Source organism: Cyrtonyx montezumae, unplaced genomic scaffold, assembly GCF_038088225.1.
Source record: "Cyrtonyx montezumae isolate F1298 unplaced genomic scaffold, pur_monq_1.0 scaffold_20, whole genome shotgun sequence".
Lineage (NCBI taxonomy): Eukaryota > Metazoa > Chordata > Aves > Galliformes > Odontophoridae > Cyrtonyx > Cyrtonyx montezumae.
In genome coordinates this window covers 296,721-431,842 of record NW_027071937.1, presented here as the reverse complement: position 1 = coordinate 431,842, position 135,122 = coordinate 296,721, and the positions used below count along the sequence as shown (strand labels likewise).

The following is a 135,122-nucleotide window of genomic DNA, read 5'->3' as shown; positions in this document are numbered from 1 at the left end:
AGCTTTATCCCGCCCGGGCGGACTCTTTTCTTTCCAAAGCCTTTTCAGCTGTTTCCACTTTCCTGCTTGCTTTGGTGAAAGATGTAAAAATTTAAGACAACCACAAAGTAAACATTTCTGAACTTTCTCTTCTGAAAATTAGCGACATTTTGCAAATCCCCACCGCTCCAACGCTGCGCCCTCAGAGCTGGAGGCGCCCACACTGCTTCGGTTGCCGGGCACACTTCTGCCCATCCATCACCTTCCACTTGTTTTCCCCGAGAAAGCAGATCCGCTACTCGGCAGAAACAGCAGATAAGTCCATGTCTTGTCAGAATAAAGCAGGTTTTCCTTATTAGAGTGAAATAGTAATGAACTCATCTGCTTCCAATATTTATAAAGAGTAGAGAACGCCATTAATTCCCCTGCTTGTGAATAAAACCATCTGTGATTTCTTTCCATTTGATGTGTTTTGGTTTTAATATACATTTTTCACAAATAAGTGTAGGGATTTTTTGTCACATTCAGAATCTCATAAAGAAGGAACGCAAAGAGGGGGAACCGAAATGTTTTGTTAGCGAAGTAATTTCTCACCTTGCACAGAGAATAAAATTCGTGCCAACTTTAACACATTAGGTGACAGAATTACATGTTCAGCTCTAATGCAGTCCATGACATGTAGCGAGGCAAACCCAGGATGTTTGGAAGTTTGTTTCCCGTTGGGAATCGCACAGTACATTTAACCTAATCTGTCCTGACACATGAATTATAACATGATGAGCTTCTTCAGGGAAGCAAAACGGTAGATGCCTCTTTTTAAAGCAGAGCAGAAATGAATACCACGGGCGGTGCGTCAGCGCGGAGCTCTTGGAGGACTCGTGACATGCTTCTACCAAAGGCCAATTGTGACCTCTGGAATTATGCTCCATTAAACCAAAACCCGTGAGAACGCCCCACGTGGGACCGCTTTGTAGTTCGACTTCTGAGTGTTGGATCCTAAATTAAAGTGAGTATTCACTCAGGTGCTCGGCCGTGGGTTTTTACGCTCTTCCCACCCGTGCTGCAGAGGCCGCGCTGCGTCGCGGGGCAGCACAGTGCGGCACTCAGCCCCATGACCCCCCCACATACACGAACCCCCGTGGGGCTCCGCAGCGCTGCTCAGCGGTGGCACTGCTGGGGTGAGCGCGGCGCAGCAGTGGGGCTGCGCTGGGGATGGGGCAGTGATCACAGTGTGGGCAGAGCAGCGCTGTGAGAGCCCACGTTACCACTCCTGCAGCTGAAAAAGAAGCGTGCCTTCTCAGTTCTGCTTTCTTTTGTTTTGTTTTTGTAGTTAACAATAAAATCTGACTTTGGATAACCTAAATAAAGCTTTCCTTGGAAGGTGAGACCGCAGATCACTGCAGTGTTTCTGCGCGGTGCTTTCAGCTGCACCCAGGGGCACACGGTGCTGCAAACCTGCACAGCTGAACCCGTGCACACGGAGATGTCCGCAGTCGCGCAGGGAAGATGCTGCCCTGGCTGCCGTGCACCCCTCATGCTGTGCCTCCCATCACTGCACCGCTGTGCTGCCTGCAATGAGGCACGGGGGAAATGGAGGTGGGGGACTGGGGCACCACGAGGTCGCGTCGGGTCGTTTTCCTGCCTGGAGAGGCATTGCCCGGGCAGCAGCCAGGAGCCCACGCTGCCCCGTGCTGCCGTGCTGTGGCAGCACCTATGGGCTCACGAGGACGGACGGACACAGCACTGCCAGCACAACCTGAGGAGCACCAACCTGAGAGCTGCGCTCAGTCCAGCAGAGCACTGAGGGCACGGGGTGGGGGGGTTCCCGTGACTGACTTGTGCCTGAATTGCTCAAAGGTTGTACTCTCTCCCCACCTCTGTGGGATGCTCTCCCACAGCCCCTGGCAGCTGGAGACAGGAGGCAGCTGACGGACTCGAAGATCTCAGTGCAAACTTTTTGCTTGTTCTACCTCTGAATTCCATTTTCTGCCCGAATGCCTACTTGTATGAAACTTGTAGGAACTTAATTATCCTCGAGACTTCTGCTTCTCTATGAAATCTGGTTCAAATCAGTTTAAAAAAAGAGTTCAAAGTCGTTGGGCAGGCTGGGCAGACAGACAAGCACGCAGGGATCACAGGAGCCTTGTTTTTGTAGGAAACGAGATTAAAAGGATCCCACGGCAGCGCGGAGCTCCGGCGGTGCACCCCCGGCAGCGGAGCTGTGGGGCCGGGTCCGCTCAGCGGCCTCGGCCCGGCTGCTGCTCCCAGCTGGACTCGGGCTCGTAGCATCCCCGCTCCCCTTGCAGTGCAAACCTGTACCTAATTTCTTCTGGAAAGGGCCCTGAGGAAGTCAGCAGATGTTATTATTAAAGCATTGAGTATCAGCAGCTCCCGAGATATTGTCAGTTCGTTAATGAGCTGATCAAACTGTGGAAAACGAGGGGTTTCCCAACCTCCTATTAAGGAAAATAAGACCTCCAAGGTTAAAAGACTTCTTTTAAACTGCACCGGGTTTATAGGTTGCCAAACACTCTTTAATCAGCTTATTCTTAGAAGGCCCTCGCTGTCCAGGCACAGGAGCGGGCAGTATCCCAACCGTCCCCAGAAAGAAACACAGTGGCTCTGTGCTGGGAGCGTTCGCTGACATTTTTGCTTGCCAAGCACCTTCTGAACCATTCCCTGCAGTTACTGCAAATATTTGGTGAATTCTCTGCGTGTCCGTGCCAGCAGCTCTGCCTCCAGACTTCTGATTTGTGAATGACTGTTTTGCTGTTTGAAAGTTGAGCCCATTTGCCTATCCACACATTCGTGCTCTGTTTGGCAGCCGCTGCATCTCAGAGGTTTCCCAGAGCTGCAGAAGACACAGGATGCTTGGGCCAGCAAGGACCGGCTCCGGACCAGAGCCTCCCCACACCTCTGCACTGTCCCACTCCCAAACCATTTCTGTGTCGGGGGATGCAGCATCTGCAGCTCAGACAAAAGCAATGGGAAATGGGAGCCCATTCTGTTGGATCTTTTGCCTCGTGCCACATTATCTGGAAACTTCCTCAGGGTTTTTCAGCTGCAAAGATGTTTGGGATTTATACAGTGGTGCTAATGAGATTAGAGTAGTTAGAAGTGTAGGAAAACCATTGCTTCTGTAGTTCTCCAGAAGATCACAACGTGCCTTGAAGGCACATTACCACTGCTACTGCGTGCGTCAGGTCCGGGGCCTGGCCAGGACAAACCCTCATCTCAGGGAGCTTCATTGTACCTGAAAAGTGAGGAGGTAAACAGCTACAGAGAGATGATCGGACAAAGAGAGTGCAGAGAAGGCTCATTTTCATCCTCTCCATCTACTTACTGATGTAAGGAATAAAAAAAGGAAAAGCAAAGACAAACTTCCACCCATACAGAGCGTGGGCAGCAGTGCCCGTGTGGCCCTGGCCCAGGGAGCAGCTCTGTGGGTCACTGAGCCCCGGCTGCTCCCTCATTTCTGCGCATATTTCTGCTGTCATACAGCAGTGACTGCAACACTGAGGGACGCACAGGTAAATTAACCCTGAAATAGCATGTGATTTTAAAGATGGAAAGGATCGTGCATCTCTGCTGTGTTTCAATTACTTATGTCCTGAGCTGCAGTTTCCATGGAACATTTCTGACATAACTGATCATTTTAATAATAACCTGTGACAAACTGAAATTTTATGGGCACCAATAGACAAACAGCCACCAAATTATCCCTCAGCACCCAAGAAATTCTGCTCCATCCTGCCTGCCCGGCCCCGTGCCTTCCCCCACGCTGTGCCAGGTGGGCTCCTCCAGGTGCACGGAGCAGGACCCGGGCTGCCAGGACCACCCCCCCTCCCATCCCGTGGTGTGGAGCAGAGCCCGGAGCCCAGGAGCAGCTCCTCAGCACTCAGTCCATGTAAGGCCACCACGGAACCAACGGGCGGCAGCTGAGCCAGGAGCATCGAGCACGTGCTGGCGGCCAGCGGGTGTCCTTCTGGTTCTGGGTCATTTGTGATGGCCTCAAACAATAACAAATAACAGAGAAATAAAAACCTCAAAGAACAAGCAGGAAAACAACAGCAAGAGCCAGGACTGCTTGTGGCAGAGGGCACTGACACACGAGGTGTGCCAGGTGTGCGTGGCGAGGCCGGGCTCTTTAAGTGCAAAGCGAAAGAAAGCTGTGCTGGGGCAGGAGGTGGATAGTTCATTTGCTCTCATCTATTTCAGGTGTGGAGCCAATTAGCGGCCATTTGCAGGATGGCTGTGTTGGAGCTGCTGCTTTCTTCCCAACCGTGAGTATCAGTTCTATTTTTTCATCTTTAAAAGTACCTTGGTAATTAGGCTGGAATTCTTCAGGAAGAGGCAAAGGCCGCTGGTTTGGGTCAGATTGTTTTGTTAAATCTGAAAAAACCTGTTTTTCATTAGAGAATGTGTGTTGGCTTCTGGGGAAATGGCCAAAGACCTTTCCCCTTCCTGGTGCGCAGACCCTTCTGCATTTTTGAATTTGATTTTCTTTTCCATTTAAGTATTTGAAGCTCGGCCGTCCTCGTGGCTCTGTGGGGCCGTGGATGTCAGCTGCTGCAAGAGCCACGGCTGCCCAATGGCTGAGCAGCCCAGGGGGGTCAAATAAATGGGTGTGGGGGGAAAGGCTTTGTCCTGGGAACTGCTGAGCAGTTGTTGGTGGAGCAGAAACCTTACTATGTGGATTAGTGAAGGTAGAGTGAGTTTTACTGCTTAACGTGTTTGATCAGCTGCCGTTCTCTCTGTGTGGCAGTTGTGTTTGGTTCGTGCTTGCATAGTGTCTGAGTAGCGATGCTTCTGGGTGCCCGTGCTCAAATCTATGAGCTCTTCTTAGAGGCAAACGTTCACCATGCTGCCTGCAGCCCTTCACTGCCAGCAGTGTTCCTGCAGTGTTTCGCCTGGCTGAAGAAGTCATTCTGGCTCTTTAAATACCAAGAGGGCAAATGAGCTGTGTGTTTGAGTGCAGCACGGTGTGGCTGTGTTGTACTGTGCAAAACAAGCTGAAGCTCACAGAGCTGTCGTCGTGCCGTGGGCTGTTAGAGGGGATGGGAGTGCTGAGCCCTCCCAGGGCTGCCTGGTGCAGAGCAATGCTCGTGGGGGCATTCCACCCCCGTGGGCTCTGAGCAGAACCGGTGGATGTTCCGCTCTGTGCTCGTGCTGCTCTTTGGGCGCCAGCTCGGAGCTTTGGTTGGGCAATGTGTGCTTTCCCCTCTCTTAAGCACTTTCATGGTTTTCCCCCCAGCAAACTGTGGGATTTAGGCAAATGTTTTCCTACAGTTTGCGCTGGGATGCGGAGTGGGAGAGAGAAGTGGGAATATCATCACTGCTGAGTGCATCACTCAGCTGGGAGCGAGCCGGGGCCCTGTGCTGCAGCCACACACTGCCCCGTGCTCCAGAAGCGCTGCGGACTCCAGACACAAATCCATAGCAGAGTTTGAACCGAAATAAATCTGGAAGGGGCTGAAGTTCTTGTGCTCCGTGTTCAGCCCCACACGGTGTGATGGTTCCGTGTGGTGGTTATGGCACGGGGAGCTCAGGAAGCACAGAGGCACTGAAAGGGGCACGAGGTGCGGGGGAATGTGTTCCCATGGAGCTGTCCTGGGAGAGGGAATGCTGCAGTTTGAAGATGTATCTGCACGAGGCATGGGGTTTAGGTTCTCCTTTGGTCGTGGGGTTGGTGTTGTTTGGGGGCTGCGTTTCTATGGGGATTTTTGGTTGTGGGTTTTTTTTTTTTTTTTTGTCTCATGATAACACCAAAAGGAAACCAATGCAACTTCTGGCAAATTAGAAACAGCCCTGAGTATTGGGCTTTACATTGATGGTACTCAGGTATTAATCCATTAAAGTAATCAAAAGAGCTTAAATAAGAATCTGAAGGCTGCAATATATATGTCAATGAACAAGCTGTAAAACTTCCTGAAAAGGTGATTTCAAAGCCATATTGCCCAAGCTTGGCAAATTGCATATTTAATTATTTTGTCAGTCCTTCTTTCTACTCTAATCTTTTGGTGAAATACCTTCAGACATATGAAATCAGTTAAGATAATTAGGGAATGATGGAATTAGGTGTGACTTGATTTTTAAGAAAGATACCATCCTCTGCCTTGGGATAAAGTGTGTGCAGACCCCGAAAGGTAAACTGTATTGTGATGTTTTCTTTTCCATAAAGATCAAAGGTCTCCGGCCCCTTTCAAGATGCTTGCAGAATTTGTTTCCTAATTATCTCACATTTACGTATTTGTGTGCTGGGACATCAGAGTGAACTCTTTGATTGTGGAGGTGGGATGGGACCTGTGCTGCGGCCCCGCGCTGTTTGCTGCGTTACCTGGCTCTGCTGATGCTCACGTCCTGGCACTGTTTTAAAGCACAGCCGATGAGGTGTTGTGTTTGCTTTATTTTCATACCCGGTCCTCTACAGCAAAGATTTGTTTTTCCTCAGTAAGAGTTTACACCTTCATTAATATCCTTTACGAGTTTATGTACTCTTCACAGGCGGCAGTAAACCATTTCAGCTTTGATTTGTCCGCGAGTTGGAGCTGTTTTCGCCGAACCTTTATGGCGTTTCCATGATGCGGTGCCTGAGTTTCTTCAGGAGAAATTTCCATAAAAGTTTTGAAATTGGAAATTTTTTGGCTCGCTTCGTTGACTTTATTCCTCCCTCCCCCCCCCATCTAAAGAGGAATAAGAGATGGACGGGGCGCACCGAAATGTGAAAACAGGCTGTAAGGTTCACAGTTCCAGTTGTGAAGTTACAAAAATAAAGTTGATTAGAATAGCATGAAATCCATAAAATAACGAGTAAAACGTTTATAGGGGAAGTCTAATATGAAACATTTTTAAACAATGTGTTTTATTTACTTTTTATACATTTCCTCTCTCATATTCTTTTGAACTTTTTTGAATCTCCTTATATGTTTCCTAATTACGTTTGCCTCTCTGCTGTCGGTGCTCGTTGCCGTTGTACCGATGGGACCGACCGGTTTGCTTGTTTCTCTTTTGGCAAAACAAGGATGCCACGCGTGGCATCTCCGAGCGCAAAGCGACGGCGCCGCGCAGCTCCGCGGAGGTGTCCGCGCATCCCGAGCTCCGCCCGTCCCGCACGAAGCGCTGCGGGGAGCGGCGGGGCAGCCCTCGGCCGCGGGGACGGGGCCGCTCCCACGCGGAGCGGAGCGGTCCGCGGAGGTTTCCGAGGGCGTTGGGAGCGTTCGTTGCTCCGCTGTCCCGGAGCGGAGCGGCGTTGCGTCCCCGCGTGGGGTTCGGCCCCGGAATGCCGCGCTCTCTGCGCGCACCGCTGCGCTCTGTGTTCCTGCGCTGCGTCGCGCGGCGCCGTTTTTCCATTGCGGAGTTTCTGCTGAAGTCACCGTTTTAATCCGCGCTGTTTTTCTTTTGTTCATCTGCACCGTTGTTGTTCTCCGCTCAGCGTTTGCTGACACGGACTCTCCATTTCTCTTCTCCGTCTGCGTTAGGAACAGTTTTCTTACGCACTCATTGCTGAGTTGCGTGCTTTTGTTCCCACCCCGAGGAGTGGGGCTGCTCGCTGGCATTTGCTGCTCGCTATCCCTGATTTTGATGGCATCCCTGCTGCGTTTTTACATCGTGTTCCCGGTCCTGGAAGGTGGCACTCAAATATTTCGGGTGTTATTTAAATTTAAAAACGAAATCTAAAACTTCTCAGATGCTTACGGAGCTTTTCTGAGCTGAAACAGTTCAGCTGTTGGTAGATCGCTCAGGTGATGCTGTAGACGGTCACCTGTACATCGTGGAGCAGTCAGAGCTTTACAGATCAACCTCACAAATATTTTTGAAAACTGAAACTGTATAAATCCAAAATGGAAAAGGTCTTTTAGAGATGGTCCCAGCAGAGGTCAAAAATCTCTCCTGAGCACTCTGGGACAGGTTTAAGCACACTGAGGTCTGTTCCACGTCACAGGAGCTCTTGCAGGCGTTTGCCCGGTGCTTCGTGGAGGGGTTGGATGTCTCAAAATCAGAGCTGCTGTGGCAAAGCTGTCCTCGCTGCAGTGCCCAAGGTGTGTTACTTCTGGTAACAGCCGTCAGACTTCCTTTACATTTAATTCTCAACAGGTTAATAAAATATATTAATTCCATGGAGGGTCTTCCACAGATAGCTTCCAATGACAGGAAAGGAGAAGTTGCCCTGCCCTGCTTTCCGAATATCTCGGTGTCTAATTGACGGGGACGTGTGCCATAGCCCCAACCAGGGCAGTAAGATCTCAGCACAGATCCTCTCACCTGCTTGCACAGTGCTGTGCGGCCCCCAGCGTTTACCTGCAGTGCTGGGGCAGCGGGGAGGGCTGCACTGCTCTGCAGACAGGTGCACAAACACTTCCCCTTCGAGGTGCTACCTGCTCTTTACTGGACGTTTATTACAAGTCGATGCAATTTCACAAAGCACCTGCATGCAATAAAAACCTATTACATGTGTGAGGCCTTAAGGAAATTAACGGTTCCTCCCTAGGGATGCATATTTTGTTAAGATGTTTATTACAGATGAAGTGGTCCTGGGGTAAAACATTAACAAGTTGTAGAGTGATAAAAGGAATTTTATCATTTCTCAGTGACATAAATAGGAAGAAACCTTTAACTAAATCTATAAAATTCCTGATTCCTAATGAATTTGCTTTAACTATTTATTAACTGGGTGGACTCGTTTGGGCTGCGATTTGTTTTTCTTCCTCCTCACCCCCCGTTGCCCCCAGCGCTGTCTGGGAACTGCTGTGAGCTCCACTGCCCAGAAAAGAAACCTCACCTCCGTATCAGCTTAAAAATAATAACAATTCTCCCTCGTGAGTTTAAGGCAGAGCTGTAAAACTCAGCTTACTCATGCGATGCTGATCTCCATCACTGAATATGACCTTAACTTTCTGTACTATCTGTGTAACGCCGACTCCTGCCACGTAAGCTGTGTGTAGTGTTCTTAGATTCAGATTGGTAACTTTTTTTTATTAGTTACTATTACAAATGCAAATTCTTTTTTAACGCTGCCTTAACAGAGCTTGTCTGTGTGCCATTATTAGAGATGAAAGCAGAGAACACAGGCTTTGGACTAAGAATGCTCAATCTAATTGAATTATATGAATGTAGTTAAATGTCTACTTCAGAAAGGCTATATTCACTTTCAAGATTAGTTACTCCAAGAGTTAATGGGCTATTTAAACAACATAGTCCAAGAGCCAAACACAGGTGGGCTGTGTTAATAACTTTATTTAAACCGTTTTTTCCCCTTTTGAGAGGCACAAGCCATCCATTAATGCATTCATTAGAGTTTATGGCATAGTTCTGCTTTTCTCCTAATGACACTATCCAGACTCAAACTTGCTCAGCTAATTTAGCCCAGCTGCCCTTTGCCTCTCAGCAACAGGTCTCTTGTTCTTTGGTCATACGTGCTGAAGTGTCACGATGATTGGTTTTTGGTCATTGCTGCTCCTTGCAATATTCTTTTGTGTCTCCTTTGCATCAGAATTTACTTTTCCTTCCATTCTTTTTGCTGAGAAGTTTGTGCACAGCAGCTGTTGGAGGGGCATGGCAGTGCAGAGCCATCCCCGTGCCTGCTGCACCACTTGCATTCCAATGTGATTGAACATAGTGCTTTATTACTTTACTCTGACCAAACAAGCTCACAGCTTTTAATATCCACTTCTGCTGAAGGTATTTGTAGCCGTTCCTTGCAACTGCAGCATCAGAGCTTTGCCTTGGCTTTTCAGTTCTAAATCCAATCTAGAAATGCTTTTTACTGATGTCATTACAGCTGTAAAATATAGAACTGAGGACAGAAGTGCCTGTTTCTCACAGTAGCTGCGGCGCAGGTAACCTGTACATGTTTAGCCACGAATTCCCCAGGTGCCAATGAACATCACGATGAATAAGAATGACCAATGTGTCACTCAGAAATTAGCAGATGGGATCTGTGTGTGTGCATTAGAATGTGCACAGTCAGCTGCTGACATTAGCGGGGCCTTTCAGAATAGGTTTTCCCTTTGGGGCTGGCATGCCCACGCTCCAGGGACTCCTGCGTTCGCTGTGGGCTCCCAGTCTGACCCACCACTGCCGACTTGCACGAACTGGGAGAGATGCATTCACTGTTACAGGGTGAACTCGTGCTGGATGTCTTACTAATCCGCTGCCTTCATCTGCCTGTGTCGTTCTGTGACACAGAAGATTCAGTTCACATTTGAATTCATTTTGGAAAATAAAAACTGAAATGTAGTGTGGAAAAACAGATCGGAAAGAAGTGTGCCAGGACTGCCGGATGCTCTGCCCAGGGTCTGCCCACCTCTCTCCATCCACTGCTGCACCAAACCCCTCTCTGAGGCAGAGAAGCAGTACCTGGATGCCAATCTTCTCCTGCCACGAATGAGTTGAAATGGCTGTGGGTTGGGGGGCTCCACAGAGCAGAGAAGATGGCAATGAAGAGGACCAGGAGCCTCGAGCCTCACGCAGGTGCTCTGGACTTTATCTATGCAGTTCCAGGAGCTTTGTGCCCATGGCCCACTGTGCAAAATGAAAATGGTTCATTAGAGAGCTGCTTCTAAGGCTGCAAGAGCAGCACGTGGAGGAGAGGCAGTGCCTGAACGTGTGCAGGTCTCACCACCCACAAACCTGCCAGGGAGGGAATTTTACCTTCAGAACCAATGAACCAAACATTTCCATACATCTTCATTTTGGGTTGTCTCAATTTTGCCTTTGATTTACATGATTATTACATTTTTTTCTGGAAAACTATTTTGTGCTGCTCATAACTCACCCCCTTTTGGTCCCCTGTCCTGCAGTTCCATCTGCATGGAGGAGTGCCCATGTGGGCATCAAGCATTTGAAGGAAGAGTTTCTGGTAAGGAGCAGAAGCTTCCCAGCTGTGTGGTGGTTAGGAACAAACACAGTGAACACCGTGGGATGGAGCAGACATGCTCAGCCCGTGCCTGGGCTGCCACTGCACAGCAGGAACCAGATAACACCACGGTGCTGTGATCACCTCATAGAACGGACGCAAGGAATCCTATGAGAGAAGGCCTGTCATTCATGAGTTCTTCTGCAACATGTTCTCTGTAATTTTTACTAGGCAGGGGTTTGGAGGCATTTTCTCCCTTTTGTTACTTTGCTGTGAACTGCTTTATTACTCCAAGGAGCTTGTCTGGCACCAGGAGCAGACGGCCGTATCGCTGATGCTGCTCTGATGCAAAGCATCTGAAAGCAATTGCAGCACAAGTCAGGTTTTGTCATTTTGCCCAGTTAATGAGTTCCTCCTCCGTGTGCCAAGATCCCTGCTTCCAGCAGCCAGAGAGGCGGTGTAATGCTGCTTGCTTTGGAAAGAGCTGCAAGTTGTGCCAGTGCAGGTGATGGTCTCAGCTGAGGAGCATGTGAGAGGTGTGAGGTTGGCCAAGCAGCACTACTCAAGCCCTCAGTGACATCCCAAGCCATTGCTCCTAAGACTGCCTTCACAATAGCAGCGTGAGCAATACTCAGAAATCAGAAAGTGCTTTAAATTAACAGCTGGGACAGGCACCGAGCTGGGAACCATTGCTCGTGGTGCAGCTCTCCCTGCAGCTGAGGGGTGGATGAGCACTGTGTGAGCCTGCTGGGGAAGCCTCGTGCTGCATGGGGCAGTGGGTGCTGCACCCGCCCTGCAGCACAGAGCTACAGCACTGCCCAGAGTCTGCAGAACGGTCTGCAGCAGGTCGGAGACAGAAACCAGAAATAAGTACCATGGGAGGATTACTTGCTTTCCTCAGCTGCAAGGCAGTGTAGTCCAGAGCAGAGCAAAAGCAGTCGGTACCAGAGGGTCTGTTTCTCACTAAATTCTGTTTGTAAATGTTTGTGGTCCATGAAAATGTTGTTTATTGTTGCTGTTATGCCACTGTAGTATTCTGTGTGTGTGCTGGTGTATTTGCTGGTGTTGTGTGTGTGTGCTGGAGCTGCACGCAGCCTCTGCTGTGTGCAGCGCTGCTCGGGGCCCTCCCTCACTCTGCAGAAGGGCACTCTGCAGGATGCAGGCTGTGCTACCAGGGGTTACCTGCAATCTTTTCCTATTCTTCCTGACTCCTTCCTTTGAATTGTGGCAGGCTTGTGCAGGAGAGTGAGTTCCCTATGTGTTCTGCAATGACGTAACGATAAGTGAATGCTCTCAGCAGTTTGGGATGTGAAAAGTGGCTCTGCAGAAAAGAGAGCAGTTTGGACAGAGGTCTACAATGAACATGGGTGAACTGGAGCAGGGTGGAAACATTGCCTGATCCTCACGCTTTCATCTGCAGTAGCAGTGAAGGAGTTAATACATTAGTTAAAATCATTTTTAGCACCAGTCTGAACTGGAGCTGACAATCCATTATTCATAACTCTTTGTAAACCTGTAGCTTAATTCTTCCCTTTTTCTTTCGTGATTTACAGAATATTACACCAACTGCAAGCACTTTGCAGTTGGGCTTTTACTGTACGCTCCAAAGTGAAAAATTATGGTTCAGGATTCACAATGAGTAAATGCGCTCTGGTGTTTATACGTCCTTTTCATCTTCTGCCCCATCCACAGCTTGCCCCCTGCTTGCAGCATCAACTCCTGCCACGTCCAGCAGCGAGCAGTGCTGCAGCAGCTTTGCTGGTGCGCTTGAGGTGCGGAATGCCTCACGTGGAGGAGGAGGAGGAGGAGGAGGAGCATGGTGGGCAGGTCCGCAGTGCTGGCATGAGGACCCGCACCGCCGTGGGTGCAGCCCTGCACTGGGGCTGCTGGAGGTTGAGGTGAGCGTCCTGCACTTCGCAAGGCGTGGGCTGCTGGAAGGAGCGTGCTTTGGGCGGCAGCTCCCGGCTGCTCGGCCCCAGGAACAGACCCCTCCGAGGGGCACTGCCGTCGCCGTTCTGAGGCTGTTGTGGTTGTTAGGGGTGGTCCCTTCTCCAAAAAGCACTCAGGTGCCTCTGGAGCAGCTCTGGAAGAACAACGGCAACGGGGGATAATTTTTCATTACGGACAAAAGAATTATGAGGTACAAACGAGTGCGCCCAAGAAGATTAATAAATTACTCGGGATTAGCAGCGGCGATGGGTAGCTCCGTGTGCCGCGCTGGCCTGGCAGGACGGGGGGATCCTGCGCAGTGTTTGTCGCAGATCAGAAGCACTAACCCCTTGACAGATGCCACGTAGATCTTCATTTCCAAATTCGCCCATCTGAGAAACATCTGTGTGCTTAGGCTGGCAAATCTCAAGGAATGCTCTGCCAAGCAGCCGGCTTCCGCTTTTATAGCTCGGTAATCCTCGCTTGGGATTCCTCCTTTAAAAAGAATGGAAGTGTGCAGAGCTCTCTGGGAAAGCTGTGTAGGGCCAGGAGAAGTCTGTGAAGAAAAGATTCATGGCACGATCAAAAAGCACCCAGGCTTTTACAGACAGGGCTCACTGGGTGCTTTGAATGGTTGTAAATAACAGTAGAGAGGAGGGAAGGAATTAAAGAGCTGAGCGTGAGGGCTGCACGAGGCAGCAATGCAGTGCATGCGCTGCTCCAACAGCACGACGGCCCCGGGGCCGCAGCGGGGTCACATCCGTGGGTTCGCTGGTGTGGGGCACAGCAACCTCCCTCGACTTTTGGCACATAGTGTTCCAGGAGTCCAGAATTTCTTTCTGGAACCTGATTCTGGTTCTGCAGTCACCCAGCGGCTCGGAGAGAGGTGTTGGCATTTCCCAGAGCCGGGGAGCAGTGTGTGCGTGCTGTGGGGCAGGCCTGGGCTGGGAGCTCTGTTCCCAGGAGCTGCAGGAGCAGTGTCCGTGCAGAGGAGCTGTGTGCACAGGAGCAGCCGTGGCCTGCTGCGTGCTGCCGGGCAGCTTTGCCATCAGTTCCCATCCCTCTTTGTGTCCCCGTGGCAGCCTGCGGGTGAATTCTCCCAGTGCCGCACCGTTCGAGGGCTCTGTGTGTGCGTCACGGGTTCCTGTGCTGGTTATAACACAGGGCCTGGTTCCCCCGGGGACTTTGAATTTGGAGCAGTTCTGGGAAGAGAGGAGACTCTGGATTTCCATACCCAATCCACAGCGGTCACTGGGGGGTTTATGCTATTGGTTTTTGTTTTATTTGGAGAAGTATCAATAGCCTAAGGGCTGCCCCAATTTTTTCCATTTGTGCAGGCAGAAGAATATTGATGAGGAGAAGCAGAGACACCCACAGCACCCTCAGGGCTGAAGATCTTTCATAGGAAATTGTTGTTTTCAGACAGATGAAAGCAAATCCCTTTCATTTTTTCCAAGTGCATGCAAGGAAACAAAAATAGCTGTTCAGGTGCGCTGGTATTTTCCCCTCAGACCCCGGCTCTGTCTGTGGAGTTTGCTCCCATCTAGTTGAAGTGAGAGCCTAAAGAAGCTGAGGGACACATTCTGTCTTTCTAAACACGCCCCAACTGCTCCCAGAGCACAGAGGGGCTCAGCAGAGCAGCTCCTGCCCCTCGAGGCAGCGGCTGCAGACACTGCCCTGCGCCCGGGGACCCTCCCCTCGTCCCCTGGCCACACTGGGGCACACACTCCGTGCTGGTTTCCCTCCTGCCAATGAGGATGGCAGTGTGTTTTCTTAACATCCGAGGGCATGATTTATAAACAACCACTAATGCGCCTTTAACCTCTTTTTTTCATTGTTTGAATTTCAAATTTTTGGATGCAAACTCCTTAAATCAGTTCAATATGCTCCGAAGGGCTTTGCTAGAATTTGGGTTGAATTGCTTCCAAATGGAAATATGACACACACACACACACACACACACACACACACACACACACACACACACAAAGCATGTAACTAATTTTAATTGAATCTACCATGCATATACTCTTAAATCACTGAAGAGTTTCCAGTGCTTACTAGATGCTTCAGTTTGGCAACAATATGGGTACAAGCACAAAAATGGCAGAATACAGAAGTACTGTGCCTAGTGTTTCATGAGGGATTTACTCATGACTTCATTGGGATTCCTGTAAAGCCGTGCAGAACTTTGGCAGTGGAACCAGAACGCAGGTGAGCTGCTCAGGGAGCTGCTGTGAGCTTTGGTGCTACGTAGGAGGCTTTGAGGTTCTGGATGAGAACTGGGCTGAATTCACTCATTTCATCGGATTCTGCTTTCAAATATTGGCACTGATTTCCAGTTTGATGCACACAACCAAATCCGAGGGTGCTGAGCACCAGCCCAACATCACACGAAACTTTCTGTACTTAAGAGCAATGTTTTATATTCATGCAAATTTGTGTTTAATTATTGTCATGAGGTTTTAATACTAAAATTTGTATTCAAAATGAATTCCACCTTAAAAGCAGTAGAAAAACTTCATCCTCCCACTGTATATTTACTTGTTTTCCTCTTCAGTTCTTACTAGAGAAAGAGAAACTTTCTCTTCTTTCCTTTTAATCTGAGGATTAATCTCTGGATCTGATCTATGTTCCAGCATTTAAATGAAGAAAGATGAGTAGTTGGAAGTTCTTCTTAGGAATCTTTAACTCTCAGGGCAGGAAAGGCATCTGCAGTGTTAACTGGTTAGGAAGGAAGCGTTCATTTCAAACTCGGTTAAATGTGAGCATTGCCCTGGGTCTGGGTGCAGCCTGTTCCCACCACACCGACCACGTCAGTTTTCTGGGACAAGAGTGGAAGCCTGAGTCAGTGTTAAGAGGAGCTGTTGTTTGGCTGTACCTGTTCCTTTGATTTTAACAACCTCAGACATGAAATCCAGAATCCAGGCCAAATTCTGCTTGTCTCAACATATTTCATACCAGCTCTTTTCAGTAGGCTTCTAGTATGCACAAAATAAGTGAAGTCTGAATTTAAAAGTGTGTTTGCTACACAAAACCATAGAAAAACGATGGTGTGGTTATTTCCTTCTCATCTTCTTGCAGCACTTTGTATTGCCATCCATGCTCAGCAGCCCACTATTACACCATGCGTTCAGGTTTCAGACAGAGCTATCGATGCCACAGAACCCCTGTGACCCTACAGTGGAGGAATGGGAGCCACCATAACCAATTAAAATGTCTCCTTGTGGCATACGGAGTGGATTTGCTCTTTGGACAGCACGCAGTATCCATTTCTGGAGTGCACATACCTGCAGGACAGCATGCATACAACAGTGCATGAAATAAAGGCATCTCATCAGTTCTTCCATAGTTTCTGGACAGAAAGAAGGCACGAGGCATGCTGTGTGCCTCAGTGAAACATACACATGCACCCATTTTCCACACCAAGTTCAGAAATGCCACCTGCTCGTGCAACAGTTAATTCATTAGATTTCATAGCACATTGGCACGTTATTCAATCTTTTCATGTCTGCAACCCAAACAATCAGCAGAGCATGCAGGCAGAGCTCATCCTCTGGCATGCAAACTATGTGCGTGGGGACGATGTGGAAGAAGGAGAGAAAAACTGGAATTTCACTGGCTGCACAGCTCATGTCCAGAGCACATTGCATGGGATAAGGGTCTAACGAAGCGCAGAGCACGCGGCCTCACTCTCTGTGGCTCATGCAGAGGCTCTGTCCTCTTATCCACATGGTTGCTGCAAGTCATCATCTCGAGTATCATTGACAGAGCTTCCAAGGCTGTAAAAAGTGGTTTGTGCTCCTTTTATTTCCAGTTGTTGCTGCGTTTCCACTCTCCCCAACCTGGAGGTCAGGTCTTAAAGTGGTCTAGAAAGGAGAAAGGTTGGGGCAGCAGCAGCCAAACTCTTTAAAAACACAAACCTTCCTGCAGTTGCAACAAGATAAACTGTAGACAAGCAAAGAACTTTCCTGCAGCGTCAGAAAGGAATTGCATCTGACGCTGGACAGCATCCCTCATGCACACACATGGCAGGGCCCCGTGCTCCTGCACAGCATCAGCCCCTGCCCTGAGCTGTGCCGTGTGTCCCAGCCCCAGCCCTGCACTTGCTCTTATGTCCACTGAGTAGGCTCAGCAGCCTCAGAGTATCTTCCTGTGTCCTCAGCTTCAGGAACAGAGGGACAGTCTGGATTTGGACAGGAATGACTGGTGTGGGAACATCTCTGCTCAGGTTGTTGATGTGTTTCCAATCTGGAATAATTAGGAAATATCCAGTGTCCCAGAGAGCAGTTGACTCCTGTAATAACTCCAGACTGATCTCTGAGCCAAAGGAATCAGATAAGATGTGGTGACGTTGGGGAATGCTTATAAAAACCAGACTTGCCCTTCCTGCATGCTGAACATGCAGCTGCATTACGAGCACTGCCAGTGTGGTGGTCTCTCAAAAGACGTCTCAATAAGTAGCCCCGAACACAGACAATGATGACATCCTCTTCATCCCTCTGTTAAATCCTTCCTGCCTCTACCTGCTTTGCCCAATACCCCCCCCAGCTGCCTCGCCGGTGCTGGTAGCGGCCTCTGAGCGACAGCGGTCCCGTGCGAGGTGTGGGAGTGGCTGTCCCCGTGTGACCCTCTGCGTCCCGATGTCACCGCTGTGCGGAGCGGGGCAGAGCCACGAGGCAGCGCAGCACACGGCCCCGCTGCTCCGGCCCCGCTCCCCGGAGCTCATCCTCAGCGGTACCGCAGACGGCAGCGGGTGGGCAGCTCTGCTCGGCCGCACGGCGGTGCTCGGCTGCGGGAGCCCCTTCTGCCATCCTGCTGCTGCTGGGACGCTGCCGCAGTGCCCGAACCGCGCTCGGTGCGGGGGGAGCGCTGGCGGCTGCGGCTCGGGGCGGATATCACCTCCCTTCTCGCACCGGTGCGGCCAAAGGTGCAGAAACACGGAGGCAGCTCCGCCCCGCGTGGGTGCGGCCCCGTCCTGCCCCGCACCCTTCGGGCTCGGGGATTCCCCGTCTCACGCGTACAGGACGTTTGCTTCACGTAATTGATTGTCCCTGCGGTGCAAACGTCCAAGAGGAAATAAATCGCTCGGAAGGTGCACGATGCCTGGGAAGCGTGATCTCCGGGGAGCTGCCTGATTTCCCGAGCGTGCACAGGGCGTTTCACTTCTGAGAAGGCTGGTGTTTCCCCACGCCGTGTGCCCATTGCTTACAGAACCCACTTCAAGCCCGAAATAAAGTTACCAATGTTTTCTAGTATTTTTGTTATTAACCACCTCTACCGTCTTATAATTTAAAGCACCTGTCCATTTAGATTTTTCCTCCTGACCTACTAAATAACCCTGCATGATACATACAATGAAACTAATGGCTTTTGGATGACGCTGTTGAAAACTAGCTTATGAAAAGTGAGTTGAACGAACCACACTGCAGGAAATCCTTTCATACCCCTTGGAAAACCAACCTGGAACACCTTTCTGCTTCGGCGTGCAGGGCTGAATTCTTAAACAATTATCACTCACTTTGCACTTGAAAAATGAGGACTGTCTTGTGATTTCTCCGCACTGCTGGTGTCACTGCCCCCCCCTCCCCGTGGCATTTGGTGAGAAATGCCAGAGCCTTTGCACACACAGGTGCACGGTGGAGCCAGGAGCTCTTGCCCGCCAAGCACAGGTCTGTGCACGGAGGCCGTCCGTCTCCTTCTGCTTCACTTACTCTTATTCTTACAAAAATACAGAGACTTGTGGTGGTTGATTTTTTTTTGTCATTTTTCAAGGAGAAATGAATAATTTCTTCCCATCTAGAGCAAATGCAGCTTTGTACTCCAATTATTTCTTAGTTCTGTGAATCCTTCAAGCACACGGTTGGCAAGCTAATGAGAAGGGCCAGGTGGAATTACACTGTTGTGCTTTGGGTTCTTTGCAGTGGAGGTTTCTGGAGGGGTGGGCTCCTGCAGGTGGGAATGATGATACCACCGAGGTGCCTCAGCTCTGCAGAGCACTCTGCTGGATGGGGCAACTGCAGCCACACAGGTCTATGCAGGGCTGTGTGGGCTCACCCGTGTGTGTCTGTGTAAGGGACAGGAGCTGGCGTGACCCTTCCCAGCCACACGGGATCAGATGGTAGTGCTGCTTGTCATGAGTGCTAACACTGCTGCAATGGCTCCCCTGGGTGCAGAACGGCCCGGAGCTGCTGCGAGGGCAAGTGGTGACAGCCTCAGCAGTGACCAGTTCACAGAGGCGAAATTCCCCCGTACGGCTACAGAGAGAGCAGGTCTTACCTCCAAAACAAAATGTGCAAATAACCTGTTGCCACCCCAGAGTTGTGTGACACTGCACTGCTGTCGGGCAGTTACCCTCAGTGAGCAGCAGTGAGCTCTGAGCATGGGGACTGCAAACGGGCACTGCCCCAGCAGGGAGCACGGCAGCATTTCCATCAGCTGCCATCTGCCCTGGGCTCCCCCGTCCTGCAGACACTGCTGGTTCTTGTCCATGACACACAGTCACAGACAGGGGATTGTTTACAGAATGTTTTGTCTTTGTTCTCTATGATTGGACATTGCCTTTGCAACAGAACTACTAAAAATAGATAATATCATAAGGTTTGTATTTTTGTTTTCTAACAAAACTTTACTGAAGCTAGTTTTGTTACGGAAGGTGTCAGTTTGGACTGGACTTTTGTGATTTCCTTTAGAAAAGGGACATCCATTGCCCACGAGTGACACCTCTGGTAACCATGCCCACATGTTCCAGAGCCCTCTGCAAGCTCAGGGACATCCACCAGAGGAGCTGCCACCACCGGGAGGAGATGGTCCTCCATCGGTGGGATGGGAGGCCTGGATCCTGGGGGATTTTCATAGGTGGGAGCTGTTCTTAGTAACGGTGTAGGATATCAGCACCCATAGTGAGTTACAGAGTGAGGGTATGCGGAGCTCTGTGCAGCATCAGTGACATCCACTTCTGGATGAAATGCAGAGTGAAGTGCAGATAAGTCAGACATTAAGGTGGCCATACATAGCATGCTCTGCAGGAAAACACAAAGAGTCTGGGAAAAAGTAACTATGGATGCACGTCAGCTGGCCAAAACGGGGACCTCTAACAAATTTTTGTGCTCAGAGAGAGCCCACGGGGCAGTCAGAAATACCCTGCTCATTACAGGACAATGGTTGATTATTTTCCTCCCCTTTTTAAGCAAGGCCTCTGCCTGCACGAAGGGTCAGCACCGCTCTTCAGCCACGTGCTTTGTCCCACAGTGCACAGAGCTGCCCCTGCACATCAGCATCTGGGGCAGGACCTGGGGAGCCCTGCTGCTGTCCCAGGGCTGGGGGCAGCGGGAACATTGGTTTCTGTGCCTCAGCCCCAGCAGAGATCTCCTGGAGGTTGGCAGAGCCAACATGAGAGGAGCTGGGCAGGCACCCACGGCCAGAACTGAGCTCACATTAGAGAAGAGGTTTTGGTTGTTCCTGGAAAACCACCTCTGCTGTGAACTGTCCGGGTGTTGTCAGCTACATCCTGGTGAGAGGCTGCCACAGGCCTCTGAGATTTGTCACAGCACGTAAGGAAAAGATGGTTCGAGAGTTAGGTAATGATGTGCGCTGAGAATTGGAGACTGCAGAGATAAAAGGCAACTGGTAGCAAAGCACAAAGACTGACACCACTTAAAAGGGCAGGAGAAGTAAAATGGCTAGACACATCATAGCTTTAATAGGAAACACATGAGAGATGTTGATCAGAGAATGCTGGCAAACAGATGAGGTCTCTGAAAAAAAAAAGAAAAAAGAAAAAAAAAGAGGAAACAGAAAACAAGATGGAAAGATAAAATTTCAAAGCAAGCCCTAAATGGGTAGCAGTTCCAGCTAATAGGAAGACCTGTAGTGATTTTGCCAAGTAGTACACAGAGAAGCTGATGATCATTAACATACTGATAAATTTATTATCAGACAATTCAGTCCTGTCAATTTCAATTTCTTCCAAGAGTCCGGGGTGGTTTCATAAAGTTACTGAAAGAACGTGAATCCCTAAAACAAATCCTCAGTGATTACTTTCTGTATGCAAATGGCTCAGGAGTTGAGAGGGTGACAGTCAGGAGCTCCACAAACCCCATTGCTGGGGGCTGCAGCCCCACGAGCAGTGCCCCATGGGCAGAGTGAGGGCTGTGCTGCCATGGGCCCTGCTCAGGACCCGGGGAAGCCCTCAGCATGGAGCCCCTGCACTGTGAGAGGGAAGAAAAGCTGATTTCAGCAATCCTGTCTGCTCCTGCCACCACCTGGAGAGCTGCTCTTGCATTTCTCCGCTGCCTTGAGAGGGATTTCCAGGCTCTAAAGCAGATCCAGAGTTGTTCACGGGGCGGGGAGTTACAAACGTACAACTCGGTGCCTGAAGGACACACAAGAAAACAAAATCTGCAATGAGAAGGGGAGAGGGACGGTGCTGCACCGAGCACTGCACGCGGGCACAGTGCAGCACAGGCAGTGCTGCGGGGTGCTGGCACGTTTGCTTTATGGTGTTTGATATACCTTGAATTTTTTTGTAGTTAATTATTCATGCCTCGCACTATGTTTTACAGAGAGGCTCTGCCACATCCTAAAACTAAAAATAATCCTCTTACATTTTTAATCAGGCTTCGTTATGAATGGCAGATGCTGGAAGATGAAGTGAAAATCATCATCAGTTGTGTTTATTGGCTAAATTCCTGCTACACTCAAAGCTTGAGAAAAATCAAACGCGTGTGACAGCTGGTAGAATGAAAGGGGAGGATAAATCTTACCCTGGCAACATCATTACCATGAGCCACTGAGCTCAGAGCACTGCTGTGCTGCACCAGGCTGCAGCCGTGGCACACATTGGGCAGCGGGCGCTGCAGATGCTGTGTGCTCATGCTCCTCGTGCTGCCACACACGTGGGGCTGTTGTGTTGTGCTCCCCCCGCAGCCACGTGGAGCTCCAGAGGTGCAGAGGGCCCCCAGGCTGCTCGCTCAGTCCTTGCTTTGCCAGGCTGCTCTCTCTGCCTGTAGGGAAATGCCCGGCAAACGTGCCCATGGGTGCTGGGCAGAGGTGCATGACCGCACCGATCCATGAGTGCAGGGCAGGACGTGCCACGCTGCGCCGGCCCCAGGTGAGGACGGCCGTGCCCTCGGCCCCGTGCCCAACTCCTGAGCCCTCCTGGAGGCCGTGGCAGTCCATATCTCTGCCATCGGGGCAGCGGGACGGTTTCCCAGTAATTCAAGTACAGAAAGATAAAGTTTCAGCTAACTTGTTAACCTGATTGGTGAGCACTAACTCCGGTGTCACATTTCACCCCCACATAATTGGGGAATTATGATTTGCACTCGTTCCCTCCTCACCTGGGGGTCAGAGGTCCGCGGCGTGTCCTGCAGCATTTGCACAGCTGTTTCGAGGTAACGTTAATGCGTCGCATCCTCGGGAGTCGTTGGGCACTTCGCTGCGTCGCACCCGGGCAGCGCAGCGCTGCGCGACGGGGGGAACCTCTGCCGACTTTTGGTGATGAGTGCTTCCCAGCCCTGTGTGGCAGTCTGTCTGCAAATCACATTCCTGAAAAGAACAGTGAATAAAAAAAATATGTCTGAGCCAGAAATGCACCAGTTACAGAAAAATCCCCTTTTACTACCAGAGGTTTGCAGATTATTATACGGGTCTGTTTTCACTTGATTTTTCACACCATGCAGATTTAGTATGTTACAATGAAATACTGGGGTAAAATAATTCTGCAAATGAGTAATGTAATGTGTTTATAATGCAAAGTTCTGCGTCTATAGCAATTAGCATGTAGCAGTTAAAATATTAGATATCTCTGTTTAACAACTGTAATGAAACCCAAATAGTGACATCTTTCACAAAAGGAGATTTGACCACAAAGGGCAATGAAAGCACAGCGTTCAGCTGTGCCCGTGCAGTGCTGCAGGTGGGGCCCAGCAAGAGGTCCTCTCGGGCTCAGCCCTCACCGTATCTGCACTTCTCAGCACCAGAAAGGAAAATACTTCTCATCACCAATAGTGCCAAGAGCCCTTGGCTTTGCAGTGGGACATTTAGTGAGGAAGAGGAGAGCCAGCCCATCTGCCCACAGCTCTGATATTTCTGTTTAAGGGTTAGAAAAGGAAACGGATCTTTTTGCTCATACCATGACTGAGCATTTCACCAGCAGCATTCAGCACAGCAGCAGCTTTCCCCAGACTGGGTTCCCTCAGGTTTTCCTCTTGGCTTTGCCCTGGGAATGGCCTGGCACGCTGCCTGTAGCCCTCACTCCACGCATGGCTGTCCCTGCTTGGGCTAACCACAGGGAGCAGCACCCAAAGGTGAACAGTTTTCCAAATCCACAAGTATTCCTACATCTTTGTCTCACAGATGTATGTTTCCCTTTCACTCAATTTCTTTCTCAGTCGTGTCTGAGCTGTGCAGTGTTTAGCTGGTGTTTCCTGCTCAAATGGTGCTCCTTGCTTTCTGAGAGGCATTTTTCACTTGCTTTGGGATGCAGGTAAGGAGTCCCACAAGTTAGATCGGCCCTGATGTACCATCACTGTGGTGTGAGCCCTGCTGCCTCCTGAGCACCAACTCCTGCCGTCCCTCCCAGCTCCCCTGCCACGTGCTGCCAAATGCTTCGGTGCTGAGCAGCCTGCGCTGGAAATTGACTTCTGCCAGGTGAAGGGAAATGAGGTTGGCAGAGGCAAAAACTGTATTTGCAAACTTCAGTGAGTATTTTGCTAATGGTGAGAACCACCAGAGCCCCACACAGGAGGGGGCGAAGCCCCACAGCGAGCGGCCGCACGGGTCCTGTGTTTGCAGCGGGGCTCTGCACTGAGTCACAGTGCAGACAATGTGTAAACTGTTGGGAAAGAAGAAAATGATTTCGGGTTGAGCGTTTTGTCTGAACTTTGTCCTTTTCTCAAGCAAAAGAAAATATTATTTCACCCTTTAAAGAGCCACACATAATAAGAGGCAAAATGTCAAGACCAATGTTGATATAAACCCCCAAGGAAAACAAACATCTATGTGGCTTCTCCAAAAGGTCTCACTTCCTCACCCCTCTCCCCTAGTTTAAACAGATTCAGTAACAGAGGAGGAAGGGAGTGCAGGCTCCTCCCCCAGTGGGTGCTGAGGGTCCGGTGCACAGACCCTGCAGCCCCCCAGGCACACAGTGCTGGGCACACAGCCCCCCACGCAGAGGTCCCCACTCCCCAAACTGCACTGTGCATGGGGCAGAGCCCGGGCCCCACCTCACCTCTGAGTGCAGTGCAGACTGCAGCAGGAGCATGAGTGTCCTTTGCTGCTCAGCAGCGCAGGTGTTTGCTGGAGTGATGATGTAAAACATCACCAAATGTTCTGGAGTCTTCCCCCACCAGAAGAGTGGGCTGCCCAGAATCAACAAGCTCTCTCCCATTTGGATCTATTGACTTTTTCAGAGAGTTAATAAGAGTTGGTTGTTTGCTTGCACCAGAAACTGAACACTTGATTCTATGTAGAATCATTCTATTTCTTATATTATCTTTAATGAGTGGTAACATAGAGGTCTGAGGCAACGACATGCTGCATGCAGGGAGGATCTGGACCTGTTCACCAGGACCTGTAGCAGATCAGAGCAGCCCTGCAGCTGGAGGTGCCTCTGTCCTGCAGGCCGATGTGCCCTGTGCATCATGATGGGGGGACAGGCAACTCCACACCCACATTGTCTGAGCCTCCTGCAGAACCCCTCAGAGACAAAGCAGTTGGCTGTGAGAGCAGGGACTGGCCCCATGGGAGAAGGCTGAGGCACAGTGAGAGCATGGCAGGACTGAGGCACACACAGGGGAAGATCCCCCTGTGATGCTGGGTGTGTACACGGTGCAGGGGTGGAAGCAGCTTGGAAACATCCTTGGATGTTTCAGCTAATACATAAAATTTCAGGTCTATGGAATCAAGGATTGGCATCTTCCATTGCCAGGTCTGAGTGATAGCGTGTTGTTATCAAACAGGTGTCTCTGGATATGGGTGACTGCCAGTGCTCCCTGAGCTGCAGGCTGGTTTCCCCAGCAGCATGGGCACAGCCCCGCTCCCTGCTGCGGGTCCTCATGGCTCCTTTTGCTCTCATCCCTCCCTTCCAGCCCTGCTCTCCTTGGTGCTTCTGTGCTGCAGAGGGCCTGCATTGAAATGACACTTAACTTCATCTATGAGGACAAGTTCAAGCCCTCCCAAAGCTATTCAGTGTTCAGCCTGAAATGTAAAATTCCCAGCGACGGTGCTGCTACCAGCAAGCACAGGCACAGTAATTCCCACCCCTAGCAGCAATAACTGTCACATGATGCCACACAAAGTACAGAAATTAATAATTAAAAGCCTTGAACAGGCTTTGGAAGAACTGCATTATTATGTGCATCAGAAGCAGGATAAATCACAAGTAATTCAGAAGTATATTCCCAGGTTCACTCATAACCATCATGGTATTTCGAGTCCCTTTGGGAGCAATAAACGACATAGAGTCCGTACTATAAAAATAAACATGAACTTAAGTGGCAAGGATTCATTTAAACCAAAAGGGAAAAGACTTTGCTACTCGTGCTATCAGTTTAATGTAAGTAGAGCAAGTTTCACCTTGGGGCATGTGCCCAGTGCCCAGTGCCCAGTGCCCAGTGCCAGGAGAAGGGGTCTGCAGCACGGGAACCGGCTGGCAGTGCTGCTTCTGCTCAAAGCTGTTCTCCTGATAACAGCTGTGTGACAGTTCCCCATGCCTGCCGCTGAAAGCAGGCACTATGACTGCTAGTGCTGCAAGGGCAGGAGGCAAACTCAGCATTTCTTACAGATTTCGTTGGTTTTGAGCCAACTGAATGGATTTTAGGAGCCTGATTTTGAGCCTTCCCCCCCCCCCCCCCCCCCCCCCCCAACTAAGAGCTTCATCATTTTGCTCCCAAAAGCTTGCTCAGGACAGGTTTTCCAATCTGACATCCCTTTTTTCCCTTAGCAACAATAAAGTTAGAACATTCTGCAGCACAGACTAACCAAATAATATTCTCCTAATAACAAATAAAATGTAAAATTCTATCACCTGTTTGATTGGTTCTTGGAGGGGGGGGGGGGGAATCTTAGATCCATGTTTAGGTTCTTAGCAAAAAGAAGAATTAACTCAGAGTCATGTGAGCAGACCTGTGTGCACATCATGGGGAACTCACCCTGGGCTGAGCAGACAAACCTCCCCTGGCAGCCCACTCAGGGCAGGGAATCCCGCCTGGCCGAGGGCTGCCGGCTTTGGCCTCGAGAGCACTCTGCTATTCCTGCCCACAGACGCTGCCTTTCCTCAGATCTTAACTGCGTCTTGCCTCTGATCTCAGGCTCCTCCTTACAGGCTCCATTTCAATTGGCTCCATAAATAAATACAATTCCAATGTGTGGTCTCCTGGCGGATTATTGAACTGGCTCCAAAATGCTTTTCACCAGTACGAAGCTAACTTTCCTCTGGGTTATCAGTCTCACCTCACACTTGATGTAAAACCCCGCAGGGTAAACACACACAAGCACTTGTCTTTCCCTTGATAGAACTTTTTTCTAATCTCTCGAAGAAATAACATTGGGATTATTAGTGATGGAAGGCAGAGCACAGCCCGGCAGCTGCGTGCAATCTGCTGTAAGAACAGCAGGTGGAGCTAAGGGAGAAAAGAAAGAGCGGAGCGCGCTCCTCCCGTGGTGCAGGTTCAGCTCTTGCTTTGACCTAATTGGGAAAAAGAATTCTTCATTTCGCTCTCGAAGCTTTGAAAGTAATATAGGAAATAGCTATGTGCAGCTCTGCTAGCTCGATGACCGGTGGAAAACAGTGACTTCTGGGATAGAAAAGACTTGAAGGCAGCCCAGCCTGCAGGATGAGGGATACAGAGCACAGCAATGGGGCGGGGGTATTGTTTTTCTGGGAAGGGAAAGATGGGGAGAGCAGAGAGCAATCTTTGGGGATAGCAGTAGCATTCTGAGCACTGAAGTGGCTGTTCCTCATCAGTGGGGACTACAGAGTTATTCAGCCAGGCTTTAGCTATCCTTGTCTTCTCAGAGATCGCTGTGACAAATTCAGGATGTAGGTGTAGCAGATCCAGAATCAATACCACCATCGACATTCACAGTGCCTCCCTGGGGAAGGTAACTTCTTGAGAGCAATAGCAGCAGAGCAGTGCAGCTGAGGCTTATCCTCTGCAGAATGCACATAATTGCAATGGAGGTGTCTAATGTGAACAAACTGAACAAATTGGGGTTTATCGACCCCAATGGTAACTCAGTATTAACTGATCTGCAAAACTTATCTACCTGAGTTGTGCAGGGAGTGTCCTCAGCAAATCCTTCTTTCAAAAGGCTTAGAGTATAAGAATATGAATGGGAAAAGTCTTTGTACTGCTTGCATCAGTGAAGATACCCATATGCATATTTAGACTCCAGTCATGCATCATTTTTGTCAACCTTCCTGATGTCTGATAACCTTTTCTAACATCAGAGCTGTGATTTAATTTGACTGCCTTTAAAACAGTGTTATTCTTTTAATATATTCACCTTATGATAACATCAGTCAAGAACCCAGAACCAGCAGATGGTCCCGGCGTGCACGGTGCGATACGGACAGCGCAGGGATTAAAAGCAGGAATGTATGGCTGAGCCCCAAGAACTGTGATGCCCAAGTGCTCACATACCTCTTCTTTTCCATTCCCCAGACTCTCTTACCTGCAGGCCCTGGGATTCCTGAGGGGCAGTCTTTGTACTAAAGACAGAAGCAAAGAAGGCGTTCAGTATCTCTGCCTTCTCAGCATCCCCGGTTACCAAGGCACCCACCACATTTAGTAGCAGACTCACATTTTCTCCAGTTTTCCTTTTACTGTTGACATACTTAAAAAAACCTTTTCTTGTTATCCTTTACCTCCTTTGCCAGATGAAGTTCCAAGTGTGCTTTTAGCCTTCCTTGTTGCATCTCCACAGGCCATGACAACATTCCTACATCCTTCCCAAGTGGTCAGGCCCTTTCTCCACATTTTTTTTTCCACATATCTCAGACCTCCTTCTTCCCTTTGTCCCTTTGAGTTTACCCATGAGCTCCTTGCTCACCCATTGTCTGTACCATGGAGATGACTGCTGAAACAAACCCAATCTTCTGACGCAAATAGGATGCATACGCAAATGCTTTATTTCTCTGAAAACATTAGGCAGCAAAAAGAAGTAGAGAAGGGTGTTCTTAAAAAGCTCTAAAATTTCATCCTGTTTCACAGTCCCTTACTGCACACTGTGTCTGTAATGCTCAAATGTAACTGGTGCTTTACAGTTGTAATTATCCAAATGTTCTACACTTAACATGTAAGTATTAAATCCTCGTAAATAGTGCTGTCAGGTTCATTTGATTTTAAGTGTTTTGTTGTTAAATGAAACAAGCACTATATTTAAATATCTTCCCCTTGCAGTTCTGTTGTTCATCTTTACTTCAATTTTTATTGTTATCTTTTAAAGACAAAAAGTACATCCATCCTATACAGCAGGCAACAGCCAAAATAAAAGCACATCAAATAAGCTTATTTAAACAGACATACTCATAAAAAGTTAACGAGACATCAAATAATTACAGGAAAAGGCTAAAGTCCAGCTCTGCGTGGAGTCTAGAGGTCTGAATTGCATTTAAGACAGATCAAATAAAATGTGCACTGACAGTGTAACACCAAGGCTCTATCATCAGCGACGCATCCATTTTTTTCAAGGACAATAAACTTTAATGGGGTAGTGGAGCTGCATCCAAACCCCATAAAATGCCCTGCCTTTGGGCACGCAGAATGGACTCAAACTGGTTCTGTGGTTCAAAATATTGTCCAACCATTTTTTTGCTCATCACACCTCTATTTTGTAACAGGGTCTTAGTAACATGTTACATTATAGTGTTTTAAATGAGTGTTTCTATTACAGGGGCAAACACATCCTAGTCATCTGCAAACAAGTGTTATTTGTTCAGCTAAGTGGGGCCGTGGGTGGTGCTGCTGGATCCGGGTCCCACGGGCTTTCTCAGCAGTGGCTCTGGTCAGCAGCCACCGCTCTGCAGCTCTGCAGCTCTCCCTAATGTGAGAGGTGATCCCCAGTGGCAGCACAGAGAGGGCTGAGGTTTGGCCTGGGGGAGGGGAGGGCTGTCACTGCGGGGTTTGGGCTGCTTCTGCCCCCCGCTATCCTCGCTGGGTGGCAGTGCAGTCTGTTGGCCTGGTCAGAGCTTAAGGGATGAAGAACTCCGGTGCACCCATGGTACATCTCGAGATGCAGGTGCTCTGCAGAGTGCAGCAGAGCTGTGCGCTCTCCCAAGGTGTGGATAGCAGAGAGCTGCTCTGCCCGTGCTGGTGAGTACACACGGACATGGGGCATCCCAGGCTGGGAGGAGGCAGAGCACTCCAATACGGCTGCAGGGATCTGGCTTCAGCACCAGGCTGTCCGTGAGTGCAACTGCCAATGTTTGTGCCGGCTGTGTGGCCAGGAGCTTCCTTCCCTTCTCTTTTGGGCTGCACTAATACTATATGGGATGTTTGGTGGAGAAACCTGGCTCCGTGCACACCCTGAAGTAATGTTTTACTCCAGAGGTTAAGAAGGTTCTCCTCTGGTAGCAGAGGAAAACAGACAAACAGCACCAGGTGGTACCCTCTGCCTTAGCAGCGAGAAATAATAGGAGAGAGTGGTTTAAATTCTCTAAAACCACTCCTGTGACGATGTTAAAGATTCATGGTGGGTCTTTAACAAGTTGGTTTCACAATGGGGCGATGGGTTTCCCCTCACGGACTTTAAACGCTCCGCTCAGCGTTGTCTCCACCTGCTGGTGAAGTGAACGTGGGCTCCGCCGGGCGGTGCTGCAGACGCTGCGCTGCCATTTCAATGTGCACCCCACGCTGAGGGTCTGACTGACATTATTTGCACGCATCAAACTCTGTAGATATTCAAGGTGCACCGGGATTGTAGAATGGTGCCTGGAATGTATATGTTGGCAGAAGCTCCTTTGTAAGTATTTCACTGTAGTGAAACCAATGCTGTAATGCAGTCCTCTTTTTTCTTAAAGATGCCTGTATCATTTTAGAATATATAAACAACTCTTAAATTGTTTTCCCTGAGCACCAGCAGGATTAGAACAGCAGTTTCAGAGGTGAAAGGCCTGTAATTAATACAGCATGCCAATCAAATCCCATCAGTGAAACACATTTCATTAATATTTGTTTTTTCACTGTTAAATTGCATTCTAAACACTTTAACAGTGCACATCTGTCTTTCATAGAACAATTGTAATTGAAATTAAAATTTTCATTTTTCTAAGGTGATTCTGTTTTTGGAGTGTACACTCTTGCTGGTGGGCATGTAATGCTTACAGTTGTATATCTCAAAGCACTGAAAGCTCTATGTGATCACCCATAGCAACTGCTTAGTTTGTCTTTCACCTGACAAAAGGAAACAAAATTCCCTGAAAATTCCTCTCCACCTTTTCCATGTTTTGACCTCCTGTCTCTTCCCAGTCATTTCCATTATTTAAACCCCGGCAGCATCAGCCCATCTCCGTTACAAACTCTCTGCAGCTCTTTGTGCAGTGCTGGGTCCTGAGGCAGCTGAGCCATGTGTGTGGCAAACAGTAATACCGTCCCCTCGAGAGGGGTCGTGGTGTTCCCCCCCCCCCCCCGTCCTCAGGTGATGGATCCGGGGACAGTTTAAAATGACAGTGATTGCTTCAGTGAGCGCTGATGGCACGGGCAACAAAGGATTTCCCAACAAAACGTTAACGTCATACAGCTTTTCTCCATCTTGTCTGGCAAAAAAAGATTGAAAGTTCAAACCCATACAGGCTTTACAATTTCCTATTTAAACAGCAACGTTATTATCTTACAGAATCATAAAACCATTTAAGTTGGAAAAGACCTCTAAGGCCAACTGTCTGTGCACCACCAGTACTCCCCAGTAAAGCACGTCCCTTAGTACTGTCTCTTCTTGAGCACTTCTGTGGATGGAGACTGTCATCTCCCTCCCTGGGCAGCCCATTTCAGTGCTTCCTACTATCAGGTTTTACCAATTAACCACACTTTTTCTTAGTATCTTTGATTGCAGCTCCTTTCCACAGCAAGGCAAGGAGAAGTATTTCAAACACAGAAAGCATTGGAACAAAGTCTCCTAAATACAAACATTTCATGCTCTTCAGTGTGTGACCAGCTTGCAATCAACTAATTGAGGTCTGACACTTTCCTTGTGTTCTGCTGTGAAATTACTCCATGTGATAAAATGAGTATGAGCCCTGATCCTGCCTCTTCCCCAACTTCACAGCTGAGGAGAACAGGACATGGGAGTCCCTTTACTGCACTGTTATTTGCCTCCCGAGTAATCTTATAACCTGTGGTATTGAAAACAAGAAGTGTAACAACACAGCGATATACTCGGTCTTATCCCATCTTTTATAAGCGATGGGTTTATTCCCCGACACTATAAAAGGGCGCTCACGTGAGCTGCAGTTCGGGAGCAGAAGTTGTGCCGCTGCTGCTCGGTGTGCACTGCTGCAGACCGGGACCGGGACCGGGAGCCTCTGCCGGGGCGGGCAGGGCTGGGGGCCGAGAGGCACCCCATCAATTCCCCTCCCCGCCCCCACCCCACCCCAGAGCTGTGGCTCTCGGCGGGCGATGGGCTCTGGTCTCTGATTTCTGGGCTCCGGGCTCTGATTTCTGGGCTCTGGGCGGCAGAAGTGCCGCTGCCGGCCCAGGAGGAGCGCTCTCGAAGTCGCTCAGGCTCTTAGGAGACATTTTTTCTCCTAATCCAGTTCCTTTAAGTACAACGTCGCATCCAAAATTAGAAGTGTAAATGCCTTTATCTATTGGCTTACATGACGAGCTCCTTGGGTCTGAGGTTTTAATTCTGATTTTTCTCTTCTAACTCAAGCTTTCCTAAAACAACGCCGAGGGTTGAGAAGGTGTTTATGTCCGTGTGGGTGAGTGCCTGAGCACATCAGAGCTCATCCCATGGAAGTCACTGCTTCGGAAGTGCGGGGTGGGCGTTGGGGGGACGGCTTGCTGCTGCCCGCACCCGCAGGTGACGGCGACCGCGACCCAACGCGTCCGCGTCTGCGGGGATCGCACGGAAAAATCGCCTTTAAGTTCTCCGTTCGCTGCTTCAGTTCACTGCTTTTCAGTCCCTTTTGTCGCGGGTTAAAAGAGTGCTCAGAATTTGTGGTAAATGTGGGTGTCCCGCTACACAGTTATCACCCAACGGGATCCCCCTCCAGACACACCCCGGCTATTACACCAATATTGGTCCACAATATGCGGGGATCCAGGAAATCTCCGGGGAAAGACAAAAAACCACACTCGGGCTCTGAGCCGCAAAAGCGGCTCCATTCACCTCTGCTCGTTCTCGGTTTTCCACGTGCAGATCTACATCGGTGTACAATAAAGCCACAACTCCAGAAAAAAAATAAAAAAAGGAAAAAAAGAAAGAAAAAAAGAAAAAAAAGGAAAAAAATGGAGGAAAAAGAAAATAGAAAACAAAAAGAAAAAAAAAGACTGCAGCCCCAAAGCACTCCCCCAGTTTTATCAAAAGTAAGAATGCTAAAAGAACGAGGGGAGCAAAGCCGTAGTGCGGGACGTGTCAAACTGGTTCATCTGCAATTGTCTCGATGAGGCTAAAGGTGAAAGTGTTTATTGTTCACGATAACCTTTGAGCCCTGGGATCAGAGCTTTTCTTTTAGGAAAACACCTTTCAAAGAGATCCCTCTTCAGTCAGCTGCCGCAGCCGGGTTTACGCGCTCACTATTTCTCGTTATCTCGGGATGTGAGCGTTGTTTGCTGAGCACGGACAGAGGAGCACCGCGCTCTCCCGCGGCTCCGCTTCCCGGCGCGGGGCGGAACGAGGACGGCCCGGAGCTCGGTACGGGCAGCTCTCTTTCAAAGATTACCGAGCTGGTGCTTGGCGATCGAAGCCCTGACTTCTAATAAAGACCTCCGAGGGCTGCTCCGAGTCTTGTCTTGCCAGTGTGCAGCGTGTCAGATAAACGCAGACATGCAAGGGAAAGAGGGAGGACAAGAAAATGCTGCCAGAAGAGCCTGCAGCTCCGTGTGCATCTTTAGAGTGATCAGTTGGCATCAGGTGAGAACATGTCATGTTGTGGAATTACATCACGCAACTGCTCTTCATGACAAACTGCCAGCGTTGCGTGGTGTGGGACTTGGAAACGGGAGCGTGTAAGTGAACTGGATCTGAAACGAGAGCGGCGGGAGCGGCTCCGCGGGAGCGAGCAGCGCGCCCTGAGCAGCTCTCCCGGATTGGGATATTCGCTTCAGCGTCGTTCTGCGTTCTGTGCGGCGCACACACACCGGTGATTTCTTTCCCTCTTTTCGTAGCGTGTGTGCGTGGAGTCCCGAAGCAAATATTTCCACCACTGCATTCTTTAATGACAGTGCAATAATCACTAATATAAACCAGAGAGGAACTCTCAGCTCTGCTATTCCAGGGAATTCTCAGGCTGGAGAGGTTAACAGCGTTACTTATTTGCACGATTTCTGATATTTCTCCATTTAACGTGATGGTTTTCTATTTACAAAGCTAGTGCAGGAGGCGCACAGCAAAAAGACCACGACCATATAACGTAACCAAACCATCTACTGATTGTATTTGCTGATAACTATCAATATCTTACTCAAAAAGATATGCTATCTCGTATGCAAAGCCTTCTCCTTTTTCTGTCTGATCTCTGTCTTTATTTTACACTCCTCCCTTCGGGAAGCAACAGGCAGAGCAGGAGCGCCGCGAGAGCCGCGTAAAGCGGGAGCCCCTCGAGCAGTGCCGGGCCGAGCTCCGGCAGTGAACCGCGGGCGCGGAGCCGGGGATCCGCGGAGGGCTGCGGGCCGGCACCGGCCGGGGCTCCGCTCTCGGGGCCCCGCAGAAGGTGCGCGGCTCTTAGGGAGTCCCGGGACGGCAGCGGGGCCGTGGCGGCACCGTCATGCAGCGCTGCGGGCAGGGAAGAATCGCCGACTGCGGTCGGGATCCGCGCTGCCGTCGGCGAGGAGGCAGGAGACGCTGTTCGTAGGCGAGCGGCTGCCCAGACCGGGCAGACAACGATTTCTCGTTGTTGGATTTTTCTTGTTCCTGAAAATCGGCATTTATTAGATTTGTAGATTGAACGTATAGCTGTGACCCCGCAGTGCGTCCGCAAAGCAGAGGAGAGGGAAGCTCCGTCCTTTTCAGGGAAGCAGCCTGCCCTCCCATCCCGGCTGATCCGCGCCGTCGGAGCCCCCGGAGCTGCCTGCAGCCCGGGCCGGAGCGGGGATCGCTGTGGGGACGGAGCGCACCGCGGGTACCGAGCTGCGGGCTGCCCGACGCGGGCGCCCCGGCTCCCGGCGCCGCCCCCGAGGCCCCGACGGCAAGGCTCGGCCCGGTTCCGCGGGCAGCGCCTGTCCCGTGCCCCCTCCCGGGCAGCCCCACGCACCTGCCGACCTGCGGGGGAAATAAAAGTGAAGGATTCGGGGTACACTCGTTCCTTCCCGCTGCCGCGGGGCACCTCGGCCTTTTTGAACGGCGCGGAGCGCCCCGCCAGGCTTCTGGTGCGGTTTCCGCCGGTGCGGGAGGTGCGGCTCTGCGGAGCGTGTCACGGCTGGTAACCGCGCGGGCGCTGCCTCGTCGGTGACCGACGGCTGCGGAGCATTCGAGACAGACGGCTCCGCCAGAGCACGCACGGCGGCACGGGCACCTGCCGAGCCCCGCCAGCGGGAGCCCACCGGGCCGGGCACGGCCCCCGCCGCACCCCCAGTCCGTTGGGCTGCGGAATTCCTGGGGCCGCTCCGAGGGCCTGAGTGGGAGCGCGGGAGATTCGGACCCGTCCCGCAACCCTGGGGCAGCGGTCGCCCGCCCCCCGTCCCCCCCCTCCCCCGCCGGTCGGCGGCCCAGCAGATGAAAGGCTGCGCTCCAGGCGCGCCCCGCGCCGCAGGTCCCCCCCCCACCCCCCCGGGTGCACATGTCAGAGTTCACAGACCTGGCTGCTGCCTTTACAACGCTGAGCTGTAAAAGAGCGGATATTAAACCCGTATAATGGATCCAACTCCAAGGAGAGGTTAAATTTCCCAGTGAAATGAAGGTATTTGCCCTGAACTGGGAAAAGGACCCCCGCCCTCCCCCGGGCTGGGAAACGCGCGGAGCCATCAGAACTCGGCGGTAAACTCTGCCCCCAGCCCTGCACCTGGCATCGGCCGCCGCCGGACCACATGTGCGAGCCACGCCGCTGCCAGCCGGACCCAGTCCGCCCCGTCGGGCCCCATCGCTCCCGCTCTGCCCCCGCCCGAGAGCTCGGGGTGCCCGGGAGGGCGAGTGCGGATTGATGGTGGGGGCGAGGATCGCACGGGAATGGGGTCGGGGTCCGTCTCAGCGTGATATGAGCTGGGACCGGAACCGGGAGACCGCGTGGGGACGCGAGCACGTTGTCCGCTACCGCCGCCCCTGGGCTTCGAGCTCAGCCCCTGCCCGGCGCTGGGCCGGACGTGACAGCCCCTTCTCGGCGCGGCCGCTGGCGGGCGGGGCAGCGAGCGGGGCAGAGGGGCGCGGGATGCGGACCCAACTCGAAGAGGCGCACCCTGCGCTGGGGACGCCTGGAGGACCCCAAGGCCGGGTCCGAGGAGGCCGAGATGCCCCATACACGGCCCCGTTCGCGGGTAAACCCCGTCCCGGAGGTCCCGGCGCCTGGCGAGCCCCCTGCTTGCGGCGCGGGGAGCTCAGCGCGGGGCCGCGCCTGTCGCCGGGCCGGGCCGGTTGCGTGGGGCTGACTTGGCGCCTTCCGCGGATCCGTGCCCGCGCCGGCGGGGAAGAGAGGGCGGCGGAGCGGCTCCGCGCCGAACCGGGACCGCCCCGACGGGCCTCGGGGCCGCCGCTCCTCCGGGCGGGCGGAGGGTCCGAGGCCTGAGGCGCTCAGCAGTGCGGGAGGCACTCCGCAGGCGGGGAGAGGACACGGAGCCCGGCTCCGTCTGCCACGCTGCCCTCAAAAATCCACTTAAAAAAGATGAAGGCGCATGCAAATGCGTGGCGCCTTCTTGCTTGCGCCTTTAATCATAGTAAATTGACTCTCGTTCCTCCAGGCCCCCCGAAAATACACACAGCGCGCACCGCACCTCGGCGGGGCTGGAACTCCCAGCGCGCCGCACTCGCACGCACCGGGACCCGCCCGGGGCGATCTGGCGCTGCGCGGACCCGTGCGATGCCGCTTCCTCAGCAATTTTCCTACCCAAAAGCTGCCGAGAAGGGAACAACAGAGATAGCATCGGGCTGCCTATATCAAAGAGATTCCGCTTAATTAAAGCGCCGGCGCGGTGCTCTCCGGCTTCCCCACGGCGCGGCCCGGACCGCGCTCTGCCGACGGCTCCCGGAGCCCCCGGGTGGGGCCCTCTGACATCCCGCGGGGCGCCGACCCCGGGCCCCCGCCCTCTGCCGCACCCTGCGGGCACCGGGCGGTCCCGCCGCCGCCCCCCACCTGCTGCCGGGGCTGCGGACCGAGCTCCGGGGAGGAGCGGCTTCGAGGCGCGGGGAGGCACCGCGTTGTGCGCGGAGATCGTTTGTTTGTGCCACCGAGCAGCAGCCCGGTAATTTATTGTTATTGTTAGCAGTAACTACACTTTGCAGCTCGCTTACATTTATCCTTCCGAGGGAGGCAGCGCGGGCTACATCCGTCAGCGCCGGGCGCACCCGCCACCTCATCCGAGTGGCCCCGCAGCGCGGTGCGGGGCGGACGGCGGACGGCAGAGCGGCTCACAGCCGTAGGGCCCGACGGGGCGGCTCGGGGACTCCGCGGGCTCCGCCGTTGCCGGTGCCCGGGCCGCAGCTGCCCCCGCCGGGACCGCGCTCGCAGCGCGCTGCTCCCCACGCAGCGAAGGTCGATGCCGACCGCTGGCGGTGCGGAGAGGACCGAGGACGTGCGGGGCGCTCAGCGCCGCTGCGAGGGGAGAAAAAAAACACAAAGTAAGCCGGTGACCCCCGCAGCCACATCGCTGCCCGTCTCCGCACGGCCGCGGCAGCGCAGCCGGTGCCGGCGGCGGGCGGGAGGCGACGGTGCCCAGGTCGTGAACGAGCGGCGCGAGCAGCTCCGCACGGGGCAGCCCCGGGATCGCGCCCGCCGGCCCCGGGAGTCCCGAGCCCCCCTCGCCCCGGCTGACCCCGGTCCGCTCCCGGCCCCGAAGCTCCCGCGGCGCCCCGGGCCGTGCCTCCGCGCGCCGGCAGGGGGCAGGCTGAGCCCGGGGCCGGGTCGAGCCGGGCCGGGCCGGGCCGGGCCGGGCCGGGCCGCGGCGCGATCGCCGCCTTCTGAGGCCGGGGGAAGCCCACCCGCACCCGGGGCCCGCGACAGCCGCTCGCGAGACCGCCCGCACCGCCGGCGCAGCCGACTCTCGTCCCGCGGGGATCCCCACGAATCCCCGGGGCCGCTCGCCCGCCCACCCGCAGCCGGGACCTCGGCAGAACGGGCGAACACGGACGGGCCGCACACTCGGAACGCGTGGACGCCCGCCCGCCCGCCCGGGGACCGCGCACTGAACGCAGAAAAATCGCGGAGCTCCTCCGTCTCCGCCCCTCCGAGGTGCGCGGGGCCCCGCGCTGTCCCGAACGCGCGCGGAGCGCCGAATGGGGTCCGGCTCCGGCCCGGGGCTGCGCTCCGCACGGGAATGCAGCGGCCGCGGAGCTCTCGTGGCGGACGCAGCGCTGCGCTGCTGCTCCCCGAGCTCCGCCGCTTCGTTCGGGATACGCGGAGCGGTGTTTGGCCGCTGCATTCTCCAAATTAAAACAAAACACCTCAAAACAAAAAGATTTGTCTTGCAAATAAATGCCGAATTAGAAGCAAGCCGCGGGAGGTGGGGCTGCGGGGCTCGGCTCCGTTTTATTTCTGTGATGGTTTTGTGCGTGGGTGTTTTAATTGTATTTTGTTTTTTCGTTAAAAGCAGTGTAGAAACCGAAGGAAACGCCTCACCGAATGGTTCTCGGGGCAGCGGGCGGGGACGGGCTCACCCGGCGCGGGGGGCGAGGGAACCCTTCGTTAGGGCGATATTTGTGAGTTAAAGCCCGAAAGAACAAAGATGGAATGGTTCCCGGGGGTGCGAGGACGTCGGGTTCCCGCTCCACTCCTCACGGCTCCGCCGCACCATCGCTTCGCTGTTTTCGTTTTTTGTTTTGGTTGGTTGGTCTTTTTTGATTTTTGTTTGTTTGTTTGTTTTGTTTTTTAAATGGGAATTTACGAAAACTATTGCGGAGAGGAAAGAAGGGCTCCGATTGTCCTCCTAGTCGTAGGAGATAGTCTGGCGGAAGCCCGATGTGATGGAGAAACTGAATCCTTACGCGAAAATAAGAAGGTAACACAGAAAATTAACGTACATGAGATGCTTTTCTCTCCGCTGATTGAAGTCTGAAATTTAAGCAGCTTTTATCTTGATCTCAGAATTGAGTAATCGTATATTATTTTTTCAGCATTAGCTACAAAGGTTTTCAGATTTATATTGTCCCAAACAAAAATAAAATAGGCTCTATCACTTAAAATCCTTCCCAAAATATTTGACTAAATCACGAATTTCACTCAGAGCTGTTCCTGCACGAGCAGAAAGAGGCTTTATCTTAAGACCCAGAAAAAGACGCATTAAGTAATTCAGGTTAACACTTGTCCTGCTTATTAAATATCAATATTTGGGGAGCATTACAAAATAAACTCTGTTCCTTCAGCGGGGTCACAGCATAGCACGGGTCACATTAAGAACCTCGCGCTGAATCCTTTCCAGATTTTTATTTCCTTAGATTTGAATTTTAACAGTATCAGCAGAGAAACAAAAACGAAAGGAAAGCGCGAGCCCCGGGAGCTCGGGAGATCTTTCTCCCGCGTGCGGAGATCAGTGCGTATCGCTGCTCGGGGATTGGTTCCGAACAGGAAAACAGAAGAGCGCGATATATTAAAAAACGGTTGCTTTTTCTTTTTTTTTTTTTTTTTTTTTCCCACATGCATATTGTGTGCAAATATGCGCATTATGTATATAAACACGGAGCAACTACGCGTTCCAGTACTTTTGCATTTAAGAGTACGAAAAAACACAACACATCCGAAGCCTTCGGCACGAAGCGCTCTGTACGAAGGGCGCAAGGAGCCCTCCCGGGCACAGCGCGGGCCGCTCCGCCGCCCTCGGCCTCGGGTGACGCCGCGGGGGACGCGGGGCCGCCGGGCGCTCCCTCGGGCCGGGCCCCGCCGTGGGCAGCGCGGAGCTCCGAGCCGGGCGCGGCCCCGGGCGGCAGCGGCGAGGTGACTCCGGCCCCGCCAGGTGCCGGCGCGGGGCTCAGGCGCGGCCCCGGCGGCTCCCGCTCGAGGGCTTGCCCGTTGTGGTCGGGCCCCGACGCCACCTGCCCGCACCCGGCCGGGGGCCGCCAGAAGCGGGGGAAGCGGCGCAGCTACGTACCGCGGGGCAGGAGCCAGGAGCCGCCGTCGGGCCGCGCCGCCGGCTGTCGGCTGCCGCCCGGCCGGACGCGGCGCGGCGGAGCTGAGGCTCGGGGCTCCTCGGCGACCGCGCTCTCTCCTCCCGGTCCCCGGTTCCCCATCCCGGAGCGCGCCCCGGCTCCGCACCCGGTCTGCGCCCCGCGGCCGAGCGGGGCCGAGCCGGGCCGAGCCGCCCCGGGGTGCGCGAAGCCCGCCCGCCCCGCGCCCCGGGCGCCGCCGCGCTTCGGGGGCTGCGGGGGCCCGCCGGGGCCAGGGCACTATTTGACGTCGAGGAGACGGATCACCGCGGCGCAGCGATACTGCGCGCACCAATGGAGTTCAAATGTCAGCAAGTTTGAGGAGGGGTGAGGCGCCGGGGGGTGTGTTCCTCCGCCGCGGCCCCTGCTCTAAACGGCGCGGCTCCTCGGGACGCCGCATGGCACAGGGGCTGCGGAGCGCCGGGAAGCCCCGCCGCCGCCCGGCCCCACCGCTCCGCCCGGCCCGGCCCCGGGAGGGCCCTCCTGCGGGCGTGGGGCTCGGCGCTGCCGGGAGCAGGTGACACCGCGGCTGCCCCGCGCCGTGTGCGCGGCATGTGCGCGCCCGTGTAGCGCGGCCGCCCCATGGGCACGGCGCCGGCTCCTTCCTCTGCCCCCCGTCTCTGGAAGCGCCGGCAGGAAGCGCGCCTCATGTCTCCCAGATAAAAGTAAAAGCGCTCCCTCCTCCTGGCAGCGCAGCGCCCCGCGCTCGGCCCCACGCGGGGTGCGCGGCCCCGCAGTCCCCGGCTCCCCCGCGCCGCCGCCCCATGGACATCGCCTCGGGCCCCGAGTCCTTGGAGAGGTGCTTCCCGCGCGGCCCGACGGACTGCGCCAAGATGCTGGACGGCATCAAGATGGAAGATCACCCGCTGCGCTCGGGTCCGGCCACGCTCGGAGTGTTACTGGGTGAGTCCCTCTCGCTCCTCGGCCGTGCCCCGGAGCGGACGCTCCGCGGCTCCGCGCCGACCCGGGCCGCGCCGTGCGGGGCTGACCGCGGGCTGCGGGCGCGGGGCTGCGCGAGTGACACTTCGGGGCGCGCGCCGGGAGCGGCCGCTCCGCGCGGTGCTGCCGAGCTCGGGGCCGGGGCCGGGGCCGTCCCGCCGCCTCACGCCGCGCTTTGCCGTTCGCAGGGTCGGAGTGCCCGCACCAGGCCGTGTGCGAAGGCTGCCAGAGGCCCATCTCGGATCGCTTTCTGATGAGGGTGAACGAGTCCTCCTGGCACGAGGAGTGTTTGCAGTGCGCGGTGTGTCAGCAAGCCCTCACCACCAGCTGCTACTTCCGGGACCGAAAGCTCTACTGCAAACAGGACTACCAACAGTAAGAGCACCGTGCGCCCGGCGCGGCCCGGACCGGCTCGGCGCGGCTCGGCGCGGCTCGGCAGCGCGGCTCAGCCCGGCCCGGAGGGGCGCCGAGGAGCCCCGAGCCGGCTCCGAGCCGCGGGCGTGCGGACGCCCGAAGCGCCGCGGGAGCGGGGGCAGCGCCCGGGGCTGCTGAGGGCGGCGGGGACCCCGGGGCCGGGGCGGAGCGGCCGCTTGGAAATGAGCGTTGCGCTGAAATAACGCCGAGTCCGAACGTCCTCGCGTTTGGACCCGCTGCGCTCCGCGGTGCCGTCGGAGAGGGCGGCTCGTTGCGGCCCGCCCGGCTGTCAGCACCGCGGCCTTCGGGGGCACCGTCGCGGGGAGCCGGTCCCGTGTGGGGGCTCCGTCCGCCCGAGGCCGAGACCCGTCCCGGCGCCGGGGCGCTGCGTGGGGACGGCCCGGGGAGCCCGCGTCCCTGCCGCCGCGCCCGGGCGCTGACCCGGCCGGGAGGAGCCCGGCGGAGCCGCGGGCGGACGGCGAGCCCCGAGGTGACCAAGCGGGGCCGTCGGGGCGCCTCTGCTCGGCGGAGGGGGGGGCAGGGAGCGGGTGCGGGGCCGTGCGGGGGTATGCGGGGGTGAGCGGGGCCGTGCCGCGGGGCCGTGCCCGCAGGAGCTGGCGCCGACCGTGGCACCGCGGCCGGGCGGGGCGGGAGGAGCCCGGCGCTGCCTCCTTCCTCGCGGGCCCGGGCGCTCCCCGCGCTTTATTTTATTTACACTTTGTCCCCAAAATGTCAGGCTTTGTCGGGAAAGCAGCCCCCCGCCGCGCCGTGTCCTTGTGCGGAGACAGAGCTCCGGCCCTGCGTGGTGTTTGTCCTCCCCTGCAGAAGCCCACTTCATGCTTGTCACCGAAATTGAGGATCCTTTTTGTGCCGGGAGGGGGGCGAACATGGGCACTTCAATCACTAGGACATAATATGGCTCTGCTAGAAGTCTGGCAACAAACAAAGAACAACAACTATTGGTTTGCATCAACTTTTGTCAGGCATTCAGCAGGCTTCCAGAAAGGCCTGAAGTGGCTTAGTGGCAACAATGTGCATTTCATAGCTACAGCATGAAAATCCATCTCCATGGAAACTGGTAGTAAATGCTAACATGACATGCTGAGTATAAATATTGTTAGGGTTATAACTCTTGTATAAATGGCCCAGATAAATGTCCCCCTGTTTAGGAATTACAACAAAACGTGTTATTTCATACTGCAGCCCTAACCAGCATGCTATTAAAGAATCTTCCACGGGCCTGGGTACTTCACATGAAAGTAAAGCAGAGTTCTCCGCTGCTCTGCCGCAGTCCTGCCATTGTGGGGTGAGGCTTCAGCAATATTTGTGTTTTGTCGTGCTCCTACTGGGGAGGCATCCCCACGTTCTTCGCATTTGAGTTCTCCACAAAATGAAACACACCGGAGCAGCTGTAGTGGGAGGGCGATGAAACTCCTGCCGATGAAGGCAGCGTTACCGTAGGAACTTTTCTTAATTGAGAAGGAATTTAAAATAGCTGTTGGGGTACCTGGAAATCAGACAGGCAAATAACGGGCATTATTTGGCAATAGAAATATTTATGCTCATTAATAAACGTATCACTTCAGTCCTATCTTTAGTTTCTGGAAAATGAAGGATAACGTTTTGTAAGTTGGAAAGCGAGATGGTGAGAGCATTGCTTTGGGGGAAGAGAAACTTCTTTGACTGAAAACGGCAATGTAACTTCTTCAGAAATTTCTGTATTATCAAAGGTGTCCGATTGTTCAGGGGGAAGCGGGGTAACCGGGCTGACGAGCAATAAAAAGATATCAACATGTTGGCCTTTGTTGCATCCCAGCACCTAGTGTGACATTACATGGTGGCCTGCTGTGTGTGCCCCTGAGGACTGACAGCAGAAGGAGCTCATGGAAAGGGGAGGGGAGACACGGTACATCCAAATTTGTTTTCTCTGAAATTTTATTAGCCCGAGAGAGCAAACGTGAACCGATGCTGACATCGCCTGCGTGCTTTCCCTGACGGCAGCGTTTTAGACGTAGAGAAACCTTTTGCGATAGCTGAAGTACAAAAGGGCCATAAAGACACGCAGACTGCGTCCACGGCGGCACGATGCAGGCGGTCAGTTTTCAGAGCGGAGGAGCAGCGAGGCTCCCGGGCGGCCCGCGGTGCCGGCACACCGCGCAGCGCCGTGCCCTGCGGACTGCCTGCCCTGGGCGCGGCTGCGACGGGGCCGGTACACAGCGGGTCGGTGTCAGTAGGATCAGGTGCTTTCTGATACTTGAGTCCTCTGTGGAGAGCTCTGCAAAAAAAAAAAAAAAAAAAGAAGAGGGAGAATAAAGATTACTGAAATATCTTAGTTGCTGAAATGTACTTTAAATAGATTTTCTGCATGTAGTAATGTAATTTAAAGGTCAGATTTCTCCAGAACTCCCAGGACTATAATCAAGCGCTGTGTGTATATCTTTGGAAAGCTGCTGTCTCGTCTTTCTAATGAAAGCAAGTTTCTGATGGGTCAGATATCAGACCTTAAACCTTTCACTGGGTCAGGAACGAGTCCTGCCCATCCTGGGATGAGGGCATTTGGCATTAGGAGGAGGCTACAAATGTGTCTTTTTTTTTTATAGAAAGGTTGGCTGTCTGATGCTCCCCCTATGCGAGGAATGTTCGGATAAATCCTGGGGGGACGGCCCAAGCACAGTTTGAAGTAGTCAGAGGTGAATGATAAATGTAATTGATCACAAAGATGCCGCCGGTCTATCAGCGTTTGCTGTGCACGCATTCTGTGCTGTTTTTATAACAATGCGATTCAACTTTCTTTTTTTTCTTGATCGAGTACACAGTGGTCTTCTGATTGCACGTGAGGTATTTACTTTGCTAAGATGCAGTATTCTGAGGGACACAGAGCACTCGATTGCAGGGCTTTTAGGGAGAAATACGGAGCAGAACAATGGCACCAGGAGGGCGGATTCTCGCAAACCTGAGTCAAACAAAATCGCTTTGATTTTAATGAGACCTTTGCCAAACTGCAGGACTGATCCCCACCTGGAACCACACATATACAACTTTTTCTGTAAAAGAAGTTTGTTTTCTGGTAAATTGAAACCTCTAGAATGAATGCTTCCCCAAAATAGGTGCTTTACAGCAGTTATATTCAGGTTATTTGCTTAAAAGAGTTTATTTGTTGTATCACTCATAATAGCGCTTCCTGACATAAAACATTAATATTAATATTGCATTTATTTTCCATTTGTATATTCCTTTTTTTTTTTTTTGTGGTTCTGCTTTTCTTCTGCTTTGTTCTCATCTCACTACTGATTGTTACATAATGATTTGCTCGAGTTATTGCTGATATTTAAATGCCATGAACAATAACCATCTCAGGTTACATTTTTGTATGTATGCAAAATAAATATAATTTTCTAGGAAGATCCATATTCTTATTCTAGTTTTGAAAATAAAGGCTGTAAAGGTGGTCCTGTATTCAGGGAGCAGCATAACGAGCTGACACAGATATTTCATAATTTGTCACGCGTTTTAAGTTTTGCTTGGAGTGGGAAAGAGAAGTGCTTGGACTTTTGGTATTCTTAAGGATATGTCAGGCGTTGTTTTAGTATCATCATTGGATGCTATTAAAGAAGTACTTACAGTATATTTCTGGTACCTATTTGTACAGTTCTTCATCTTTGAGTCCTTCCTTGCCCGTGTCTGTACTTTCTGTGTTGGGTCAGCCTGGAGCAGCATGTACCAAGCAGGAAGGAAACAAAGTGCTGTGAAACCTTGTTGCTGCGTACATGTTAACTCCTCCAAATTGTGTGAATTCTTTCACATGAGCGTAATACTGAGAGCAACGCTTCCTGATGCAGCTGTGTGTTATATTCAAAATAAGACAAAAGCTTTCTATTAGTAAATGTCTCTAATTTTCGTGGAGGTTATTTTTCTTCCAGAGAGAGGGAGAGACAGAGAGGGAGGGAGAGAGAGGGAAAGCATTTCAGCCGTGAGAGCAAGCTGTGGAATGTAGGCAGAATTCAAGGCGCGAGAAATGAGTCAAGCTCTCAAGTTCTGCTGCATGCAGAATGGGCAATACTATTTGCTAAAAGGAAGATTTTATTTGTTTTCAGTTTCCCTTTTTTCTGTTCTTTAAACCAGGCTCACTGTTAATCAGTGCAATGGTTTCCTTCTGCATCGGTGGCTTTTGCAGAGCGGTGTCCGCTCCGCGTGCCTCCTGTGCTGGGCTGGCAGTGCTCCTTGTGCGTCATTGTGAGATAGCATAAAAACAGATTGAAACTTACAAATGAGGAATAACATAGGCAAATGCTCAGGACGTACAGTAATGCTTAAAGTTATGTCATCCAGTAAAAATGCTTTCAAAAGTGTCTGAAATACTCCAGCTTTTTTTGCCGAAAATCCACGCAGTCCCGCGCTGTCAGCCGCGCTGGCCGGGTTTAACATGCTGTGTAAGGGTGGGCTTTAAGAGCACCTCCAAACAACCCCGAAAGCAGCAGTGCTGGGGAAACGTAACTGTTGTTTGTGCAGATGACGTAAGCAGAATAGCAGGAGTTCAGGCAGAGCCCCCTCGGGTCCCCATGGTGTCAGCAGGAATCCATCTCCTTGCGGACATGCACAAGGGCTGCGCAGGTTTGGGATCAGCCCCGGTCTGATAGAGCTGGCAGAGACCAGAGCTCGGTCGGGAGTTCGGGTGAAGAGATGCCACAGGGATCTGTAGTGGAACATATCTTAAGAGTCTGGGGAGACATTTTGTTTCCATCGTCAAGTGTGGCAACCTCACCAGACAAAATAATTGCAATGGTAGCGTATAGTTTACACTTACCCGCTGTAGAAAATGATAGGGAGGATCTTTTTACAGCATAGGCAATATGCAATTATTTTAATAAGAGGATAATTTATAATAGTCAACTTTCAAACTTAGAAAAAATAACCAATACATACGATATATGCTGCTGACATTTCTTCACTGGTATAAAATGAACAGGAGTGTACTTTCTCCTCTTAAGAAATTGCATGTATTATTTTTTAGCCTAAACTACTGAGCTTGTTCAGAGACATACATTGCACCTTTTCAATTATCAATAATATATTGTGATAAAATAGCTCAATTATAATATAACTTTTGAGGCTAATTATTTTATTAATGCATTTTAATTGTACATGCATATTCCTCGTCCTTTCCTCTGTTGTGGAGCAGGATATGAAGCAGATATGCCTTGAAATGCTTACTGCTCTCGTGAGCTTAAAATGTGGAGGCAGAGGCTGCCGACCTCAGTCGGATAGATGGAAACAAGTTCTTGGAAGAAGGAAGAGAGCTTTTTCATAATGCAACTGTAGTTTTTGTTTTTCATTCCAGACAAAATTCACAAAACTGAGATTTATACTCACCCTGCTCTTCTTCACTGCTGTTCTTCTTGTTGTAACAAGAACAGATTTCATTTTATTTAATACCTCCTTCTGCTGGCATGAAGATTGCAGCAGATAAAGTAATTATTGGACGTGAGCTCGACTTTCCTGCACGCTCGCAGTGCAAGGCAGCAGGAGGTTGGAGTGCACCCGAAAGAGGACGGGGCCTTCAGTGTAAGGAAATCCATAAAACCAAACGCACTGCCCTTGCTGTGCAGTGCAGGCACATGTGCAGTTCTGCACGCAGACACAGAGCCCTCGCAGCCCAGCACCCGGACACAAAGAATTGCACAGACCTCTGCTGACAGCTCAGTGGGGTAACTGGGGGAAGAGAGGGCTGCTGAAATTCTCAGTTTTAGCAGTGCTGGGCTGAAGAGCAGGCAAGCCCGTGTTGTGTCTGCTTTGCACAATTGTTCTTGTGCTGTTTCATACTATTGGCAGTTTAGGAAGAATGTGGTACTAATGGTAATCATGATATTTTGTGATAATGTTGGAGAGCGATTTTCTGCTGCTTGAACTGACTATGCCTATTTAATGAGTTGCATAAAGTGCAGATTCCCAATGGCTATGATTTTTAAACACCGGTGAAATGGGAAAAGAACATTATGGTACCCTCTAAAAAGAACATTTCAAGTCAGAAGACACACTTGCAGAAAATGAAATAAAATAAAAAACAAACAAACAAAAAAACAGGAATAGGTGCTTCTTTTGGCCTTCATTTCTTTTGCTTATATGATCAGTCATTCTATTGCTTCAGTGAAGTAAGAAAGCAAGCAAGTAAATAAATAAAGCTGTGGAGTGAGTGGTGCAGCAATCTCCAGTAAAGGTAAACAAACCATGTATTGCTCTTGGATGGTTTTGTGTGGCAGAAAGGTTTTGGCATCATCTGGGGATGGCTGCATTACTCAGAAGGCAAAGATTGACTCATAATGAAACGACCGTGTCTTGTTCATTAAAAAAGAGCAAACCCCCACATTTGTTCAGAAACAAAGAGTTTGGTTGGGTGTACACAGCAGTGTGGTGCAGACACTGACAGCTGAGCTGCGGGCAGCAGGTTCTGAAACGAGAGGAGATCCTGTGCAGTTGGATGGGTACAACTGAGAGCAGAATTTTCCTGTCTTTAACTCAGTTGGTATAAACATACCAAGTGAGAAGGGAATGACTGTCAAATATACACCTGTGTCACTGAGGAATGATTTTCTCTTTATAGAAAATATTAGATTTGTTTGTTTTATTTGATTTTATTTTTTTTACAAAGCAGAAAGGTTTACTAAACGAAGATACTGTAAAAACAGAATAAGATTATGTTGCAGTGAAAGCTGTAACAGCACTGTTAACACTGAGGGAAAAATGCACCACTGCTTTCCTTTAATAACTAAGTACAATAAAACAAAACACATGAATAAATTAATATCTAATGTAAAATAAATATAAAAAAATCAGGTTAGATTTCCTGAGTTCAAGAATACAGAGCACAGGAGTGCAAAACCTTTAAGGTAGCAGAAGATGACTTCTGGTTTTAAATATAATGTTCTTTGCTGCCTGCTGATACAGATCTGAATCTTGCTTGCCTTGCTTAGGCGAATTATTCACTGTTTCTAGATGCTCTGTTAAATTCAAGATAAAATTGAGGCAGATCTTCAATAGTTGCTTTCCTTTATATATATATATATATATATATATATATATATATCACTGCTCTTACAGTAACTTTAAGTTCTTGAACTTGCTTTGACTAGACCAATATCCCTCAAATGAAATATTGTCTTGCTTTTGTTTTACCCCTTAATGTGCCTGCAATTGCTCTGAATATATCTGAACAAACTCATCCAGTCGCTGCAGCTGACGCAGTGCCGCTGTCAGAGCCAGCCGTGGCACCAGCCATGTTGCAGAAGTACAGGCAGGCCGTCACTGCTGGAGGGATGTGATGAGCAGACTGGAGCAGAACCCTGGAAGTGCACAGCAGTTCTCAGAAAACAGGCTCTGGTTGTTACCAACCAAACTGCCCATCTCCTTTTATACGGCCAACACATATCCAGCCTATATGTACTGTCGCTGCCCTTTACTGGATACTGAATGCACCTTATTAGTAGAAAGCACAACGTGAGGCAAGTTACACGATTTTAATGGAGTTTATGTAGAAGGAAAGCCCTTAAAATGAAGTATCTTGTGTACAACACTAAGTATACCCTGCCTATGGAAGATGAAGTGTTCAGATTCCTGTTACTAGAGGAATCCAAAATGTGTTACAACTTTTCAGGACTGAGGTGGGAGTGGACCAGCCCACCTCAGAGCTGCCTGCGTGCTTCTCGCCGCGGTGCTCAGAATGAGCAGAGGGAATTTTACTCTCTTTTCAAAAACTGTTGCCGTGGGTGACTGAACAAGTGGGCATCTGCAAGATTGTGTTACAGTAAAGGAATTGTTAATATGATTAATTCCACTGAGTTATTGTGTTGGTTTTGAAATTTTAACAGAGACCTTCATTATAGACACAGCAGAACTGCTACAGCGCAGATTGATTAAATGCCATTTAATATAAATGTAAAGAAGGGATAGCATTTCGTAGGAGCTTCGTAAGGGTTTGTACTCTGGTGCTTCTGTAACAAGCCAACATGTTTACGGAGAATGCTTGTGAGAGAGGTCGTTCGTTTTGCTTCCAAAATACACTACATATTATTTTTAATATGCAAAAAAATTTCCTTTGCAAATGTTGACATGAACTTGTGAACATGCAGTTCCTATTGACTTCAATGAGAGCTATCCTCGCTCATCAAAGGGCAGAGTTTGGCTCTTGATTTTACTGCAATCAGTGTATTATTTATAATGTACAAGCGTGCACATGCACTCTCCCAGTAAGAGCTAATAGAATTTATGTGCACATGCTGAGGACCAAATCCTCCTGGTAGCTGTTAGGAAGTTTGCTCTCATGTGTTTGCTTCTCAGTGTAACCTGAATCAGCATTCACTGATTAAAAAAACAAAACATAAAGGTCCTTACATAACATTCTACACCCGTCGTCTTTTTCACAGTTGTTACTTTTACTGTAGATTATTATGAGAGGAAGTGAGCAGATTTGCAGAAGAAATGACTAATAGTCTTTTAAAGCATCTATTACAGCTAGTGATTACTCACAGTTCTGTCAGACCGACAGAAACATCACTGCTTCTGTGGCGTTTCTGCTTACAAGTTTAGCACTAGTGCATTCTTTGTATATTGGTGAGAAAGCACATTTCCTACAGAAGGGGGATGTGGGTGGTGTAGCTGGGATAGCTTTTGCTGCTCCAGTGAAGCCAGGGTCACTGGGAGCTGTGTGGGGCTGGGGCTGTGACGGCAGCGTGGCACCCACCAGAACCGGGGAGTGAGAAAGGTTGCAGTGTCATTGACAGTTACTCCAGGGAACAGTTGTTTTCAGCCTCTGGGATCCTGTCCTTTGTTGTAATCACTTTGCTTACAGCTGTCATTTTTCTATCACTAGATAGAGCCTGTTCTTCCAACTTCCCATTAGAAATCTCCGATTTCTAATTTGCTCCCAACTTCAGTGCAATTTCATGGAGCGTTGTCTGTTTGCTGAGGTTTCTTTTCAAAATGCATGTGAGATGAGATGATCATTTAGTTCTGTATTGTAGAGAACAGATTTATTAGAAAATCCCAATAAAGCAGTGTAGAAAATCAGGAAATGGAGTGAGTTGCAAAATGGAAAAAAAAAAAAAAAAAGACAACCACAAACAAAACACTGAAATGACTGCAAGCAGCCCCTGGTTGGGGGAACCTTTGGTGCAGCAGGGTACATCTGCATGTGGCACCACCCATAAATATTCAGGGTCTTCTGCAGACATTTCTTTGTAGTTAATGTTCACTCCACAGCTCTCCATTTATTTATTTTAGTGGTGCTGTGCCCTCGGTGCTGTGGCTGATCTTGGCCAGGAACAGGCCCACCTCCCAGCCCTGTGAACCTCACAGGAACATTCCACATGGTCAGGAGCTGCAGAAGAGCCGACTGCAGGGACAGCAGGAGGGCAGAGAGCCGGGGGGAGGGAGGGGTGCTCTGGCTGCCTGGGGTCCTGCTCAGCATCGGGTGCAACTGGCCATGCATGCAGCCCCGTCCCCACCTCGTGTGCTTCCAGCAGTTGGGGTCTGTGTTGCCCAGTCCATCCTCCTGCTGGATGTGGGTCAGTGGTCCCTGGTGTCTGTGCAGATGGGGCTGTGCAGCCGTTGGGATGTTTGTGCTTCTGACTTCATGTGAAAGGAAACTAATCCTCCCTCCTCCCCTACGCAGGCATTAACAGTCCTAGCTTGCAGGCTGAATTTCCTCTCCGTGATGGCTTGGACACGCAGGCTTGAGTCAGCACCTATCTGTGGCCCTTGGAGAACAGCCCTCGTGCCTCAGGGTGGTGGGCTGCAGCTCTGGCCAAGGTCAGCAGATGCTCCTGGGGTAGCTCCCTGTACTGGGCTATGGCTGCTGTCCATCCCTCGGCACCCATGAGAGCCTGGACTGGAAGATCCTCAGCATCAGGTTTACAGATAGCAAATATCTGGAGAGAACTCGGTGTGGCTGCTCACCGAAGCTTTTAGGGATAGTCCTTTCTGTAGGCCCAGACTGCCCTAAGCGTATCACATAACACTGTGAGTTGGCTCTCAGCTGGGTCCTGGCACAGACCTCACGAACAGTGGAAGGTTTGCATGTGGGGTGACCCTGTGGCAAAGCTCCTGCTTTTGCTGCAGCCAGTGAGGGCAGTGGTGAGCCCCAGGTTAGGTAGGGGTACTGGCAGCTGGGCATTAGGGGCCCACCTCTACCTTCACCAAACATCTTGACAAAGATAAGCTCCCACTCCTCACTTCAAGTTCCCCTGCATACTGGCAGTCCTCTCTCTGTTTACAGCTGTAGCAGAAATGCTCAGTCAGTGTGATGGAGCACCTGGTGGAAGGCAGGGCCAGCCCAGGGGAGCTCAGGTGCATGCAATGTACCTGATTGACTGGAAGGGCTGGAGCCAGGATCCACCCCTGCCCAGACCTCAGGTAAAGGTTAGCAGTGGAGGTGGGGGTTTCTTGCTGGAGATCCTTGCATACTTGAGGTCTTATGAAGGTAAGTGGCTTTTTTTTCCCTTCATTTCTGTGCCTACAGTTGTTGTATTTGAGCACGTCCTCGCTGCAGCCTGGGACTTTGTTACCGTGCTGTTATTGCTTTGGTTTCCATTGCGTTACAGTTACAACAATTCCATGGGAAATTGCAAGTACTGCTTCTCGGTTCTTCAGACAGGGCCCTTCTGGTGTATGGAGCTCTCCCCAGGGCTTAGGCCTACTGCCTGCCCCCTCCTCGCTAGGTGGGACTGCCCTGAGTTAGGCAGGGCACCTTGGGGCGTGGTTTTGGGGCGGTGTGAGGCTCCAGGCAGGAGCTGCGGTCCCTGTTCCTGGTGTGGCTGCGCCGGCAGTGATGCTGCTGTGCTGAGGAGTCCCTTTCCTGCGAGCCAGGTGTGCAGGAGCCTCACAAGGATGTTTTCCCATTTTTGTTTATGCACATGTGAGTGAAATTGTTTCCATCGGCACTTCATTTCACAAGATGTTTGTAGGCTGTGAGGAAGCTGTCCACGCATTTCTCCTTAAAAGGTCACAAAGGAGTGACATGAGCAGCGTTGCATCCGTGTGCTACTTATGCTCGTGTTGGCATTTGTGTGAGCGCTCACACTTGTACCAGAACAGGCCGTGTCCTGGATGTGTGCTTTGATTTGCGTGTATGAGTCTGTGAAAAGACAGGTGATGCTCTGGTTTTGTACAGATGGGGCAGAAGGATGGGAGTATGTGTAGTACAAAGGATGGGTTATTATTAAGAGCAGTATATGAAATGTTGCAAAATTACAAACAGAGTAAAAATGTTTGAGGGAATAAATGGAATGTGAAATGTTGAGCGATGTTATCACCGCTTGCTATCGTTGGTTTCAACCTGCTAGGCTTTGTGGTTGGATCTGCAGTGCACGCCGAGTCAGCCCATGGGAACAGAAGGCTGCAGTGAGCAGCTACGCCCTTAACAGGGTCACTGGGATGGTGCTGAGCATGCTGCTGGATGCTGCAGCCCAGAGGAGTGTGTGTGTGTGGGGGGGGGTGTAGGGTTCCTGCAGTGTGTCTCATGGCTGTGGGTTCCCACCTGTCCAGCTCTGGCCACACGCTGGCCCTCGGTAGGGCTCTGCCTGCTGCCAGGGACCCATCCTGCTGAGCAGATCAGGTGGTGCTGGCATGGTGGGCAGCTCCTGCCCGCTCTGTCCTCGGCCTCCCTGCCTGTGCCTGGGCCAGTTCCTCTGCATGGCATTGTGGGTGTGGAGTAAATTAGTCTTGATGGCGCCTGCATTAATTTTATGTGGGAGAATCCCCAGCGATTCCAGAGCAATTACAGGGAGAGCAACTTTGCCCAGAGCAGCTCCTTCCCATCCACCGCCGCTCCAGCTCGAGGCGGGCAGCCGTGGCAGCGCCCGGTCCCGGGCTGTGGGCAGGGCTGGGGGCTGTGTGGTGCTGAGCTCACCGAGCTGATGCTGGTGTTACAGAAGGGATGTAAAACAAGTCCAAGGCACACGGGCTGTCTTTCTTTCATACACGTCCTACGAATATTGGCTGTCTAGCGCAATTGAAGCCTGTTCCAATTGTGGCTTATTTTTTAACTTCAAAATAAGCTCATATTTTGGCAGGGGTTGTCTGGGTGCGTAGCGGATACATTCAATGACAAGAGCTATAACATTCATTCAGTTTGGAAGCCGCAATTAAACCTCAGCTTTTTCACCCAGCCATTTGAAAGCCAGTTGCAAGTTGTCACTTGGGCAGGAATACATACAAACAAGGGCAGTGCAGAGCCCCAGACCCTAACAATGTGATTTTCATCGCCTTAGCAGTCTTTGGGGAGTCTTCAGCTTCCATCTGGAAGTACCTTCAACCCTTTCCAGCTACGGATCTTGAAATAACTAGAACAGAGAGAAAACCAAAATTACATGGAGTTTATTGCCATTTCAGAAGAAAAAAGTGTTTGAAAAAGTTTATTCAGGAAGCCAGGGGAAGTTAAGTGGGAGACATTTGCCATTTCATCAGTCTGTTGGTGATAGCCATTCATGTCATAAATGGCTTGTGTCATTTGATGCCAAAAATAACACAATTTTCCTCCCCAAAGGCCTATAGGGTTTTTTTGCAATAAATGTTTATTTGTTAATAATATACTTTAAACAGCCCAGTCGTGACCTCAAGTCTCCAAAAGAATCCATCTTCTCTCTGAAAAATCCTACAAAGTTTGTGTAATTTTTTTTTTCTGGGAAGGTGTAATTGATGGTGCAGTGAAGGGTAGTGTGTTTGCTTTAACTACTGCAGCTGCGTGGATTAACTGTTTATAAGGGCCTACTGTGCTTTGAATGGCTACTTTCTTAGATTTCAAGCTGCAGTTGACAGCGCTTCCTAATGCTTTCATGGATTTGCTTGAGTTTGATCAGTAAAAATAAATTTCTGCATTTAGGTCACCATTGTCCTTTTTCTGGTGGCTATTTTGGATCTTTTAAACGTTCCTTTGTGTTAGTTCTGTTCCACTGATTATCCTACGAAGTGCGACGTTTCACGTGGAGATGACCACTGCTGCTACCTGGTAGAGCTGAGCTTGAGCATGATCTGGTTTCACATCTTCTGATGATTTCAGAAGAAAATGTAATAGAAATTTGGGTGCATAGCAAAGAATCTGCTTGCAAATGTTTTTGATAAGTTCTCTGGATTTAGTTAACAGGGATTTTAGTGTTTAACATCGAGCTAGCAGATATCAAATGTGTGATTAAACACTTGAAAACATAATTAAGCACATTTACAGAATATTCATAATGTTTTATATGGAAGCTTATTTTGAGGGGGGGAAACAATAGTAAATCAGGTAGTTAATTTATAATATCTTAAGGTGCTTTGGAATTGTCTTTCCAGAAGCTGGAGTTAGATTTACACGGGCAAAGTGGTTGTGAGGCGTCAGTGGCATGGCTTGGCAGCCCAGTAATCTGACAGTTTGCTTTTCACTAGGTGACCAGCTGCCACCATTTAACCAATGTTCATTTTTTTTTGTTCTGTTACTGATATTTTTCCCTTAAGCTTTTCATGCAATTTTTCACTAAAAATGCAAGGTATTAGGGCACTTGTCAGAGTTTTTTGCTTGTCCTTAAATGTGGTTTTCTTAAAGAACTCTGAAGACTCATCTGACTTAAGATCATCTGACTTATGGAAGAGTTGAATTTCACATTGAATTTCTCAAAGCATTTTAGCTTAAAATGATGGTTTGTTCTTGATTGGACAGGCACTTGGATGACATAAGGAACATTATGTATAAAATAAACGGAATTCATTTCTTTTTTTGCATGTTTCACACTTGCAAAGCTGAGTTATTTGGGTAATATACACACTCAGGTGCTTAGTGTGAAATGTATTTTAGTGGGACTCTGTGCCACTTCAATGACACCAGCAGTTTATAGAGAATACATTTGTAGTGTATTAATTGTGACAATTGTGTGATGATTTAAAAATTTGTTTTGAGAAGCATAGCCAGTAGCTTGGGCTGTGATCCTGCATTAATAACTGTTTCCTTTTACCCGGTTTCATCAGTAGCTATTTACACACACACAGCTAGCTGAAGAACCAGGGGCCTTAGGGTAACTAAACTGCATGGTAATTGCTGATTTACTTCCCAGAGGCATTTTCTGGGGCTGTCTAAGCCACTGTGTCCTGGATAACTCTCCTCTTCTGTCGCTGACAAAGTCTTGGCTTATCTTTATGTTCAGTTTTATTTCTGTGGGACAGACTTCTTGACCTTAAGTCTAGCCATTGTTGGAGCTGTTGTGCTAAAACAAGGTCAAGTCCAAACTTTCTTCCCCAGTTTCGAAATATTTGGAAAATAGCTTTCTAACTTTTCACAGCTTCCTGCTGTTCTGCTGTTTCTGACACTGCTGGGAGCTTCAGCCAGGGCAAACAGCCTGCAGGCAGGGGCTGTGATGGGAGAGGAGAAGGAGATGCAGCACAGTGCCCTGCCCGCCCCAGCCATGCAACCTGCGTCATGTGCACTGGCCCCAGGGGCACAGAGTGGTGGCTGGGCTATCCTGGGATGTTTGAGGGACCGCAGGTGAGGGCATCAGTCCTATGGTGGCTGGGAGCTGTGCTTCATATGGCCAAGATATGTGTGGGCTGCCGCGCAGTGGCTGCTGGCTGCATGGGTTTCAGCTGCACCGTGCCCAGGAGCAGTAGTGCCACATCCTCTGCACCAGAGCTGGATGCTGAGCAACCTGTCTCTCTCCTCTGCCTCAAGGCAGCACTGTGCAAGCCTCACGTGCATCTCAGATGTGAGAGAGCCTCCATGCTGCCTGTGTGTGTGGGTCAGGCCTGTCCTCCCTGTGCGGGTCCCGGCTTCGAGCCGTGCTCCTGGCTCACTCCTCTGGGTCCAGCTGTGTTTCTCCGTGGTCACTGTGGGGCAGTGCAAGGCGACTCACTCTGTATCAGCTGCCTTCCAAAAACCAAAAAGAAGCAAACCTGGAATTGTGTGAGAGAAACAGATGCATGTCTAAGGCAAATATGGATTTGCTCCTTTAGAAGAATACTAAAAGTTTCCCTTTCTTTGTCGCACAGAGTCTGAGCTTTGCGGTGTTTCAGTCTTTTTGCAGCTTACTTTTGTATTAAAGCAACTGACATAATGTTTATCCTTGTGCATGAGTACTCTTGCTAATTAATTCAGTTACTTCTGACCTTCTGTTTAAAAGATCACAACCGATGCTACTTCTGCAGATGCTACTATCCTTCAGGATCCTCAGTTGTTCATTTCTTCTGAGCTATAGTGTAGGTGGCGTGCAATTTTGTCCCATTATGTTCTTGTAATAGTGAACGTTAACGAAGTTAAATGGACAAATGAACAAGAGCAAGAGAAGAAAAGCAAAGGAGCAATTAAATGTAACTTTTCATCGTGAAAAGGATTTCACTGGTTTATCTTCTAATAAGATTATGTCACCGACACAAGTACCTAGCAGCCCTTGATTGACAGCCTCCTGTACTTTTGTCAGGCAGTGTGACACTAAACCTCAGGGCCTTTTGTCCGATGGAGTGAGCTCACGGAAACTTGCCATCCTAATCCCCTTATTCATGTCAAGCACAGAAAAGAAGTCCTGATCAGATGGCACCTTACAACAGCATCACCTCCACCCCTCGTAGCTAGATGAACATGGGACATCTCTGGCTTTGTTCTCTGCCTGTGCTTTGCTCAGTCAGAGCAGAAAACTGCCTACTGTATTACACATCCTGCCCTGCTTGGTCTAAGCTGTGATTACTACATGGGTTTGATGTATCATGTTGAGCACTGCTGTGAGTGACTTGCACTTGCTGTTTTATTTCCATCCTTCCTAATTCCAAGAGGAGATGGATTTGTGGTGCAGAAAAATCCTAGGAGGACGGTGGGAGCATTTGTAGGTGAACTTTTTGTGTTTAAATTTTATTTTTCTAAAGAAAGAAAAGCCTTTCAAGAAGATATTTCCTTTTCCTTCATGTATGTGAGACCATGTGGAGACACATATCACACTTTCCATGCAGAGGAAGGAGAAAATGGAACAGAAATCAAATAATCTCTTAAGTGTGGGATCAACGTGAAGTACAAAATAGCGTTGTTCAGGGGTTTGTTTGTCCAAAGCTCAGAACAGATTTTGGTGTAGTTCTCTAGGCATGGGTACCTATAGAATTCACTCTTAAGTGTTGTAGAAGTCAGCAATTCATCCCAATAGCCGGTGTTTTAAGTTTCGTAGCTCCAGTCCTTTCTTAGTTGTAGGAATTCCTTTGTGTGCATCTCTGCAGTAACCTATTTCAACTAGTGGTTCCCTGTGGTGCTTTATTTACTTGTCCAACTGTTTGGAAGTCTGTTAGTCTAAAGATCAGATGCTCTGAAACAAATCTTATTACTTCAACCAGCTCTGCAAATTCTTCTTTCTCCATTTTTATTGACTTCTCTTCAGCTAGAACTAATACACATGCAGCAGGTGGGCAAGTATGTCTCTCAAAGTTTAGCCTCTCAGATTTAACATGAGAAACTATAAATCTTTCTGTTTTTCTTGGAAAATGTGGGAAACCACAGGTATTTGAAGAGTTGCCTCCTCAGTGGGTTTGTGAAGTTTATACTGGTTGCTGTGATTTTTGAAACAGAAGTCTGGGAAATTTCAAAGGCATGCTGCATTCTGGGGTATAGACTAATAATTTTTTTTCCCTCATTATTTTTTTAAGCTGCAATCAAAAGCAAGGGAACAAGAGACTTAAGATTTTCTTTATTTTCATCCAGCCTGGAACTACCAGTAGAGATACGCCAACTGATTTGCTATGGGGTAGTTTACTCAGCACTGCCCACCAGTCCTAGTTTTAGAAGGTGTGTCGAGCTCCTTTGTATTCTTCATCTTTATGCACTTTCTTTAATAAGTTTGGATGTTAGAAGTCAGTGCTAATTAAGTGTTTTAAGAAATTTTCTTTCAGGAATTCCCCTTCCCCCCCAGCCAGTCTCCTGGCGACCTCATGCTCCTCAGCCTGAGCACACATCTGATGCATGGGAAATGTCTGCACCTCCTATGACACTTTGCTTCAGCAGATATCAAAGTCCTTTCCAAAGCGACCTGCCCAGGGTTCCTGCAGGCTGGGGCCTGTCCAGGGTGCTCTCGTCGCCGAGACACACCATTTCCCATGTCTTCTGAGGGACCTGGGCAGCACCAGGCATTGGGATGGGAAAATTCCCACGTCTGATGTGCACGGAAGAGTGCACTGCTGCTTCCTTCAGATTTGTTTGTTCCACATGGAAGCAAGTGAAAATGCACATCGCATTGTTCAAAGAACAGCAAGTGAAGGAATCTGGAAGGTAGCAGTGCCTCCCTTTGGCAAGCTTGTGCTTCCTTTAAGCATAGCTCCCTTCAAATCTCAAAATCTGTATCAGTTTGGTGACAGTCTCTACAGCAAGTGAAGGACTGGGGGCAGTGAGCTGAAAGCTATGTTGAATATCCAGGTGATCAGTAAGGAGTGCCTGTAAGACATCTGCAGACTTGTAAGGTCAGTTAGCTAATAGCTGAATCGCAGTGGCCAGTGTGATATCAGAGCATGCCTGGGGAAGAGGCTTAGTGAAACCGTGATAGTCCTGAGTCTGAAAAGTTTGTTGCTCCGAAAACTATTTTAACAGAAACACTAAATGCAAACCAGAACAATGCAGTAATAGGATGTGAATACTTCAGAAACAGCGTCTTCAGAAAACCATCTGAGATCTCATTTATCTCATGGATTTAAGGTGAAATGCTGTGGCTCTTTGTTGCTCCAGTCTGTGCACACAAGCCAGTAGCTCAGCCAGTGGAGGTTCCAGTTAGGATGTTGTGCAGTAAGAAGTAATGTGTTGCATTGTCTGCTTCCTTATAGTGCAGCTGTTTCTGCACCCACCAGGGGTACACCTGGCAGCAGGCCCTGCACAGCACCCACCAGATCCACTCAGTGTGTCCTCTGCTCCCAGGGACAGCAGTCCATCTGTCCATCCACAGGAGGCTGAGGAGGTGGCACTGCATTAGAAGCACTTGATGCTAAAGCATTCTCATTGAAAGAAAAATAACTCTTGTTTGGACCAAAAAAAAAAAAAAAACAACCCTTTCTGGGATTGAATTTCAGAGCCTCCCAGCCTTTCTCTCAGCCCCCTCCAAAGGCTGAAATGATTTGTGTGCGAGGGCCTGTGACCCAGGGAGGCATGGAACAGCAGAGAAGGGAAACATTTGGAGTTCAGAGGGACAGTGGGTCTTGATGACCGGTGTAAGACAATGCAGATGTTTCAGATCAGGAGGTCACTGATGATGACAAGGGAAGGCCCCCAACAGTCTACAGGCTGGGTTCTTTTCTGCAGTTCTTTTTTTTTCTTTGATGCCTCACCCCATAGGATTGCATTTTTAGGATTTGTTATGAAAGAATTTCTGTATTTACTGTATGTGATAGTTCTGTGAGGTGGGTTTGTAGCTGCTCCCTTAGGGGTCTGTTAAGGTCTATGCCATGGGTGTCCTGCTGCCCCCAGCAGAGCTGGGCTGTGGGTGCTGCACTCCCTGGCTGTGGACAGGGGGGAGGAGAGCCAGTAGAGGAACAGTTTTTGGACAAGAGTCCAACAATAACTGCGTGTCCCATTGCCTCATCTGATATAAACAGAGATTTCCTGGAAGGACAGATTCTGGGACAAGAAAAGAAAAATACTGGCAGAAGGATGGTGGAGGAGGGATTGTTCAGGATCCCAGCTCAGCAGTAGGGCCCCCTCTGCCCATGTGCTGCTGCTGTGCAGACTCTGAATGCAGAAGAAGTGGAGGGAAACTGCAGGCAACAGCAACTGCTGAGCTCCAGGCCCTGCATGTGGCTGGGACCTGGCAGAGCATCTCACAGTATCTCAGTGCTAGAGATTAGTTGGTATTTTATACCTCAGCTGTGCTGTGAAAGCAGTGTATCATCATTATACACATAACATACATGAGCAATAGGAGAGTGGTGTGGGCTGTGGAGTTCAAGCTGGAGATGCAGTGCCTGAGAGGGCTGGTCTGGAGGCTCAGTGCCTGGCTGGCAGCAGGAGCAGCCCTGCTGCTTGGCTGCATGCTGAGGCTGTGGGGTCCCCAGGGCTGGGGGAGCAGCATAGGCTGAGTGGTGGACTGGTGGTAGGCTTGCTTTGAGGGGCCATGGAGCCATTGCTGCACTACTAAGTCCTGGATTACATGTCAGTGGAGAGGATAGAGGAGGGAGGAAGAAGATTTAAAAATACTGTTGACTTAGAAAGCAAAGTCTGTTGGCTTGATGGGATGCGGAGGCTGTACAAGGTCTTCCCTGCATCTCACTGGGAAGAGGAAAGATCTGCACGTCTGCTGCATGCTGGGGATGGAGATGAGAAGGGGCTGTAAGGAGCAGCTGGAGCTGCTGCCCACCCAGCACAGAGCCTGGCCCTGGGGCAGCTGCACAGAGCAGCAGCAGCACAGACTGCTTCTGGGCTTGGCTGCAGTGCTCCCCGCAGCACTGCCATGCTGGAGCCTGGCAGAAGTCAGAGCCCCTGACTGTGACAAAGTGCCTGCCTGAACGAGGGTGTCTTCAATTGTAAGTGTTGTGTTCAGTTAGCCTTATTTTTTGGAAAAGCTGCCTCGTCTTCCCTGCAGCTTGAACCACCTCTTCTCAGAAGAAGGCTAGAAATTGTTCTTTTGCTTTCCAAATGCTTAGGAATCCAGTATTTCTATGCAGCCAGCTTTGACTTCTTGCGGTGCCACTAGCCAACATGGTAACATACCTTCCTGGTTATGATCCAATGCAGGAGTCTCTTCGGATAAGCTGTTCTTTACATTTGTTAATGCTACTATTTTCTTACCAGGTGTAGCCAAAAGAATGAAAACAAAACCGTGGTGCCTAGGGATCATCTACTGAAAAGGGGTATCATTAAGAAAATCCTTCCCCAATCTTTTCTGATTTTTGGAAGAAGGTGATCGCTTCAGCATGGTTTCTCAGCAGTGAAACTGATACAGCTTTGCCATTCCATTTTGGCATTCACCATTGGGCTTATAATGGAGCGTGGCCTTTATTATCATTATGGTTGAAAGAGCATAAGCAAGGACACAACTCAAGTTTTGTAAACATATGCTGGAACATACACTTAAAATATTAAAGTTTTCAATAGCATTTTTATTTAGAAACAAATGATCTTGGTTTTCCATTTCTGGACTGTTCTGTGAGAAGCCAAATGGTTGCTGCTCCAGGGATACGGTATCTGCAGCACTGAAATTGGGGTTTCAGACAGTAGAGAAGCAAAATGTCTGCTTTAAGATGGTACTGAGCTACCAACGGTGCTTCTGAGGCCAAAACAGCTTCACAAAGTACCATCTCTGGTAATCAGCTGATTTTTTTTTTTTTTTAGGTCATATGTAAATTAAGAACACATCTGCTTTCCATATGTCCCACATACACAGCTTACATATGTTTTTGAATGTATTATCTTAATCATATTTATTGGCCAAAGGAAAAAATTGAAGTTTAAAATATTTTTGGATTCATGATATTATAAAACCAACAACTATAAAGTAAATGAGTCATGTTCTACACTCCAGTTGTAGTGCATGATTACTGTGTGTGTTTAAAGGCTATATTTCTTAGCCGTAGTGAAATCCATAGGCAACAATGCTATCTCTCCTGTATTTTTGTCTAGCAGAGATCTAAAGAAAAATTAATTACACTTCTTTGACTGATTGTTATTCTGCTGAAGTATGGTTCTAATCCTTATTAACATTCTCTAAAGTCATGCATGAAATATGACTTTTGCACCACACTCTGTGGCATATGTTTTCTCTTTCCAGAGTATTTTTCAAACTATCTTCAACCCTCACTGCTGTTCATTATTTTAAGATAGGTTTAAAGTTTGCCACAGTCTCAAAACTGATCCAGTACAGAGCGTTGTGAGGGGAAAAAAATGACACATCATTCTGCTCATGAACACAAATTGCTTCTGATTATTTAGCTTTGAATGTTCTCCTCATACTGTTTTTATTAAAAGCCCCAGTATATTTACTCTTGATAGTGTCTTCAATTAAGTTAAAAAGAGTCCCTTTTCTATAGCAGTATGTAAAGAAAATAGTTGTTACAACCGCAGAATTACCGAAAAAACCTGGTTCTAGTAAAGTACTACTTCAGTTCAACAACCACAGCACGAAGTTTGCTGTTTTCTTGTAAACTTTCCAACCATTAGATAAACAGTGTCTGTATCTTCACGTAGAAGGAAGCACCCTCTCTAAGTACAGTTGTTTTTTTCACGTTTCTCTGTGAAGTATGAGCTCTGTGGATCCGTTTATCGGGGTGTGAAGCTTGCTCGTTCTGAGCCGGTTCCTCGTTTTCACCATTGCAGGCAGGTCTTTGCTCAGCGAACAATTCTGGTAACAAATTGCTCGATGGCTGAGGCAGAGAGCTCTGGTTCTGTTCATTTGCCTCCTTGTGAGTGCAGTTAATTTCAGCTGTGACAGGGGGAAGGAAAGTTGTTACAAGTGGGATCCTGTAACTTCAGCACACATTGCACGCAGCCAGGAATGTTTTCCTTTTCCTTTTATAAAGCAATGATTTAGGAAAACGCTCTAAGTTTAGCACTTTCTGGAGCTTCTATGCTGCTGGCTTCACGATAACTGATTTTCCTTTTGAAAACATTGTCTTTTAACGCTGTGATGTCACAGTCTAATATTGTACAAAGGCGTAACTGGACTAAACATGTCAGGAACATGTCAGTAACTTTCCATAAATTATTCAGTCTCTTTGGGAAAACCCCTAATTATGTGTTAACTCATTTTCTACTTCAGAGAAGTTTTGTCTTGAGCTTCAGAATCCAATTGCTGGGGAGCACTTATTTATTTATAATTTTTGGGTTGCTGCGTTTCTGCTTAAAATTCTTTGCGTGTGAGCTCCAGCAGAGAGCTGCAAGGATCTGGCAGAAATGGGATGGCAAAAATCAAAGAATGGTGAGAGTGAGGGCGTCAGCTTTAAACTCCTTCAGAAAAAAAATCCTGGAAATGCGCAGGATAGCAGCGGCTCTGCAGAGCTGCACTCCGTGCTCAGCTAAAAGCAACTGCACTGCATCCCCGAGCGAATGCTTCACATTCTCCAGGCTATAAAGCTGTTTGTGCTTTGAAGGCGATGGGGTACGGGGGAAAGGACTGTTTGAAACGTGTCACTTTGAACTGTGCTGGAGGGTCCCAGGGAGCTGGCCACCTCCGTCCGCCCGCGTTCCCTCGGAGGTCTGCTCGCAGCCTGCAGGCCTTGGAGCCAGCCCTGCGGTCTGCTCAGGTGGCCCCACTGTGAGATGTCAGGCTGATAAGTGAAAGTAGAGACCTTCGAGGGAAGATCAAGAGTTTATGGCTTGAGCCGAATCTCTTGCTATGTGTAACAGTTCAGTGTGGTAACTGAAGGGTTTTCCTGCCTGCGGAGACAGATGCTGTCCTTTCAAAATGTTGCTTTACGTTTGAGGCCTTAGCACATGCTGTAATAAAAGCTGTCCCAAAACTTCAGTGGATTGCATCGTGGGGAAGCGCTGAGGGGAAAGAGCTTTAGGTGGATCTGTGGAATCGTGTATGAATGGAAGCCCCATTAAAAGAAAGGGGCTGCTGCCCAGGTCTGTGCCAGGCGTGGCAATGCTCCTGCCAGGGCTGATGCTCAACTGCTCTATCTGCTTGTGAAAGAAAAACTCTGGATCCTACGCTTTCTGTTTGAAAGGTGGCAGCGTTGTAATTAGCTGATGCGCAGAAGTCAATGTGGGCAGAGGACGGTGTAACATTTAGCGATCTGCTGCGCCAAGAAGTGGGAAAGAGCTGAATCTTCCTCTCAGAAGGGGTCTGCACACACCTTCCAATATCATGGAGACTTCCAGCAGGCAGATGTGAGCGCACCACTTTGGCCATCGTGCTGCAGTGCTTCGCTTGGCTGTAGTCCCCCCAGGTGCAGGGCGTTGCAGCCCAAGGGAGCAGCCCCAGAGGTGGTCCCCTGGTGGGCAGCACTCGCTGCGTTCTGTGCAAAGGAGGGTAAGAAATATTCTCCTTGGCTTTCTGTTCTAAAGCTGCTGTCCGCATTGTGCTTTTGCATATCCTTTCTGAAACATCCTGTCAAATAAGCTTTAATTGTACACACGCTAGTGAAAAACAAAGCATGAGTTTACTCTTGTTCTTTCTTTTGAAGTGAATTTCATGGTGTGCGTTCAGTAATTGGGGCCTTGGTCCGAGGCAGTGCATGGAAGCAGCATGCTGTGGCTGACGGCAGTAACAGACAGCAACTGTTGGGGTTAGAAGACAGAGCGTGCATTACAAAAAACACAGAGCACTTCTGATAAGGAGAAGTGGGAAAGGTGTATGCAGGCTCTGATTATTCAGTGTGTAGAGAACCCTCTGACCAGCAGGAAGGATGCAATTGGACAGATTTGTTACTACTTTTTATTAATTTGCTCTGTGATGATTTTGAATGGAGGAAAGGCTATAAATTCCTGTTTGTTTTAGCACTGACAGTAGGGAGCAGTACTAAGCCGGCTGCCGACTGGAGGCACGCAGGCTGGAAGAAAATGGGTTTAAAAAGGCAAGAATTTTTAAAATAAAATATTTTTTCCCCAATCTTTTAATTCATTAATTCAGTTTGTGTTATGCTGGAACCTTGTAGAGCTATATTCATAACTTTACATTTTTACGGCTGATTTTTTTTTTCCTCACAGCAGTGTACATCTGCACTAGTTTCAGTGAAGCAGGGCAAAGCTTGTGCAACTTCATCTAGCACAGACCTTGCAGAAAAGGCCATCAGATGTGTGAACTCTCAGGCCCCCAATAAAGATGCTGCTATTAAATATAAATACAGAGTTGTTTTTTTAATAACTATAATTAACATGCGCGGTTGTTGTAAATGAATAGAAACTGGTTTTTGTCTCTCTCATTTCATAGCAGGGATTTGCTTGAGTCACTGAGGAGCTTCAGAAGCATCAGAAATGGGGCTTAGAGCAGGTCCCCCTCCTCCAGCAGGGCCCGGCGTGCTCAGGGCTGGTTTGGTGGAGGAGGTGCCATGCAGGCTGGGGCAGTGTGCTTTGCTGGCCCTGGGCCTTCTACACCCACCAAGAAAACAGTCTGTTCCGCAGCAAGTGGGAGAGGATAACGGGGCTTTGTCGCCCTGCAGTGAGAGTGGGTCAAACCTCACACTGCGTCCCGATGGAGGCAGCAGCTTGGGCCGGAGCCCAGGCCAACCCTGAGGAGCAAAGCAGCTTTGGGGGCAGCGTGTCCTCCTGGCCCACCTGGGGGGGGGCGGCTTTAGGGTGCCCGTGCTGCCCGGAGCTCTGCTCACACCCGCAGTGGGGTCCTGGGAGGGGGGTGCTCCTCCACCCCTGCCCCTGCGGGGTCGATGTGGTAGGCTGCTGAGCACGCCTAGCACGCTGACAAGATCGGGTTTCTCACAGAATGCAGAGGCAGCCAAAACTTTCTCTTAAAGCGCTGCCAGAGGAGGAGTCGGCTGTGCTTCCCCCTCCCGCGGCAGCCGGGCACGCCGGGTGCCTGGCTGAGCTCCACAGCCCAGCTCACCACGAGCACCATGCCGTGGCCGTGCCGTCCCTGCAGGTGGCACCGGCTGTGCTCAGGCTCTCGGCTGGTGACTCCTGTGCCCGGTGGAGCAGGTCTGCACGACGGCCGAGGTGGGACTGCCTGCAGCCACCCTTTGGCTGCGGGTGGGAGAATTGTATGGCATGGCCAGAAGTGTGAAGCTCTGCCCTTCATAGGGGGCGGCTGGGCAGGCTGGCCCTGTGCGAGCTGTAGGTGCATCAGCTCTGCTGCTGGGACTGCTGCCACTTGTGTGGTGATGGGTGCTCCAGACCCAGGGGAAGAATGAGGGTGCACGTGTGAGCCTGCCAGGCTGATCCTGTGCGATACTGAGTGTGAAGGCATTCCTGAGGCTTCCTCGGGATGGGCTGAGTGTCAGCTAGCCTCTGTCAGCATTTCCCAAGCCGTTTCACCCCCTGTCCCACTTCCAGGTGAACCTGACTCCTACACCCCCGCGTTTCTCAGCCTGGGCACGGTGCCGTGCTGACACGGCTGTTCCAGCTCCAGGAGCTTATCCAAAGCCCCCAAGCATTCCTGCATCCTGTCAAGAGGGAGTGCCCATGGTTTGAAAGTATTGGCATGTGTAGAGAATACTGGTGCTGTGGCCTGCAGAGCTTCTGGAAGCTGTTACTTGTGCTGCGAAGTGGCAGCAGGGCCAGCAGCCTGTTAGGAGGGATCCTGGAGCGGTGGCCGGGGAGGGGACAGCCGTCAGCATGTTGGAATGTGCACAGTAGTGTCTGTGAGAGCAGCGAGCAGGGCCTGGTGGGCAGCAGCACTCACCTCTGCACACCCACGGCTGTGTGCCCGTGCGGGGCAGCTTGTGCTCCTCAGCTGTGTTCCTGTGCAGTGTTCTGTCCAGCACAGCTCCTGCTCCAGTGCTCACTGCTGAGGCTCATGGCATGCAAGGCTCTAACACGCACAGACAACTCAACCTCCTGAGGTACGTGGTTCTGTATCAGCATTTAGAGTCTACAGCGTCAAACTTCATCTAGTTATGTGTGAGCAGTATGGCTGATATCTGCCGCGTTCGGTTTGTTCTCCCACGTCCTTCCCACAAGGAGAGTCACGGCGGTTCTGTGTCCTTTTTTCTTCATGAGGTTCTTGGACAACTGGCTCTGCGCTTGGAAGAGGCAAGCTTGAAGAAAGGTGGACAGCAGGAAGGAGAGGATTGGGTTAGTCCTTTCCTTCATAGGTGGTTGAAGTGAACTCAGTGTTCTTTCTTTTTCCCTTTTTGTGATTGTGCAAGCATTTCTTAGGACCTGCAGGCTAGAAGTAGTTTGGTTACTGCTGTAACAAGACGGATCGTATGCGCAGACAGCAGTAGAGATGGAGCATCCTCCTTGCTGCTCCATGGCAGGTCAGTTCCAGAGTGTGTCTAAGGATGTGGGCAGAACCAGAGAAGAACATGAATCCTGGGAAGGAGTCTAACTTTGAGACTGGTGAGCAATGAAACCTCCCAGGAGAATGAGTCTGTGACATCTCCCTCCCATTGCAGAGAAGATACCTGTGAACTTCTTGGTGAGTCCTTTAGTCTCTGGTGGTCTGTAAATAAGCATAAAATGCGTGTTAGTTTTGGCTCAGGTTTCAATTCTCAAATGAATGAATTTGAATGAACTTGTCTTATCTGTGGAATCTCTTTTGGAGCTGATATTTGCAGAGAAGATAAATGTGCTGCTGCCTGCCTGCTTGTCCTGACTTAATCTGTGATGCACTGAGCGGTGTCCTCGGGGGAATAGGAGACCTAGAAGAGAGCTTGGGATGTCAGCCTGCCAGGACCTGGTGGTGCGACCTGTGCCAGTATCTCCATCAGTGACAATGCTGTGGATTGCATGTTAGCAGCAGTCTGTCATGGTTATAATGTTTTTCAGCATGTTTTGTTGTAGGCAGATGTCATGCATTTATGTCCTGTTATTGTGGCACCCAAGTGAAGATATGTACTGGAGGGGAAAAAAAAATCATTCCACACTGATGTGGAGGGAAACCTGCCTGTAGATGCCAATGTTTTTTCAGGCTAGTTTCTGCAAATGTTAAAAGAGCTCGAGACTGAGCTGGCCTCTCTTTCCAATTCCCTGCACAGATTTCTGCTTCCAAGGGCTTGTGAAAATCCTAAGTGAGAACACTGTACATTGCAAATGTCACTAAGTTACGTTTATTAAATGTAAACCACAAAGATACTGTTGAAACTGTTTTATAATGGAGGTCCTTATTGCGCGTATTCAGATTTATTTAGCATCAGTCCCCTTAGAAGGATGCAACATAGTCTCAACATTTTTTGTCCTATAAATGAAGTGTTTTACTGGAGAATTGCTTAAAGCATCTTTTAGACTAAGGATTAATTCAAGGTAGAAGTAAAATGAACTGAACATGACTGTGGGGTGAGCAATGAGCAGTCCCATAGGCTAAATCTCAGTAGGAGAAAACACTTAAAATTTCTTTAGTGCTGGCAGGTTCAAAAGTCAAGGCTGGTTTCAATTAGCCTGGGAGAGTCTCAGTGATAAACAATTCCTGTGGTCTTGAAGCAAAGGGGCTAGCTGCATGCAGCCCTTCTAACTACTTGAGCTGGCCCTATTCCCTCAGCTCGGGGAGTAACTGTCTCTTTGAATGAAGTATTTGTCATCGTTTGTATATGAATTCTTCTGAGTTTCTGAGAGCAAGGAAAACACAAAGTTTTTGGGTTGAGGCATTTTTGGTCTGAAAATCCCCCAGGGTTACAGCTTAAAATATGCATGACGTTCATGCAATTTATTTTCTTTAAGGGGTTGGAAAATGTGAGTGTGTGCAGATGTTTGTGTGTATGGCTGAATGGTCCCCCAAGTTCTGCCTACAGATAAATTCATGGGAATGCTTGCTTTGCAATTGGGCAGTGTAGAAAAACAGGTGGAGGGCTGCCACTGCCTGTGATGCACCGTCCTGTAGACAGGCTGGCTTCAGAGAGTACCCGGGGCTGGAAACCTTGTTCTCCTCTGCCTGTATTATTTTAAGAAAGGGGCAGGAATTTCAGGTCGTTCCAGCCGTGTGTGTGGCGTAGGAACCTATTCAAAGCTCCTGGAGCATCTCAACATTCTGTGGTTGCTCACACTGACAAAGCCCATTGTTAGAGCACTCTGGGCAGGCATGCTGAAGCACTGCAGTAAGGACAGGCATCATTTTCACTGGTGCTTACACTTCATGTATTGTTTTACACATTGTACGTTTTATAAAGGGGTAAAGTGAGAAGTTAGGATTGGGAATATTACAACTCTTGTTTGGAAAGTTTATGTGATCAGTGCTCAGTGCCCATAGGCAGCTAGTAAAGGTGATCGCTTCTGTGTCGTTGCCTTGAGCCGTGCTCAGGACTGATGCTGGTCACTTTCTTCCTGTGCTGCCTGGATGTGCTTTTGTACTTGTGATTTATTTTCACATGCCCAGAACATCATTTTTTTTTTCTATAAACCATGTTCTATGTCTGCTCACCTCTCAGGAATCATGGTGCTGACTATATTTTTTCTAGAATTAGCATGAAATCATTTCAATTTGTAGAATATTAAATACTAAAATGCGGGGGGAGGAAGCAACTAATAGTCCAGTTCTCTGGTTGGGTTTCCTACTGTATTTTGAAGCTATCTGTTCTTGCAGAATTGAAAAGTCTGAAGTCACCTGAAATACCTCTTTGTCATCCTGGATAACTATTCGGACTTACTGTTAGAGATTTATGGTAACTCCTGCCTAGGGATGGGTTGGAGGATTATGTATATTAATTATAGACCACCATATGCTCTTACTAAATAGAACTTTTTGCTAAAATGCTAAGAAGTGCAAGCTTGCTGTTTTCATTTGAGAGAGATGGTAATGCTTTCCCTTAATGTGGCCGGTACAGCAGAACCTATTCAAGCGAATCTTGGTGAAAGAAAGAAATGTTTGATAAATGTTTTCTGTGCAACTAAACAAACTGCACGGGATAGCTCAATAAGCCCCCTTAAATCATGCACAGTACAAATCCTTTGGAGCAGGAGGATCTATTTTTATCATGTGAGTTTCCATAGCAAAAGCTGATTTAACTCCTTAGGGTGAAGTTCACGCCGGTGCATGTCTCTGTGAAAGATCAAACTCCCTTTAACACATGGATGCGAGTCCTGCAGAAATCTTACGTTTGGAGTGGGGAACAGATGTCCATGCACAAACATCCAAATGTGTACTAAAAAACTTCGTAACTATGGTATGGTATCTCCACTAGCAGTGATGAAATGTCAGGACTGTGCTCAGCAAACTCAATGGTAGTTTGGCTGTGAGCAGAAACCCTTTCCACTCTGCTTCAGGACAGAAGGCCTTGCAGGGATAGACAAGGAATTGTATTCTGGAAAAATAATACTTAAATATTTTAGTTCAGCAGAGTTTCTGAACTGTGTGGAGTGCAGTTACCACAGAAAAATATTAAATGGGACAGAAAACTGCCTTGCACAGCTACTGGTTAGTCAGGCAGCACATCACCTCCTGTGAGTAGCAAGCACGTGGTGCCAGACACGGGTGGTACAGAGCTGACCCTCCTCTGTGCGGTAGTTCAGCATCCCATGGCAGGCTGGCTTGGCCTGACTTTCTCCAAAACAGCCATTTGCTGTTCAGAAGGATAACTTATGCACAGCTGTAGACCTTGCTGCGTTTCCTCTCATGTGTGCTCAGCCTCTGTGTTCAGAGCAGCGTTTCTGTATACTTCCAGCTCTACAGAAGAAGGCCCCCTGTAGCTGAGGACATTGTCTCCATGGTGATGCAGATGATATCACAGATGTCAAGGTGACATCACCTTCTCACACAGATGCATCAGGAGAAAATGAGCTCGTCAGGGTTAACTAAGAGACTTCTTGCAGTGAGTGGCTATAAAAAAAAAAATGGTTCTGTGTAGGACTTGTGTACCATCTCCAACATGTGATGGATGTGTTGAGCTGGGATACCTGGGTCTCGTGGCCAAATCCATCATGGGCTCGGGCTGCATGCAGGGGAGTGGCAGGATTATTTCCCTGGCAGGTATGATTTACAGGGTGCAAACCGAAGCAATTAGGTTCCCAGGGATGTAAATCAGCCCGGATCTGGCCTTCTCTAAGCCCTCCCCTTCTTCCCGCGGCCGTGACGCCAGCAGGGGCTGGCAGCGGCCGGGCCCGGGAGGGATGATGCCCGCCGCGGGGTGGCGGAGCGGCTCCGGGCTCGGGGTGCGGCTCCCGTGCCGTCCCCGCAGCTCCGTGGGAAGGTGGGCTGTGGCAGGTGGGCTGTCCGGACGCGCTCGGCAGTCCCTCCTGCTGCAGCACTGAGCATATGGAAAGGATTTGTCCGTTTTTGAAGAATTCTGGAGCAAATTCCGTCCCAATAGAGCTGGAAGGAACTTCAGTGAAGTGATTCCACGGCTGAATTTTGTGCACTGTAATTGCTTGTTGATTCTCTGAATCCTTTATTTTATTTTATTTTTTATTATAAGCTTTGCAGTGAAGTCTTCCTACAGCTGTGAAATGCACAGATGAAGGTGAGCTGCAGCACTGCCTCAGCACCCGAGTTACTGAAAGATGATTATGTTAAATAGCATCAGAGAGTCCTGGTTCGGGTGTCATCTCCTTCCTGGTTTTGATACACATATGCCAATTCACCCTAAAAGGAGATATTCATACTTAAAATATTCCCTTCAACTCTCAACCGCTTTAAATAAATAAAAGTTGGATAGCTGTGTAAACAGTTCCAGGTCACAACTTGTTTATTGGACAAATAGTATATCAATATAGAAATTGCAGGAATCGTTCTGATGCCTCTTGGCTTTTATCTCTCTCCAGAGAATGGTTTGGTTCTAAAATTCACTTCACGTTGAAGTTCTACTGATTATCTTCAGTCTGAAAGGGCGACGATGGGAGTTCTGCTTTGAGGCCCTGGAACAAGAGCTGTTTTTTACGAAGGTTCTGTCGTGATCTGTAGCAAAGCAGGATTTCTGATCAATTCCATGTAGGTTTTATTCGTTTTAAAATGCGCAGAATTCATTCCAACTTCAAAAAATTTGACTTGTCATGTGCAGATAAAATTCAAAGCAATATGCAAGCTCTGGTGTTAAAATGGCTCGGGGTGTCAGTGTTGAGTTGTTGAGAGTGTATAAATCATATGTATGTGTGATTCTAGAGCCGGTACCTGGGGATTTGCTTGATATGATTATACACACTGCTCTGCTCACTTAGTTCATTTCACGTCTGCCTCAGGAGCGACCTCAGGAGGCGTTTACATTGATTATTTCCCTCACAACAGCCAACACAGTTCAAATAAAGCAGACTATGCATAATTAAAGGCATCATTGCTTTCTCACTCAAAATAGTAATGGAGCAGTGGATCTAATTTCCTACTTAACCCATAAAGGCTGTGCTTATTAACTATTCCTATGATTATTGTTTACTAAACTAATTTCAATAATGGTCAGTGGGCACCCCCTCCTTCTGTTTTTTTTTTCCTCTTGGAAAACTGAAGCTGTTTCCTTTATAGAGTAAGAGCATGACAGGGCAAACAGCTGATCCACAGGGATCACAGCATCCCCGGGGACAGCACATCCCACAGGAACTGCACGGCCAGAGCTTTGTGCTGCAAGGAAGTATTTATGGTATACTGTGAGGTGTGCAGTGATGGAGTGCTGCAGAAAGGGGAGTCGAAAAGGAGTGGGGAAAGAACTTCTTGTGTTTCAAAAAAAAGAGTAAACTAGGGAGGTGCTTCTGTACCTCAGTAATCTGTCTGGGGAGGCAAACAGGAAAGCTCGCTGTGGAGCAGCTGCCCAGGTTGTGCTGCTTGTCCTTGGCAGTGCTGTGCTCACGGATGAGAGGCGGCGGGCACGGAGCAGTGCGGCACGCTGCGCTGTACTGTCAGCAGTTACATTGGAGTTTGCTCACGTGGTGGACAGCTGTGGTTTTCTGACAATGCGGTGGTTAGTGTAGAAGACGCCCACTCTCAAAGCCAGCCTTGTATCTGCTTTTCCTGTGGGAGAAGTTTTAGCACTACCCCCAGACTTTGGCTTGCATGCTTCGGAGGGCTGTTGTGCTCTTATTTCATTAGCATAATAAAATCTGCACCTCACAGTTTATTCCTCTGAGATCCAAAGCCAAAAAAAAACCAAACAACTTATACAATGACACTTGTGCCACTGAAAGAGAAAGTTGGATGATGGGGAATGGCTGAAGGATCATGCTGATGGCACGGAGAAGCAGCTGATGCAGCCTGATGTCAGGCAGAAGCGTGTCAGCTGCAAGCCTTGATCCAGACACCATGCCCTCACAGCAGGAAATGATTACACCACGCAGACTCTTGCCCTGGGATTCCTGCTCAGGCAAGACTTGCACGTGGTGTCAGGCCCTAAATTATCAGCTTTCCAGATATAAATTCTGAAAGTTGAGGCATTCTGTAAACTAGTCTTCTCATCTGATAGAATTACTAGCCCAAGGATCTTCTGTTAACTGCCAGGAAGTTCAGGGCTAAATTCTGTGTGAATGTAGCCAAAGTTGGCAGGTAACAGAGTGCAGGGACTTGCAATGAGAAAACATCTGGGCTTTGTCTTGTTCTCACCCCTTGCCGATTCTGTCCGAAGCTGTGTCTTGCTGTGGGGCTCTGAGATGAGGTGGCTGACTCGTGTGCTTTTTCAAATACTTGCCCTACTGGGGGCACAAATAACAGTAACTTTATGGCTACTTGTACGTGCTGTCATGTGCTTGAACTGTTCCAGTTCTGTGGGAAAGACAGATATTCATGAAGGCAGCATAATGTTCTTGATGGGTAGGACAGCCTACATCATAAAATCACAGAATGGTTGGGCTGAAAGGGAACCAAAGTTCCCCCAGCCCCACGGCTGCTGTGGGCTGGTTGTCCCCCACCAGCTCAGGCTGCCCAAGTCCCCATCCATGGCCTGGGGTACCCACAGCTCTCTGGGCAGCTCACATACCTTTCTGTTTATAAGCTTCCTTCAAGTATTGGAAGGCCACGGTGAGGTTCCCTCCAGAGCCTTCTCCAAGCTAAAGAAGCCCAGCTCCCTCAGCCTTTCTTCACAGGAGAGAGAGGTGCTCCAGCTCTCTGGGTGTCCCCATGGTCCTCTGGAGCTGATCCAACAGCTCTGCATCCTTTGTGCTCTGGGGGACCCAGGCCTGGATGCAGGACTTCAGATGGGGCAGAACAGAGGGGGACAGTCCCTTCCCCGCCCGTTGCCACCCCTCTGTTGAGGCAGTCCGGGACACTGCTGGCCTTCCCGGCTGCACACACACATTGCTGGCTCATGTCGGCTTTTCATCCATCAGAACTGCAATTCTTCCTCCACAGGGCTGCTCTCAGTGAACTCCCATTCCATACACATATCTGGGTTGCCCTGACCCAGGTTCAGCCCCTTGAACTTGGTGTAATGCTTGAGGAAAATCCTTCAGATGTTATTACTCTCGGTAAATGCACACCCACAGATTTATTTTTGTCAAGCATCTCTACCAAAGTTAATGCAACTCCCCGTTCCTCTGTGTGGGGCTGGGTCCTGGGGGCCATGCCCAGGGGATTGAACTGGTGACTGTGCCTGGGGCTGTGATGGATGGGGGGGGCTGCCACACGAACCATGCTGCAGAATGGAACGGTTCTGTAAATGAAATGCCCCATACCTGAGAGCCTCACATTTTTATGGACTTGAGCAAACAAAAGCAAACGAGTGTAAGAAATAGCTGAGAAGTCACAAGCTCAGTTTTCTTCATAGGCTGTTAAATATCTGACAAACTTCTGGTTAGCTTTAGCAAAGACCAACGACAAGTAGATTATTGCCATTGTAAATTGTATCTAACAGTTTAATAGTTGTAGTACCTGGTATGTTCTTTTTAATCGTATGTGTCTGGAGTGTTGCAGAACAGAGAAAGCATCTGGAGCTATAGCAGCTGAAGTAGAAAGTTGTTTTCCTGTTTACAATATGACTTTCTGCTCATAAGAACATCCTTTAAGTGTGTGGTAAGTGCATATCTCATGTATAGATGACATTCGCTGTGTGAAAAAGATGTATTTTGTGTGGAAGTTGTTTAGATCCTGGTGAATTTTTTTTCAGGTTTGTAATGAGAAAACAAATACAGTAAACAGAACTCACGTTGTTTTCAGCGCAGAAGGGAAGGTGCACCTGGAAAGGTGACCTCTGTGTGCAGCTGAAGATGTGAGATGAGGGCTGTCTGGCACTGCTGCGATGTGTCCGCACAGACCGGCCGTGCTGAACCCAAGCTGTAACTGCTGTAACAGCTCCCACTGCACAAACACAGAATGGGGGGGTTGCTCTAGGAATTCAAACCATCTCAGCCTGCAAGCAAATGCCCATGTCAGCCCTTTACTGAGTAATTCACATATGTGTATATTGGGGTGTTTAGCTGAGTGGAAAGAGGTTGTAGATACAGTCATACCATTCCTGAATTTTGTTTAGGTACCTTGACAGCTTTTCCTATGGGCAGAAAACATCAGTTTTAGCTGCTAGATAATCCAAGGTCATGAGTGGGACGTGGCAGAGCTCTGGGTCCTGCCTGTTTTTGCTGTTTCTCCATATGAGACCAGGCTTGAAATGGAAAAAGGTTCTGGTTGTCTTACTCTGTTGAAAAACAAAAGCCATGGTATTTAAAGGGGTGGACAGGGCCTTTCAGCACAGCCTGCGTGAACTGGGGCAGACCTGCAGGACGCATCAGACAAGGCACTGAGACGCATCAGAAAGAGTCAGCTAAAATTAGGTATCTGTGAAATATATTAGAATGTTATTTAATAATTGCAGTGTACTCTACTTTAAATACAGATTTAGTTCATTCACTAGTTCAAGGTCCAGCCCCAGCTTTCATGTAGTGGAAACTGGGACTTTAGCAACTCATGGGTTGGTGTTTCATCTTGAGGCTTCCAAGTGACCTCATAGCAGCCCCAAGGCGCAGCTCTGCTGGTGTTTTTCTGCCTTCCTTTGTGTAGAGTGGGGCAGGACTCGCCACAGACCTTTCTCTTGCAAACCCCTTGGTTTGTTGCTAATCTGCTTTCTACTTGCTCCATATGTGATGCAGAGGGGAAAGCAAAATCATTGATACAGAAGCTGTTGTGAGAAGGAAACAAACTAAAATTTATCAGGTGGCTGCTTTGCTTCCCTCTGTTCTTTAGATGTAGGTTCTCAAAGTAGTCTGTTTCCAAAATCCAGATCTCTGGTAGGATCAGAAGGACCAAACCTGTTCTCTCTTGCCCATTGCTTAATCAAGGAAGCCGATGTTATGTGCAGTTCCCAGGCAGGGCTTTCAGGTTGGCAGGGTATCCCATGGAGGGTGGGCTCCATTTTTCTGTAAGATGTGGGGGCTGTGGTCCCCAGACAGGCATCAGTGCCCAGGCAATCCTATGCAGGGAAGATTGTATGGGTCCTAGAAAGGAGTGAGAGCTGAGATTGTCATCTTCCTTCCTGTGGAACCATACTGGAGGCTTCTAGTAGTCATCCTATAAGTGAGATCCTTGGGAAGCAGACATGGCAGTGGATGTCTTGCTGAAAACACTGGAGGATTTATCAGAGCAAGTTGCCTCCTGCAGCCCAGCTTTGTCCTAGCTGGCTGCCAGTGTTCAATCCTGTGAGATTTCTCTCCCTTCAGAAGGTAATAGGCTGGAAGTATTTTCACTTACAGATAAATGCTTGGGGAAAAATTATAGTGGGGAGGAGAGCAGTGGCACAGGGGAAGCCCCTGGGTCATCTCCTTCCTGCAAACAGATAGGATGGGATCAGTGAGCCCCAGATTCAGACTGAGAATGTGCATTGTTTTTCTATTTCTACGCATGAACCACTTCATACAGTGGTTCACATTTCTCAATTTCTAATCGGGGCTTTCAATCCAGGGCTCAGTTAGGTGGTCACATGGATGCTGGCTCCCACACCTATGTTTTAATGTAATTTATTCAAGCTAAAAATGCTGTAATTGGAAGGTAGAAGGGATCTGTGGCTGCTGTCCTTCTGTCCATTTACATCCATGGAGATATATCAACATTGATTTTTGGCAAGATGTGCACAGGAGCTGCAACTAGTGCATGCAGGGGCTGCAAACTAAAGCTGTGCAGCAGCTCGGAGGGATTGTCCATGTCCATTTTGGGCTGTTGTACTTCTATATCCCAGCGCTGGGAAATGTTGATGCAGCTTTTTGAAGCGGTTTATGCAGTGCTGCACACCTGCTTTGCTGTGGTTGTCACCTCCTGTCTGCTGGGCTGATCATGGCATGCTTTTCTGTTTTGATTTGGGGTATTTCTTCCAGCCTAGTAGGAAGTGGTTCCTTGTTTCACTGCTCCATCAGTTGTGGCCTTAGGATACTTTCAAGCTGCTCAAGCAGCTGAGGTGCAGATACCTATGCTGACTTTTTTAGAAGCACATTTTCAGTGCTTCACATCTGATGAGGTTTGGGATGTATCCTATCACGTAATCCTTGCACTGTTTTTTATTCTGTAGAACTGACTGAAGTATGTAAGCTGCCTAAAATTTTGGGCCAAACAGCACCAGCAGTATCTCACCTCGGGGAACTGCTCCTATGGAGTGAGATGCAGTTACGGAGTCTGTGATCTGCTCAGTCCTAAAATTATACTTGGGATCAAACAAGTGGAATTGACTCATAATAATAAGGGTCCCAGTAGGCCTAAATAGAAATTGGTTTTTTCAGATTCTTGATCTGTGTTGGTGTTAAACACAATCAATGACACATCATTTGTGTCTGCAGATGTTGACACAGTACTTGGGAGGACCCAAAATGTGGCTAGGCTGCTGCTCCATTTGCAGCCACGCTGCTTTGTGCTATCCGAGCTTTCCAGCTCACAAAAGAAAAAATAACTGAGATTTGTCTTGTCTTGGGCTGACAGTATAGCCAAGTGATTGCCAGTCCAATTTGGCAGTTTTTAATCATTTTATCTCTGTTCTCTTCTCTCTAGGGAGACAGTCAGTGTTTAGCAGTCTGCTCAGAAAGACCTTGGGGCTAGTTTCAGCGGCAGTGGCTCAGAGCTCCGATTATTAGCTCTGCTCTTAGGAGCACACTGAGATCTTTCCCAAGGGAGTGGTGTGAAAAATTAACACAGGCTTAGAGCAGCAGTGCAGCAGCAAGCTATGTAACTGTAATTACTCCATTGATATTCCTCACACAATAACACTGTCATCAGTCATTTACATAAACTTTTTCTCCATGAAGAGGGAATGGCTGCTTATAACCCTATTGGGTGCTTCCAGAGCATGCATTATACATTTTATTTGCTCTAATTTCAGTCTCAAGGCCTGTAGGAACAGAGAGAGGAAACATGCCTTCTTTCCGTTGTTGTTCTCTCCTATTGTAGCAGTATCCATGCCACTCCACAAACGTAATCGTGCAAACAGACTAAAATGGACCTTGAGAGGATATCAGGAACAATTTCCAGAATTTGAAATGTTGGTTATAATTAAAACAAACAAAACCCTACGATATTTTAAATAGATTCAGCTACTCATGCTATGTCCCAGATCTCTGTCTGTCGTTTTTTCGGGTCAGGTCCATTATGTGTTGTCCTGTTGCAGGAGCCAGAACTCACAGGCTTCACAGGATGGTGATTCACACTTTTGGTTTTTTCTTCCAAAGTACACTGCATTGTTCTGTGCCCTCCACCTGTGCCAGACTCCTACAGCTCCGTTTTTCTCACTGCTCCCAGGGAGAATGGCTGCATTACCCACAATTACTCTCATCCTGACAGCAGGTAATCTAGGGGAGTAACAACAAATAACTGGTTAATGAAATACGGAATTAACACCGTACTGTCTTCTGTCAGGGCTGCTCATTTGCTTTGCAGCTCTTTATGCAGTGTAAAAGCCAGAGCTGCATAAAGCAAACTACGTTTCTCCCAGGTCAGAGGTGAGCACCCCAGGGCCGGACCCAGCAGCACTCTGTGGTCCTGACGGGCCCTGATTTACAGCGGCTGGCTCGATCAGCTCTGTAAATAAGCGTGTTCGTTTGAGCACTGCTGAGCCTGAAACAGCTTGGCCCCGTCCTTCCTGGGCCCTGCAGGACACGGTCACTGCATCGCCGCACCCAGGAGGAGGAAGAGAGGAGGCGACGCAGTGCTGAGCTCCTTCAAGGAGCGTCTCATGAGGGACGAGATGTCCCTACTGCGGGAAGCGTTAAACTTCGGTAGATGCTACACTTTCTCTAATTAAAGTCTTTGGAGCCAGCTACTCCCGGGGCCAAGGCTAATAATGCATTCTGAAGAATAATAACCCTGTCTGCGGCGCAGCGCTTATTGATGGTGCTGTACCTGACGGCGCTGACCGCGTCCCCTCGGCCTGCGCTGCCGCTCGGGCCTGCAGGGCACGGCCGCATATTGCTGTCATGGACAGAGCTCTGAGCGCTGCAGCCCCGCGCATCTAGCGGGAAAAAAGGCGCACGATAGTCAAATTTCACTTGCTGAATATTTAATGAAGCCTGCAGTGTTTATTTGGTTAGCCTGTCGATTTTTATCGTTCTGTCAATAGCTTCTCATATGTGGCACGGTGATGATCTTTAGCAGCCTGTCCCCTGGGAGCTAAAGCGCTAAATGCAATTATGGATTTTATACCGCAATGTGTTTGATATTTCCACTGATCTAATTTGCAGTCTGGTAGTTTATTGTTTGGCATTTTAATGGCGTTCAAATGCTATGGAAAATTTGATTTCTCTTTATAATTCACCCTAACATCATTAATGCTGGTAGCTGGATGGCATGGATTTTAGAGGACTAAATATATAGGAAAATTATTTTTTTCAATATGGACCAAAACGATCAGAGTTTTAACTAAAAGGAAATCCATGTTCTATTTTTCCAACACTTCCTCTTTGTCACTTTCTGTTTAGCACTAGGATTACTTTAAGGAAATGGTGAAACAAATGCTGGACCTTGGCAAACAAAATGCAAATGCATCGTCTTCTGATGGAGGCTTTGCTGTAGAGCTCGATGATCCTCAGGAGTCCTTTGACAGAAACAGAATGGGAACCGTCTCTGAGAAGTCTTATCGGACTGTTTCTCTTTTGTGTTCCAGATCACTTTTACTTCATAATTAACCCTTCCTTTCTTTTTTTTTTTTTTTTTATCTTCTGGTGGGGGGAGCCCTGAGCCAACCACTTAATCATAGACATTCATCTGAACACCACACCATCTCTGCTGCAAATTGAACAAGTAACAAATAAAAAGGAAGAAGGCCCACGTTGCAGTTTGGTGGAAGGTCCCGAATGTTGGGTTTGGGCTGTTGGCACAAAGAAGGGGTGCACAGAACCGCATGGGCTGAGGTGGCTTGGGGGAGTTAATCACGGTGTTATTTTACACATCTACAACACTTTTATTGTGCAGTAACTCATGAGTTATGGGTCCTCTGCAATTGCAAAATAAATCCTTTAATTAACCACCTAGTCAGAAACAATTTAACCTCCTGAGTGTATCTCATAAACTACATTAGCCCCAGATTTATTTAGAATAGTGTTGTGCAAGTGTGATCTATTTATATTAAGAATATGCCCTTTGTTATGTCAAGCATAGTGGGACAAGGAAACAAATCTGGTTTACGTGGTTTCATCCATGGCTTTTAATGATTTTACTGAGAGTTCCTCAAATATAAGCAAATGTATTTTTCCACTGAGTAGTACAAGCAGACATGCGGGCAGAATGATGGCCATTTCACTTACACTGACAGGCCTCCATCTGTGCTGCTTCTTGCTAAGGTCTGCTCTGCAGACAGCGGTGTTCGAGAAACCTTCCTCTCCTCGGACATCCAGTGAAAGCCAAACCATGCACTTACATGCTGACGAGCAATGGTTCTGTTCCTTGAATGCTGAAGAGTTTGTTTCAGTCTTTCAACAGAGGTGTGAACACAAGGCCAGTCGGTGCAATAAATCTTACCGGCTGCCAGAAATAGAGCATGCTTTGTGGTTTGTGAGTTTCAGAACATTAAAGAGGTTCAAGAGAGTTCCTCTTCTAATGTAACCAAGTAGAAAAGCTGACAAAAATAAGTCATAAATGAGACTGAATGAGGTGCCAAAAGCACTAATGAATGGGTATGGAGCAACCAGCTTTGTGACTGACAAAGCCCTTCGGTGGTCGTGCTGATCGATGGAGCATTTTGTGTTTTGGATGCGATTCATTCCCTCCCAGAGGTTCTCAGTGCCTCTCTGGAGTGTGGCTGTGCTGGTGTTGCTGCTTGTACTGTATCTGGCAACAGCAACAAGTGCTGATTGTATTTGTAAGTCATCTCACAGCTCCTTCAGGTATCAACAGATTTTTGCAGAGGGGGTGTTCCCTAAAATGTATTTTCTCTGAATGTGTTAGATGGTAAAAGCAATAGTGGTCATGTAGAGGACAGACTCTCAGCTACCACATTTTCTTCCCTGGGGTCTGTGTCTCTCTCAGGGTGCTCATTTTGTACCGTAACGATAGGCAGTGCTGTTGGATTGCAGCAAGTTTGGGTGGTCAGGGCCTGCAGGGGCTGTGTGGAGGGCACCTGGTGTCCTGCTGCGAAAATAACTGCTGTGTGCAGGAGCAGCACTCGCTGGAAGCAGGACACCATGTCACGCAGCCATTTCTCCAACAAGCTATAGATTAAAAAAATAAACCTACTGTATTATTCAGGCTCTAGCCTGTGAGAAAGTCAGGCAGAAGGTTTGCAGTTGGTGTTTTTGTTTGCGGGATCTAAAGCTCACATTCTGTCACAAAATTGTCAACAAACCTAGTTAGCAGGAATTAAAAACTGCCACCAAGTTCTGGGGAGAGGCGGGCTAATGACATCAGGGCTGCCCCTCCAAGTGCTCTGTTAGCAGATGATAGATGAATGCACGCCTCACTCGGCAGCACCACCAGCCTTGCTCCATTCTTGAATATCTGTCAAGATGTTAAGTGGACGACTGCAATCAGCAGTGAAATAAGACCTGTGTAATCTGATGTTCCACTTAGAAAAGAAAACAAAATTCCTACCACCTAATATGAGACTACACCAGTCAACACACAGAGGCCTTTCAAGGAGGCTAGGTGTCTGATAAAATCTTTACACCTCATTATCATTTGTAATTTAGAGATATGGGTACAGCTGTATCTACAAACAGTGCATGATGACATTTCCAGGGATTTTTATCTGTGTCCGTTTCCAGTGAACAGCTCTTTATTCACGTTGTACTTTTATATTCCTTTTAATGTGTTTTTATTCAAACTTTATCTTGCTGGGAAGGGTAGGCTGCCTGTTGAAAATGTCCCTTTGGTAAGAATTTACGTAGATTAGCAATAAAGAGTCTTCTAGTTCTGTACAACACAAGTTTGGTTTTGGTTGATTCAATGTATAGTCAAGTTGTTCTCTGTAAGATGATAAAAAATGGAGATATTTGTCACCTTTTGGTGTAGAAATATCCTATCTCTTATGGAGAATCTCAGAGAAGCAGCAACAATATGAATGTTCTGCAAAGTGCAGTTTTCAGTATGTAGGACACGACAGCCCAGAAACAACATCAACCTTTGTTACTGTTTAATCTGAGCCTTCCTGATTGCTTTCACCCACATAGTTTGGATTACAAAGGATATTAGCAGTTGTAATTGGATGCACAGCAGTTCGCTGTGAGAAGACAGTCAGCTGTATAAGCACATTGGCTTCCTCAGCCTTATAACAGAGGTTTGTGGGGTGGATTTGCGGCCTGGGAACCTGCACCTAGAGGACTGATGGAACATTTCAGCAGAAAACACTTAATGAAGTAAAAATGCTCATACAGCTGAGTCCTGAGCAGAGTGTACGCTGGTTAACTCAGCGGTGCAAGGCTGGCTTCCACCCCGACTGCTCTCATGCAGACCCAGGGGGTACTGCTGGGATGGAGCACTCTGCATGTCCAGGAGCATGTCCCTGCTGCACCCTTGCTGTATGGTTCGATCTGCCACTTTGTGCCTGGGCTCCTTTCCAAAGGAGAAGGATGGTTTATGTCCAGGACTCATCCCAGAAAGCAGCCAAGACACCCTGTAGGATCAGCCCTGGGAGGCATGGTGGAGCTCACCATCAGCTCAGCTTCCAGGAACAGCACTCCCCTTTGTGCTCTCAGCACAGTGCTGGGTGCTGTGCCTGATGTTTTGCACCGGTCAGCGGCTTATTGTCACTGTGACGTGGTGCTCTAGAGCGCTGATGTTTCTCCATAGTTCTGTGGAACAGAGTTCTTCCTCTTCCCTGCTGCAAGTCATGGGTAAGGCAAAGGGCCATATCCTGCAGGTATGAGGCAGGTCTCCTTACATGAAATCAGTCTGAGTTCAGGTACTGTAGAGGGCATGGGACAGATCCAACAGCAGTGTATGCAGAGCACTGGGCATTTTGGTTGGGCTTTATTTTGCAGATTTACCTTGTGTAATGCAATGGTAAGTGCAACAGTGACAGCAGAGCAGTGAGATCCCGGGCTGCAGCAAGCAGGGATTTGCTCAAATGCAACAGCAATGGGCACAGTAATAAGGGAAAGAAGCTGCTTACATTTGGAAGGCCTCAGATATGCACTGGCCCTTACATGAGGTCTGGGCAGGGGTGGATCCTGGCTCCAGCCCTTCCAGTCACTCGAGTTGCATGCACCTGAGCTCCCCTGGGCTGGCCCTGTCTTCCACCAGGTGCTCCATCACTGTGACCGAGCATTTCTGCTATGCCTTGTAAAACTACACATAGTTTGATCTGTAAAGTCAGGTTTCATAGTAAAGGAGAAATATTCTTGTGACAAATATCCAACTATAATTTCTAATAATCATGAAATTTTAAGCGGGACCAGACATTCTGAAACAGATTTTTTTTTAAACGGCTTTTTTGGCTTTGTGCTTTTCTGCTCTCCCAATATGAGTTGACTGTAATTTTAGGATTATGCTAGTAAATAAAAAGGAGAGATTGTCAAGGATAAAGTCCATAAAGTCTTCTGCAAAGACTTTTATTCCAGCCTGGTTCAACCACTGGAACTCAAACAGCAATAAAAATTATGATTACTGTTATTGCTATTAGCCATGTTGTGTGATTCTGGGAGAAAAAAGCATGAAGAATGTACTCCCCCAGTATTCGAGCAATATTCTTCCTTTCCCTTCATGCTGCAGAAGCTTCCAAATTATCCCGTGACCTGTAGGAAGAGGCACTGAGGTGCTGCTGCCTGCCATTTAGGGGAGCCTATGTGTTGTGCATATTGTAGCATCTCACTTACTCCCTGTGTGTGTTGCAGTCTTTTTCTTAACACCGGAGAGTGTTGGCATGATGGCACGCAGGTGATTCATCACCTTTTGTAATGTTTTCATTTTCTCTCTGTCTTAATGTTTTGTTTCTTTTGTGGTTTTTTTTTTTTTATTTAATGAATGTGACCATCTGCAGTGTGTTTTGGCTGAGATAGGGTTAAAATCCTTTGCAGAGGCTCATATGATGCTGTGCCTTGGATTTTTAATGACAGCTGTGGTGATGCTACCTTCTAGGTTGTTGCAGAGAAGAGGTTACAGTGTCAAGGTCTTCTACAATGCTCTGCCAAAGAGACAACCAGGGAGAACTGCTCCAGGACAGCTGACCCCAACTGAGCAGAGATATTCTCTGCTTTCCTGTAAATGGGAAACGTTTATCTGCTGATGTGAAGTAGTGAGTGAAATTCTTGCTTTGCATGCAGCTTTGGATTTCCCTGAGAAGCTGTTTTATCTCAACTCATGGTTGCATTCAGTCTACCTTTCCAACTCTCTTCCCCATCTCACTCGGGGAGAGTGGCTGTGTGGTGCTGAGCTGCCTCCGTGGTTAAACCACATCATCCTGAGACATCTACTGTACAGCTCCTCCCACTGTGAGCATGAAGGGACACATAGAGACCTAAATTATACTCAAAATAACGATTGAAATGCATATACTGCACTTGTGTGTGTAAAGAGACTCTTGTTGACCCCAAATCTATCTCTGCTGTTCAGGAGTACTATGCTGATTGTTATCCTAGAATATTTCCCTGAAAAAGGAATAAGAAGGAAATGAGATTGCTTAAAGAGGAGAGGAATGGAGGAAAAGAGGAAAGAATGAAGGGTGTTGGGGAGGGATGGAAAAGGAAGAAGAGAATGAGAGCTAAGCAGACAGAGGTACAGATTAATATGGATATAGTCTCTTTCTCAGGTACTGTAATATAACAGCTTAGTGAAAGGCTGGAGCAGGGCCCCATGTAGGCTGCAGTCCTGGGAAGGAGGGTCTGTGTTGTTGCATTAGGAAGTTTGCATTACGTCACTGCTATTTTCTTACTACTTTCTTTGCCTGGCATTGTATTTAAAGACTTGCATCTTTCCACAAATCTGGCCTGAAGAGAGTCTGTACACCATTTCAGACAACACAATACAATGCACCATGAAACTGCTTAATGCTGTAGAAAATTGCTAATGCAACAAAACAGAGCCCCTTGAAAAATCAGCTAACACTTCGTTATGCCTTCCTGGGTCCCTTTTGACCCCATTCACAAGGAGTAACACTTCCCACAGAATAGCTGCAGCACAGAGGAGCTGTTTGGATTTCTGTTGTGGCTGCTCCCCTGGGCCCTCCCCAGTGTGTGTGCTTTTGCAGCAGAAAAGAATGCAAAGAAGCTTCTCTTAGGGTCACTCAACAAAAGGCCGTATCAGGTGATTGTAACTCTTCAGCCAAGCTCAGGGTAGTGTCCTGCTGGGGAACCCAGAGAAAAAGACTGAGAGATCTTCAGCTTCCTTCCATTTCCCTAGCCTGCTCTGATGCAGTGACGGCTGCTAGCAAAGGAACAATAGATGGTGGGTTGAGAAAAGGGTTGTCAATGGATGCTGGCATTGGCATTTTCTCTTGGTAGGCTTTATTTGGTTATTTAATTAGTCTTAGGTGAGTCACCTGAGCTATAGCAGTAAAAGCAGAAGCATTAATATACTTCATCTTACATTAGATGATGTTTTATGTTGGATTGGCAAAAAACTGCCCTTTGAATTAAGAACTGACCTGCAGCATTACGCTAATTGAGAGCCAGGATCCCAGTCATTAAGCAATGACACGCGTGTTACATAGCAAAAGAAAGTACAGTTTCTGTCATTCCTAACATTATTTGTATTATGACCTCTTCTGAGTGCCTTGTCTACATCATGGTAGTGCTGTCCTGATAAAAGCATAGACAAAGAACCTTAAAAACCCACTGGCTTTGAATCTCTCCACTTTTTAATACACTGCTGACAAAAATAGGTATGTAAAGACCCCTAATTCAGCAATGAGAGATAATGCAACTGTGCATATCACAAAGCTCATCAGGCCATAAAAATTGGGTTAACGGCGATTACTGAGTAAAGGAACTGATACAAAATACTAAAAATTGCATATTCAGTATATGTGTAAATATATGCAGACAGAAGATGTAGGGGCTCCTATAGGAGAAGATAATTAAAGATCTCTGTACTTCATCAGAGAAGAAGGGTTCATTGAGATCATGCCAGCCCTTCTCAGGGGGTTGGAAAAGTCAGAGCAGCAGAAACAACGGCTGTGGTGATTCCACAGACATTTTTATCTAATGTCCTGCACAAGCAGGAGTGCCTGAGTGGTTGCTGATAATGCAGACAAAGGGAGTGAGACAGAGATCTCGAAGACGCGTGCTTCTGGTTCCTCTTGGTACCTTGGCTATGGATGGAGGTCTGAAAGGAGCCTAAAAATTCCTGAAAGCAGCGTGACATTTTGTGCATTTCTAGAGTGGTGTAAAGGGGTTCCACATCATTGAAAGTCAGGCAACATAAAAGGTGCTTGGACCTTTCTGAAAGGAGGGGGGAGCTTGTGGTTGTGTTGATAGACTTAAGCTCCTTCCAGCCTCTGTGCAGCTGGGTAAATCTCCCTAGGATTGGGCTGGCTAACAGAAATATTGGCATTCCTTAGTGCTGGGTGAGTGAGTACAACTGATTCATTTCTTTGCTCTGCAGCGTAATTCTAAGCAGCTTCTTTTTAACAAAAAGGATCAAAGTCTCCAAATGAGAATGTGGTGAACTTGATACTTCTCCACAAGCCCAATAGGCATGGACAATATACATTCTGTAACCAAAACCTTTTGGGGTTTGTGTAATACAATACCCTTTCTGTAACCCCCACCCTTTTTCTCCATCCTTGTGACCCTGCTGCAGCTAAGGGACCGGACAGTAGAAAAACATGTCAAGCATGAAAAGCAGCAACTTGAGGGCAAACATGACCCCTCCACTGCTAGTTACTGAACTTCTGAAAGTACGTCAAGCAAGCAGAATCAGCTAAAAAGGGAGGCCGGGGACACCTCATGTTGTGCAAGATGGGAGGTTAGGTCTTTGCTCTTTAGAACTAAAGTGTTTTGTTTTAATCATGGGGAGAGCTGCTGGCTTGGCACAGTGTGAAATAGCTTTAGAAATTCTGAGGAAGGAGGAATTTCTCAAAACAGTAAGGAAAACAAAAGTCAGCAACAGGGAAAAATTGGCCAGCATTTTTACAACAGGAAATGTGGAGGATACTGGAAAGAGAAAATTAATGACACTGGGAGTACGATCCTGTTAGCTGTTATTGTTGACACCTCGTTTCAAGACTACAGTGCCAGCTAGGGCCGTGTTTCGCTTGACACTAACTTGAGTCATCTTTGGCTCACCCAGAGAAGAAATATCAAGCAAGAGGGCAAAACTTTATAATAAAAAACCAGCACATCACAAGAAACTTGTTTGCCTTTGGAATCTGATCAGCAGCTGCAATATGGCTGCTGCAAGAACTCTGTGAGTTGATTGCACCAAATATTTTGCTGTATTTTATTTTCTGAGGTAGAATGAATGTTCCATTATGAGCATTGGAAAATGCTAGCTATACCTATTTTAAACACAAGTGTAATGTTTTATAGCCCATACAGGGATAATTACAAAGTACAAAATCACAGATTTTATAGCAGATTTTCCCAGGAGTGCAGTTAGGAAAACAGTATGTGTCATGTAGCCAATTTAGATAATGATTCTGATAAAGATAAACTGAATTGTTTATAATAAGTAATTGGGCCTACAAAGGCCCAAATGACACAGTCGGATATGCAGACTTGGAAACGGCGCAGAAAACGGTGCAGCCCGGATCACACACAACAGCACGTTCTCAGCTGCAGTGCTTCTGCCCAGATTGTATTTGGCTGCATTTGATCTTTCTGATGCACTTAATTTTCTCAGGAATTGTAAAGATTAAAAATAGTTCAGTTTGTTTTTACTTTGAGACTCCGAGGCAGTGGCTATTGTACATCTGTGCCAGAGGAACTTTGCAGGACAAATCAGCTGATTCACACTTCCCATTTGAACTGGGAGAGACACCTGAGTGCCTGAAAATGCAAAAGGAAAGCTGCAGCCTTCACTGCTCCTTGCAGAAGTCCTAGGGCACATTCAGAGCTGAACCATAAAGAATAGTGGCCTCGTAAATACAGCATTGCTTTACCACAGGCAGGAGATTACTTGTTGAGTAGATTATCTCTCTTGAGATAAGACAAAATCCTTCAGTCTGGAGTGGAGTATCTTGTCTGGCCTATTAGTATATGACAAGATGCAGTTTGGGCCCAGTAAGCCTCTATCAATCACAAGATGAAGTAAAGCCCTAATTATCATTTAATTGCTGCCTTCAGCTGGAGCTGCCCTTCTTCACAGTTTTCTGCATCCATTTGAGATTAGGTTGCACTGAAATGAGAACCGTAAAGGGCCTGGCAAAGGTGTGAAATTCCCTGGGTAACTGAATTAATGACAGCGTGCTCCTGCTGCTAGGGGGGTTTCTGTTCTCTATGAAGACAGAATGAGTGAGGGCAAAGGGAAATAATGGGGAATTGGCAACGATAGCTCTCAGCCATTTGTTCACAAAAAGAATGACATAGAACAAGCTGTTTTGGCCAAACTTGAGGAGAACAAAGGAAATACCACTCACAGACATTTGAATTTATGCTAATTTTGTAGAACTGTGTTGTAAATTATTTTGTTAAGTAAGAAAATGTTGTAATATGTCCTTGTAGGCAGCTGAGTGCGAGTTGTGATGATAAGCATTGTTAACAGTAATTTTTCTTTTCTACATTATTCTATCAGGGCAGTTTGAAATTGATTAACAGAGAGGCCTGGGGTATTTGGGGTTTGGTTTGGTCTAGTTTTGAAGCAACACTTGTTGTCTTCCTATGCTCTGCATGGCAAGCTTGTTTTCTAAGTAAACTGCAGAGGCAGAACGGTGTTTCGCATGATGAAATCTTCCCAGCAGCCCTGGCACTGACATTCATCATTAAGACGCTCGTCTACACCATGTAGCTTTACAACATCAAATTCAGTTTCAAAGATAATTACACCCATTAGTGCCTGACACAGGGAGTTTAATAACAGAGAGTAAATATTGCGGTGATTTTGGAAATGCATAAATAAATAGATAAATACACAAAACAAAGTTGTCTGGCTTTAAAAATGAGCTCCTTAAAACTGGTATTGCCTGAGAAACAAGCATAGTTGCAACTGGTCACTTAACCTCACTAGATGAAAGATGTAGTCCTATTAATCCGTCATTTTTCTATTCTGCCTGGCAAGCAAATGCTACTCTTCCTAAACCGGTATTGCTCACTAAGTGTTTGCAGTCGTCTGTAACAGGGTGAACTACACAAACGAATACGTAGGGGCAGCCTTTCCATCGCTGTTGGGTACCAGATGTTTTATGCATATTTCCAAAAATAAGTGTTAAAAGCTTGATACATTTTTAAAGCTTACTTATTTTCATTTAAAATAAAACATGGAGCATTCTTAACAGTGCAATTGGAATTCCTTTGTCCGGACATTTCTTCAATTTAATGAAGATCATAGAACATCCCAAGTCGGAAGGGACCCACAGGGATCATTAAGCCTAATCCCTGGCTCCACGAGCACCACCCCAAGCCCTGTGTCTGTCTGAGAGCATTATTCCAACGCTCCTTGAGCTCCAGCAGCTCAAGGCCAGCAATATCTTGGGTTTAAGATCAATGGTGGTTGGGTGCCTTTGCTCACACTGAGGTAACTGCACAGGCCCCGCGTGGCTTCGGCTGTAGCAGCACTTCAGGAAGTGGTGATGGAGCCCCTGTGGGTGGCTTCTGACAGCTGAACTGCTCCTAGGCCTGGATGGGTTCTAAGTGCTAGGAAACTTCTGTCAGGACATGTGGCGTTGGGAGAGCTGCCTGCTTGGAGCACTGAGATGAAAATTGCAGAAGCTTTGAGACTGAACTGCTATTTCTGCAAAAGAGCATTAAATAGCATTTAACACGTTACGAGAGAATGGAGTAGGCTTGCCTGTATTTAACTTACTCTTTGGAAAGAAAATATCCTTTCAGCTCTAACACCAAGGTTGCTTGGACTTCCATCTTGGAGGAGTATTCATTTTATCTACCAACTGTCAAAGTAACTGTAGAAGGCAAAGGATGGAACTGCAGAGATCATCATCTGCCAGAGACTTCGCTAGTGCTTTTCCTTTTTCCTTTTCAGAATACTCATTTTAACCCAACAAAGCTTGTTATGGCTATCTTCCTCTATTTTTCAGATGCTTGAGAAAGTTCCCATGCTGAGACTTTGTACAGACGGATTTAAGCCAACAATAGCTTTTGCAGCCCACTTATAAATCATACACAATTAAGGCTCATAAAAGGAGAGATTTTGTTGCTTTATCCACGAAACCGCAATGGTCTGTTAAGACATTTGTTTGGCTAACATGTTACAGTAAATGACGCCTTATCTGCTATAGCTGTAGAATATGTCCTTATAAATTCTCAGTTCTCCTTTGTTGTGTTCTGTATGCTGTGACTTAAAGTGCTTGACAAGCCACAATGCATCTACACAGCAAATAGAAAAGCCCTTACCCTTGTTAAGCTGGAGAAGACAAAGTGGCGTGATGGTGATGGGTTGATGGTAGGACTAGGTGATCTTAGTGGTCTTTTCTAACCTCAGTGCTTCCATTAAGTGCAGTTTGGCACTGGATGATTCTAAAGAGAGGTGCTGGAGCTCAGAGTAATATGCAGGTCATTGTCTTCAGTTCTGTGCTCCAAACGCACGTGTGGGCATGGGTGTTCGAGGCCAGCCAAAAGCTCTGTCTACTGTCTGACTCTAACAGTAGTTAGTATTTTCTTCTTTCCCATTTTACGTTTTGTAAATCTAAGCAAAGTACTAGAAGCTTTCAGGGTGCACTGCAATCCAGAAATGAAGTACTCATTTCAGTCCACGCTGGTCAGGAGGTAGCTGTTTCATTTTCCACCTTTCAGAAATTTGCTTCAGAAATCATGATATTAAATGAAAAAGCATAAAAGGCAATTAATGCTGTCTTCCCCCCCCCCCCCCCCCCCGTAGCCTTTTATTCATGACTATACTTTGTTCTTTTTTCATGTTCTGCTGCATATTCACATTCTAAAAAAAAATCCCAATTCAAAGAGAAGCAAATCAAATTGCATTTCTCCTGCAGGGCACTGGTGGGAGTATCTGGGACTTCAGCACGGGGGTCTCACATAAGGTGGCACGTTTGCAAGCAGATCACAGTCTCTTAGTACGAACATAGTGCTTGGGAAAACAACTTCAGAAAGCCCTCAGAATACACCTATGGAAAAACTGAGTTGGGCTGGATTGCACTTGTCCTGCCCTGTGCAACCACCATTGAAGGCAGTGGTTAAAAGCATGTGATGGACAGAGTCCTGCTTGTTCAGTCCAGCACTCCCTCTGCTGTCATTAGGGTTTCTGAGTGTCTCGTTGCATTGAGTTTGACTGCATGAAGCTATTTCTAGCTGTACAGAACATCCTTGGGAAGGATGGTGATTTGAATGTGGCGTGCCATGTGCTGGAAAGACTCAAATTATGACCAAAACAAGAGTTGCACAGTGACTGGCACATAAAAAATGCATACAGAATTCTGCTCGCTTCTGGCAAAGCAGAAATTGGTCAGCAGCTTTCAGCCTGGTGCAGGATGTCCTCATGGGCCACACGGGGTGTTTGTGTCCCACACCCACAGTGTCACTGCACAGGAGCAGAAATGTAGAACAGCCCACTGTGCTTCAGGGACGCCGATTACAACTCTGTTTTGCTGCAGAAAAGTTTGGTTATAATAGATGGGAAATCGCTGCCACGGCTCTGTTTTCTCACATGCTCCTATCCCTGCCGATGGCTTATTGCCCCGGGGCACTCCTGCAGGCACACAGCACGAGCCCGCTGTGTTGGGGCTGCAGCTTGTCGGCTTTTTGTCATTCTCTTCTCGGGCTTAGGGAGCTGCGCTTGTTAACGCTCAGAATCCTCGGGGCAATGTTTTGTGCGCTCAGCAAATGCTCTGGTGGAAGCGGGGAAGCCCATCTCCAGGAGGCACAGCTGTGGGTCCCAGGGGAGGCCCCAGGCTGCCCTGTGCCCGACTTCTCCCGCACACCGCCTGCGGTGCGAGCATGGCCCCGAGCGTGCGGGGCACAGAGCAGCGGAGCTGGGGCTGCAGCAGTGCGGGCAGGGCGCACCGCCCCGCTGGAGCACCGGGCTCGGCTCTGAGCGCCCTCGCGTTTTCCTAATGCCATTTCGTCTTCGGAAAAACTGCTGCGTCCCCGGCGGTGTGAGCCTTCCCCGGCGGGCACCTTACCCACCGCAGCTCCGCCTGTGCCCGCGCTGCAGGGGCGGGCGGTGCGGGCAGAAGCGCTCTGCGGAGTTGGTGCTCCGTAAATTGCATCCAGCCAGAGCATTCTGCGGCTGGGGATGGATCTCCAGGCCGTAAATAAGGATTAGGAAGTGATGTCCTTTTAAGACTAAGCTATTTTGCTAGATTTAAGGGTTGTTTAAATTGTAGCTAGGTAGAATGGATCAATATTTTAGGAATATTTTGTAACACTTAAGATCTATTTGGGATTTTGCTTTTAAAAAGGATTTATTTTGGCAGTAGCTACAGCATCTCAGGAGTCGGTGTAATACATTGTCCAGCTGACTGCCTGACATTCTGGGCTATGTTTGTGCTTGTGAGTTCGCTTTAATCTTTTGGCCCCAGTGCAGAAAACAGCTCTTATATATAAGAGTAAAGTATGATTTGAAATTTTGCTTTTTAAAATAAATTTCTAGCTTACCAGCTCCCACCATGTAACAGCAGGAAACATTTTTCACCCGTATGTCCTTGTGCTGTTTTTCCCACTGCAGCTCCTGGATGTTTTCCACAATTTTTTTTTTGTTTGTTTATTAAAAATTTGGATGGAAATTTTTCTTAACTCTGTGCTTCAAAAGCTCATCAAGACCAATTTATCTCACATGGGGTCTGGTTTGCTTACAATGAGGACAGTAATTTCCCGTCCTTTCCCTAAAACAATAAAATAGAGTGACAGGAGTGAGTAAGGAGTTTACATCCTCAATGGGAAGAATACATCTGTGGAGATGAATGTCATTAAACTGTTAAGTGGAAGAGTGAATTTTCAGGTTGGTGTCTCTTAGGCAGTGTGGTCAGCCCTCTGCTCAGGGCTGTATTGATGATAAAGAAACAAAACCAAACCCTAGAAGGAAGCCTTCTCTCCCTCTTTTGCTTTGTCTGGGTCAACATTTCAACCTCTTGATTAGATTTGGAACCTACTAATTAGATATAATTCATTATCTGCAAAAATGAGATCAGAAATCAAGAGCTTCTTTTCAGAATAAGGCGATCTTTCCCCTCATCCATCATGGCTATAAGTAACCAATTTAAAGTCAGACAAATGCATAACCAGCATTATTACCTTGTCATAACTAGTTAGGGAGAAAGACCTGGAATAAGCTGGCATTATAAATGGTTTTTATCACATTATTTTGCAGTTATTTGTCAGCCACTTTGCTTAAGATAAATGTAGAACAATAATCGGATTCTAAAACCGAACTGAGGACAAGATTTTGTTAATTGGAAAAAAACACCTCTGCAGAACGATTTTTCTGTAGTAGGGCACAATTTGTACATTTTCTTTATGGAGAATTGTACTGATCATTTGATCTTGAAAAATCTGATGGGCCAGGAAATAAGAAGGGGTCTTCTCCTTTGGAAACACAGTGGAATCTCCCAGAAGTCAGCAGGTGGACTGCACAGTGGAATGGCCAACGGGAAAAAATCAGCTCTTGGCAGTTCCTAAGCATGCTGATCTTGTGGCAGTGAGTGGTGTAACTCACGGGAGGGAGCTGACAACCGGACGGGCAGTGCTGCAGCTCTGAGACTTCTCCCATGTGCAGCCAGATGCCTACAGCTGGATTATCAGTGATCACAAATGCACGAGCTGTGCTTTCTTTGTTGGAACGAAGCACACAATTAAATCACAACCATGGCAGGATTTTAGTTTGAGAGCAGCTTCGGAGACTGATGTCCACAGCCCCTTCCTTGTTCTCTTGGGTGCAGCCGTGCTTCCCTGTGTGGCAGAGCTGGGCTGTTCCCAATGCGGCTTCAGGAAACTAGGGCTGAAATTCGCATTTAAAGAGGTGAACAGAAGGAAATGTATGGGCAGAGTTGTAGCAGTATAAATCCAGAACAACTCGCTCTGCTGTACCTCCATTCAGATGAGGAGCAGCTTCACGTTTAAAACTCTCCTGCGGAAAGCAGGATCAGGCCATGAATTAATGAAACCATTCTTAAAATTGAGGAGCTTCACGTGTGGAGGAAGATTTCCTCAGGCTTGCCCTGTGAGGCCCATAGTCCCGATCACCCCAAGCAGTGGTCAGTTACAGTGCTGGAATTAAGGACCATTGTTCCTCTTTGTTACAGGGAAAGAAAAGTATCCTCATGCTCCTTTTCTTCTAATGACAAAAATATTCTGATTTGTTTTAAATTTAAGCAAAAGAGGGTACAGTTTTAAAGCAATTTACTGCCAGTGTTATTGTGTGGGTGGAGAACACGGATGCTGAGGTCTCAGGATGTGGAGTTATTGAACTGCAGTGCTGAGATGCCACAGTGTTGGCTCATCTGTCACCTGTAATTCCAGGCTGTTATCACACTCCTTTTTCTCTATATGTAAGTAAAGGCAATACTTCGATGTTTATCTCAGCTGTGGCACTCTGAAGATTTCATCACTAGATATTTGCTAGATTATTTGTTTTATACTAGAATTTCACTGGAAACTCAGCTACGTACTTTATGTACCATTAGTGAAGTGCTATGTAGGCATACCTTACCAAGGAAAAAATATTTAAATATTTACCGCCTGTATCTCTTCTTGCTTTTCCAGGAGACGAACCTATTTAAAAGCGTTAATATAATTGCAACTCAAGGGGAAATGTAGCAGGAATAGGGACAGTTGTAAATGATGGGTCATTAAAACCTGAATTATTCTTCCGCCATCTCAGAGCTTAAGCCATCACCAGGCAAACTGTTTTCAATTTTTTACATTCAAATGGGAATGATGTGCCTTTTGTCAGCCCACGAGCATCAGCACACTATGACACTGAATCCCAGGCGCCCATCCTGTCGCAGCCTTTAGCAGCAACAAAAGCAGCAGCGACTCTGATCGGGCGCTGCTCCGCGCAGTGTTGTGTCGGTGCTTCTGCCTCCAACGCTCGGCGAGCGTTTGTTTCCAAATAAATATTTTCTGAAAAGTAGCAGTTCCACCTGATGTTTGCAGTTGGGATTCACTTGGAAGGGCCGACCAAATCTCAGGCTTCAGACAAGTGGTTTTTTGTTTTGGTTTGGTTTGGTTTTTTTCTGGCGAATGCAGTTTAAGCGGCTGTAACATGAAAAGACTTGACAAACTGGGAGCATTAATGCACTGAGCACAATGAACACCAACCATACAGCACATGGTGCTTGTCTGCTTATTGGTGAATTTAACTCACTTTAATTGCAGTGTTACTTACGTGATGGAGATGTAGTCCTCACAGGGATCGTTTGAGGGAGGAGTAATGTATTTGTTTAAAATAAAATAACAACAAAACTAGCAGATAGTACTACTAGCTGTAGTAAATTACAGTTTAATAATTATTACTGAGATAGTAGTTAGTTTAAGGTTAAAAAAGAGGCACCTCTGGAAAGCAGGATAAAAGCTTGCCTAGAGCACAGCCACCGGGGCTGTCTTTTGCAAGCTACACTGGTGGCAAGATGCTCCCTGGAGCACCTGGGAATAAACAGAGTCTGCTGGGAGGAGAAAGTGTCTACCCTCAGGGCACGTCAATGGAAATAGAAGGTGACAATGAGCCCAAGGCCTGCTTGGCCATATCACATGGGTCTCCTGATTCTATTGAAGGTATTGCACAGAAACCTGCCCTCTGAGCAAATTTGACACCTGGGAGGTTTTCTATGCAAGTGGGAGGTGTAGGACCTTTACCCTCTAGCACAGAGCTAGTGCCAGAGGCAGTGGGACGCTGGTGGTGTTAGAACCTCCTTATGTCTGTCATTTGTACGCTGAACATTGAATATCTTCCTCATTATTCATCCTACCACACTAGAAACAGCTGGTCTTCAAGGGAAATTACCTAATGAATCAACAATAAGACTATTGTGTAGGCGTGACATTTCTGATAATAAATTATAGCTTTCAGGAGGTTGACCACACTCGTCAGGGTTTTGTGAATTACAGACTCAGCTGCCTTGTCTTCTGCTGCTTTACATAACTAACAATGTAAACCCATGGCGTTTGACTGCAAGTCGTTCCCTCAACTGCTAGATCTGTATCGTAGCATTTCCTTCATCGTTTATTCAGAATAATTTTACCGAGCACTTCCAACCCATGCTTAAAAATTATAATCTTTGATTTTGAATTGGTTATCTTTATTACATGGTATCTTAGAATTCGATATGAATTTAAATATTTTTATACTAGAAATGTAAATATGCTATAAAAGAGAGACTGCATTTCACTTTTATTTCACTTAAATAAGCGGCGTGTTTGTGTCATTCATGCTTACACTTGAAGGAGCATATTCAGAAATCCATGATGTGAAGGAAGATGATGATATTAACTTGCTAACTTACAGAAATGCCTGCTTCTAACTAATTAAGTTGGAACTGCTCATCCCACAAAAAATATGCTTCAAGGATTATTATTTAAAAGCTTTTTTTGTTTTAACTTGCAAGAGCTGTTTCCTTTTTACTTTGTGTATACGAGCACGTGACCAGTTAGTGTTTCAAAACAAAAGCTTTTGCTTCCTCTAAACTGAATGCAAGTGATACTGAAATTCAGGCAATACCTGCAACAAATGGTGTGCATTATTTCAGTGGAATTCTGTGGAACCAGTTCCTTTGCTTTTAATACTGCGAGTCTTTTCATAAGTATCCAACGAGTAGAAAAGGACGGCACTTTCGTTTTTTGCCAGATTTCTTGGGGGTAAAATGCATACTTTGAAATATGAATGAAGTAGGGTAAGGTAAGACAAGCTGGAAAGGAAGCCAGTATTCCTGCACAAGTAGTTGTGGCAGTTAAAAGTGAGATCTAAGGCAAGTGAATATGTGTCCTAGCAAGTATACCAGGTGACTGTTGTTATGCTATTGCTGTTCACTGGTTGTTAATATCTGATGTCTGGACAGAGCTGCTGCTTCCACCCTCTACAGAACATTTTCTTAATTTAATTCAGGAGAGCATGTCAGTATGTTAACAGGGCTCGCTCACTCTAACACAAGTTGGTGGTTTTTGTGGTGGGGTTTTTCTTTTTAAACAATTTAGATTTTCAGTGGGAAAAAAACCTAACAAAAAAAACCCACTGTGTCTCAGAAGCATCTCTTCTGACACTTGCCATCTGAGGCAGTAGGAAACCAGCACAGTTCAGTTTTATGGGAGCTGCCTTAACTCTGCCTCATGTCTGAAATGGTGCCAGGATCCCTTCTGTCCAGGGTTTTCTAGGAAGGCTGCTTTTAAGAAGAGCTAACCCAGCAGCTGTCCTCACAAACCTGCGCGGCCACAACTCCCAAAGCAGAAAGTCCCCAGGGAATTTGTAAAGTAAAATCCTTCTCTAGGAGAATTGCACAGATTTTTGACTTCGCTTTAGAGGGTGCCTGGAGGCAATCTCATCTAACTCTTGAAACACAAGTACAGCAGACAGGAGCGCTGGCTTTGGTTCCCTGCTGACCCTTTGGCCCTGGGGGGGTTTCTTAAGCCTGCCTTTTCAAGTCTTTGAAAACTTTTGTTTCCTTTATATTTTGTGCCCCATTTGAGGCACTCGAAATTTCACTTGTGGGAGCACCGAGCACTCACTACTCTCACCAACTGTATGTATAAGGCAGTATCAGACTTCACGTTTCTGGTGCTCTCCCCAAGCAGGAATCCAAACCAATGGAACCTCAACAGCTTCCTCCTGTGCTTTCCTCTATAGTGGAAGGTGTGAGCACAGAAAGTGACCTGCATAGTGGTTGCATGGGTTTAGCTGTGTGCTGGGAAAGAGGCAACACAGCCCCAGCACCGGGGGCTCCGTGGCCTTCACTGTTAGTCTTTCCCCAAACACCAGCAGTTTGCAAGCAGGCTCCCAGACATAAGTCCCATAATAGATTCTGTCAGACTGTTTTGGTAAGCAAAAGCTGTGTTTCATGAGGAAATATTTGAGATACTGTGATCTTTAACTTAATATCTTGGCATTAGTTAATTAATTGTGTGCTTTAAGTGGGCTGATGGGGATGAGTTAGAGTTGGACTAACTGGATTGTCACGGACGTGTTCTGTTTATAGAACAACATCTGACCTGCACCAGGTACGCTGGGCAGCCGAAGGCGGATAGGTTTCCACAAGAGAAGCTCCCCTGGGAAGTTCTGCAGTTTGTGAGCCCCTCGTCCTACTGTTGTCCTTCAAGAGGGGTCTTTCTCACCACCTCTTGCTGTTGGCCCACTGTGCTGCTATTCTAATCCTCCTTGTCCTGGAAGGGGCCTTTGTCTCCTGTCCCCTCTGAGAACATTTAGGCTGCATGTAGTAGCCGAGGATGGAGAGTACACCTGAGGGTGCCAGGCAATCTCCCATGTTTATTGTGAGTGCCAGAGCGAAGCACCGGTTCTGGAGGGTGCAAGGAAGTCGATTTGTAAGTGTTTGAGCACAGTCTCTTGAGTTTATTAGGAATGTTTCCAGCATGCTCTCCAAATTCCTGCTTTGGCTGTCTCATCGGGACCTGGTGATTTGCATGGGCACCATTCAGTTATGGTGTGGAGATTGGATGATTGATAAAAGAAGCAGAAAAAGATGACGTAACTGAAGACCACTTGTGAAAATTTCTGGGGTGAGACTATGGGAGTCCAGAAAATTGAGCTAAATGACAGTGGCAGCCAAGGTCCACAAAAACTGAATCCTGTCCCTCTAAAACTGAATTCTTTCTTACAATGTTGGATATTTCTGGGGTCCATTGTTGAAAGCAAGAGCCTGCTATGCTCTTCACTTTTTCAGAGAATGGAAATTCAGCAGAAATAAACAAAGGTATTATAATCGCATCACATTGTCATTTAACTTTCCCCACCGGTCTTCTGATAAAGACAGGTTGTGTTCAGCTGCATACAGACATAACAGAGGTTCTGTCTCCAAAATCTGGCTTTGCAGAGTAAGGCCTGTTGAGTTTCCATGGCGATGGCCACACATTCCTCCCCAGCTCTTCAAAGTGAAAGACATATTTGTTTTGCTAGTGCAACTTTGTAGCACAAAAGCTCTCTTTTTCCACATAACACCTGCTAATCTGCACTTGGTCCCTTTGAAGGCTCCTGCTGATCAGAAATTCAAATACATTTTTGCATGATAATCTTAGTAGTAATCTAGAGCTTGTGTCTTTCATGTTCTGTCTGTGAAAACAGTTTTCTTTATAAATCACCAAAAACGTTGGCCCTGCTTGCTGTCCGTGGCAGGATGAGCCGATAGGGAAATCACACTGTCGACAGCTTGGATGTTGATTTTCTCAAGGTACAACACAGCTTGGACGATGCTATCAGATCAGGGCTTTTTAACCACCCGTATGGTATTTGTGAAAAGAAAGAGGAGAGAGAAGGGGGAAAAGAAGAGGAGGGAGGGTTTTCATTAGCTGCCTGCCACCATGAGCGCCGTGTGCTGCCGACCGCAGTGCGGCTCTTGCAGCATTTGCACTTTATCTGTCATTTTACGCCCTGTTCCTACATGTGTCACCTCAACAAAGGAGCACGTGTGGCTGCATAGGAGGACAAATGAGTGTTTGCTGCAGTGCTTTTCTGCTCACCTGACGAATAAGCAGGCAGACGCATGCTGCTCCACACGATGCACCGGCACTGCGCAGCACCGTGGGCCGGGCACGCTGTGCTGGGTGCAGCTGCCAGTGCAGGGCAGGATACCCCTCAGCCTGGAGCTGCTGGGAGAGGCAGGGCTGCCAGCGTGGCTCTTCCATTGCCCGTCCCTGGCACGAGGTCCCCTGCGCTGGGACAAAGTCTGGTGCCGGCAGGGACGTGGCATCGGCCGCTCCCAGTGCTAAGGGCCAGCACAGGGGACTGTCACCTGCTGCCCTGTACTGTGGTCACAGTAGTCATAGCTGTCATGTGGCAAGGATGCTTGGTGGTGTCTTGTTTGCATCAAGAGGAAAGGATTCAACAAACTCTCTGCCCTCAGGGAAGTGCTGTGCCCGTGCTCTGCCCGTGTCCACCACCGTGTGCTAACGCTGTGTCCCACGCATACTCCCGCCCCAAACTGCCTTCAATACTCCCTCCTGTGGCCCTGCATCCCGCAGGTACCTGTGTGCATGGCCCGGCAGCAGCTCACAATCTGTGCTTTGTTCCTGCTGCACTCCTTTGTGTCTCGGAGTCCTGAAACAGAAGGGTTTGAATTTCACTGCAGCTCGGACATAGGTGAACCTCTGTGGCATGGTTATTTTAAATGAGCCATTCCTCACAGAGCTTTACCTTGTTTAAAATCATCATATGTTTTTCCCCACTAAAAAGAAACCTTCATGGCGAATTTCTTAACTTATACTTCAGAGAATATGTACAGTTTTTCTCTGTGAAGAGATGAAGTTTCCTCACGTACCTGAGACATTTTACTGCTCTGTACTTTGTGAATAGTGCAGGAAATCACTGGGTGAAGCAGTTCCTCCGACGCTGCTCGCTGGCAGCAGGCAGGGCCCTGCGTGGGCCGCGTGTTCCGTGGCTCTGTGAGCTGAGCCCAGCAGCTCTGCCTCCGTGTTCTGCATTTCTAAAACAAGAAAAAGCAAAACAACAAAAAAACAGTAACTTTAAGAAAAATACCTAGGAAAATTTATGTATTTCAGGGGGAATTCATACTTGCCGTTTCATGCAGGATCACTGTCAAAATAGTTGAAAGAGGTTTTTCTGTTCATTGTCTGTTGCATCTCACTGTTATTCAGACTCTGTTCCATTCAAATTCTCTTCCGTTCCTTGGGAAGAACAGTCTGAGTGCACAAGGAGGCCATGGTTTCAGCAAGCAGATCATGCAACCACGTAATATAAATGTTGCATTAATTTCCTTAGGCTCTGTGAGCCGCCAGACATGTTGAGAACAGTTGGCAAAGGTCTGGGGAAGTTCCCAGCACTGCACGGCAGCTACAGAGTGGGTAGGAGACCCTCGTGCCCCACTCTGCTGCAGGACCAGGCTCCGGTGCTGCACAGGTCCCTCTGCCGCCTCTCCTGGCCAAGCCGCCTTCAAAGCCACGCGCCCACAGCTTGCACGGTTCCTTAATATACCAGGACATTAGAAAAAAGAAAAAGAAAAAAGAAAAAAAAATTCTGCACCATAAATCTTGATCTGTCTTTGTTTTTTACTTTATATTGTGTGTCCTTAAAGGGAAAATGCTGACAGCATACTTGCTGACAATAGGCCTTTAAGTCAATGCCATTTCACTCAAATCAAGAATAAATAAATAAATAAATCAGAGCTAGAATCTGAGAGCTGCACTTGATTTTCCTCTCCCTTCTCCCTCTGTTTTAATTTTCCAGTAGCTGAGGGGATGCTCAGTATGCCAGGTGCCTTCTACTGTGTACTTGGGTCAGAGCACTTCTGTCTTTTGGAGCAGGCGGTCACTGGGGTCCAACCAGGGAGGATCTGCTGGAACTAGAGTATTTGCTTTCTCTGTGTCTGTTACTCTTCAGTCTGGTGAGTGTGACTTTAAAACAACGTTATTTGGACTGAAGAGTGCAGCCAGGCAGCATGAGTCCTCGTGCCTCCAGGAAGGGCTGTTCCCCCACTGCAGCGAGCAGCCCCAGCATTGGTAGCATCAGCACTGGGACGTTCCTGTCTCCTCACAGGCAGGGCCAGGTTAATGCCATAGTAACCGGTGCAACTGAAGCAACAGTCATTTCACCTTAAAAATCTTTCTACATTGCAGAAATCTTTCGGTTTCTGTGCACTGTCAGCTGCAGCAATATTGCTGGGTTTGTTTATAGTGTTTGAGATATGAGATCCTGGCAGCTGGCTCTGGGTCATCATTGGGATTTCAAGCCTAATAAATCACAAGTAGTTCTTTGGTAAGGTGTGTGCTGTTTTCTCCTCTCTAGCAATCTCAGAACCTTCACTAATACACCAGACAGTGACCACCTTTTCCTACAAGTGGCTACTTGTGATTTTCGTAGGGATCCTTCTACAAGGAAGTGCATTTGATATCTGAGTGTACTGAGGTGCCCCTCTACCTGAACACTCCCACAGAAGCACTGTGGGAAGGGCTGATGGAGGAACCACTTCTGCTCCCTTCAGAGCCCCAGAAAATACATTCGTATCTTTGTATCTGCACACTGTGACTGATGCACCTGTATTACCCCACACGAGTATGAACAGTGGCTTATTGACTTCACAGGCTTTCCCAAGAGCTGCTGTCTCCTCTCAAAATACAGAGCTCAGAATCTTGCTTTGTTGAGGAGTCTCGGACACGCAGACATGGGGAAGTCATGCCCACATCTCCTGCCCTCCCTGAAGGGGAAGCCCGGCTGTGAGGCTGCTGTGTACTCTAAGATGCTTGTGGCCAACTGCAGGACTGTATTCCCTCCTTTCTCCCATGTTCATTGCACCAACTTCTCATCTTTTTTAATTATAAAGACTTGATCTGTACAGAATGACTGGATCCCCGCAACTGCAGCAGTGATAAGAGCATGCCTTTTATTGCTTCTTGTGCTGCATCATGCACTAGCTTTACAGCCATGCTCCCCGAGAGAATATAGGGATGGTTCTTAAACCTCAGGGGCTTTTGTGATCTTCTCACTTGCTATTTATAACTGATTAGGGCTCAATTGTGATATAATGATAGCTCGCCCCGTGCTGTATTGATCCCAGTGGGAACGAAGGGTGTTTGGCATCTCACATGATCAGGCCCTTCACACCCCTGTCCCGCTGCTCATTACAGAGTATGGGCAGGAAGACGGAGCACTCCTCGATTTTCTTATTCAGTCTCATTTCGAGCTCCAGCTCAGACTGGAGATTTGCTGAGTAAATAGTCTCAACAATAATCTCAGCCTGATTCCAACTAATTAAATCCTGTACAAACATCCCTCTCTGGGCCAATATAGTGAAAGACAACGAAAACACAGAAAACCAGACATAGCTTTCCTCCAGATTTTGCCCAACCCTTTAATCCTGTATCTTTTGAAAGATAGTAACGTCCGTAAGATGAGGGGTCAGCCTTCCTGCCCTCAGCATCAAGCAGTGGAATTTTTCAATAATGAACAGCTGGGTCACCAGCGACACAAAAGCTGCTGTAATATCCTGTAGGCTTACGGGGCACAACAGAAATCCCAAAGCAAATCATGATGTACACAGAAAGGGACCGTCCTTTTCTATTAAGGAGGCCACTTCAAACCAGTCTCGACACCACCTTTTCTCCAGCTTTTCGGAGGCTAGATTATCCCCTGCGTATTTTTAATCAGGCATTGGGGGGTAGCTCTGATTGCCTTTTTAGAGTCTGAGAAGTTAAAGAACATAGTGTGAAGGCTGTTATTGTCAGTGCTGCATGTGCATGTTCTCCACTCAGAAGTGTTTACAAACAAGCTTTTAGATCAAGAAGAATGGTAACACTCCATTGGGCTCATGGTTGGGTTTTGCGCCAGTTTGACAAAATTGGTTTTATTAACCCAGACTCCGAGTAAGTGTGGTGAGAGCTTTTACTGGAGGTGGGGGTTGCGTTTGTTTTTTAATTTTTATGAAACCCCATGGAATTCATGGCCTTTTTTTCAAAGTAAAAGTTACATTGCAGAGCTTTTCCTACAGTACTCAGTTAAGCAAAAAGTAAACCATGGTAACGGGACAAAAAATATTATAAAAACTTTTTAATGTGCCACAAAAGTCAGTCTGAAATGTATGTGAGATATGTTGGGGGTTCCTGATTAAAAGCAGTTTGTGTCAAGGAAGTTACCACTTGCAACATGTAGAACATCTGACAGTGATTAAATGGAGCTAGCTATTAGATTTTTCCTAAAGAAACAATAGTTAAACATATCTCCACAAGTATGAAACACTTTATGTACTGTATCTGGTACACCTCATTTAAATTGACTTAGATGGAACAGACACACTAAGTCTAACTAGTACGTTATTAAGAATATAAACCTGGTGCCCAAGAATTTACAATCAGTTATATGGGAGGTATCCTGACTTTCCTCCCTTTCCCAGGGCTTTCATTTACTAAGCATGTGCTGTAAAGATGTCACATTTACCGAAAGGGACAAGTTTAGGATGTTTCTTACAAACAGTTTTAAGTTACATACCTGTAGCAAACACATCTTGCTGTTCTGTAACGTGCTGTGTAGAAAGTCTGCCACGGGCTCCAGAAAGCATGTGGTAAAGGAAGAATGTACATGTCAGGAAGAACACATTTGTAATTTGTTTTTCAGTTTGCTTGTTAGAACTTGTGAATTTTGATAGAAAAATGATATAAAATTGTTTTCTACAAGATGACAAGCCTTTCAGCTTTCTGTTAAACCACTTAAGGCACTGAGAAATATGGTTTAAATTAAGTGTATCATACTTCTAATTCTAGTAGGTAACAGAAAGAAGAGCTTGGAGATTCATCCAGCCTGGAGTATTTGTTAGCTGCAAATAAGCCGAGTGTTGTAAGTAATAATAATGTCTAAGAATTCCCTAAGAGTACTGTTTTAGTTTGCATTTTGACATTAAGGTCAAGAGATGCATTTAGATGGTTACTGCAGGGCTGTATTTGGGTGCTCTAACTCACGTCCCTGAATTGCATGGCAGGAGCAGGCAAGTCTTAGAGTGCTAGATTTGAATGTGATTTTAATCGTTGATTTTTGCCTATTATTTTGTGGGATGAGTAGGCAGAATTGCTGAAGTAAATCACTACAGTACAGTTAGCCCAATCAAAATGACTGTTTGGAGTATGGAAATCAAACAGTGTTCATTCCTTTTTTCTTTGTCACCTACAATGACAGATTTAAGGAAAAAAAAAAAGAAAGAAAACAGTTGCGTCAACAGCCGAAGGAGGTCTGCTTTCTGCTCTTACTTCTAACACCCAAACCTACCTTGCTTGCTCTATCTGCACAGGGTGAAGTCAGAAATTGCACTCAGCTCCTCCAGAGCAGAAGGATGCCAAGGGTCAGTGTGTAGTAGATAGGAAATCATGTGAGATGTCCTCCAGGAGTTGAGAGCTAATTTATAGTTCAGTCCAAACTTCCCCGATTTGCATAATGCCAAGTTCAATAAGATATCCATGGTAGCTTATTTTCCTTTCAGATAATTTAAGACAGGCAAAAATTAAATTGGAAAATACTGCTTCAAATATAGGGAAACACTGAAGAAAATGTCTTGAGATCAGGAGGTATTTTACTACTTCCAATTTATCCATTTTTCAAAACTTCTTGCAGACTTAAAGCTCTGTGCTGAGTCGCTGCCAAGTGAAAACTTGCCTCATGCACAAACCGAGTGTGGTCTTCTGAACCAAATTCCAAGGGCTGATATAGGTCAGCTGGAGGATGGACTTAGAGATGTGGCATGTACACTTCCCGGGGTGCCAGGAATGGTCATGCTATAAGAAATGACAGCTTTGAGGGTACTTGTGTTCTTGTGGTTGGAGTCAGTTGACATGATTAGGGCTTGAAACTTTGCCAAAAGTTTACTCTTAACAAAGAGATCATTACTGCAATTAGGTGATAGTTTTGACTGATTGTCTCTGTGAAATGTCAAATATTGAAGTGTCTGTGGGAGCAAAAGAAACCCCAGGGCTAAATGGCGGTTCTGAACTGAGTGTTCTATTCCGTCTCTACTTATCCTATAACATTTCTGTCATTTGGCAATTAATGACGAAAGATGCACTATGAAGTACATGAGAAAAAAGGAGGACCCATAGGACTGTTCTCTGTGTAACTGTCAGTGGGGCAGAGCTACAGATGAGCACCAGAAGTGAAGCTGGCTTCTCCTTGCCAGGAAAACAATGGAGCAGCATTTGCACAGTTGCCGGTCCATTCCATCAATCAGCTCTAAGTTATTCTTGAAAACTCAAGTGTAGCAATTCTGTTTCGTGAGCCTTGGTTTTCCCGTACCGACTGCTTGGTTAAATCAGTACTATTGATCATGTTTATTGTAAGAGTGATCATAGTTTGCTGTGCTAGGCACTGCGTGACATAGGAAAGTAGAAAATTGCTGTCACAAATAACTCCTTGGCCTCGCCTGGCCTTGCAGAGGCTGTGGAATGCAGTGTGCAGTGAACTGGAGGCAAATACTGCATTAGTGTTGGTGCTCTCTGAGAGAAAAATAGAACTGATACCCTTCTTTCTCTTCTCTGCTTCTCTTTTCCTCCAAATACAGGCAGTAAGGGCATCATTCCTTGATGCCAACAGAGCAGTGGCAGAGCGGGCAGGGCTCTGCTGTCTTCCGAAGAGGCAGAATGGAATAAAACAATAATTTTTCCTCTATTTTGTGATCTCCTCTTTCTTGGTACAGTGCAATTCTAGCATGGCAGAAGTGTTCCAGTGTTCACATAAGCGGAGACTGCCTCTGAGCACCGAGATCATCTTCCTCCACTAGACCATGCATTTAACATCAGGAAAGAGAATACCAGCAGCTATGGGAGGTTCATTTCTGCGTCCCTTTGCCACTTGAACTGCTTTGTGTCTTTTTGCATGTATAGCCTTTATAACCCTGGTCTTTAATATGGTGTAAAAAACAAAACAAAACAGGAGTGTAGCCTTGTCAAGAACAGCTTTTGTTGAAAGACACTGATGAGCTTTTATATAATTTGTCATGAGCCTACAAATGATATAAACTTTTGGCAAGTTGTTAGCTGCTGTGTGCTAGCATTAGAGTGCACATCTGCAGACCTGCACTGAGCTGTCTGCATCTTCATAACATCAGATCAGGTGCTCCCCTTTCTAAAAGTTACTCTTTTTGCTTTCTGTCTTTATCATCCCAAGACATCTCTGTAAGAACTGAACAGTTCCTTTTTACTGCTGTTGGGATTGCTCTTTTCTTAAATTCCATACTGTTTGTCAATAAGGGCTCATTTGGAAAGGTGCACTGCTAATCTATTCACCCTGTAATTATTTACAAAAGGATATGGACTGTTCTTGGCCAGTTCAGGAGCTCCTGTACAGATGATTCTTGCCCAGTCTGAATTCCAGAATCCTTCCAGAGCCTTTGGGAAGCGCTCATTTCTGCTCTGCTATTAACTACTGAACCCATGCCGTCGTTCTCCCAGCTGTCTATTGACAGGTGTTTTTGCTGAACACTATTGGTTCAGGAAGGAGGGTTTGGTGGAAAAAATCATGTATGTGGCACTGCTTTCTGATTTTATTTGCTTTCAGCTACGCTCTTCCTAGTGGTCTTTTAAGAGTTCAGACGTTAGGACCCAAGCATTGTTCTTTTCGTGTTATTGTTATTATTTGGTAACTTCTGATGAATGAACTTTCAAGTTATTGGAGAATCCCTTGTGTTGGTCAGCAACATTTATTTTGGACTGACATCTTCATCTGCCGAGACTCTGCTTTTCAAACAGAAATTTCACATGTAGCCTTGTACTTGTTTCTGTGGAGCAGCCACTGAGCCCAGCTTCACTATGAGACAAAGGGTGGTGTGAGCTTTCAACAACCGATAGCTGGATATTCTTCCATACTGCACTTTGCCAGTATAAAATACACTCCCACCAAAAAGACATTAAACAAAAGCACTCACTTGAGGGGGAAAAAAAATAGTGGAAGCTGCCAGCAGCGATCAGATGACAGATATTTTTGTTAGGAAATAATACCTTTCTCTGATTTCCTGAGAGGTTGAATATAAAGCATAAAACAAGGGACAGTGATGAAATCCAGAAGAATTACCTCTGTGTATTCTGCTGGAAAAGAGTAAACAAGTACCTATATGCCACCCAGGTAAAACAGGCATTGTTTGGACAGCTGCATTGCCCATTGAAAGGTGCTGCTTGATAGTGGTGTGTTGATAGTAATGTTCATTTCATATAAGGTTCATATGATACTGTATAGCTCTATAGAGATAGCTGTGTTAATAAGCCTTACACAGCAGAGAAGTTGGATTTTCAGATGCATACCAACTACTAATGTAAAACATGCTCCACTGAGAATACCTTGGAAAAAAAAGTGCATTTACTGCTGCAATAATAGTAAAAGGTCACCTTGGATCACATTTGGAAAAGGTCAGATGCTGCTGGAGATAACAGCCTGTACACACAGAGCAAAAGCTGCTAGGTTCATCGTAGTTCCATCTGCAGCCACAGCTGAAAGCCAACCAAGATTAGATGTGGGAGAAGTTTTTTTCTGTTTTGACTGATTCTGTGGTAGGAGAGGGACTACTTATGTAGTATGTTTCTGGACCTCGTAAAAAATGTCAAAAGCGTGAGAAATCTTTTTAAATGCACCATTGTGCTGAGCTCCTCTTGTATTTTTGCCCTTGCTGTGCATTGGATGAATGCATACCTTCATGGCGGTTATTCTAGCAGTTTCATAAAGTAGCTTGTTTCAAGCAGCGATGGCCCAGGATATGTAATGCAAAGTGGACCTGTGCACACTTTCCAGCATGACATCTGTACTGTAAATCTCATGGCAAAGGGAATTGTTATCCTCAGTGTCCTGGGAAGTTTTCAATATGAAACAGTTGGAGGTGAGTTGCTTGCAGTGGATTCTGCATCCTTAAAAGTCAGTTCTGCAGCAATTTGCAGAGCACCTCATTTTGCTGCTGGAGTCCACTCCGGCTTCCCTGGAGCCCTACCAATAGCTGACAAACCTTAAGCACAGAGATAAAACAGTTTGCATGAATGCTACCTCTCCAGCTGTTCTCAGCCAGATGTGCTGAAAATATTGCAAGCTTATTCTCAATGTTGTGGCATTTTGCTTTAGAGAAAATATATTCCCCAGAGGACCCTGTAATTGAAACAGTCTCAGGAGGAATTACCATTTCTGTACACATAAGCTGCCTCAATCAGGCCCAGCAGAGGTTGTGAGAAAAGAGTTTGTAGGAATGAGAATCCCACCTAAGAAAATCTTAGCAGTCACCCTGTCCATCTTGCAGACCGGCCTCTCTCATTCTTATATAAATTATGTGTGATCCACTCCCAGGTAGTGCAGGGGAAGTTAATTCGGTTGTGATGGATTTGCGTTGTTCTGAATGATTCTGCTGGTGATATTTATCTGTGTCAGGGTACAGTCCAGAGACTCCCAGTGAAGTTTGTAATGCTCTTCCCTGTGCAGAGGGCAAACGATGGTGTTCGCCTAATGAATTTATATTCCATTATAAGCAAACCATGTCCTTCTTTCTCCAAATTATCTGCTATCAGTTAAGAGGCACACAAAGTGTCATTTATCTTTGATAATGAAACGTTAAGACACATACTGCAGGCTCCTAAGCGCTTCAGTGAAAGAAGGCAGCATATACTCATGGCTAGAGTCTGCCCTTAAATCCAATCACAGTCTGTTGGCCCCTAATTCCATCACTGTGATCCTCACAGTGTAGGGTGAAATATAAAGGAGCGACTGACAGTAGTTACTGCAGCTGCCTACGACCTGGCAGGCTTTTACAGAGCACACAAGAGCATTTGGTACCATTTATTGCTAGTCTCTGAAGGACGCGGAGTGATCAGCACACTTGGAAATGAATGGTCTTTTCATGTTGTTGATTTCATTTTTCTGGATGGACAACAGCGCTCCTGAAAGTGAGGGATTAATAGTCCTGGCTAGATGCAAGCAGATTGCAGCCAGCACTTGACACTCTGGCGCTCAAATCAGACACTGAAAATAAAGCGTGGAACTCAGAAAGCGGTTTCCAAATATTTGACAGAAAACTAATCAATGAGACTGCGCCATTCCCATTTCCAGGCTGCCAGCAATCTCTGCTACATTTTCCCAGGGAGTCGCTGCTGTCCGTGGCGCGGTTCTGCTTGAGATTTACCTTTGCCTCTGGGGCAGTTTGATGTTGCTAAGCAGAAAAGAATAGTTGTCTTTCAGGCATGTTTGGGGTACTCGTCGCATTCAGGCTGCTAGGCAGACATTTCAAATAAGCGTCAGCGGCTGAAATGCCGACCAGGGCCGCTAACTCTGGCATTCAGTTAATTCTGTTGTACAAAACGCAGCAGAGGCTCCAAGGAGGCATCATCAAACAGTGAGCTCTGGAGTTAAAAGAGTGAGAGAGGGGCTCTTTGTCTGGGCGTCAGAGCGAGCCGTAGCAGAGCCGGGAGCTCGGGACAGGAGCGGAGGAGGGAGGGCCGTGCGGTGGACGCACCGCAGGTGCGGGGCCGGGGACGCGGGGGTTCCCAGCAGTGCCACGCTGTCCTCACCGGCACCCACCGTCCGCCCCACGCCCGTCCGCCCCACGCCCGTCCGCCCCACGCCCGTCCGCCCCACGCCCGTCTGCCGGCGCGAACCGAGGGGCGGTGGGGGTTCGGCTGCTGACATCAAAGCATCATCATCCGACGGCTTTCCCCGGCTCAGGCTGTGTGCGTGCTCCCACGCGCACTTCCAGCGCAGGAGCTGCAGTATTAGTCTCCATTGAGGCGATCGCTCGTGGTGATGTAATTGCTGTCCCACGGAGCAGCCCTGCTGCCGTGGAGGGCTACTCCTCACTCTTCGGTTGGAAATGGACGCTGGGAACGGTGCAGATCGGCTCTGCCATTTCAACTCCGCAGTGTTTGGAGATGGAATATTGATGGATTTGGGTTTCAGAATGACTAATTAGCATGTAGGATTCCTCAAAAGGGTTAACATGGGATCTTTTTAATTGTCAGAAGAGTTTCAGGCTATTAGTGTTGGCATATTCTTCAATAATCTGTTTTATTTTTACCTGCTGGGAGCTTAATTAAAAAACAAAGAGGCTCAATTTAAAGCCCATTACTATGCTAATTTTGTAAGAACTGGGCGGTGATTAAGAAGCTTTAAAAAGAGGAGTTTAGTTTGCTCTAGGGAATGGGTTGCAGGCAGGTTTTATTTCGTTTCATTAGCTAGTTACAATTATTTATAAACTAAATGGAAATGATATTAAATAGTAATGAAAAAAACAGCATCTATGTATTATTGAACAGCAGAACTTTTTTTAATTTAGCATCGATGTGTGCAGAGCCTTTATTACTGCAACTTGCAGTTAACACAGCTAAATGCAGTTGTTAAATATAAGAGACTTTTAAAATATGCCCATAAATATAGAGCTGTCTCGTTGCTTTTCCTATAGATCACTAGAGTAGGTTTATAAAAATATCAACGTGACAATAACGATGAAGTACTGTCTCTTTAAAAAATAAAAAAAATTGAGGCTTTATGCATGAAAATTTCTTAACAATAAATTGCTAAGATGGATATTTTATGCTGCGTGCTTAAGTGTGTTTCACTGTACAATCTAACAGCACCACAGACTTTCTACTATTTTTTGCTGTCATATGAACCCAAAATAATATATGCAATTACAGCGGTGCAAAGGGTTCCTAAGGAGGAGTGGGTGCATTGAGGGAACGTTCAGAAGCTGAGAGCTGGACAGACACCGGCGCAGTAAATACAAAACGTTTCTGAGGACGAGGCCTGAAGGTGCAGGGGACAGCAGAGGAGAGCCCGAGGGCACTGAGCCTTGGACTGGCCTGGGCCTCTGTCTTTCTCTGCCGTGGGAGCTGAATCCTGGCTATTAGTGGCGGGGGCCGTGGGCTGGAAATGTTATGTGGTTCCAGAAGGGAGAGCTTTACCACCAGTAGAAGGCTGCAGGCAGCCACACACGACACGCAGGGTTACAAATGGAGCCACATCAGGGGACCTGGGCAGCTTTGCCGAGGCAAAGCATTGCGGCATCGGCTGCGGTTCGCCGGGAGCACAGTGCGGAGCAGAGGCACTGCCTGGGCCGGATTTGCCCCGAGTGTGCAGAGTCCTCTGTTCCTCACAGATCCCTCCCAGGGTGCCAGTGCTGCCGGGGATGTCATCTTAGGCCCTTCCTCAGCCTCACTTGGATGTAGCCCATCACTGCCTGCTGGGCTGGGATGTATTCCTTCTGTACATGTTGCCTTGCTGAGGAGGCTGAACCTGAAATGTGACACTGGCTTGTGGAGAGCTTCAGCACCGAGCTGAGCACAGCCTGACACAGAACTGCCTCTTTTTGCTTAAATGTTATGAAGAGATCCTTTGGGAATGCAGGAGAGGATTTTCCATGGAGGAAAACCTCAGGTTGGGCCTCGATAATTAGTTCCACGTACAGTATGTGGATCAGCTGCTGGGGCTTCACTCAGCTTACTCTTAGGGAGAAGACTATACCACGCTGCCCTGAAGCCGGTGAAGGGCTGGGGATCTCTCCTGGTCCCTGCAGGCAGTGGCTCTCCATGGGAGGTGTCTGCTGCCCTGACCCTGCCACCCCCAGAGCAGTCAGTGCATATCCTTCTCTGTGTTGCTGAGCATTTCAGAACAGCGACTGTAATGCTGCTGATCATTGTCTGTATTAATATGTGGGGCCAGGAAGTGGGGTGGCTGTGTGCTGGTGTTCCTGCCTGCTGACAGTAGGCTGCAAGGAGGTGATGCTGGGATGGCACCAAGGGCAGGAGCCCCACTGCTAAGAACCACATCTGTCAGGAGCCCCATCTGCACAGCTCTTCTGTGTGACAGTGATGGAGCACAGCCTCAGCATCAGGCAGTGCAGTGCCTTGTCATCATCCTGGCAGTTACCCTTTTTTATTCAGCAAACACAAAATTATGTGTGTGCTAGCTTTTAAAACTGTAGATTGGAGAATATCATTAAATTATTTTCCCGTGCACCTATAAGTTTGCTTTATGATGCAGGCAGAGAGAAATATGTTGATGTTTGTGCTACTTTATTGAAGTAAACTGTTTGGCCACCTGGCAGTTGTCATCATGGGCCACCATTGTTAGAGAGGTACTTGTGAAAGTCAGATAATGTGGATTCACATTTACACCACACTATGAGAAAGAGCTGCATGAGAGAAGCGGAGATTGAGTCTACATTAATGCTTTTGTGCTGGTACTGAAGAGATTGCAGTCCTTTTCTCCATCACCAGTGCCAGAGTGAAATAAAACAAGTTTCATAAATCCAAGTTCTCAAAGCTATGGAGAAATTCAAACCATTAGGATTTCAACTTCTAAACGGATTTCAGACTTCCAGGCATTAGAGCCTAATACAAACCACTGAGGTAAATTTAAGTTCTCTATCTGATTTTAAGAACTTGTATGAAGTGTGTATTCTGTGTTTCAAAAATCAGCTGTCAAAGGAGATGGGGTTATTGCATCCTTGTTATGAGTATGGGCATTTGGCACAGAAATTTCTTTTGCTATATTTTGTCAGAAGAGAGTGGGTGTCTGACCTTCTGTATTGCTGTTCTTGGGTGGAAGTTATTCAGATACCTTGAAAGCACTACAACCAATTAGAATTAGGAATGCACTGGAAATCTCAGGTCTGCATAGAGAACAGGCACTTGACAACTAAACAGCCCTGGAGCTGTTCACATCACCTGGCCCTCTACATACAAACTTCAGATTCTTCAAGGAAACCTGAGGAGCTTTGGAGCTGTAGATTCTCTTTTGATCTGGCTCTGAAAAGCTTTCTTTCCAGTAAACAAAGGGTCATTTGCTTTCCTTGAATAGCTGCTACTGGATGCTGCAGGTGCTGCTCTTGTCACCAATGGCTTTGCTTTCCAGGTACAGGCAATTTTTTTTCTTTCCAGTAAGGCTTGTAGCTGTGTTGGAGCATGGCAGGTCTGTGATGAGAGCTTACAAATTACTACCTGCTCTGTGTCCTGCGGAACTGGCATGTTCTGGCTCATAGCAAGTCCCTTATGCTTCATCAGTCAATGTAGCCCCAGCAGCGCATAACATTTCTATAGTCAGCTCCATCTTCTTTCAAGCTGTTGGTTAAAAATTGGAAGCAACCTCTCAGCTGGTGCTGTTGTGAGGGTCCTTCATGAAGGACACCACCAGGGAACTTTCTGACGGAGCGTGCCCTCTTCCACTAACCCACTCAGGGAAATCTCTCCCCTGTCTGCAAGGGAAACCTGAGAATTTTCTGCCAGTAGGAGTAAATGTTGCAATCTGTATTAGGAGATGGTGTGAACTACATTATAGAGAATCTGTCAGAAGTGGCCGTCTTTCAACAGCTCAGCTACTTCACCTGTCATCCACAACCACTTTGTTCTCTTCAGCTTACATTTCTGGAGCCAGGATTTGTATATTTTTTGTATTATGAAAATGTTTGATAGATACTGTTGTACAAATAAAGACCTTAAAATGTATTGTGAAGAAGCAGGGATACTAAAGAAACCCTTCATTTGTGCATTTATTTGCATGAGACCTAATCCAAGTCTCATTAAAATAGTGGCTGTACTAGTCCTCTACAGGAAGCACAAAAGAGCTGTTACTATGAGCTATATGACAAACATGGACCTATTTCCTTTCTTCTGATGAACTCTTCAAAGTCTTCATGTAAGACCTCCTGTTTTCCAAATGGAACTTGTGAATTTTGTAGGCACCCTAAGACTGTTGTCCTGGGGTCTGGGCTTTTGGCCAGCACGTATCCAATTACAGGAGGATTTATAATTGTACAGATGTGTATGACAGAGCTATTGCTGTTGGTTCTAAAAGTTATATTCATTCAATCAATCAATCAATTAATTAATTAACAGTCGTATGTTTCTCACAGCAAAATTGTTCATTGGGCATCTCTGACTTAAATAGTTATTGCAGTCATTAAAATTATTATTGGTGAAAGAAAAAGTTACAGGAAGGGTTCATATAAAGTTAAAATCAAAGTACACTGCATGTCTGTGGCTCAATTATCTATAGAAACCAACAGGACTTCTGCTATCAAAGTTTTCTGTGTAGACTGTAGATCCTTAGTATGTAACGGGGATAGCGTTCTCTAGTCATTTAGTCTCTGCCAAATCCTCCTTTTGCTTCCACAGTCGTGTTAAGGAAAAAAGCCTAATGCTACAAGTCTGCAAGTCTGTTGTTTCTGCGGGTAAGCCTGTGGCTGGGCCTAGCCACAGAACTGCCTCTTGAGATAAAGGTCCTACGGCAGAATACTTGAAAAATTTCTTTAGGTTCTAAACAACAAACCAGCTATCCAGGATCCCTGAGGTCTTAAAAGTCCCTTGGCCTTCTTTTGACCCTGTATACACCTTACATTCTTCCTTTAATGATTGACACTCAGTGGGTATGTGCCTTCAGGCATACTGAAGTTGTAGCTGCTGCTTCATCAAAGCAACTGTTTACAGCTGGTTTGAGTTGGATGCCAATAAACAGTATTCTTTTTGTCTCAAAATAAAAAGCAGCTTAAGTCCTTAATGATAAGGATTTTGTGCTTTGTAGAAGAAAAGTCAGCTGGGTTGGGACAGCCAGCCACTCGGCTTAGCAGGTCAGAGTACTTTATACTTCCAGCTAAACCTCTTTTATCTCCTCAAGTGAGTGAGCTATAGATTCTTATCATTGTGGCAGAAGTGATGAGGGTAACATCTTTAGCTGGAAATCATTGGCAACATGTGGAGAAAGCTTAAGATGTTGTCACACTTTAACTTGGTCCTAATCTGTTCAAAGGCAGTTCATACTTTCTAACTGTGCCAGCAGGTAGTGAGAGAGAGTCAAAGACCATCAGGGTAAAGTAGCTCCTGCTTTTCTTTGGGGAGTTTATGACTTTCATAAAGAAACTGCAGCAGTAACAGTTGTTGTCTAAATGAAGAGCTTATGTTCACCCAACCATATTTCATTAACCTGTACACCCAAGCTCCTGCGTTTCCTGACTAGTTGGTGCAGTGCTAGAAGCACTCTTAAATATTTTAATAGCTGTTGTCAGTGAAATGGGAACAAGAGAAATGTGTAACTCGGTCCCGCCCCTGACACGTGACCATCTGACCTGCCCACGGTGATTAGCAGGGAGCAGATATGAGCCGTGTGCTGGAGAGTTGTCTATAGAATTTGCAAAATTCCCAGTGCAAGCTATTTTGTGACTTGTGGCATGTTGATGTGAGATCCAAAAAAGAAAACATTTTCCTTCCAACAACAAACTGGGATATTGCTGACAACACTTTAAATGTTGATTCTTTGAAGGAGCAGTAGAAAATAGATGTATAATAGACCCCTCAATGCAGCTAGACATCTTTAAAGCCTTCTTACCTGTGGATGAAGTCCCGGTCCTCTTCCTGTTGGTATCAAAGAGGTTCTTCAGTTCACTACTTGAAGCAAAAACTGATTCATTACTTCTCATCGTTTGTAGACTGCTCTGAAAGTAATGCCTCCTCTTTATTTCAATGGAAACTACAAGAGATACAAAGAGCACGATAGCCCTCTTTGGTAGAGCAAATTCTCAGCTACAAAACCTTTTTCAACAGCCACAAGCACCAGCTGCACATTTTCTCCAGCAATGAACAAGAGCCTGCATGCCACACTCCTAACAGTCTGCACCAGCAGAGGTGATCCACTGTCACTGCCACCACTGCTGAAACCACCACCCACCCCTCACTGTGCTCACATCCACTGTTTTATCTCCATAAACGTTCAGTGAGTGTCAGTGGATGTCAATGGGTGCAATTTTTTTCCACATGGAGAAATTCAGTGATGCACCTTTGCTCCACAGACATTTCTGTGTCAGGCGCCATTCTGTCAGACTGCTCCTCTGCTGCCATCTGTCACACATCAACAAAATTTAACGATATTGGTGGGAAGGTTCAGACCCTACTGCCATCCCATTGACATCCACCTCCGATGTCATGGACCGACATAATGAAACAGGAGGCGTTACTTTTGGAGCAGCCCTTGTGTACTTGTCTTCAGATGATCTTAAGAACCTCGAAATTACTGGTGAGCAAACTTCATTCTACTTCAGCAAATATTCACTTGAAAAAAACAAGCAAACAAACAATCAAAAAACAACCACTTCGTAACTTCAGAGAGAAGTCTGTACAACCAGAGCAGGATTTTCTCAGTCAGATATTCAACAAAGCACCCAATTCTGGAGAACATTTATGCAACACTTGGGAATATCAGGAGATGCTTCAGTGCTTTTATAGAAAAATGGTACGCGGTGCAAATTTTCTCAGTATAGGAAGGAACAGCGTATCGATGTATAAGGTTGTGGAGGTGATTCTGCACCCTTCCTCTCTGAACAGGCATCTCTATTTTTTTCACTCTAGTTGAATTTGTGTGTGTAATATACATCCATGCACATAACAAAAAGTTAAGTAATATTGTCCAGCTTTAACATACTTACAAGTTTTCATTTAATTAAAACAAAAATCTGGAAAAGTTAATAAAATGTTTGGACAAGCCTTTCAGTCCTGTGAGCTTAAGGAAATAATCCGCTTTGCATGCCTAATAATGTTGTTGGTATCTAATGGGATTTCATTTTCACACATGTGCTAGTGTCCTGCATGATATATATAACTGCTGGAATAACTTAAAACATGCTAGTGTCCCAGGCAAAAGAAAAGTCCGGCCATGCTACAGGGCCTTGCTTATTTCTGTATCTATGTGTTGAGACAGTTTAGTGTACCAAATCCCAAACACAAACGCAGAGACTGATAGCTAAGTCTTTAGGACTCTACTGACTGTATTTTGACCTTACAGAAGTTAGCAGATTTTGTTAGTTCTCTGTTAATCTAAGAATTTGGCTTATAGAGCATTTATGTTAATTGTTCGTACTAGAATAATTAGGCAAGTCTGTACATTTACATAAAAAGTATGAATCAGACGTTTGGAGCCTTCAAAAATGCCTGTATTAAAAGAGCTGTATGTTTTGCATCATAACATTAATAACATATAATTGACATGATGTTAATAAGAGGGAGTCCATACAACTAGAATAAATGATGGTTTCTAAGGTATTTCTGGGCACACCTTGGTTGTCTGAGTTTCTCTTACTCTTTTTTAATTCTCAGTAGTCCTTTCCCATTGGTCGTTTTTTGATTATTATTATTTTCAAAGAAATTATTGCCTCCAGGAAAATGTTTTTGCTGATCTGCCTTATCAGATGAGTGAAATTTGTGGGAGAATGACAGTAAAGAGAAACTACATTGAGATGATTGGGTGAAAAATAAGTTTTCATCCCTTAAAGGTCAAGCTAATAGACCATGATTTACAGCAGAATATAGTAGGGACTTTTGTAAGACAAACAGCAACTTTTCATGCTCAGATGGGGATTCTTGGGTTAAATTGCTATCTTTGAGTTCTGAACTTGGAAAGGTATTAAAGTGGAATTAAACCTTTACACAATCCGGCTCTTGTGTCATTCAGGATTTTTTTTAGTTCTGTTTAATTGTACATCACAGCAGGGTTCTGAGTGACTGGTGCTCTAAAGAAATGAGGGGTAGGGTTAAGTCTGCAGCCCACTGCTCTCTGCTAATCCTTCTTGTTCCTTGAAGAAGGATTTACTTTTGCTGCCAGCTTGTGAAAGACTTTCCTCGTCCCGAAGAGATTGTTGTGGCTTTCCTGGGGAGGTGTGGTTGCTATAGCAGGGAGTCACGCCTGGGTATTTTCTCAAACCCTACTGAGAGCGGGCCAAAAGAGAGCTGAAGAAGAGTAAAACTGGGGATTAAAAAATGGAACAATAGGAGACAGGAAGATAGGAGTGGGAACAAATGGGAATTACAGCACCAAAAATAATGCAAAGTGACAAAAAGAGGAAATAGAAAAATAATAGCTGACAGTCTGACTGAAAAGAGAAACACTACAAAAGAACAATTTATTTTCTACAGGCAAATAATGAAGGGGCATTTGGGAAATAAGACACAGGCCCTTGTGTTAAAGGTTTTTCTTTATTCTTACTGTTTTGCAAACGCAGATAGATAAAATATTAAAGAAAACTGTTCCCCTTTTATCCCCTTCCCTCTTCCCCCTCTGCTACAATCTATTAACAACAAAATCTTCTCTGATTTTCAGCTGTGTGTTTACTTATTTGCGGTGAAATTATATTTCTAGTACTGTCCATTCCTACAATCTGAGTGTAGACAATTCTGCTCCTTTCATATAGAATACAGATACTTAGATCAATGGCAGAAGAAAAGACCCAGCTCTCCACTCGAATCCTGATCTTGAATGATTCCCAAAAGAAAAATTCCCTCCAGGGAAATGCCTGTGGGCACTTATTTTTGCTGCTGTTTACTGGAGACGAATTCTTCAGTTCCTGCCATGGCAATGCCCCTGACATAAATACCTGGTCCTGCCTCTGTGGGGGCCTCAGCTTCTGTCATCTCACCACAGTTGTATGCTGAAGTTGCATTTATGGGCTCCTGGCTATATCTCAAAGAGCTTGCTTTTATCTCTAGATGCTGTGTTTTGCTCCTAAACTCCTTTGCTCTCCAAATAAAACATGGCCTAATTCTGCAGAGAAAGAAACTTTTTCATCTCAGTAAATGAAGCAGGAATTTTCATTCAGATGAAAGTTTGTCACATTACAAATAAAATTTAAAACGAAGGCACTCCCACATCTAACAGCAAATCTCTCTAAATGCTTTTCCTGCACCCTACTGCTTTATATATAGGAAAGGCAGAGAGATGTAACAGATGAAACATTTTGTTTATGAAGTGTCTATGTTTTGTTTTATTTCACATGTTTTTGCAATATAGATAACAGATTACACCACAGAGCTTTCATTGCCTTGTGCAATAAAGATACTATAAAGCCTTTCTGGGTATTAATAATAGATTGTGTTGATGAGTTTGGAGAAGCTGGCAATAGACCCCCCACTGTAAAGACATTAACACCACAGGACTAAGGTATCTTTCCCTTGCAAATCAGTTTCTAAATTGGCTGTGCTGATGGGTTTGGGCACAAGCTCTTGTACAGCATCAGTGCAGCAGGCACAGGAAGTTATTTTGTTTTATACCAGCAAATAACGTTTCTTCCTCCTAATGCTCTCAGTCAGAGGAAAGGCCCTGTATAAATTCTTTCCCTAAGTCATTCTTGCCAGCCAAGAAATAACTTAGAAATTACATTTGAATTGTTTTGACACGATTATTTTTTTCTTTAAAAGTGAAGGCCAAAGCAGTGAATCACCAACAGTACAATTTCCCTGCTTATGGAGCCTTTAGGGTGAATTTTCATATAAAAATTACATTAGAAGAATTTCACTGTGTTGCTGGCAATGTAAATTCAAAGGCAACTGTAAATTCAGTATGCCACTTAGAGAACAAGAAAGATAAGACTTCTTATCAGACTAGTGAATATTCAACGCATTGGAGGAAGCAGTTCTCACAGATCTGGTTTAGGAAATACGGCCCCCACTGCACACAGCATCAGCCATTTTGTGGGCTCGGAAATCAGTGAGGTTGTACAGGTAGTGAATAAAGATGGATTTAGTGTAATATGTGTAAATAACTGAATATGAATCCAGATAAAGAAAAATGGGGAAAATGTCATTTGCCAGTAATGAACTTGCTTAGCAGAGTTCCGGCAGAAATACAAACTCCCAAAACCTATTATGCTTTCATAGCACTTTGATATAATTTAAAGTTATACAAAAAGCGTAACAGAAGCCCATTTGCCTTTTTTTTTAACTCATAGACAAAATAACTTTATTTCCCAAATGTTTGTGCTGCCTAAAATATTATTCTAACAAAATCATTGTATTTTGTTAATCCATTAGGCTTCTTAATTGCAATCCTGACTTTATCAATTCAATTGGAGCCCTTAACTTTTATAACAGTTTCTATTCTCCAGAACAGATTAGGAGAAAATTGCAGCCATAATCTGTACAGTGCAATTGCCATGCTATAAAGAGGAATGGGAGTAGCTGGGAAGAGCAATTGGATTCCCAAAGGTGGAGCACAGTAGAGCAATATCAGTGACTTTGTAAATGAAAAATTGTTTTAATTCCCTTCTAAGAGCAATAATTCGATTCTTCATAAATTTTTCCATCAAAGCATTGTAAGGAAAAATGCTATAAAATAGGGTGCATGGCAGTGATGGAAGGCAGTCAAACGAAATGGTCAATTAAGGGATGAAAATTAAGCAAAGAGAAGAATCCATTTTGTCACATTCTGCTTGAAGCGAGAAACTCCTCTGTACTTCGCATTTTATGGTTTACTTTATAGTTGAGGAAGATGCAACTTTTCCCATTGTTCTGTCCCCACTTTGGCAATTTGCCTTTGCATTCCGTTGCCTCTTTTTCATTAGTCTCCGAACGGTGGGCTCAGCCCCAGGGCTGTTGGTGGGACTGGGCCTGGCTCCTTGTGTGCGACGGGAAGGTGCCTGGGAAGAGCCGCAGGGTGGGGGCTCCCAGCAGCCATGTGAAGGCCAAGATCCCATTCCCATTCATGCAGATGGGACCCCTTCCTCGTATGTATTTTATGGAGATATTCAAGACCCAGCTGGACATCTACTTGTACGACCTATCGCAGGCTACCTGCTTTAGCAGGAGGGACTGGACTCGATGAACTCTAGAGGTCCCTTCCAATCCCTGTGATTCTGTAATATTGTGCTGGGAAAGGAGTCCCAAGTGAAGGGTGCTGTTTTGGTAGCATGGATGCCACCACTCACCCTCTAGGTCAGGCTGGCGGTGGAGCTGGGGAGCAGGGCCTGAGGAGCGCACCGCTCTCATGGGCTTCAGGGCATGAGCGCATGGTGGGACCATGTAGGAATGTCGGGCTACCACCACAGCCCTCCTCGTGGACGTGCAGGTGGGGTGTTTACAGGGAAAAAACTTGGTGCCATGATATTCACTGTGAAGCATAGCTTTAAATGCAGTATTCATTAGTCAGTATTCTTAACAAAGCACCTGTGGGTAGAGGGCTCCTAAATACTGCCCTCAGCCTTCCCACTAGAAAAAGGTGGGCTCTTTTGTTTTGGTTTCTCTGTGTATATTACTTTTTTTTCCTAGAAACTTTTAATTTTTTAATGTTTGTAATGTTTTATTACTGTTCAGTGAAAGGGAATTAGCTTTGTTTTGCTGAAGTTTCATCTGTGAAATGGGCTTTAATAAACTACATAATTACTTTTTCTGCAGGGAAAATATTTTAAATGGATTGGTTTCTTTTTTTTTTTTTTTGAGTTTCTTCTTTTCCAAATCATAACATTGGATTTCCATTCTGCTTTAGTGCATTTGAGATTTTTTGAACATTCAGGATTTAGAGAAACCAAGGAAGTTTTTCCTTGTTTTTTGTGTGCACCCATGAGCTGTAAGGTGCTATGAAAACATTCAAGTTCTACATGTGAAAAAATGCATAGTGTTTTCCCCATTCTGTGTCATCTAAAGATCGTGGAAGCATCAAAATTTCTCCTGACGAAGAAGTAACAGATGTTATTTGTTAGTAATTTAATTTCTTCCCTTAATAAAACTCAGTTGTGTGAAAAGCATAATGTATTTTACTTTGTCTCTAACATATTTTGTTCTGTGAGTGCCAAGTGAACTCCCAGTTGGATATGTAGGCTCAATAGGGATGTCATATACCAGCTTTTATCAGAAAGAAAAGTATCAGAGCTTGATACTATACCTATACTATTAACAAAAGCTTGAGACCACAGTCTTTGCATAGTTATTAAACAAAGAAAATGCAGGTATCTGCTGTGGTTTCCTTCGATACGTAATGTCAGAATAACATGGAAAGGAAAATGGTTTAACATCTCAGATGTTAGACAGCAACATCTGTGCTCTCGCATATATCAAATAACAGTTAATAACTTCCTATTTACTGCTTCGCGGCAGAGGTGCAGTAAATAAACAACCTGACTGAATCAGTCTATTTTTATACCTCAGTCCTATATAACAAACCTCTTGAACCACACTTAATGTGTACAGCAAATTTCACACTGCACGTTGAGATCTCTCAGCACAGATTAAATTAGTTATAATAAAACAATTAAAATATGTTTGCCCACAAACAGGAGGAAATGAAGAACCTGGATGAGTAATAGAAAGGTAAAGTGTGAGCTGTCAGGACTTTATAGGAGTAAACAGCAGAACAGTGATTCTCAGGAGCATATCAGGGTCAAGCTTATGGCAAGATAGCTGTGCAAGAGATAATAAATCAGTGATACATATTAAACACCAGATGGTTGTGCCCATGCAGGAAGGCACAACGGATCATGTAACTGTGGTTGTTCCTAAGGATTACTGATGCAGCCTGACTTCACAGGGATATCCTAACAAATAAAATCTTTATGGCCTCTTCCGCTGGTGAACATTTTCCTCTACTGTTTAAAGACAGGGCCACATGTCTTAGTATTTCATTGCAAAGTCTGCCCAGTTTTAAATGGTGAATATTTTTTGTTATCTAGTATTGTAAATTTACTTCCCAGTGGTTATTACAAATACTTGAATGGTCAAATAGGCCATTGTTCCAAATTTGAGCTCAGCTGAATCTCCTCAGTGTTTCAGGCATGGAGACAAACACACTTAAAAACTTCTGAAGTTATTGAGTTGTCTTTCAAAATAGCCCAGGCAACAGAATTTATTTATAAAACTCTTGCGATCGTTGATTCAAAACAAGGTTTCTTGTTCTGCTTTTCTCCTTTGTCCGCTTTGAACAATTTTCTTTGGAATGTTTTCGTTGTGCTTAGGAGTCAGAGATTTCCTGGGGCTTCTAATAAAGGCATTTGATTTCCACTCTCCGCATACTTTAACAAGTCCAAGGATTTTGAGGTTTGACATTAACTCGAGAGAGCTGGAGATAATCAGCCATGGGGGTAAAAAGTCAGAGCTATGCAAATTATTTGCAAAACGTATAGAAAGCAAAATAAATATTTCTTTAAATTTGGTTGAGTGGGATGGAGTGTTTGTCTCTACAGATATCTGCATGCTCCTCATCAAATGTGTTGCCCTGATTAAAACCTACAAAGGGGTGATCTGTAAAGTATTCTTGCTATCCTACACTTCTCAACAGGTTTACTACCATTCATTTATAAAATGAACAGTCTAATGAGCAGTGTTTTAGGTCACAGATATCAAAGTCTGGTCATTTGTCAAGATTAGTTTCCTGTTGTGAGACTGCCTTGTCCAAAAAAAAAAAAAAAAAAAAAGAAGTGCATAACCCTGGGTTACTAGAAGCTGAAAAACATCTATAAACATTTTAAATGATAAATGTAAAGCAAATGTTATAATCACAGAATTAAATCCAACACAGTGCAACACATCTGAGTGCATTTGCGTAATTTGCAGAGAGTACCCATGTGCAGTTTGTGGGATTTTTTTAGATGGACAAAGGACAATTAAGGATATGAAAATAATACAGTATTGTCAGACAAATGCACCTTAATTTGAATGATTTAATACTACACTGTCAATAATATATTTCTTTATTACTAAAAGCCTGCATTTGGAAACATTACTGTGAAGGAACCATCTTCCTGGCAACAGTCAATTGCCAATAAATAACGTGAACTGTTTCCTACATATGTGTCGGATATCTTTTATTTTGAGAACAAGGAGGAAGAAAAAACACTTGATAAAGGAGTATGGCATAGAAGACACTGGTCACATAAACAATACACTCCGTAGCACAAGGATAAAAAGATAATAGCATATTGTTGTGTTCCAGCTAGGAAATATGAAGGGGAGTACATGCTTTCCTCCTTAAAATTATTTCTAAACAGTGCTACGTTTGTGTTTGCACTTTCACTGAATGGTGTAAGATTTTGAAGTCTGCCTGGGAGAAACCTGAGGACAGCTGCTGTCTTATCTAATATCGTGCACCATTTATGGCAGTGTCAGTCTGGCCCCAGCTTCAGAGGCCCCAGGCTGCTGATGTGCTCTCTGCAGAAGAGCTGCTTTGGCCTTCCCCATCCGGCCTCCCACAGCCCTCCGAGGGAAGCTGCTGCCCTTTCTGCTCGGCTCAGAGGGGAAGCAGGGAGGTTCCTGCCTGCCCCTTTCTGCCTGGGCTCTCTTGGCTCTGGCGTGCGGTCCCACAGTGCTGCCACGTAGTGCTGATGCTGGTCCAGTGGATTTGCAGTAGGAATGGTTTGGTTCAGGAAGACTTAATGCACAGTCTCTTGGAGCCAGCATCTCTGCTAGGTTCTTCTTTCAAAGAGAAAAAGTCCTTATTCTTTCAGTGTCTGTCAGAGCCTGGCCTCTCTGGTCTGCCTACAAAGGGGGGTGGTGGAGCAGACATCCTGCTTTCTGCGAAGGCCTCCGTATGAAGTGCACCGATTGTTCAGCACTACTTTTATTAACAGCACGACTACAATGCTGGGTTTTATCATCATCGCTGCAGCATTGCAAGAGGTTTTAGACAGATCAGTGCCTGTGTCTGCAGAATCACAGTCACTTTCTTAAGTTTCTTTCTAAGATTTCTCAGGCTAGTAGCACTGATTTGAATTTCAAATGAAGTCAGGAACCTGGAGACTGTAGAAACAGAAATGCAGCAATGTTTCCTGGTCAGGCTGTTACATCTGCAGCCCAGCAGAGCAGCTACCACATGTAGGGTCTGTCCCATCCCTCCTGATAGCCTGCCATTGAGTTTTACTGAAGCGTGCATAGGTTAACTGTCACACCAGTATAAATGAACTGATGCCAGTTAGGGGAGCCGGATGCCTTCACACCAGATTTGCTAATCTTCAGATTCTTTAAGTGTGCTCCATCATCACAACAGTCTTCAGACAAAAGATACAAGCTTAATTAAACTGAGTCAAATAGGTTTAAGCAGTTAAACAGAAACAACTTTTTTAAGTGCTTAAAATGTTTGCTCTTTTTTTTCCCCTATTGTGTTTTAATCCTTTCAGATATGCTATTGTGTATAGATAGAAATATTTCCTGCATAGGAAGTTGCTAGCTAAAGCAGTGTAATATTCTTGTGATTCTTAGTAGCCAGAACGTAAAATCACGTTTCCCTCTTGCAGTTGAAGTTTGCATCTAATGGCAAAGAAAAGTTGTGGACAGACCCAGTAGATGGTATGAAATTAAGTGGGCCTTTCATCAGCAGTGGCTGCTGGTCCTGAGTGGCATAAGTTTTCCTTTAATAAAATTAATCCATTATGTACCCAAGGATTTGGTCAGTGTTCCTTCTGTGATTTGTATGCTGCATAGCTGTTGTGCTGTAGCTCTGATTGCTCAAAGATATGCACCAAACCAGCAAAGTTAATACAGTAGATTTCTTTTATCAGATCAAAAGACACAGATGTAAAAAACCACGCAAGTTCTCACACAGTCTGCCTTCCTCTGGATGCAGTATGCAAATGTATTTACGTTTTCTTTTCCCTCTCGCCTATTTTGTGACTTCATTGCTTTGCTGAAGAGCTGCTGACTGCCATTTTGCTGTATTTCCTCAGCTCAGACAAAATGGAGGCTTTGGAGGGCTCTGGGTACCACGGCCTGTGCCTTATAAAATTAACCCTGTTTGCCTTTTATAACAACGGTGATAATTTTGAAGATGGAAAAAAAACACAAAAAACAACAACAACAAAAAACATCATATGCCATCATCAAATGTAGAATCTCCTCTTTCCTGTGAACACATCACTGCAGTTGTGTTAATTTCATTGAAAAAATGTAAATATTAATGCACCTCGCCCTTTGATGTATTGCCATAAAAGCCACTGAATTTCAAATTACCAAATCCACTATGTGGTACAGGGACGTAACTTAGCTATTCATCTTGATTTGAAGCAGCCGTCTTCCTAAAAGCTCACTTAGGGAGATTCCCAGTTGCCATTAGAAAAGCAAAATAAAATTAATCCGTATCATTCTAACTTTATCTTAGAAAATTAATGATGTATGAAAGAAGGGGTTTATAAAGGTTTAATAAGAACTAGTCTGGAATATAGTGTATATTGTAGAGCCTGTGATTATAGTGGTAATTTAGCAGATTGTATCACTGCCTGTCTCTGCCAAAGGATGTTTCACACCATTTAAAATGCACAGGACTGTCTTTGGAAACAGGTTATTCTGGAATAACTCAACGTCCAAAGAAAAGCCATGTTATTTCACTCCTCTCTTTATCTATTGCATGTGTATGACTGCATGCGTGTGTCATCTGCTCAGCAGCAGCACTGCGTTTCCATGCTTGTTTCTGTGTTCATTTGTTATAGCCTCCTCAGACACAGGCAATACCAGAAAGGTAAAGTCATGAAATCTATTCAGACTAGGTTTTAAGTGCTGAAATCAAAGCACTAAAAGGTATGCATAAAGAAGGCTCAGCCCTTCAAAAAGTGAATTAATATAAATTTGGTTTTGAAGAAAGTTATCCAAACTCTGAGAACTCCTTAATGTTTCTTATCCTAAAGAGGAACAAAGCAGTGAGAGGAGAACAAATCTCGATGTTTTTATCCAGCATGAGCGGTCTGGGAGTCGGCAGTCCAAAGTGACTGAGATTTGAATAAATTGTGATGTTTCCAAGACTGAGACTGCAAGTCCCCCTTTTACAATCTGATCCGTAGCTAAATTTAAAAAATTGATGTGTTTAAATTCATGCCTTGTGTGGATCTGATGTCCCCTTTGACTTTTCTGCCTCTCTTTCTTGCAGGCTTTTTGCTGCCAAGTGCAGTGGCTGCATGGAAAAAATTGCCCCAACAGAATTTGTGATGAGAGCCCTGGAGTGCGTTTACCACTTAAGCTGCTTCTGTTGCTGCGTTTGTGAGCGACAGCTGAGGAAAGGGGATGAGTTTGTTCTTAAGGAAGGACAGTTGCTCTGTAAAAGTGACTATGAAAAAGAGAAAGACCTATTGAGCTCTGTCAGCCCAGACGACTCCGACTCAGGTGAGCGTTCCCACTCCTGTCCTAGCTGGAAAAGCCAGAAGAATTTGCAGAGCATTTTTACAGAAAAGTATACGTATTTACACATCTACTTTCTCTATATGCATTTGTCACCCCTGCAGTTACAGCTCTTAGCAGGCACGGCTAAAAATCCCCACTACTAGTTGTTCCTCCTAACTTTGCTCCTTTCCTTAGTTTACTGCTGTCTACTTAGTAAAGTTCAAAAAATGTTGGGGGTTCTTGAGGGGTCAGTATTGTGTGTTTCTATGAGATCACAGCACATGAATCAGACTGACTCAGTTACCTGAGACCTCATTCAAAGCGTACTCTTTTCCACAGGCATCCTTTCCTCCTAAAATATTTTTGCCCCGTTATCAGGGAATCTTCTGCTCATATACTTTCAGTAGCAAACCAGAAAAATGGGCAGAAGGTCACCATGCTGTGCAAGCAGAGCTTCTCATGAAGAAGGCCCTTGGGCCCTCCCAGCTGATAGCTGCTGGGTGTCTTCCCCAAGATCGCCACTGCGTGGAAGGGATGAATATTTGCTGTCCTCCAGCCAGCCCCAAGGGAAGGTTTTGACAGAGTGAGCTGTTGCTGTCTGGCTGGGGATGAGAGCACAGTACTGTACATGGTAAAAAGATCACACATTGGGTCTGGATTCTGCAGTCCAAAACCAGAGCATCTGGCCACAGTTACAGTGAGGGCTGCCTGTCAGGCTTAGGCATTAACAGGAGGTACAGCATTCCTCCTTTCTGTGCCATGTGCTCTCACTGAGACTGGAAACTTCTTGTTGCATGTGTGCCCTTGTTGAGTCCAAGACTAGAGACTGTGCATGTGCAGGAAGGTGCCAGTCATCATAATTGCTTATTTATTTCACAAGAAAATGTCCAAGAAAATCAATGACTACTGTTCCATTAAGCATACAAATAACTTGGATCTTTGCCTGTAGTTTATGGGAAAATAGGCACAGTAATTGTCCTTATTGTAGTTGTCTCTAATCCAAGAGCCATATTCACCACATTGCTCAAATTTATATTTTCGTGTCGGGAATGCAACAAGATGAAGGTCACTGCTGTGTCAGCAAGATGTGCAGGACCAGACCTTTTCTTGTTTATTTCCTTGCTGTATTTACAGAAGCATGAATGCTTCGCTCTGTAAGCCTGATATCATAGGGTTTAGGCTCTTGGTGAATTTGCTTGAAGCGCCTGAGCTTCTGCTTGCCCTTCAGCATGTTGTTCTGCCACCCCAGATTCAGCAACCTGCTCCAGTCCATCTGTACCCAGACAAACCCCTTTGAAAAGAGCAGTGCAGAGCTGTGCCCAGCCCTGCAGGCTGAGCGTGGTGATCCTGCACCTTCCACCAGCGAGTGTGAGCTTGCCACACCAGGACTGGAGGTTTCTAGTTGCCATCTGCCTGCCTCGGAGAGCAGTGTCTGGCATGGACACACGTTCCCTCACTCCCAGGTTTTGTATTTTGTGATCATCTGGGCTGCTGAAGCAGTGCAAAACAAACTTGCTTTCAATTTCATTTTCCACTGGCACAAGGGATAGTTTCTTACTCCTGGAGGTGCTTTTTGCTTTTTTTTTCCATTATTCTCTGTTAGCCAGACATGAACCTGAAAAACAAGTTGACAAATTAAATGAGATGTTTTGTCTCCCATCCTCAAATGCATTGAAAACACATATCTCTTAAGTGCCTGCATGAGAGCAAATGATCTCCTATACCCCTGGCTGAGTATGTGTCCTTCTCTAATCAAATATTTATCCACTGGACACAAAAGTAACTCTCCAATGAGCAATACTAATCTTCACTAACCTTTCCTTAGAAATGGCTTGCTGGAAAGTTAATAATGTCACGGTTATTAAAATGACTGAACTTCTCTTTAATCATTAGGCAAAAGATGCTTATTAAAGTAAAAGGTGATTAGATTGCTAGGTGCATAATAATCAGACCCAATAATGAATTAAAGTCTAATTTGTTAATTCCCCAAGTGTAATTTCTGCATATATCAAAATTGTGGTGCATTTCTTAAGGTTGAGGTCCCTAGAACAGTGCATTGATGTTTTCTGGTAGAAAAAAAATCAGTAGTCTGTTGAAATGAAGTATACTGAGTTGAAGAGTTGTTTTTCACATCAGAATTCAGGCTTACTCTTTAATGTTTGCCACTGAGAATGAAATTTCACAGTACAATATACTAGCATACATAATATTACTGGATTGTAAGAATAGTCATAGTCTTAACAATAGAAAATGCAAATAATCTATTTACATAAGCATATAGATATATTTGTGTTTTTACTAAGAAAAATCATGCATAGACATATTGACAGTTTGTGATAAATGGAGAAAGAACACTGAAACAACAGGGAAAGGGCTTTATTTAATATTATCTCCAGAGAATCAAAATATTCAGAACAATATCTGGAATCTATTCTTATCTAAACAGACTGTAAGAGTTTTTTGAAGTATTTGCACTTACACTGTTTCACTGCCTCAGCCTTGGGGTTGTGGCACCTCTCTGAAACTAGTTCAGTGGGAGAAGATGCAGCTGTCCTCTGAAGGTGAAGTGTGTGTTAGTTGGTGTGGTTGCAGTAGTGTCAGCAGGCGAGCACAGAGGGAATCAGATGATGGTAGTAGGGTACCAAGGCTCTGTGCCCACTTGCTGGAGATACTGCATTGTATCCTGAATTTACATCCCCTGATCTGTCCTATGACCTCAATTATAAATTAAGCAGAAAAGAAATATTCTTCCCCTTTTGTGGAATTTGATTTAGAACGTACACACAGATTTAAGATAGTCTCCTCCTGCCCACAGTAAATGTAGGTCTTTAGATAAAACCGGATAATAGTTGAGCTGTTGATGAGTTTGCAGATGAAGAGCAGTTCTCAAGCACCGTTATCTTGGTGGAACAAGAACAGTTTTATACCTTGTTGATTTTTCGCCAGTTAAAAGTGATGATGAAGATGGAGATGTTAAACCCACCAAAGGACAAGTTACCCAAGGAAAAGGAAGTGATGATGGGAAGGACCCAAGGAGACCTAAACGACCAAGGACAATACTCACTACGCAGCAGAGACGAGCATTCAAAGCATCCTTTGAAGTGTCTTCCAAGCCCTGTAGGAAGGTAGGTGCTTCAGTAGGGACAGTTCTGACACCAGGCGGGGAACAGGGTGAGATTGTCAGGTCACAAAGGCCCCTGCCCCTTCCTGGACCAGCAGCAGGTGTTTGGGGGTGAATGTAGAAACCAGAAATCATCTTGGGACCAGTTCTGTATCTATGCCATTTTTGATTATTCATGATGCAGAGCAGCTCTGTGGCTGATTCCTATGGAGCAACATATTTGCCTTTTGTAAACATACTCATGGACTTTCAGAGCCTGGGTAAAGTGGCTTCATGTCCTTCTCCTTCCCACCACAGAGTGATTCACTCTCTGGTGAGATGGGTGCACAGACCTGGTCCTGCTCATGTTCTTCCTGTTTTTTTAAGAAAGTTAACAATGGTGTTATCTCATTTGTAGCAGCTAGGGAAAAGTATGATGAAGCTGGTGAAAATGAAATCTTTGTGAAAACTAATTGAGATAATTATTTCATCCTGAGTTTGACTGGAAAAAAAAAATGGAGCTGTGTCACAGAATTTATCTTTGTTGCAAAAAGTGACATTGTCCTGCAGGTGTACAAAGTACATCTCCTGGGACAGTGCGGTGTGCCCTGCTGCTGTTTTCAAGTATCAAGTTGTACATGAAAAGCATAAACATAGTTCATAGCTAAATCTGTAATTTTGCATACAGAACTAGTTCATTGGTAAACTCAAAATAACAAAATGATTTAGTAACATTTTACATTTATGAAACTAGTGATGCAAAGGGCAGAAACTGCTCAAACTGTGCAAAAATGTGAGGAATTTAAAAAAGTAATTCTGCACATGCGTTACTAATTGTAAGTGCAAGTATTGTCCTTAAAATGTAACTTGCTAGATGTGAGAAAAAAAAATACAGCTTTAAACATTTCCTCCTCTAGGTCAGAGAAACCCTAGCAGCTGAAACAGGACTCAGTGTGCGAGTTGTCCAGGTTTGGTTTCAAAACCAAAGAGCAAAGGTAGGTTGTCTCAAGTTCTGAAAAGTAAAACAGTAATTCTCCTGCAGCAGGGACTCCCTTCTCCCCACCCTCAAGTTGTTGAACATATCACAAAGATCCAGAGGACTGAACTATGCATATCTTGCATGGGCTGCTGTTTACATCCATACAAGAACGCAACCATTAAGTTCAAGTCCCCCACGCACCACAAGGACAGGAATAAATTTTTACTTGAATATAAGAACTGGAAACTGAAATGTTTAAGCTTAGAAATGAAACTGAACCCAAAGTGGTGTACGCATGAATATAAGTGGTCTATATTTATTGATTTGATGTTTGCAGAGAATTTTGGAAAGAAAAAAAATGTTTCCATTCAGACCCATGAGATTGTTCTGTTCTTCCTCTTTTACTCAGATGAAAAAACTAGCACGAAGGCACCAGCAGCAACAGGAGCAACAAAACTCTCAGCGACTAGGGCAAGGTAGGGGATCTGTGATGAAGGCAAAGCAAGGGGGAAAGCTTGTAGATTCTTTCTCAAAGTGCCATTCCCACATGGGTACATACTGTCTCAGTACAGCCATACAGGCTATTCACAAGTGTGTACCATCACCTGTGGAAGCACAAAGAGCTGCTGTGTCTGAATGACTGTGGTATGTTATCCCAGATTCCTCCTAGACCCTCGAGGTGCTTAAACAGAAGCTATTACCACCTTTCTGGAAGAAATCTGCAGTACAGAGGAGCTTACTCTGGAGGAAATCTCCAGGAGGTTCACTCCATGGAGATCTTCCAGTTAGCTTTATTTTCTTATGAAGAGAGGGGACTATGCTCAGTGGTGTCACAGGGAGCCCCTCCTGTGCCCCAGGTCCTGGCAGAGTTGCCAGGGCACATCCTGCTAATTCGAGGTTGCTGTTGAAGAGCAGCATCTCAAGACCTTGCTGCCTCAAATTCTTCTCTTGGCATAGAGCAGAAAAACTGTTACAACCCTCAAGATCATAATCTGTGTGCTGCATGAGGGGCTGCTCTGCAGGCTGCTGTCAGGGAAATGTGTATTGTGTGCTCCATATGATATCTGCTCCAGCATAGAGAATTACTATACTGTTACTGCATTAGCAGTATAAGGCTGGCACCAACAGGATTGGAGAATGTAAAGGCTATAGCAGTAACAAGGACAATTTGGGAAGATATGATCCATCACCCAGAAATGATGTAGTCAGAAATCACGGGTCTTTGCGCTTGCTTCTTGTACTCTCAGACAAGATTGGGAAGGCTTCTCTGAACTGCACAGACACCTACCTGTATTAGCTGTGTTCTCATGCTCAGTAATGTCACCAATAGTGGTATATCTGCAGCCTTTCTGTTGCTAAGCAGTGACTGTGCCCTCCTGTGTCTTTTGCAGAAGTAATGTCTAACCGAATGGAAGGGATGATGACATCTTACACACCACTTGCACCACCACAGCAGCAGATTGTAGCAATGGATCAGAGCAGTTATGGCACAGACCCATTTCAGCAGGGTCTGACCCCTCCACAAATGCCAGGCGACCACATGAACCCTTATGGTAAGGCATGCATCATTCTGCCGCATCAGAAATAGCAGGGTTCGTATGCTGGTTCACACTCCAAAGGTTCGACAGAGTTACTTGCTGTTATAATATTTTTCTGGGATTTGTACAAAGGAATTTCTACTGGTCAGTTTTGTGCATATATTTTCGTGTACACATAAAAAGATCGAAGAGGGCTCTTCCAGCCTCTGGACACTACTAGAGTATAGTTTTGATAAATGATAAAGAAAAGCAACATTACCTCTCCAGCTCCACTTTTTAAATCACTCTCCAAGACTAAAAATAAACAGTGACAGATTTTCTTTACTCTCCTCACAAGTTTTTCCTTTGTCCTAGAAGCTTTGGGAAGATAGTGCCTTGAAAAGTGTTCCAATAAAGAGAAGTGATCCATTTATTCAAAAATAAATAACCACCCCTCAAAGATCCCTCAGATTGCATGCATGGATTTGTTCTTGAGCTATCAAGAGATAATGTCAGCACAGGACGTTGCTCCTGCGTAATTATATTCTCTGTCCAAATTCAAGATGATGGTTTGCTTTTACAGTTTCCTTACCATGCAACATCAAGTGAATAGGTACACTGAATGCTTCACAAGCATATTAAATGCATAATAATTGATTCCAGACAATTGCTGTGTGGCACTTAAATAAAATTTAAGAGGATTTCTCAGTCTGTGATTATTGGTCTTGCCATAGACTAAGAGGACCTGTTAGGTCAGACTCTTTTATGTTGACCCGGAGCACTTCATTGCAGTTACATGTACACATGACTGTCATGAGCTTGGATTGCACAGACTAACAAGAAATCTGGCTTGGGTCTGTATGACTGCTTTCTCCACTGAGGCAAGACCACAGTGCTCGCCAGGCAATTTGGTAAATACTGCAGGGAGCTGAGGATATTTGAAGTGCAAATGAGCATTAGATGATTTGTGATTTTGTTTCTAACAATGTACTTGGCAATTTCTAAGCAAAACTCCTTTGGAGGCATGTTCTGTGTTCCAAAATCAATGCAGGCATTAAGACAAAGCCATTTTAAATGAATGTGTACGGAAAAAGAATCAGAGTAACACTTTCCTAAAGTTCACATTACTTGAGCTAGAGCTCTTTCTGGTACCTTAAAATACAAAATAAGCTGAAATTGTAGTTGCAAAGGGAAATAAATGGTGCTGTGTTCCAAACCAGTCCACAAAGAGTGGAATTTTGTGAAAGGAAAGCGTATTTACAGCTATAGCTCATTTGAGGCCAGGAAAGCTGGGTCCCGTCCTGGGCCCGGTTGCCTTTGTCAATCTGCCTTTTGCCTTGTATGTAAATGAAGACCATTACTGGTTATGGTGCTCAGGCCACTTTTACCCACTGTGGGCTCAGTGGTCCTGTGTTCCTGCCCTGAGCCCCCACAAGTGCTCATGGGGCCCCAGGAGCCCTCTTCTCCCCTGACACTGTTTGCTCACGTCATCAGCCAAGGCTTGCTGTTGGCTGACATATACATTAGAAACTGGCAGGTCTCTGCGTTTCTAAGTGATGTTGCTGCCAGTTGAACTCTGCAAGTTGGTTGCTAGCCTTTCTTTTCATAGGTCAGACCCTTAGATCCAGATTATGTTAACATGCAAAAACAAGACCAGAAGCATTCCCTTTTGCTGCAGTGTGCTATATACAAGCATCGCATCCGTGTGTACTGTGTCCTCTGGCTGCACAGAATACAGCTTAATGTATACATTTCATTTGCAGGAAACGACTCCATTTTTCATGATATCGACAGTGATACCTCTTTAACTAGCTTGAGCGACTGTTTTCTTGCCTCTTCTGAAGTTAACTCCATGCAGGCTAGGGTAGGAAACCCCATTGACAGGCTGTACTCTATGCAGAGCTCGTATTTCGCCTCATGAAAGTAAATGAAAACAAACAGCCGGCGTGTATTTAGCCAGTGACTTTTTCCAGTGCAGACTCTACAGCCATATGTTGCCCAGCTCTTCCTTCACAGTGACTCCTGCTGCCTCTGGACTGCAAAGAGCATTTTTAGGAAGACTATATTTGTGTGCATATATGTATGTATGTACGTGAATATATCAATACCTACCTACCTACCTACATACATACATATATAAACAAAACACATCCACCAGTCTCATACCCTTGATTCCCAGCTTGCACCAGACCAAGAGAGAAGCGTGAAAGGAACAGAAGACTCTGCTCTTCAGCAGCCTTTGCTTTGGTTTGGTTTGAGCTCTTCGTTGTAAAGGAAATGGATTTTGTGGAAATCTAGACCTTTTCCTCCTTTCTCTCTTCCTTTCTTTTGGATGTTTAATTTTTTTTTAAGCCACTGATACTGACATCAGTCAACCATATGACAAATAAATCAAAGAAACTGGAGATTCCTCCCTTTTCTTACTGCATGATTCATACTATGTTGTGGATAAATTGCCATTTGAACTGTGAGAAGTTAATGTAAATGTGACGTTCAACATTTGTTTCCTTTCTACACTTTTTTCTACATAACCTAGATCTGCTCATTAGTTTATAGCCCTTATACATATGGTACTGAGGAAACTGGTTAACAGTAATATTTGTGGAGAAAGCCAGTGATTTTGTAATAAGAAAGGTCTATGACCCTGGAGAAGA

The 135,122-nt window shown here is 46.7% G+C and overlaps 1 protein-coding gene and 1 pseudogene across 2 annotated transcripts; one reads left to right on the top strand and one right to left on the bottom strand.

Annotated features, from left to right (window-relative positions):
* Nucleotides 1–33,452: 33,452 nt before the first annotated feature.
* Nucleotides 33,453–34,397, bottom strand: LOC136049137 (serine/arginine repetitive matrix protein 1-like; annotated as a pseudogene).
* A 5,239-nt stretch (nucleotides 34,398–39,636) lies between these two features.
* LMX1B (LIM homeobox transcription factor 1 beta) lies at nucleotides 39,637–134,873 on the top strand. Of its 2 annotated transcripts, none has more exons than XM_065737348.1 (8): nucleotides 39,637–40,114; nucleotides 40,339–40,525; nucleotides 126,643–126,875; nucleotides 129,819–129,997; nucleotides 130,890–130,967; nucleotides 131,361–131,427; nucleotides 132,343–132,504; nucleotides 134,648–134,873. In XM_065737348.1, the coding sequence occupies exons 1-8, from the start codon at nucleotides 39,976–39,978 to the stop codon at nucleotides 134,764–134,766; spliced, it is 1,164 nt and encodes a 387-aa protein (XP_065593420.1). In that variant the 5' UTR covers nucleotides 39,637–39,975; the 3' UTR covers nucleotides 134,767–134,873. The 2 variants fall into 2 exon arrangements, with proteins under 2 accessions (XP_065593420.1, XP_065593419.1); XM_065737347.1 differs by having other exon boundaries at nucleotides 134,232–134,737.
* The last annotated feature ends 249 nt before the right edge of the window (nucleotides 134,874–135,122 follow it).

Coding starts and splice junctions, on each gene's coding strand:
- LMX1B (XM_065737347.1), top strand. CDS start 39,976: ATGGACATCGCCTCGGGCCCCGAGTCCTTGGAGAGGTGCTTCCCGCGC. Junction 126,876..129,818: donor CCCAGACGACTCCGACTCAG/GTGAGCGTTCCC, acceptor ATTTTTCGCCAG/TTAAAAGTGATGATGAAGAT. Junction 132,505..134,231: donor CGACCACATGAACCCTTATG/GTAAGGCATGCA, acceptor TTTCATTTGCAG/GAAACGACTCCATTTTTCAT.